The sequence below is a fragment of the Arachis hypogaea genome, chromosome 11 (assembly GCF_003086295.3).
Source record: "Arachis hypogaea cultivar Tifrunner chromosome 11, arahy.Tifrunner.gnm2.J5K5, whole genome shotgun sequence".
Taxonomy (NCBI): domain Eukaryota; kingdom Viridiplantae; phylum Streptophyta; class Magnoliopsida; order Fabales; family Fabaceae; genus Arachis; species Arachis hypogaea.
The window spans coordinates 145,185,802-145,311,137 of NC_092046.1; the positions used below are offsets into that span (position 1 = coordinate 145,185,802).

Below are 125,336 nucleotides of genomic sequence, written 5' to 3' on the forward strand. Positions count from 1 at the left end.
CTTGAAGACATCTAAAAATTTAGAGAATTGCTTTTCTTTGGAAGCCTTCTGAAGCCTCTGAGGATATGGCATTTTTGGCTTGTATTCAGGAGCCTTTGGCAATGTAAGATAAGTGTCAAGAGAGTTAGGGAACGAGTTGTCTGCACGATTTGGGGGGGGCGTGCTCCACTTCTTCCTTCTTCTCATCTGGAGCTTCCTTTTCAACTAGCTCTTCATTGGCCTTTGTCTTAGATCCAGCTATTTTACCACTTCTCAATTGAATAACCTTGCAGTCTTCTCTTGGGTTCACCACTGTATCACCTGAAAATGTACTTGCAAACCTCTCAGGTATTTACTTGCTCAATTGGCCCATTTGCACTTCTAAGTTTCTAATGGAGGTTCTGGTTTTCTGCATGAAACTCCTTATCATCTCTCAATTAGAATCTTCTTAGGATTTAGAGTTTGCCTGCTGAGTTGGTTGTTGCTGCTGAGACTGAAATTGGCAGCTATTATGATTGTTCTGTTGGAAGCCGCCCTAAGAATTATTGTTGAAATTCTGAGCTCTTTGAGGTTGGTCCCTCCACCAAAAATTTGGGTGATTTATCCACCCCTGATTGTATGTCTTAGAATATAGATCATTGTTGGGATTTCTAGAACCACTCCCCATTTAATTGACCTGTTCAGAGAAGCATTGAGCATCGTCATAATTATCATTTTGTACAAAATTACCTGTCATGTCATAAGGGACCTCTTGGGATGAGTTTTGGGTGTTGATAGCTGAGACTTGCATGCCACCCATTTGTTGAGTAAGTAGACTTATTTGCTGAGACATAAGCTTATTCTGAGCAAGAAGAGCATTAAGAGCTTCTACTTCCATAACACCCTTCTTCTGAGGAGCCTCAGAGTTCACAGGATTTCTGTTAGATGAGTATAAATATTGGTTGCTAGCAACAAATTCAATCAGCTCAATAGTCTCCTCCGGTGTCTTCTTCTTGTGCAATGAACCACCTGCAGAATTATCCAAGCACATCTTGGACATTTCACCCAAACCTTCATAAAAGATGTCTAGTTGGGTCCATTTAGAGAACATGTCCGGAGGGCATTGCCTAATCAGTAGCTTGTACCTTTCCCAAGCTTCGTAAAGAGTTTCACCATCCCTCTGCCTGAAGGTCTGAACGTCCACCCTAAGCTTAGTCAGCTTTTTTGGTGGAAAAAATTTAGTAAGAAACTCAGTAACAACCTTGTCCCAAGTATCCAAACTCTCCTTGGGTTGGGAATCTAGCCATAGCTTTGCTCTATCCCTCAGAGCAAACGGAAAGAGCATGAGTTTGTACACTTCTGGGTTCACTCCATTTGTCTTCACAGTATCACAAATCTACAAAAAATTAGAAATAAATTAATTTAGGTCTTTGTGGGGAAGACCATGATACTGTCAGTTTTGTTGCACCAGGGTGACCAATTGTGGCTTCAACTCAAAGTTGTTCGCAGCAATAGGAGGCACCACAATGCTTTTTTCATAAAGATCTGTAGTAAAAGCAGAGTAAGAGCCAAGCACTCTCTTTTTTTTATCATCTCCATTCGGATTTGCCACATTGGTATTAACAGCATTATTGTGATCCATAGTGGATTCTGTAGCCTTGCAAAGTCTTGCTTGTTGCAAACATCGCCTGAGAGTTCTTTCAGGTTCAGGATCAAAGTCTAAGAGATGTTCTTTGTCTCTGTTCCTGCGCATAAACAAACAGAAGACAAGAAAAGATGGGATTCTCTACGTCAAAGTGCAGAGAAGTCTCTGTGAAGTAACCTGTGTAAAATAATAAAATAATAATACTAAATAAAATAAATAGAATAAAAATTCGAAATTAACAAGAAAAATAAACAGGAAAAATTGAAATAAAAATAACTAGGGGACACCAAACTTAATTTCAGAAATTAAGGAAAAATATTAGTGCTATTTAATTTATTTAAAAATATATTTTTTTCGAAAATACTAAAGTAAAATTTAAATAAAATTAAAACTAAAACGCCTAATCTAAACAATCAAACAACTAATAGTTGTTAATCACTATCAATCCCCGGCAACGGCGCCAAAAACTTGGTGCGGTATTTATAACCCACAAACTAATCGGCAAGTGCACCGGGTCGTACCAAGTAATACCTCAAGTGAGTGAGGGTCGATCCCACGAGGATTGATGGACTAAGCAACAATTATTGAGTGATTGGCTTAGTTAGACAAATAGAAAATAGTGTTTTGGTGTTCAAAAGACATTAAACAATATAAAGAATATTAAAAGAGCAAGTAAATAAGTTGGGATTAAAGTATGGAGAAACAGTTAAGGCTTCAGAGTTATCCATTTTTCGGATTGGCTTTTCTTACTAACTATTTTAATTATGCAAGATTTAATTCATGACAAACTATAAGTGACTAGACCCTAATTCCTTAGACCTTTCTAGTCTCCTCTCAAATTCATCAACCGTCAATTCCTTGATCAATTAATTCCAATTAGAAGGTGAAGCTTAATTCTAGTTTATTATGCCACAAAAATCCTAATTACCAAAATATAAGAGGATTATATGTCACGTATCCCATTAAGTCCAGATAATTAGAATTTAGGAGAAATTGTTTTCAAGCTGTTGTTCAAGTAAAGAGCTTTTCCAAATTATACAAGAACTCAATTAGAAAGAGGGTCATACTTCCATTCCACCCAAATTCATAAGATAAAGAACAAAAACAATTCTTGAAATAGAAATCAATACATGAATTAAAATAGAAAAATAATAAAATCAATCCATACAATAGACAGAGCTCCTAACCTTAGTGGAAGTTTAGTTGCTCATGGTTCAGAGAGAAAATAAGGATTCTGATAAAAATATATTTTTTTTAGGTGGAATGGAATCCCCTTTTATATCTAATCCTAATTAATTTAAAATCTATCTTCTAAAACTAAAATAATATCTTTTCCTATTTCAAATTAAAAATAAAGTTTAATTCAGAATTAATTAAAACAATCAGCATGTCTTCAATTGATGGATGGGGACCACTTGCTTCGTAGGGTCCACGCCTAACTTGGAGTGGGCATAACCCTTCTTGTGTGAATCTCCCTTGAGTCTCTGTTATCCTCTGGCTCTAGTCTGTGTTTCTAGGCCGAAAACTGGGTCGAAACTTGGCCTAAAATTGCCCCAGCATTTTCTGCGAATTCTGCATGTTGCGCATGTCACGCGTATGCGTCGATGGTCTTCTTCGCGTGTCACGCGTACGCGTCAGGTACGCGCACGCGTCGCTGAGCAACTTCACTTTTCACGCGTACGCGTCAGGCACGCGTACGCGTCGCTCCTCGCTGGTCAGCTCCTTGGTTTCTTCTCTTTCTCTGCAGAAACTCCATCAAATCCATCCGAATGCTACCTAAAATAAACAGAATTGCACAAGACTCAAAGTAGCATCCATAATGGCTAAAAGATAATTAGTTCCTAATTAAACTCAACAAATTAAATGCAAATTCACTAGAAAAAGATAGGAAAGATGCTCACACATCACCAAGCGCATCAGAACCGCCTCAAGCTCCTGGCGTGAGATGACGCCGTCACCATCATGGTCGATGAAGTGGAAGGCCTGGGAGACCTCAAGGTGGAGTTTGATGGACCAGTCACCGGAAACAACAGGGAGGACACTAGTAGGCGTGAACAGATGAAGGTAAACTTGGAATTAACAACTTGAATTAAGGGTATTTTTGAAAAAAATTTATTAGTAAAATTTTAGTTCCCGTCCTAAAAAATTTCATTTCCATGTGTCCCTAGTTTTTAGAGATACTAAAAGGACTAAAATTTTGTATTTCGGGGTTGAAAATTTAGTTATAGTCTCAAGCCAACAAACATGATACTGAATCCCAGTCTCCTTGTCTACATCTTAGTACCTTAAAATAAATGCTACCTATGTGTCTTCAAATTAAGAGTAAAATCCCACTTTATCTCCTAATTTTTTCTCTAACTCTCATTCTACACCTCATTGATTGGAAAATGACATTGCGGCTCCTAACGATTCACTCCGTCAAACATTCTACCCCTCTGTTAATGTCTCCGTCCAGAGCTAACGGATTTTGCCTATGTGTCATGTTAGTTAGTGACGTGTCAAGGAACTATTCCAAGGGACAAAACGTCCCCTGCCGTGTCTGCAATACGCTACAATAAAATAGAACAATTAAACCCCTGAAAAATTTTTAGGAGATACTTAAATCCCTGACTAATTTAAACATAGACACATAATCTATAATGAACCATGAAATAGGACACGTATTCCTGAATTTCGACAAGCCATTATATTTGCTACACTTGTTGCTGGCCTTGGTTTGTGGCAGCCTCATTTTCTTGCTCCTCCTTTTCTTTTTTTTCTTTTTTTTCTCTGCAAATCCTAATATGGGCGCATTAAAAGTTACCTCATCAAGTTCAATCCCTTTTAATCATTTTCTTCTTGATCTCTAATACAAATTTCATGTCTCCATCTTTGTGAATGTGATCTTGTCAGATTTTAAACGTCTCTTACTTATCTCATTCACAAGTTTTCTAATTTCCTTAAAATCACAAATCTTGCAAAGGCCATTGATCAGCATATTGTGTGATCAAGATCAGTCTAATGCATTGATTAATCATTACCTGAAAATTCTTTCAGGCCAAATCAATTTTTCATATTTGCATTACCTATCAATCAAAGCGGTGAAAGTAACACAATTCAAAACCAACATTTTCTTGCACATGTCATGAAACAATTCGAGACCAACCAAGGCCAACAATGAGTGCAGTAGTAGGTATAATAACTTGTTGAAATTTTGGGATATTTGTCCTACTTCATGGTTTATTATAAATTTTTGTGTCTATGTTTAAATTAGTTAGGGATTTAAGTGTCTTCTAAACTTTTTTCAATGATTTAATTGTCATATTTTACTGCAGCATATTGCTGACACGGCAGAGGGCGTTTTGTACTTTGGAATGGTTCTTTGACACGCCATCAGCTAACGTGACACGTAGACAAAATCTGTTAGTTCTAAATGAAGACATTAATAGAGGGAATAGAATGTCTAACAGAATTAATCGTTAAGAATTGCAATGTCATTTTTCAATCGATAAGAAACGAAATGAGAGTTAGCGAAATAATTAGAGGTTGGAGTAAAATTTTACTCTGAAATTAAAAAGTTATGAATCTATTTGTTTTTTCTTCTTAGAAAAATGTAATTACTTTGTATCTTAGCATATGATAATGATATTAATTAAAAAAATTTATATAAAAAATATAAATATTAGTTTTTTATATATTTATTATTTATGTATTAAAGTAAATAATTTAAAAACTTTGTTAATAATAACCCGAAGAAAACAAAATTAATCGAGAATTTCACAAATTTTCTTTCTTGATGTATGTAATTCATTATTTCATTCAATTATATAGACCGAAATTCAGCTATTCTTATATAAAAATTTTTATCTATATATAATATTTTTGTATTTTGTTTTATTACTTTCATAAAAAAAGAAAAAAAAATATATATAAAAGTATCTGCAATGTTCTACGAAGCAGTAGCGTATGAGATCCGCAGATTAAATTTTGAAATGGAAGAGACTTGGAAGAAGAAAAAGAATGTGAAAAAGGGTTAGGTGGGACAGGTGGCGTAAAGATAGGGTGTCTGTGACGGTTACGAAGTAACCAACAGAAAAATGCAAGTGTATGTGTTTGAACTTTGAAATCGAAAGAGAGTTTATAAATTTATATTTATTTTTAATTTTTAATGTGCGATTCCAACAACGTGTCTCTTTTCTTTTTCTTCATCTCGCTTCGTTTCTGGACCTTACACTCTTTTAACAACAAAAACAAGAACATTACAACACACATCAAAATTCTCAACTACATCAATATCCAAATACCCTAAACCTAAGTACTCTTTCTCTCTTCCTTCTTCCAATTTTCTTCATTTCTTCCTATCCTTTTCTCTTTCTCTCAATTTTCTGCTCTAATCTCTTTCTCTCTCCTCGAATATTCCTTTTTTTTTATAATTAAATTGTGAAATTATTTATTATTTTTAGCTCTCTGTTTGTTGGGGGTTGGAAATTTTGTAGCAGGTGAAAATGGCGAGCTCAGTGGAGAAGGAGGGTGCAGGGGAAGAAGCTGTGTCCGTCGAACTTCCAGCTCCGCCTGGTTGGAAGAAGAAGGTCCACTCTTCTTCCCTTTTCTGTTCAGATTTCCCTTTGACTCTTCTTTTTATTTTGCCAAATTTGCTTCTTTTGTCGATCTAATTGCCTCTTTTGTGCTGAATTCTTATGTGAGTTTTGTTCTCCTTTCGAATTTTGCTTGGTTTTGACGAATTGGTGGTGCTACTCCCTAACTAGGGATTTTTGGCCCCCATTTGATTAGTCAATTGTGGCATGCTCAATACTTATGCTTCGAAATTCAAAATCAAGTTTGGGGTTTTTTTTGCTATGAATTCAGATAGTGATTCTCTAACTGCTGGGTGTTAAGTCCCCTGTTAGGGTTTTTTAGATGTGGCGTAGTTTCCATGTAAGGAAATCGATGGATTCCTACAGTGTTTGTCTTTTAGTTTGTAAATCATGGTTTAACCTAGTATGAAACCACGCTTTTCGGGTTTTCTTCAACTTCTGCTACCCCAAACTTGATAAATGCAAGTATGCAGCTCAATGTGATTTTAACAACCATGTTGGGACTTGGGATAAGTTGAAATTCAGTTTGTACCATTCAAACTCCGGTTCAAATTTTTGCATTTTTGGAATTGGTTCAACTTTATGATAGAGTGCTGCTTAGAAGACTTAATCTGTTGCATATAAATTTTCTGTATGCGTGTTTTTAGGATTATATATTTATTCATGGTTAAAAGAAACTATCCAATTTTGAACCAATTTTAGACCCTTCATTCCATGTTTTTTGAGATGTGCAAACTAAAATCCGGACATGCTATTAGTTAATCTGATGTAATATTTCTAAAGAGTGCTTTTTCTCTTTTACATTCATACAATTGATAAAACTTTCATGAAAAATGCTGCTAAAAATTCTAGCTCTGTTCGGAAGGGCTGCTTTCAAGCTTTTTTTATGCCTGTATTTAGCCTTATATATCTATTCATGGTTATAAGAAATCATCCCTCTCTCCAAAATATGACTGAGACATGTGATGTTGCAGCCCATATAAGGCAGCGATTTTGTGTGTGAAGATGATGTTGAACTAATATATTGTGGCTTTCTTTACCGAAACTCTGTCTACAGGTTTAAAATTTAGCCTTGGTGTAACATCGGTACCATATGATTAGATTAAAATTATTCCTCTTTAAGGTATTTCTATCATTGATCACTCTAGCTTTGTCTATTGTGATTGTTTGTTCTAGAGATACCCCTAATATGGAAAAATTTTGGCAAACGAATTCCTTTTTTCACAATAATGGATGAATTTATTGTATTATTTTTTTCAAAATGACAGGAAAACATATTTTAACTTGAATTTACTTATGAGTAAAGATATGATTCTTTATTTTCCAAGATATCTTTCCAAAAAAATAAAAAATTCTTGGGAATCATAACTAGTTAAGTTGCTGAAATCATGACAATTTTCTCCACTCTTCAAGCCCAACACAATTTCTCATTTTCAGGATTTTGTGTTATTATGACATTTATGATATTCGTCATTCTTTTGTTCTTATTATCAGACAAAATTACAAGGCCCCAAACATTCTTACTCCTAGTTTTCCCAATGCGTAGGTAGCTAGACTGAAATATTTTTTGGTTTGTTGTAGATGAGGTTAGACTCCAGGATTGTGAGTTAAATCCTCATTCAAGGAATGATTTTGTTTTTGTAGCATAATCATTCTCCAACTGTTTGACAAATAGCTTTCTTCAACCAAAAGAGATGAAAAGGGAAAAATGGCTGAAATTATTGTATCTTGAATAAATTCATGTTTGAGATGCAGCAAAACTTATCCCAACATTCAGATTCGAATTCTTTTTGGGGATGATTGCTGTTAAGGTGTTCAGCTGGCCCTATTACATTGATACTGTTCTGATATGTGATTTCTTATTATCGCATCTCAAAATGCTTCATGGCATGGCATCATCGAACATATAATTTTATGTTAATTATCTTTAAATTGCTCACATAACTGGTTAGACTGTAGAAACACTTAGCGATGCTGCATGCCACAATAGATCTTAAGCCAGTGAAGTTGGGCACCTTGGTTTGTCATTTTACAATGCCTTTGGAATACAAAGGCTGCACTTCATCAGATGATAAAGTCACTTGTCATTTCATGTGAAAATGTTACTCTTGCTGATTAACTTCAACTGAGCAAGAAGAAACCCCTCTTAAATATATTGTATGTTATGGTGTACAATCATGTGAAAAAGAAAATTAAGTTTTATTACATTCCTTTGTTTTAACATTCGTATGCCTTGTTACTTTCCTTCTTGCAAGTTGTCAGATTTTTGTAAGATTAATGGATGTCTTTCATACACACCACAGCTACCTATATCTGGAACGAAAAACATACCATTTCTCACATGTAACAATCAGAAATTCAGAATATTATCCATGCCATATCTGCAACCCTCTATCTTAATATTTTGTGAGATTTATGAAATTTCATTATAGGTTATTCATTTCTTTTTTACGCTCATTGTATACTGGAGAAGGGCACCATTTACCAATCATTATGATGTTTCTTGATGTAAAATTATGTTGATTTCGCTTGAGTTTTATAATACAACTCAAAAACTGCTTGAAAACTGTTTTATAAACACATGGTTTTATGTAAATGTCGGTTGGGTGAGTATGGAGTGTTTGAGCTATTTAGTTTAGCTCTACCTTGTCAATTGGATCATTCAAGAGATTTACATATTAACTTGATATGATGATCTAAAATAATTAAGTTCATATCCTCTATGGTGATCTAATAGACCAGATGGCATCTGGAGAACTCATGCTCCTTGTAACTCACCAGATCTCCTAAACACGTGCATCTTCTGAAAAAGTATAAAATTAGAGAGATATTTGTAGGGGAGTGCAGTTTACAATATCTACTTGGATGAACTTTGGGTCCTCCTACTTGCATGAAATTGTCTATTTGTTTTTCATGGCTATAGTTTTAAATGGGTAAATGGTTTATATACAGTCCATCTGCGGGAATTTTTGTGTTTTTTGGTCACAGTATGAGACACCCTGGATACTTGTCTTCACATTTGTGTCTCTTCCACACCATTCTATGGACTTTCACCTTTCCCAAGTATAGCCTGAATGCAAGAGTTAAAGAGGGAAAGAAAAAGCCTTCTCACTGAACAAGGTTAATTTAGTGCCATGCTACTCTCTTTATGAAGCTTAAAAGTAAAACTGCTAGCTTGTAACAGCCTATAATGTTCAACTAGGCATCAGCTTGTAACAGCCTATAATGTTTAACTAGGCATCAATTCAATGCCCTTTTAAGGACCATTGTTAGTTAATAACAGGACTGTTTCACTGTTTTGAGTTAGTCAAAATAGCGAGGGATGAATGTTGACATATTGTATAGAAAAGTTCATATATTTTGTAAGATATTTGGGTGAAAATACACCTTGAAACCAAGAATTTATGTCAACCCATATGAAAATTGTAATAAAGTTTCTCGTGGGTTTTTGTTCAGTGTAAATGAAAAATCACGTATGAGCACTAGAAACAATGCTACAATGTAATTTTAATATGAAATGGTTAACGTAGATTCATTTTCAGATTAAGGATTGCTATGAGAATCTGGAGAAATTAACCAAATTCTACTATGTTTACGATTGTTAATTTGTCTCATGCTTTTCAATATAAAGATCATCACAAATCACATTTTCCTTGCAGTACTTACCAAAAAAGGCTGGAACACCAAAGAAAAATGAGATTGTGTTCACTGCTCCAACTGGAGAGGAGATCAATAACAGGAGGCAGCTGGAGCAATATTTGAAATCTCACCCTGGTGGCCCTGCTGCATCTGAATTTGATTGGGGTACTGGTGAGACCCCAAGAAGATCAGCAAGAATTAGTGAGAAGGCCAAGGCGGCTCCTCCACCAGAAAGTGAACCCCCGAAGAAGCGTGGCAAGAAATCATCTGCTTCAAAAAAAGATGAAGAAAAGGAGGAAGAAAAAGAGGAGACAAAAGAAGTGCAGATGCAAGAAGCTGATGAAACTAAGGATGGTAAAGATTTAGAGGTGGAAAAGAATGTTGTGGAGGAAAATAAGGAAGATGAGAAGAAAGCAGAGGGTACAGATGTTAAAGAATCCACAGATGCTAAAGAATCCACAGATGCTGGAGAAAATGCTGACATACCTAATGATGAGGAGAAATCCAAGACTGCTGATGTTGAGGGTTCTGATGTTGCTCAGAACAAAGTTGAAGAAAAGATTGAGGAGGAGATAAAGAAAGATGGTGGCGCTGAGGAGTCAGAGAAACCAGAAACAGCACCTATTGCTGAGAAAAAAGTTGAGGTGGAAGGAGAGAACAACAGAAGCACTCATGAGTTTGAAGGAGAAACCAAGGAAAAAGAAGGAACCAAAGTGAATGATGAAGAGCATCACAAGATTAATGATATAAACGCGAAGACCGAGGCAGAGTTGACTGGGAATGGAAGCTGAACTGGTTAGGTCAAAGCCCTGAGCAGGGAACTTAATAAACTCTTGGCTTCTCTTCTCTCATTCTGACCCCCTTTTAGATCCTTCTGAGGATGACTGTAGTTTTTGTTGTTAATGTTATTTTTATATGATTGTTTATTGAAAACTACCATAGACAGTTGTAGAGTAGCCCTGTAATGTACACCATCCTTCCATGTATTGGATTGATGTGTAGTTTCTAGTTCCTCCGTTCGTGACAATCTGTTTTATGACACTTGTAATGTGATATGAACCTGCTGTAACCATATACTATGGTGATTTTAAATATTCCTGTTACTCCTGCACTATTTTCCTAGGTTTTATTCTTCTATCAGGTAACATTTATGCTGTTTTATTGGCTTTGAAGTTTGCATTTCTTTAAACTCTCTGAGTGGTGGATATTGCTTATGTTTTTGTCTACTAAACCAGCAGAAAAAAGAAGCCATAAGTTGCAGTGAAAAGGAAATAAATCAGAGAATGGTTCATTCTTTGACCAACACTACAATTTCATTGCCATATCATCTTGAAAAGTGCCTTCTATTTTCATTGTGAGGTGAAGAAATATAATACATCTCATGAAATTCCAAATGACATCAAAATTGCAATTTTGGGTGAGACAGTTCATAACCAAGGCAGTGGCTGTCAATGGAGTTCTCCTCTATATTCATCAATAAATAAATTTTGAAATGAAATAAAATGTCTGATTGCTTTGCTTCTAATCCTGAGGTTAAAGCCCCTTAAGCTGACCAACCAGCCCTGTCATGGAGGTCCACTTCTCAAAGGCAGCAGCTGAAGTCACAAAAGCAAGCTTAGAGGACTCAACATCATTGCTAGCAACTGCACAAAAATGAAAATGTCAATGTGTGCTTTAACAATGTCATATGAAGACTTCTGCGAAATCATATTTTGTATCTTATATATGAAAATCGAATCAATCTTAGTTTATAAACAGACCTGATGAAATCAATGAAGCTAATGAAGAATTGAATATGTCCACCTCACTCTTTTCTTCAGCACTTGAACTCAGCTGTTAAAAAGGTTCACTGATACTAAGTTTCAAACTTGTAAATAGAAAGGAATCATATTGAGGAACCAGAATTACCTTATTCAAAGCTATATTAGCCTTTTGGACCCAATCTGTATCAGTTCCTTTCCCCAAAACAGAACCTGCTTTAGGTAGATCATTGCTTTCAATTGCTTGACCAACTTCACTCAGTTTGTACACAAGATCCTGAAGATATCCTACAGATATTCATCACCATTGTCAAGTAACAGAGAAAACTTTACAATCTACACATGCTCATGGTGTCAAATATCAGTACCAGCATGCATGCAACTGAAATCAGTTAATACTTCAAAGAAAGGAACATGCAAATGAATTAACCACTTTCAACCCAAAACTTTAAGGCATTGAAGTTATGAACTTTTTCAAATATATTCAAATGTTGGGGAATAAAAATTGATATTTGTGGAGGATCAGATTGAGACCTGTTTCTTTCTTGGATGAACTAAGCACACCTTGCCTCTCAAGCCTCTTCTTTCTGTCCCTTTTCACTTTTTCTAAGAGTTCTTCATCATCATCTGCTTCAAGTATTGCTGCATTAGCATGATCAACAAAGCATCCCTTTCCACCCAATGAAAGCACTAAGCTTGTGACAATGCTGATGGATAGCCCTCTCTTGCTGACACTTGGAGGGTTTACTTGTCTTTTCACACTGCACTTGATGGGGTAGTAAACATATGACAAAGATTGTGATGAGGATGATGGTGGTAGGAGGAAGGTGTTTGCAGTTGAGAGAAAATTTGTAGCCATATTTTTGTTTTTCTCTTCAATATTCTTACTTCTTTTATGTCCTACATTTTGGACATGAAAAATTCACAAGACATTGGCAGTTTGGAACTTTTTTGAAGATAAGGTTGCTGGATTCTGTAATCTAATGTGATCCAGTCATTTTTTCTTTTGTGAGGTTCTCAAGGGCATTATAGTCATTTTGGAGAAGTGGCTCTCAAACAAATTGACACGATGCAAATTGGCCACGCTTCCATCTTGCAAAGTGCAAACATTTTTATCAATTATTATTAAATTTTATAGCATAGCCAATTTAAAAGTTTTAAAATTCAATCATAATTTATCGTAAGTTAAATTATATATAATAAAATAATATATTTATATATAAAAATTATATACTAAAAATTTTAATTTTTATATTTTAATATTTTAAATTAATTAATTATTAAAAAATTAAATTATATAATTCGATTAATTTATTTTTTTTAATTAATTTATTGACTAATTTTTTTTAAATTAAATAGATCTAGAAGTCGGTTTTTCGATTAACTCGGTCGAACCGGACCTATGAATATCATTCCCAATATCCCCACACAACCTTATACTTTGGTCAAAATGATTTAACTTAACGCTTCATTAAAATCAATAATTATTTGTATTAATATGCATTATGTAATAATATCCAATGGGTCCGTACAAGAACACACGTTTGGTTTGGATGGGACGCGTTTAGAAAAAGATCTTCCTTTCAAGTGAGATGCTGATTCATGATGATGTTGTATATTTGTGTTTATTTTTATCTGTATATTGTTCTTGTACCAATAAACGAAAAGTGATCCTTTTTATTTTCTGTTTAATATCTGTATGGAGAGCTTATGCCATTTGAGTTTAATATCTGTTATTGTTTTCATAAAATTCTAACTATATCATAATAATTAATACAAGCGTAATGGGACAAATAAGTCAATTATTGAATATTTTGTGATGAATTTATAGGTTATTAAGAAAAATAAAATACCAAATATCCTTGAAGAAGACGAATTGTGTACAATATTATAGCTTTTCAGGATCTGTGTAAGCATTGCAAGTTATATATATAGGATGGAAGACTAAGGAGAAATGAAATGTACTAGTGTTGCAATATAATTTTTCAAAGATATATATAGGTTTAATTATTTTGTTAATTTTTATAATTTTATCAAATTTTTAATTAGGTCTTTATACTTTTTTTTAATTAGATCTTTATATTATTTTAATTTTGTAGTTAGTTTTTTTTTATGTCAAAAATATTAAAATTAACAAAATATTTCTCTAAAAATTCATGCGGTCAAAAATTAAATTAGATTTTTAATCATGAATACTTTCAATTTACAATAAAATATTCTATTAATTTTAACGTTTTTAATAAAGCTATAGAAACTAATAGCGTAATTAAACTATATATATATGTTATGATCTTTTAAGAACCTATATGTTCAATAGTGTAATTTTTAATTTCTATGACTTATTTTTGTATTTTTTTTTCTCAAAATCTATAATCATATCAAAAGAGAATTTCAAGGACGACTTAATTAGTATTTTATTTTTTAAGGAAAAACTATAAATTTATCTTAAAATTTTTCACGAGTTTATCTATAAACATATGAAAAAAGAATTTCAATATTAACCAACTTTTTTTTAAATTCTAAACATTTTCTTTTTCTTTTTTACAAAATTTAAATTTTAAAATTAAAAAATTTAAGATTAAGTATTTATAATTCATGGTATAAAATTTAAAATAGATAAAATCATTTTAAAAAATTAATTAATATTAGTCTAAAAAAATTGATTATCTAACCTTCTTTCTCTTGATATAACAATCTCTTCTCTAAAACTTAAAGGGAATAAATATTGTTTTGGTCCTTAAAGTTTAAATTGAAATCGTTCTTCACGTAATTTTTTATTTAAAATCGTCCTAAACGTTTTATTTCGTATTAAAATTGTCCTTTTAATTTTTTATGGACAAAAATACTCTCCACCACCACCACCACGGTCAATATCTTTACGACCACCAAATACAGTAAATCAGATTAACCAACATCAAATTAAACAACATCAAATTCAACAACAAAATCAACACACAACAACAATAAAATCAGAAAATAATAAATCAAAATTAAAATTAGAAACAAAGACAGAAACAGAAGCAGAAAAAGACATAGAAGCCGAAAAAGCAGAAGAAGCAAAAGCAGAAGCTCAAGTAGAAGCAAAAAAGAGAGGAAAAAGAAGGGGTAACGACGAGTCAGTGACCAAGGGGGGAGGAGTCGCCGCCGTCACATGTGTCGCTGTCGCCATCATGTCGCACCCAGGGGAGAGGGAGAGAGAGACGCGAGCCAGTGACATAGGGGGAGGAGTCGCCGCCATTACATGCGTCGCCGTCGAGGTGAGGAATGCGTCGTGCCCAGCCGCTGCTCAGCCTCGTCCCATCGCAAGGGGGAGGTCGTCGCGTCGCTGTCGAAGAGAGAGAGAGGGAGCCCGCGAAGATGGAAAAGAAGCGACGGTGGTGGTGAGTGGTCACCGTGTTGCCACCACTTCCATCTTCCCTCCCCTCTTCTCCTTCCCCTTCCCCTTTCCCCGAACATGTTCTTTTCTTTTATTTTTTTTTTAATTTTATTTTTTTATTGAAGTAGGAGTAATTTAATAATAAAATTAAAAATTTTATTAAAAATGACGATTTTAATAAGAATGACCATTTTAAATAAAAAAAAGTACATGAAGAACGATTTCGATTTCAACCCTAAATTTTAAGTCTAAAACAATGGTTATCCAAAAAATTAAGTTACTCCATTTATATGAGAGAGAGTGTGTGTGTTTTTCCAAAAGGGGAGTTAAGTAAGCTATGATAATTTGCTACCACTTTTTGATACGTAAAAAGCAGATTCCATTACGTGGGTTATGAACAGTGGTTGAGCCTAAAGCTACTTTATTTGCAATTTTTCGTTATAAAACCAAACACTATCCTCCCAAGCCAGCTCTAAAGACAAATCATCATCTATGCCTATGACACTCCCCTTACAACAAAGTGTATTAAGATACAAAAGAATAAGAGATGGGTTTTCACATTGCTTATTATTGCTATGCCTTATTGGGTGCGTTTCATCGTTTAAAAAAGTGCTTCCACCTTCTTAAATAGTCAATTTTGCTTGCTTAACATTTTCAATTGGTTATTCGTACTATTATAGTATTTATTTCTTTTTTTTTTTGTTTATCTTCTATTACTTTAATGCTTTATGATCTTCAGTGGTTTTTGTACGTAGCTTTTGATCTTAATTGCCATGAACTGGATCAACGGCATATCATAATCAAATTGATCCAAGAAAATTGTATAAAGTAAACTAATGTAGGTGTATGATCTCATATTGACTAGGGATATTTGGCTTTTTAACACTTTTTTTCTTAAAAAGAGCAAATTAAAAAGCTATAACGTTATACAATGAGAATATATCTTTTTAATTTTTTTTCTCTTGATTATTTGGTAAAGTGTAATTTCTCACATTATATTTTTTATTTTTTCTCTCTTAATTATTTGATAAAGTGTACTTTTTTTACGTTTTATTTTTTCAATTTTTTCTCTTAATTATTTAGTAAAGTGTAATTTTTTATGTTATATTTTTTAAGTAGGACAAAAAAAATGTAAAAAAGTATTAAATAATAAAAAATAATCACACTGACCAATTAAGGAAAAAAAATCTCCACTCCTGTTACACAACGTAGTAGTATTAAGTAATGAGTATCCCTTTTGAAGGCTACTTCCATTTGAAGTTATCGCCATTTTTGTTTTCTCAACAAGTCTTAGGCTAATTAATGCAATTGAATATAGGATAGAAAGAAAAAGGACCAACATGTTCACTTTTCTCTACTTGTATATAATAATTACTCGGAAAAGAAACGGATTGTTATACAAATGAATTATGTTAAATTGTATATGTTTTTGGCTTACTTTTCATCTATTTCATTTGAATGGAATGTATACATTATTTAATGATTAAGAAAAATATAAATAGATATAATGTCTCGCATTTAACATATAACTAACTACTTTTGTCCGTAATAATATTAGGGGAACAAATTTTTTTTTTTAAATTATATCGATTTTATTCTAATATTATAGATTATATAGTATAAAAAATTAATAGAATTAAACTATTTTTATAAAAAAAATTGGTAAGAAGATAAAAAATTTTATTAACTAAAAAAATTAAGGTCTTTGTAGATTAAAAAAAATCAAATAATAAGTTCTTTAACTATTATTTTCATATAAAATAGTTTAATTTTTTACTAAAAATTAATTTTAACATTTATTATCTAAAACTTAAAAAAATTTTAATGTGCATACTTTTACATCTGATTATGTATTAAGTCTAAAAATAATTAATTTTTATGCTTATTATTTAAAAATAATATTTTCTCTTTTTCTATATATATAAAAATATAATTAAATATTAATATAAAAAAATTATATTGATAGTTATAAAATTAACTCAATTATTATTTTTAAAACATTCGAATCTTATTCTAATTATTAACCACAATATTAGTATTTTTTTTAAATTATATGTAATAAATATTCGAAAGAAGAGAAGTGAAAATATATATTAAAAAGATAAATGGTAAAAATTTTAAATTAAATAAAAAAACTAAAAATATATGCATATAATAATAAATTTTGTATGTGAATAATATTATAGAATTTTTAATTATATTTAATTATAAATTTAATGTATTTTTATAATTTTATGAATTTATTTGAGTTATATTATTTTATTAATTTTATTTTTTATAGAATAGAAAAGTAAAAAAAAGATAGAGAAATAAGAGAGAAAAGAGAGAGAAAGATAAAGAAGAAGGAGAGAGGGAGTTTGTTAATTTTAGAAGAAAAAAATTTAATTTAATTATAATAAAAATATCTTGTGATATATTTTGGTTTGTTAAATTAATAATATAAAATTATAAATTATATATATATATATAATGGGAAGGATAAAAAGAAATAGAAAGAGAGAGCGAGATAGACAAGATAATAAAGAAAAGGAGTTTATTAATTTTGAAAAGAAATATTTTATCTCAATTTTAATGAGTGTCATGTGACACACTTTAATTATTAAATTAATAACATAATATAGCTATATTTTAATTATAATTAGAGAATATCATATTGCATATTTTGATTGTCAAATTTATATTAATCATTGATAATAATATAAAAAAGAGATAGAGTGAGTAAAAAAATAAAAGAAATAAAAAAGAGAGAAAAAAGAAAAAAACTTTTTAATTAAAAAAAAAAGATTTGATTTTAGTTGTAATCAAAAAGTGTCATGTAATATATTTAGATTGTAGAATTAATAATGTATAATAGATATACTAAATATATAAAATAATATTAAATCAATTATTAATATAAAATATATACTAAAAATAAATTAAATAATATATATATATATATATATATATATATATATATATATATATATATACATAAATATATAAAATGATTAATGTCGATAGTTGATTTTTTTTGTCTAAAACATAGCATTTTATACATATAATTAGGACGATCAAGTTTTTATGAGAATTTCGCAGCATCAGCATGCATAGATTGTTATCACGAAGTACTAGTTTGGTGCCATTAATGATCTATTTGGTAAATATAGCATGATTATATAAATTCTCTTATGAATTGTGTTTTATTGTTATAAGTAAAGAAGAAGGTTTTCGTGGCAATGAGTTATAGTTCAAATGGCATAGTCTTCTTATACTCAATTAAGAAGTTGCGGGTTCGAGTCTCCTATCTTTGATTTAAAAAAAAAAAAGGTTTTCGTCTTTCGTGAGAAAAGTATAATCAAGATCTTGATAGACTAAGTAAGAATATGCCAATTCAAGAGTTAGGATTTCATCCGTACAACAGTTGTTGGAAATTATATTTCTAATCCAAAGCTTGATGAAATTGTAGATCGGTTCAATTTGGTCTGGTTTGATTTCAGTTATAGAACTCGGTTTTTTTATTTTTTTGGACGAAATGGACCACCTTTTTTTGTTCAATTTAATGTTTGGAACATGGGCTACCCTCATCCGCCTTCCCCAAAAAATGTGTTATACAAAACCCAGACCCTAAAAAGCACACATAACTATCAGTCTATCACTGACGTTCTAGTGGTCATCATTCACATGGCGGTGATGAAATGGAGACGAGGTTTGGTGAGTCTTCGGCACAACGGCGGCGACTTAGAGAGAGCTAGCTCCATATGCTCAGCGACAAACCTCATCGCCGTCGAAAGGGTTCGAGGTTGGGAGATTGAATAGAGAAGGTGCCTGAGGGTCTTTAACAGCAGCGACAGCACCTAGTGAGCATTGCAGATCTTGGAAGGAGAAGAAAATGGGTCTGATATGGGATATAGGAAACAGGATGTAACACCCTAAATTAAATTCTACCATTTGATGGCCTTTAGATAGGGTGTCACCCCTGATAGAAAACCAATAAACTCAAATCGTTATGCAAGGAAGGAGGGAAATACGCAGCCACTCCTAAGATAGGAAATGGGTCTGATATGGGAGATAGGAAACAGAACACAGCCAATCCTAAGAAACAACGACATGATGAAGATACCATCTCGCGAAATAGTGTTGGCAAGAAGAAGTTCGTAATGGGCGTCGGTAATGGACAATAGCAATGGAAGTGGAAACGAAGATACAAGACCGGTGTGATGGAGGGAAATTTTTCCTTTTTTTGGTCGATAGGAGGAAACTTGTTTTGCGATAGGGAAGTTGTTGGTTTCGGGTCCAATGTTGCAATGGGCATGGACTCTTGTAAAAAAAAAAGGGTTGAATATTATTCCATTACCTTAATAATGCTACCCCAATCCTCCTATAGAACTGGTCAAGTAGCACTTCTACAAAGTACCCAAAAAAAAAAAGAGTAGCACTTCTACATGGACATGTATCTGGAAAACCTTGATGCAGATGCAAATGTTGTGCTATTCTATCGCAAGTGATTTCAAGATTAACCTTACTTTGGGAGTTGGTGTATGAGAAATATTTGTTTGTCCTTATTAAGCCGTTTTAATTACAGCATAGTAAATGCAGAGAATTAATAAAGGAGAAATCCACTGAAGTAAAGCAGTACTAGTCAGCCGAACGCCGTGGAGCCCACTTCTATGGGTGTGACGTTCCACTTGGTGAGATGGAGAAGGAACTTATATATAACCCCCACGAGTGACACCAATCACACCCGCATTGGAACGTTTCGGTAAACAATAATCACACGATCCGTCCAGCAGCAGCCATTGGAACGCTAAGAGCCTTCATCGTTACACAAGATAGAACATGTCTCCGAATCCCGCGACAGTTGGCCCTCGAAAGCATCGGTCCCCGAAACCGAGGCGGGGGCAGGCGAATGGAGCGTCAGAGATGGGCTGGTCGACGATGACCTCGAAGAGGTCGATATAGGTACGCTCTCCGGCTATCAGCTGTAGTTTTTGACTTACGATTTTCGTAAACGGCCTTCCCCGTCCTTGATTTTCTCATTCCAATGTCATCTTTTCTCGCGTTGTAGGTTTTGCGCACGAGTGGGACCCCAGCGAGTTCGTCATTGTGGAGGACTTAGAGGAGAAGCTGAAGGCGGCTTGCGCCAAGGTCGGAGTGGGACTACCTGATTTTTTTCCTCTATTCCCGGTTCGTGTGGGGGGCAAGGATCACCACGGTTACGGAGTCCACGTGTTCAGCACCCCGACCAGGGTAAACTTCGGCGCATTCGGCGGGTATTCGACCGATGAATATGTCGTAAGGCAACACGCGGCATTCGTTGCCATGGAGGTACTGCTGATTGAGACGGGAACCAAAGTTTGGGACTTTAATTACCAGGTCGCCATGCGGTACAAGGAACGTGTAGCTGAGTTGCAACGGGAGTCGAGGTTGTTCTTGCCGGAGCGTGTGTTCCAGATGGAAGAGGAGATTGTAGTCCTAAATGACATACCAGAATATTAAGACCTTATCATATATATAGCTATACATTCTCTCTGCAATTTGCACCTTTGCAATTATATTTTTTTATATTACTGTTTTCCTTTCATCACTACTTTTTATTTCAAAATCCATTTTAATTTTAGTTACCAGTTTTTTGCATAACCCATTTAATTCTGTTTGATCCCAATTATACAATTATTAATAAAATAGTAAAAAACCAAATTTGGCTTCAATCATTCATACAGTTTATCTTTTTATGAATACCCATGTGCCCATATTGGTGATCTTCTCTCAATGTGATTATTTTTGGCAAAAAAAATCAAACACAGCAACCAAACACAAAAGAGATGAACAGAAAAATTTGTTGAAACTCACCAAATTGGGGCCAGGTTGTGCGAAGGAAGCCAAGGAGTTGCTCAAGGCGAGGAGGAAGTTGGGGACTGCTGCTTCTGTCTCGGCATCGACGGGTGCAATGACGGCACGAGACTGAATGCAAGGCAGGGACAAGACACGGAGCGACGACGACGTCCAGGTCCGGGAGCTGCTGCTACTGCCGCCAATGATGACGAGGGCAAGAAAGGCACGTGAGATCGGAAACCGTAGGAGACCGACGATGAGCTTGTCGGAGACAGTGAGAGAGACCGATGCCAATAGAAGGAGAAAACTTGGGTTCGCGTCAATGAGATATGAGAGATGAGAGAGCTTCTGTGAAAGTGGTATAAAAGATGAGAGAGATGATGTTGAGGGAGGAGAAGGGACTATGAAACGACATAGTTTGGTGGATTTAAGAAAAGAAAAAAAAATCCAGACCGGTTTATTTAAACCAGCCGGGTCGAACCAAATTTAAAGAATCTGGTTTAAAAATTGATTTTATTAATCGATTTTAATAAACACTAATCATAGAGTGACACGTCAGCAACTTTAAAAAAAAAGTTGTTTTTCCCATCTTTATGTGAGTCTCCCCCTAATTATTATGGCTTAGCGCGTCAGCGTTGCCCAACATTATGGATAATACCAGATAATTAATACATTTACTATATTACTATATTACTGTATATACTACATGTACTATATACTTATATATACGTGTATACTATACTATTAAGTAGTAGTGTCTTTCTTCTGCCAAACGGCAGTGGGCATTGTCGTTTTCATTTTCCAATTTGCCTCGATATCCGGAAATGGGAAACGTCAATGACGTTTTGGTTATTTGCAATTTTATTTAAGCTCATCGATGACAGTTAATATTGATAAATATCGGATAAAACATTTAAATACATGATGTATTCATGCAGATTAAGCGTTGTTAACTGTTCGAATTTTGTGTTATATTCATGACAACTTAGTTTCTTACTTTAATTACTCGCTGAATAAATGTTTTCTTTTCTTCTCTTTTTTTTCCGTCGAAATAGTTTAAATTAATATTTTATTTTCCTAAAAATAGACCCCCATTACTTACACATTAGTTACGAAAAAAAGAATACACCCGTTGTTGCCAAAGATGACACTTTCCTTTTTTACTCTAAGGCCCAAGCCTACACCAAAATTAACAAATTCCTTTCCATTGTCTCCAGCGCGGTAGGACTGCATTGTGGCAGAAAAGAGGAAATGGACCCCCAGTATCGTACGTGCGTTTGAGGTGCTCAATGCAAAACCCACCATTCTGTGTTCGCTATGGTATGCCTTAACGCTATGCGCCTATGCCATAATTGAATGGGTTGCTCGATGTGATATCGACAGGGATGTTTTCATAACGGACTTTACGGTGCAATAAAGGAAGTCGTCTTTGGTTGTCATGAACTTCCGTGCAACGCCGAGTGAAGAGGGAAACACATCTACCAACGGTCAGAGGGATCGTCGGTCCTGAAAGGGACACGTTTAGTTAGGAGAACGGGGTCAGTAAATTGGACTCGGACGGAATTGAATTGAGAACGAGGTATTTTATTTGGCAAAATACGGGTGTTGTCATGACATGAACTGGAAGTCCTCGTGGGTGGGATAAACCAGATAACTTACTGCCTGTGCTTGTGGGCCACCTTGTCAATGTTCGTGTTACTGGCTAACGCACTTCCACGAATAAGGAAAACGATTAACGTGTGACACAGTGGGGCAGTCGGGTTACCAAAACCCCATGGGTTACCCATTTGCTGGGACTCTGTGATCGACCTACGAAGGGAAGCGCCCAGGAAACATTGCCAACACGAGCAAAAAATCACGTAAAGTAAACGGAATGCATGGCTATTTTATTTTATCATATATTTTGACAATGTACTCTAGCTTAACAGACCAGCGCTTAATCTTTACCCCATTTCAGTGTCGATGAATGTCCAACAGGGTCTCATACATACAAAGCAGAATACAAAATTATTGACGCATGGTTAAAAAATTCATTGACATTGTGCTCCAAATTAAAAGACCAAAAGGCCATCCCCGAAAAGACCAAAAAAACCCACTGTTATCCGTGCGAGCCGATGTCACTACCTGTTGACAAATAATATCAACTCGTAGTCGGCTTGACACTTGACACATGAGACAGTCCTGGAACCTTCGTAGCAGTGCCAATGTTGGTACTAGCTTCCCCGACGGTGGTAGTTGTAGATGACCCTGGTTTTGCCCCGAGTCGGGCAACAAGGCAAATCACACACCAGAGTGTCTCCTATCTGGGGCATCTGAACTGCAGGCCGCGACGGACCCATGAGAACCCCGGAGCACAATCTCATGCACTCCCGAAGCAGACCAGAGGCATCAACCGAATGAAACCACTCCAGAGCTTATTTCATGGCGCTCGTATCGGCCGGCCGAAGAAAGATCACCAACGACGCGGCGTACTTGGCGGCATCATGGCCCTTTAGTGCGGCAAAGCGCAGCAAATCCAACCTCGCATCGAGATGGCATCGATGGAAGCACTCACTTGGCCCCTCCCGAAACAGAAGCTCCGGGTTGCAGCTCTCCCTGCAACGATTGAAGAAAGCCACTGCCTCGGGATAACGGTTTCAAATCGTGGCCATGTCAATGGGACACAGTATGGAAACGCTGGCAAGCACAACATTCTCGTGACCTGCATCGCAAGTGGCCCAACATACCACCATCTGCAGACTGCACAGGCCGTGGATGCTGGACTCTGCAGCAACGAGGTTGGAAATGGCGGTCCATATGTCGTGAGGGAGGCAATCAGCAGTTGTTAGATGAGGCATTTCAAACTTTCGGTAGAAGGGAAGGTGAAGAGATTATATAGAGGCAACTGCTTGCGTCGAACGACTTATATAATGTCATTGCGACGTTCCATTCTTCGGGGACTATTGTCATTGTTTATATAAAAAATATGTCACACTCATCAATATATATATATATATATATATATATATATATATATATATATATATATATTAAAACTAAAATTCATCACACGAATTAAATCTATAACAAGCTCAGGCCTCTGAAATTTTTTACAAATAAAAAGAAAATTTATATTCATACAATATATAAAACAATTAGTCTATTATTATTTTAAAGATTAAAAATCACTAATCTAAGCTTGTTTTCATTTTTTAATATAAGCATTAGAAAAAAAAATAAAATTTTTACAAGCATTAGAAATAAATAAATTATTAAAGAGTTAGAATATTTTAGAATATTTCATTCCCACAGGGGTCAACACAGAAACCTACGGGCGTGGCTTCTACAACACGCATAAGGCTCAACTTCTGATTTCCCTTCATGAGAATATCACGCGCGCTGGAGTACTCAAGCTTGTTAGCTTACCCCTGCTCCCTACCCCTGACTCCTCAACCAGAAAATACTCTCCCCGTGAAATATCTTCGAGTTGCCACCAGAGGCGATTGCAATGCGACCCGATGGTGCATGCTATGTCGTGTTTAGGGGGCGTGTACCCGGAATATACGCAACTTAGGAAGCGGCGTCGGCTCAGGTGGACGGCTTTCCCCGAAACCTGCACCTTCATTACCGTACTTACAAAGAGGCCGTCACCGCCTAGAATGACTACTTTCAGATCCATGCAACCCCTGCTCAGGCGCGGCGAACCGAGCTGTCACTTGCGGCGGAGTTTCCCTGAATGGGCGGCGACTGCGGGAGCGACGACACGGCGGCATGGCATACTTCAAAGGGTTCAAGTACAGACCGAATCCACGGATTCTTCTCTTTTTATTTTTTGCACGCCACAGTGTGGTAAAGTTCGTTGTATTAATTGTTCTTGTTAACCTTGTTGTGGCCGTTGCAGCGGGCCCGATGATACGGCAGCTACAGGATGCGGTCGCGTCCCTCGAAAATTGTGTCACCAAACTCGAGAGGGATAGGACGGAGTGCTTGGCGGAGACGACAGAAATGCTGTGTCAGCTGGCCGATGTTTTATCGCAAGGGAAAACTCCGAGATAACTCTTCCATTAATGGGGTCGTGCTGTCACGGGGTTCGGAGGGACGTGCCGATGGAGATCACCATGGATACAGCATCTGTGTGCCAGTTAATACTGTGCTGGTAGCTGGAATCTTGTTTTGGTTGTACGTTGTTATTCCACTCGTTATCTTGTACTGTTAGAAACTGTTTGTATATGTTAATGCTTCTATGAAAACCTGGTGTTATGGATGGAAAATCGGAGAGGCAAGAAAAGCCTATGTTTTGGTGGCACCGAGGCGCTGCATCGCGTCATTTACAGAAGTGTAAAATACGAGTCTGGCATAAGTGGGGGAGAAAGCCCACGTCACCAGGGAGTTCATGTTAGCCTTGTGTGGGTACCCTATACCCATGCATGGATTATGTTATGCAGGGTGTGTTTGACAAACGCGTTGGGGAGGACAACCATACGATTAAGGTCCTTGAACGCTATTTCTTCTTTATGATGGGCAATCTTTTTTTTCTCTAAAAGCAGACGCCATTTTACCACCTAAAAGCACCCTCTGTGTTCACTTTCAATGTGCATTTATTTTGACAATAATTGTAACAATTTTTTTCAAAAGAACTTTTAGATTTTGTTCAATTCGTTTTTAAAAATTCAAAATTTTTTTATCTAGTTAGTACGTCGGATGTCTTCTACTTCGCCCTTGTTCGTGGTCGCCGAACCACACGGCTGCCAGGAGTCGACATGTGGGGGGGGCTATCTGGGAAGAATGAGGCCCGTCCCGGTGCTGTTGAAAGAGAATGCCCGGCGCATTTAGAATTGCGCCACGAGATAGTATGTTTTATTTTGGAGTAAAATTACCTCAATACCCTCAAATATGTCACTTTAGAAGTTTTTATCCATCCGGACGTTTTTTGTTATTAAAAGGGCATTTTCGTAATTCGAAAGTCGGAGTGATGTCTCTTCTTCCCTTGATTCACACTTTTGAGAGGATAACTACACGTGGGCCCACTGCCTACCTTTATGATCACCCGCTCGTTTTTTCTTATGTGACCTAAAGAAAATAAACTGGACTTTTCCATCCTAGTTTTGTATACAATCTTCCATCCTTCAAAGATGTGCCATCCCACCGACACCGAGTGTGAACAAGTTCTCATTCATGGGCATCCAACGTCCTAACTGAACCGATGCGGAATATTGTGGCACCCTCCCGTCCAGGTGTCTTTGGTGGTTGTTGCCCTCGGGTCGCGGCAGTTGGACGTGTGCATCGATTTGCTTAGAAGCGAGATGCCAACGAAGGATCTTCAGGTATCTACGGAGGATATTTGTGGTTGGCATCTGTGGAAGCATTTTTTTATCGTAGGGATTGGAGTAGGCCTATCATTCATCTTCTCACCTAATGCTGTCAGAGGACTAGCACACTCAAACGACGCAACTTAATTTTCCCATGAAAGATCCCTCGTGCTATTTTCGAATGGTCACATCACCTTGCCACATTAGAGGCCCACTTAGATCGACCGAAAAGCAAACATTTTTTCAACTCTTCGTGCACATTTTCAGTATATATGAGGAATAAAATACGACCTCTCCCTTTGCCTGGTAAGGTAAGCAGCACTCTACCAACACACTTCCTACGCAGTAGTCAACCAAAAGACGCGCTCAATGGAAGAGGAGGCAGGCAAGAAACCAGCTTCGGAGGTATGCGGACTTGAATAACCCGTATAACGTAAACATTTATGTCTCCTTACTTACTTGTGTTGACAAGTGTCGCCCTTGTTTGCAGGAGGAATTGGTGGCGGCGGCTCTGTTGAAAGTGAACGCCATGATAGCTGCGCTGAACAGGAACATTGTGAGACTGCTGGAGGTATATGATCTTCGTCTATCTGCATGCATACTCCATTTGCCCTTAGATTCGCCATACCTCATTTCGTCTAACCCATATCTGTCTTTGCTTTCCCAGTTTCTCAAGAAAGAGCACTCTCAAGTCGACGTATTCACTACTGACCTTAGGAAAGCACTCGGCCAGGTTGACGAATGCCTTAACAAGTACGTTAGGACAGGAGGAGAGCCTGGGACGAGGACCGCCGTTGCCGGGTCCCAGGTCATCGCAGCCATGCCGGAAAGCAGCGCTCAAAGGAGGGGAGAACAGAGCCCAGCGGCGGATATCGACATCGTCGACCTAACTGCGGGACCCCGCGAGGGACGCGCAGCAAGACCCGGCAGCGGGGGTGGAGCTAACATCAATACTAGCATGACGGGACACTGGACAGATAACACCATCATGTTCGGGTCGATGTTCCATAATGATCTTTGCATGGCATCTGGAGTGTTGCGCTAGACGAATCTCGCATCGATTGCACATGCCCCGCCGTATAACATGTCTCATTCCACCCCCAACACGTTCAATAAGCAGCGCTTGTAAGTGAAACTAGACTGCCTTACAGGCGCAGTGCCGTATTACCTGAACAACAACTTGTGCACTCGCATATATTATTTTTTCACCCCTTTTCTGTGTGCTCCAACATGACAGGACATGATGGGCTCCAATATCCGAAGCGGTGCAAACATCATAGGAAATGGCTCGCATATCCGCCAAAGTTCATCAAAAGAGGGGAACTCCCCGACGACATGAGAACACCTCCGAGAATGTGGAGAAATCCAAGATTGCAGAATAGGCAACACAGTCCATCATCTGGAGCAGTGACCTTTCCGTCGGTAAGGTTAGAATTTCAGGATTAATGTATTATTTAGGTCGTACTCGAAGTACAACGAACTTAGCAACATGACGTAACCGCTTTCTTTCCGCAGTTCATACGTGCCGACGTCAAGATAACCTGCTAGATGGATTTTCCATTGGAGGCGGCCCAGATGATAGCCTACATCTTCGGTGAGTGTATGAACCCTAATAAGAAACTGTTTCGTCGTGGGGATCGCCAACTGGATCGAGAGTCGTTTTCCTTGCTCCTGCCTGGGAATGAACCATCAGCCTACATCCCGGAGCTGCTTGCACTCAAGACCACATGGACACAGTCGCAGCTGCAATGGTGTTCAGTCTGGTCCCTTCCGTTGATATTTTCGGTAACGTGTCCAAACTATGTGCATCCCGTTGTGTCTTGTTTTCGCTACAGTTACGACCGCTCTATGACCGGACCCTCTCACACGTGACAGGAATTTGCTCTGACGGAGGACATCGACGACAACACGCTGATGGACTACTTTTGGGGGACATGGCTACCAAGGCCGAACGGCCTGAGATATGTAAGCATTGTTGCCGTGCATACCGAACGAAAAACCAAAAAGAAAGAAAATTAAAATAAAATTGTGCAAAACCAAAAAGCCAACATGCTCTTTATCCATCTTGTTGCCGCTCATCCCTGAGCAGAAACGCTAACTCTTGACTCCGTGCCAAATCTATGTCCAAATGAAGGACGTCATCGAAGACATGAAGGAGACTCACTATTACCTGATGGCCGTGGAGGTCTCTAGTCGCCGGATGTGGATATTTGACAGCTTTCCAATACAGGATACTATTATGGCACGAAAGTTTGCGGTTAAGTCGGTGGTACGTAGTGATATTTTCCTGAGTAGTATTCTTGGTCCTAGGGGTGTTCACATCCAAACCGGTCTAAAAAAACCGCAAAATCGCACGGATCCAAACCGAAAACCATTTTAAACCGCTCAATTTTGGATTTTTTGGATTTTAGATCGGTTTTATTACGATTCGATTCGGTTTACCGTTCCACTCTGCACAACCAAACCGAACCGAACCGAACCGCATATAATAATAATAATAATAATAATAATAATAATAATAATAATAATAATAATAATAATAATAATAATAATAATAATAATAATAATAATAATAATAATAATAATAATAATAATAATAATAATAATAATAATAATAATAATAATAATAATAATAATAATAATAATAATAATAATAATAATAATAATAATAATAATAATAATAATAATAATAATAATAATAATAATAATAATAATAATAATAATAATAATAATAATAATAATAATAATAATAATAATAATAATAATAATAATAATAATAATAATAATAATACGGCAGCCCATACTCCCTTAGGCCTTAGTTCCTTAGTCCCCACCAAGCCCAGACCCAATCACCCACAGCGCTGCATTGCACACACTCATTCAGTCATTCTCCATTTTCCTTTTCCCACAAAGAAACACAAACCCTAAGAAACACAAATTCTGTACCTCGCCGTTACAGACTCACATTACATACACCTCGGCTCAGACCTCACTCACTCTCACCATCACATGCCAAGTTGTTGACGTCATCTGCCGCTCCTCTTAGACGTCATTTCCACTTCTTCTTCTCGGTGAGTTTTTATTTTTTATTATTTTATATGACGATCAACATTATCTGTGTCTTTGATGTTCAAACCATAGTAATAATAATATCTATGAACCACCACCAACTCTGTTTTCTTGATGACATTTTTATTAAAAATAAAAAGAAACAGTTTTTTTCTCTATTTCTGATTTTCTGTTAATGTATTGAATTTGAAGTCAATTTGTTCTTTTTACTTTGACAATTTATTATGTTAAATTTGTTATTTTTGACAATCTATTATTATTATCTTTGAGAATCTGTTATATTAAATTTTTTGTTGTACTTTTGTAGATTTTATATTTGTTCAGTTGATTTTAACTTTTAATTTGAAGGTCAACAATGTCAGCTTCATATCCTGAGGTAATATTCTTATTTTGGAATGTTTATGTTAGTAACAATTCAATATATTGATTATTTGAAAAAATATTAAAATAACATAAACTGATTTTGGTTATCACAGGATGTTCAAAGCAGTGACCCAGGATTTACTAGTGCTACTCCGTCCACTTTTGAATCAGTTAGATCTTCAGGACAGTCGGAGTCGATGCCGCTGCCACAGCCGCAGTCCCAACCACAAACACAGACATAGACGCAGCCACCATCGCTGTCGCCACGCAGTGATCAGAACAATGAAGGAACTAGATCTAAGAGGAGGAGGAGCAAAGCAAATGTTACTGATGAGTCAACTAATCCTGGCCAGTCTGAGGAACCAGGTACAGGTAACACTAAAAAACCTGTTAGACCTAGATCTTGGACTTGGGAGCATTTTAAAAAAGATGAAAGTGGTCCTAAATCTAGGGCTATATGTAAGTGGTGTGGAGCATCTTATGCTGCTGATTCACATAAAAATGGTACTAGCAATCTTAAAAGTCACTTGTTGAGTCGGTGTAGAAAATTTTCAAAAGATTCACTTGATCCCACACAAAAAGCACTTGTTATACAGCAACTTAAAAAAGAAGAAGGAAATGGGATGGGTAATTGTTTGACTGTTGTATCATTTAATCCTGATTTATGTAGACAAGCTCTTGCTAGAATGATAATTGTAGATGAGTTGCCTTTTAGATTTGTCGAAGGAGAGGGGTTTCGTTATTTCATGAGTGTTTTGCAGCCAAGACTCCATATTCCGGGCAGAATATCAGTTGCTAAGGATTGTTGAAACTTGTTCATGAATGAAAAACATAAGTTGAAGAGTGTCTTTATAAATTCAAATCAAAGTGTGTGTTTGACCACTGATTGTTAGACTTCTGTACAAAATCTAAACTATCTTTGCCTCACTGCACATTTTATTGATCAAGATTGGAAGTTGCAAAAGAGAATTCTTAACTTTTGTCTTATCAAGAATCATAAAGGTGAAACAATTGGTAGAAAGATAGAAAAATGTCTTTTAAATTGGAGAATAAGTAGGGTCTTTAGCATCACAGTTGATAATGCTAGTTCAAATGATGTTGCCATTTGTTACTTGAAAGGTAGAATGGAGGATTGGAATTCACATCCTTTAAAAGGTGAACATTTGCATGTTAGGTGTTGTGCTCATATCTTGAACTTGGTGGTGAATGATGGTTTGAGGGATATGCATTCTTCAATTAGTAAAATTAGGAATGCCGTTAGATATGTTCGTGCTTCTCCTAGTCGTATGGATAGGTTCAAAAGTTGTATTAAAGAGGCTAGGATCCAAGACTGCTCTTGTGTGCAATTAGATGTCCCCACTAGGTGGAATTCCACTTACATAATGCTTGATAGTGCTTTAAAATTCCAAAAAACCTTTAAGAGATTAAGTGAGAGGGATGCTGAGTTTGTAATGATGCAAGGGGGCATTCCAAAGAATGAAGATTGGGATAATGCAAGATGCTTTGTGAAGTTTTTGAAGATTTTTTCTGATGTAACAAAAAAAGTCTCGGGTTCCACATTTGTGACCTCTTCTTCATATTTTCATCACTTTTGTTCAATTCTTAGTTCTTTGAAGACTTGGGCTGATAGTAATGACATATTACTTAAGGGTATGGCTACAAAAATGAAGGCTAAACATGATAAATATTGGGGTAACTTGAGGAACATGAATATGATGATTTTTGTTGCTGTGGTACTTGACCCTAGATATAAGATTAAGTTTGTTGAGTGGAGTTTTCAAAGGTTGTTTGAGAAGGAGGATGCTGATTTCTTATGTGGTAAGGTGAAGGAAGTATTCAATGGCTTGTTCAACAGCTATAGGGTTGTTCTCAATAGTGATCAAGCACACTAATCTGCACAACACAGCCCAGATGTGGATATGGATGATAGTGCCTTAGATAATGTTCGCTTTGCAGCAGCATTTGAAAATGATGTACAAGCAAGTGAGAGTGTCAACACAAATGAAGTGGATTTATATCTCATGAAGTCCTTGGAGAAACCAGTTGATCCAAGTAGTTTTGATATTTTAACTTGGTGGAAAGTGAGCTCTAACAATTACAAATATCCTGTTCTAATTGCGAGAGATATTCTACCTATGCCGGTGTCAACGGTTGCTTCTGAATCCGCCTTTAGCACTGGAGGTTGAGTGCTTAATCAATATAGAAGCTCCCTTACCCCAAAAACTGTTGAAGCTTTGATTTGTGTACAAAATTGGTTTCGAGCCAATTCATTGCCAATTGACCTTGAGGAGTCTTTTGAAGAATTTGAAAAACTTGAGAAAGGTAATGTTCTTTATTATTATGTTTTATTCTATCTACATATATTGATTAACTTTACTACTTGATAATATGTTTAAGTTACTAATATTTATTTTATTATATTTTATTGTAGAACTTGAGCCAATTCTTCAACTAATAGATGAAGAAGACTCTGGTGATGAATCTGATTAGTGATCGGTGCTTCACTTCTCAGCTTGGAATTTTTTATGTTATGTTTTTATTAAGACTTTGTTATGTTATTTAATTTTATGTTGTTGAGACTTGTTTAGTTGTTTTTATGTTGAAGAATTATTATTCAAGACTTGCTGTTGGATAATTGGATTGTTGGATATTTGGACATGTTGCTTTATAATGTTTTATAGAATTTACGTTTTATTATTATGTTAGATTGTTGGACAGGTTATCAACTCTATAAATTAAGTTATTATTTTTTATTTAAAAAACCGCAGATCCAAACCGATCCAAACCGCTTGTAATCGGATCGGATCGGATCGGATTTCCAAAAAAAGTTCATCCAATCCAAACTGCACCGCACATAAATTAAATGTTCGGATTGGATGACTTTTTCCCTTAAAACTGATCCAAACCACACCACGAACACCCCTACTTGGTCCCACAATGCCCGAAATTCGTTGTGTTTGCATCTGTATTCGGAGAGTGGATTTTTTTTATTTTATTGTCAGAATAGTTTTGCACTGGTGGGCCTATTGGGCTTAGTCCGAATCACATATAATCCAAATACGCAAAATAAAAAAATAACGGGGCTTCCCTTCGGTCGGATTGGGAACCAGTTAGTTTTTCTTTTTTTGACATGACCCAATACCCATACCACGTATTTTTTTTCAAAGAAAATCAAAGGGAACAATAAAAAGCAACCTTAACTCATCTATCCTGTCTCATCTGCTGCTGTTTTGCAGGCCAGGACTTTGGACAAGATCTTGACTACCATATTCCCAGACATCAACGTCTTAGGAAGGAACCCGCCCCTGTTTGAGTGGAATCCGGACTTCGTCCTGAGGGTCACCAATGAGAACAACTAGTACGAATTATTGTATTACGTCAACCATTTATATGTGTTCTTTGGTTTTGACAGGAATTAACCATTTTCTGTTTCCGGGGGTGACCGCTGAAAAAAATGTTACAAGGACAAGCTATGGATGATGCTATGGCTTCAAATGGAGCAGATGTTCACAACCAACCCTGTTCCGCAGAGGAAGGTATTCAACCCAAATTTACCCACGATGTATGCATGTTAGAACGATTCCCGTTTTGTAAAGATCTCTTATTGATTACATCCATGTATGCCTTTATTTTCTCATGTTGCTGAGCATCGACCAACTGTCCGACAGGATACGGATTGACACTGCGTTGACAATTGTAAACGAGCATTTCAATGAGCTCCGTGATGAGATAAGGCAGCAGGAAGAGGTGGACTGGAATAGCCAGAGGGCAATGGCCGCCGTGCTGCCATGACCCTGTTTATGTTGTGAGCTTCATTTTGATCATGCTGGGCTGTTCATGCCCCCTTTTTGTTGGCGACCAGGGTGGGCCGTCACTTTGAAATGGTATCAATGCATCGTTGTACACGCCTCCACTTTAACGTTATAGCTACCCGACCCGCCATACTAAAAATCTATGTCATTAGGGTTAACTGATTGAATGTATTTTGTTGCATGCGTATCCACCATTGCATGCCATGAACCACCGTATTTTTTGAAAATACTTGACACCGTGCAATGGATGTTAAATTAGCACGGGTTAAATTTTATCTTCTTTTCCGTCTGTCATTCAATGGAGTCTGCAATCAAGAGCACTGTCTTTATTATCATTCCCACTACAAAGACCCTTGTGGTTTGTTTTTTTTTTTTTTTTTCTTCTTGATGGATAGTGCCATACTCTTAGTACCAGGCAATCTTGGACTATCGACTAAACACAGATTCAAAGTTAGGGAATAGGAAATTTCGTCTCGAACTCGAACATCCCTAATCCATTTAGCTCTCCAACGTAATGAAAACTTTCATAATGCAACAATCTCTCGTTATAATCCCTTGCGTCCCACCCTAAACCACATGAATCGGTTTACATTAACATGGTGTTTCTAATTTAATTATTCAAACACAACCGCAACTATTGTTACAACGCAGACCAACACATATAGGAGGCACATCCTCACAAGCTGCATTACATACTCCATCATTTTAAACGCAAGCAATCATACAGAAATAAAGCGAAAATCACATAACCTATGCAGATGCCCCTCCGGCTGTCAGATTAACACGTGGAACACATAGCAGCCAGCCATACTGTAACCTCTAACAAGAACAGTTCAGCCAACTCACTCGAATTCGTAGTAGTCCTCACCCCCCCTCTCCTGCTTCCATGCTATCGTAAGCCGCGCCAGCCTCAAAGCTATCGATGTTCTTCCCCATACTTGATTGATGACACTTGCGAGAATTGTGTCCGCCCTTTCCACACAGTGGACACCTCTGAACACGGTGGAACTTACCCCGGGAGGTGACAACCCTACGACCGCATCCTTTATACCTTGCCCGCAACGGGTCCCGAACAGACACCCTGCTGACCTCCTCAGCAACACCCAGCCTTTGGCGATGTTTGTCCCGCAGGGATTGGCGCTCCTTTGCTAACCTTGTTTTCATGTCCACGTAGTCCTCGAAGAACCGACAAGACAAGCTCACCAGCTTCCTGCAATCATCCAGCATCGCCGCATGCATGCTCATGTATGCTACGTCTGGGATCTCCCCAACACGTACTCCGTCGCTTGGAGCACACGACTGCTTTGCCCTCTTTGTCCACCGTTCAAGTATGAGGCTTCTGGAGATAGCTGTCATGTTCAAATAAACCAGAACCTCAACTACGTAGACACAAAGAAGCCCGAATGACTCCATCCGCTGACAAGAACAACTGAATTCGTCGTCTTCCTAGGCCCATGATCTCTGCTTGCAGTACATTGCAACCTCGAACAAAACACAAGAGCTCGTCCTCTTGGTGGACACAACTCTCACATTGCTGGCTAGCATCAGCACCTCCCAAAATAGTTCGAAGACCTCTCTTGTATAAATCGTCGCAGGCTCGCAGCGAACTGCTCAATGGCTTCGAGTTTCATTTTTACAACAGGCTCGCCGTACGCAAACTTGTAGTCTGCCACTAGTTCTCTTCTCCTCATGAATTCCAGATAGTGTTGGAAGTGCTCCACAAACTCCCTCAGATTGTACCCGTTGTGTATAAATTTCCCAAGCTGCATATTCAAAGCCTCGCACCTCGATGTCGTCTTCAGTCCTGCAAAGAATTTTCCTCGGATATGCGCATTAGACCATGAACGCTTCTTTGCATACATGTCCGCTATCCACGGATGATCCTCCAACCCATGTTTTTCCACGCTATCTGTCCATATTCTCTCAAATTTGTCAACCTCTAGATCTCCCATCAAGCATAGACGGAATTTCCTAAGAAAACCCGGCCGTCCAACTCTAGCAGTGGCGTTCCTTAACAAATGCCAGCTACACAACCTGTGATGTGCACCGGGGAAAATTGTAGTAACCGCACTCTTCATGGCGAGGTCCCCGTCCGTGATGACAGATTTTGGCTATTTTCCTTTCATTTTCTCAAGAAATGACCACAACAACCACACATAGCTTTCTTCGCTCTCGTTGCTCAAGATGGCGCGGCCGAACACCACCGTCCTCATATGATGGTCCACCCCTGAGAATATTACCAAATGGCACTTGTATTTGTTACGACCGTACGTTGCATCAAAACCCAGGACATCCCCGAATCAGTGGTCCTTAAAGTTCCCAAGAACTTCAACGCAGCCTCAGCATCTATCGCGCCAGCCCGCCTTTGCTTCTCTATCGCATTATATATATCCTTTATCTCGAACCCAACAGTCTCGAATCCCCCTGACTGATTGGCAAAGGCACCGAAAATTGTCGGCACCCGCATCCCAGATTTCCTCATGGAATTGATTTGGTGCAAATCACCTTCCTTGACTGCTCTGTGTGACCGCGACAGACCCCTAAACCTCGCATCCAGCATGGGATGATTATGGTTATCGAAGAATTGTTCAACAAACCATCGCCTGCTGGCATCATCAACGTGGACCTTAATCCGGGCTTCACACCCACACCGCGTGATCGGTCGAGGATCCATCTTCCTGTCTTCCCGTTGCATGTGTTTCCCGTATCGCTCTCCTTCCCTCGAGCACACGAATATCTGCCAAATGATTTCGCCCTCCGCCCCCTGCTTTGTTCTGCAACCCACCTTGGACCTCCTGACCAAAAATCCCTTGATGCGACCATATTCGTTGTAGTAGTCATAAGCTTCCTGTAGGCTTGTGAACTTCGTCGTAAGGACGTCCTTGGCTATCAGGGAAGAAAATTCAATTGCGCCAAAGGACCCTATCCCATCAACAATCCTCACTGCTGCTTCTCCATCTATGTCGGCATCTACGACGGACGAATCCATCGCTTCTGCTTCCTCTACCGGTACGGTTTCGCCGCTCATCCCATGTGTGACAACAGGCGGTGGGCCACATCAACATAAACCGGTCAACAAAAATTCATAAAACGTGCAACAAACACACTTGCGACGCATGGACTCTGTCAAAATTAGATGAAAACTCGTAGCTTCGCTCCACAAACTCATTCGGTTTTCACAGTTCAAAAATCGCAGTGAGCGAACAGAACATCAGCGTTATCAATCATAACTACTAACACACAGCTATGATCCCAGACATCCTAAAATAATCCCGTAACATGCGGAGTCCAACTAAAACTCATTCAACTGTAAGGACCAACCCCGATTCCGGCACATAATTTAAAAAGTAACAAATCTAATTCGGCTATGTGTCGTTCTAAATGGCAACCTCGAAACATCAAAGGGTTATAACTGTTGGGACACAGGGAGGTACGGGCCCCCAATTGAAATCCATTTCTGTGCATACCTCCCCCGGCATTATCGGATGGTAAATAGCTCAGTGACACCAACAAAGCGTACCTGTGAACCTGGTTGCCCTGTGTGGTCCATTGCCTTCCCTTAGTGTGAACCTCAAGTCGGCGAGATCTCGATCTGTGCTTCCGCGCCGTTCAATCCCGCGGTCTCCTCCGCCGTGGACCGCCGTCTCCGTGCAGGTCGACCAAACGAAGCTTTACACTGACTCCAACACAGCTTTCACCTACCTATTAATGGAGTTTGGGGCTTTGATTTAATACTAGATTTTCGTCTCCTCCCCTTCTTTTTCTTTTTTTTTTTGAATTTCATCCCCAATCGTTACTTTTACTTATTTGTGAACCGATCCCAATCTTTTTCAATAATTAACTTTATTACCTGGTCCATCAAGATCTTGAATATACTTTCCCACCGAAAAAACGTTAGAGAAAAATCCTTTATAATACTAACTTTGCTATAGCTTCTAATCATAGAAGGATTCATTAGATTCTTCCACCGTATATGCATACTTCAATTATTTTTCTTAAAGTAGTTTAATTTTCCTTCTCTCACACTAAAGTCTAAACTATATTTTGATATTCAATATTCACAATACTGAATTCAGTTGAAGAATTTTCCCAATATTGTTTTCATTTAATTTAAGAAGAGTTTAAGGCCACGTACACGACCTAAATCAGTGACTGCTGCGAACTGTTGTGGAAGGACGGATGACGGATCTAAGTTAAGATACGAGGAAGTAAAAAACAAATCAACCATAAAATCATCTATTTATATAAATATATATTAAAAATATGTGAAAATAATATATATTTAAAAATAATATAATAATTAAATTTTGATGTGTATAACTTTTTAAAAATATTAATTACAAATTAATAAATAAATATTAAAATTTTAAATTTTGTATTTTTTATATAAATTTTTTTTAATTAATAATATTAAAATGTATTCTTAAAATATAAGTTAGATAAATTCTTTTTAAGAGTAAAAATTTTAATGTATTTTTTTATGTAAAAATTCACGTATAATTATTTTACTGTAAAATTAATATTTAAAAATAATTTAATAATTTAATAAATTTAATTAAATTATTTTTAATAATTATTAATTTTATATAAAAATAAATATATGTGAATTTTTACTATTTTTTAATTTTCTGAATAATTAAAGAAATGTTATTTGGCGTAGGAGGCAGCGTTTCCTTTTTGAGGAATGCCGAGGGAGTGAAGTGGTTTGTCACGTGACTTTTTCTAAGTTTGGTCACGTACACGTGACTCTGTCTCTGACACAGTGAGTGAGTGAGTGAGTGAAGGAGCGAGTTAGGAGATTCCACCTGCGACTCGGACACACTGACACACGGATTAACGTGTTATGATACAATCCAATGGTCGTGCTTACAAATGCACCTTCACTTCACTCGCTCTCCACCGTGCACCCCACGCGCTTCTCTCTATGCCCATTTTATTTTCATCAACATTTTAAAATACAAATAAAATTTTTACTTATTTCTGATACTTGAATTTAAATTCTTTTAATTAAATTATAAGTTATTTGTTATTTCAATTAAATATTACTTTTATACATACACGTAACGTATAGAAAGATGAATCAATAGTCATGTTAGGACTTCTTGATTCAATATATTGATATATCAATAAATAATTTGTTTTTAACAAAGAAAATTCAATACAAATAAAATGACTAAGAATACAACACAAAATTAAGAAAAAAAGATATAATCTGTTGTCATTTCTGACATTGTCATCAATAATCAAATGAACTAATATTATATCATTTTTTATAACTAAAAAATAACCTATTCTTAATACCATCAACATCTGTTTTTAAGTTTTGGAATATTCTATTATTACGTTTCAACCAGATGTTTCAAATAACCGCAAAGAATTTTATTAGCCATTTTTTTGTTCAAAATTTTGTTCAGACATTCCAATCCAACTCTAAAAAATCGTTTGATAGTCTTCATAACAACCCAAATTCTATCAATACACATTAACCAAACGCACTACACCTATTATCTAAACTCACAGTCCAAAAAATAAAGTATGTACAAATTTTATATCATTTTTACACAAAACACAAATATTATTACTATAATAAATAATTCTTAGTCTACTTAATTTCTTTTTAGTATTAACTCTGCATACTACAAATCATATAAAAAATTTAATTTTTAGAGAAACCAATTATCTCTATATAATACTTGTGAAATTTAACTTGTGATATTCTCTGTGAGAATCTCAATAAATATTTAATCTACCTTTTATTAACTAAATATGTAAAATATTATAAAAGGTGAATTAATAATTGGGTTAGTATATATTGAATAATTTATATACTAATAAATTGGGTATTTAAAAAGTCTTGCAGCCAACAAATTTTAGTAATTTTAATCGACAACTGATTAACATAAATATTAAATTATCGTCAATAAATAAAGTTTATTAATTTATGTATATAAATTTTAATAAATATAAGTATAAATTATATTGATTTATATATGTAAATAATTACATAATTTATTTATAAAAACATAAAAAATATTAATAGAAAATAGGAATATGAGAAAATATAAGAAAACAACGTTTTTTTTAATAACATAACTAATGGGTTAAAAAAAATTAATTTTAATTTTAAACAACTATACTAGATAAATAATAGAGATTGTAAACAATATAAATAACGGACTGCAATTCTAGCCCAACAAGATTAAAAACAAAAAAATTCACTCCCAATTACTCTCACCAAAAATCCTATTTTTCACATTTCAATTTTTAACAATCTTTTTTTTACTCTGTTAACCACCGCAACACTACTCCCAAACCCTGTCATCAACATCACTTCATTTTTCACTGATCACACTGGTCTGCGTTAATCCGTCTTTCACAGCAAGCATTAGTGTCGTTGCTTTTTCTCTACCCAACTCCCTCATCGGTAAAAAAATTACATATAATTAAGAGTAAAATTAACCATCTGGATATCTAGAACATCCAGCATAATTTAATTGTATATACTTGAATCCAATCCAAAAAATTAAACATCCAATTTAAAATAAAAATAACCATCCACATATATAGTAAAATGAACATCCAGTATACAACGGTACCAATACCATGTCTACAACTTGGGACTTCTAACAGCAACAATTGTGAACCGTGATCACAAGAGAACAACAGGAAAAAACTACAGAAGGCACACAAGACAGTGAAAAAACTGACAGGAGTGTGGCTATAGCAGCATTTGAGAGCGGTGCGGGTACAGTGGCTACAACTGCAACTACACGTGTGCGGGGGAGAGCAGCGTTTGGTTGCGTCTGCAAGGAGTGGAGGGAGCATTCGGTTGCGTCTGAACGGCGTGAGGGGGGACAACGGCGTTCTGTTGTGTCTGGACGGCGGTTTCTGACGACGATAACGAATTGAGGTAGTGGACCGAATATGAAAGATGTATGGTAAGCGACGAATGTGAGCAATGGAATAACAGTATAAATAGACAATAGAATTACGTGCAAATTCTTATTTTTAAAATTTTAAAATTAATTAATTAATTAAGAATTTAAATTAATTTATATTTTTTTAATTCGTTGTTTACGTTATTTATTATATACATTATTCTCTTATACTTTCTTAATTTTAAAATTCAAATTTTAAATTAATCATATTTATTCATGTTTAATAAAGCTGAAATGTAGTCCATTATTCATAATTTTCGTTATTTACCGAATGAAATTGTAATAATATTTGTTAACGATGAAACTTTTATGTTAGATATTTCGTATTAACCCAATTATTCAATATATACAAATTTCTACACGGTTCAAAAACACAACATGAATTTATGAAATTCCAAGAACTTTGGCCACATTTGTCCTTTGTTTGTGTGTGGGAATTCTTTTGGAGAAAAAAATATGGCATTTGAGAAAAGTAGCAGAGTGCAGAAAAGTGAAAGATGGAGAAAAAGAGAATGAGGATATTGTTTGTTGTTTTGTAAACGCTGGCACATAATATAACCGACTCTCTGCATCAATCACCAAGGTCGGCTACCAACGTTGGAGGCGCGTGAACTCCACGTGCCAAATTAGAGGCGGTGGGATTGAAGTAAACAATGACTTGACATGGAAAATACGAAACCATAGACAGAACCTAAAACATGGCATTGAGAAGTTGAATGAAAATAATAGTAGGCACTAGGCATTGACCAATTGAACCAAGTTTAGTAAAATTGGGAGCTACACTCTCATCTTCTCAAAAAATACGCATTATTTATTTCTTGTTGAATATAATTTAGCCAATTATTAGATGCTGTCATACAAATTTATTTATATAATTTACACCAATCATTTAATCAAATTATATTATTTTATTCTAAGAAAAATTCAAAATAGTTCCTGACAATTATCTTGAAAGACAACGAGATCCTTGACACAAAAAAAAAAACTCAAATTTAGTCCCGGATAATTACCTCAAAAGGACAACGAGGCTCCTATACAAAAAAAAAATTAATGTTGTTTTTTTTGGCATAAAAACTAATCAGTCCCAAAAAAAATATCAAAAACCAGATTGAATGTTTTTTTTTCTTGAAGTCCCCGTCCTTTTAAAATAATTGTCAGGACCGGATGGAGTATTCACTCTTTTATTCTCAAACACATGATTTCAACTACTAAATTATTTATTTATATAAAATATATATTAAAATTTAAATATATAAAATAATATATAATTAAATATAAATTTATAATATCTGATTAAACAACTAATTTTTTATGTATATATAATATTTTTATTATTTTTAACTAATTAATTTAGTAATTCATATATATTATAAGATAAAAATTTATATACAATTATTTTTATATAAAACTAATAATTAATAATTATTATATAATAATTTAATAAAATTAGTTAAATTATTTAATATTTTTTAATTATTAACTTTACATAAAAAAAATTCGTGACTGTAATATAATGAACAATTATTTTTATTAACAATTCTTTGTTGAAAAGAAAGATACTTATTTTTCATGGTATGAAAAGGGGATCAGTTATTGTTGCAACCCAAAAATAATTGAAAACAAAAAGAAAGAAAGAAAGAAAGATTCAAATAAAAAGAAAAAAGAAAATAAAGAGTTTATGGCAGTTTTGGAGACTATAAGAAGAACAAAACCACTCTCCGTGTTCCTTCCTTTTGGCTTTTCCCTTTCTCTTCATTCTTCCACTCTTCAACTCATTCTTCAACCACTGCTGATTCCAAGTCTCTCTCTTTCTCTCTCACATGCTTCAAATTAGATTCAAAGATCGTAACTTTGGCATTCAGAGAGAGTAACTGTGTGTGTGTGTGTGTGAGAGAGAGAGAGAGCGAGAGAGAGAGAGAGAGAGAGAGAGAGACGATGGAAGAAGCGCTGAAGGTCTAGTTCAACGCACCAAACGCAGAAAGCGGGTTCCTTTGTTGTCTTATGGCATGCCTCTCGAAGAAGAAGAAGAAGCACTGCCTGCAACTGCAACCACTCTTTTCAATTTCCAATTTTGACCCTCTTTTGGACCACCCCATCATCATCATCATCAACTCACTCTCACTACACCTTCTTCATGGCCAATCACATCTCTTCTTCTTGCTTTCTTCATGGCCCCTTTCACCTACTCTTCCTGCTCTCCTTCGCTCAAATGGGTACTTTCTTTATCTTCTTTATGTTTCTGATTTCAACTTTTATTGATTACTCTTATGCTCTTTTCCTTCTTTCTAATTTTTATGTGTACTTATGCTTCTGTATCAACGTGGGTATGTGCTTGGGTACTTGATGATTTTGTTTCGCTTAGTTTTGGATCGTTTCTTGTCATTTTCATCTTAAAATTTGAGTCTTTTATGGAGACCAAGCTTTCTTTCTGTCTTTCTTTTCTTTCTTTGGCGTTTCACTTTGTCTCTTCTCCAGTGAGAGGTTTTAATTTTCACTTATATATGGATATGATTAAAAAAATAACAAAAAATTATGATGATGATGATGATGATGATGATGACATTAATTGGTCTTTCCTTACTGATTTCACCTGGGACCACTGTTCCTTTGATGTAGGATGATTATTCCTATTGTATCAATTTGTAGCTCCAATCTTAAGCAATCTAGGTTGGATTTTTCCTTATGGAGTTTTCAAAGTTCTAACTGGATAGCTTTAGACTTAGACTTGTCATATGCATATAATTAGCACCAATTTCATTCATTCAAATCACTGTGAATAGCCACATGATGTTGGCTTATACAAATTGTTTCTAGTGATATATTTATTACAGTCACATCATGTTAATGGGAGCTATTTCCTCTCCTTGTTTGATTTTCAGTACCCTTAACAGTGCAAACATTCACCGGAACATACGGTATAAATTATGGGAGGATTGCAGATAACATCCCCTCACCTGATCAAGTTGTTACTCTTCTCAGAGCAGCAAAAATAAGGAATGTTAGAATCTATGATGCTGATCACAGTGTTCTCAAGGCATTCAGTGGAACTGGGTTTAATCTTGTTATTGGACTTCCCAATGGGCAGCTGCAAGACATGAGTTCGAACGCAGATCATGCTCTGAACTGGGTCAAAGACAATGTGCAGTCGTTTCTTCCGGGCACGCCTATTCGTGGAATTGCCGTGGGGAATGAAGTTTTGGGTGGGGAAGACTACAGTTTGTGGGGGGAACTTTTGGGTGCTGCAAAAAATATTTATAACGCTACGAAGAAACTTAATCTGCATGAGCAAATTGAGATCTCTACGGCAAACTCGTTTGCTGTATTTTCGAATTCATACCCTCCCTCCTCTTGTAAGTTTAAGGACAGTGTTACTCAGTATATGAAGCCACTATTGGAGTTCTTCTCACAAATTGGCTCTCCTTTCTGTTTGAATGCTTACCCTTCCCTAGCCTACGCAAGTGATCCGGAACATATAGATTTGAATTATGCTCTTTTTCAACCGACAAAAGGAATTTATGATCCGAAGTTTCGTCTGCACTATGATAACATGCTTGATGCTCAGATTGATGCAGCTTATTCTGCTTTGGAGAATGCTGGATTTAACAAAATGGAAGTCATAGTTACTGAGACTGGGTGGGCCTCGAATGGAGATCAAAATGAAGCCGGAGCAAACATAACTAATGCGAGGACATACAATTATAACCTGCGTAAAAGGCTTGCGAAGAGGAAAGGAACTCCACATAGGCCTAAAAATATTGTGAAGGCATACATCTTTGCGGTTTTCAATGAGGATTCGAAGCCTGGAGCAAGTTCTGAGAGGAACTATGGACTGTTCAAGGCAGATGGTAGTATATCATATGATATTGGGTTTCACGGACTTAATGCAGCGCGATCATCTCGCTTATCTCTGAAGGTACCATAAATTTCAATTAATGCTTGTTTGTTTATTTTATTTTATTTTTTTTAAAGTTCAATTAAATGTTTTTGCACATCCAGAAAAGGAGGGACAAACAAGTTTGCATTTTTTTTTTCTACTTGTCATTCATCTGTTGTAGTCTGATTTGTTTTTATTCCTAGGAAAACAAAAAGATCATGTTCCAAGGTTTTTGGAATATATGCATATACAAGCTATTTTCCTTTGAGTTGATGATCTTATCCCTCTTGGAAATTTGTGTTCATGTGTGAAACTATCTAGAGGATCAACCATCAAGTTGGTCATATAATTCTTGCTGGTTGGTTGTGCAAACGCGGATGTAAACCAAAACCTTTTTCTTCAATGTTTCCAACCGACTCGGAAGCTCCCCTGTTCTTTTCGATAACTTCCAGCAGCTATTTATGAATGCTGGATTTGTAGATAGATTTCCTTCACTATATTTCTTGGCTGTATTTCACCTTTAGCCTCATAAATAGTTCATTGGAATTTTGTATATCATGATTGTGGTAATTAAGTCTAAATTAATGAGACAGCATGAGAAGCAATTCAACCCTTAGTAAGGCCAAACCCTTTAAGAAATTAGAAATCTTTATCATGAGTCATGAATCATGATTGCGTTTGTGAATTACAGAATATAAATTTGTAGTGTTTTGAGAAACAGATGTCTCTTTATTCTTCTGCAATCATTTTCAGTGAAAGTTTACAAGCATTAACATTGAAAACTTTATGTGATTGCAAGTGGTATTAACTGGTTCCTATTTGATTTTACTGATTTGCAGAGTATAAGTGCTGATAACTTGGCCACCATGATAGTATCTCTGTGTGCTTTGATGCTGCTGATTTTCTGATGAAGGGTTTTGACATGCCACTGTATACAATTTCATTGTCATATTCTCATAAAAAGCAATATCAAAAAATGCTGATGTCCTTTTTTTTCAACTCAATATTCAGCAAATGCCTAATCATTTATATATACATTCACATAAAGCATTTTCCCATATTTACTTGGATGTGGTCTAGTATAAAATTTATCATTTGTTTTAGCGGTTTTGTCAACAAAGAATATAAACTGGAATGATGTTATTGAAAATATAAGATTCTAAAGTTTGCAATTATATTAAATAGCTATAAATTTATCTTTTTTTCTCTATGAAATCTGTTTAATTTTGTATTCTATGAGAGTATACGTTAAAGTCTTACCAAGATTCAACATGTTTAGAAGCTGTGTTTGAAATCTGAAAAAAATAAAAGACACAAAATTTGTCTTATATAATAACAATAAATGGTATGTAATTTAAAAGGTACACATCCATGTAACCAAGTTGGCCCAACACAAAAAAAATCCAATACCATTAAATGAAACGTGAAATACACATGTCCAATACACACGAAATCGTTCTTACCCAATGCTTCTCCTTCACGCTTCTTCTTTTTTTTCTTTTCATGCTCGTTTATGCAAGGAGCGTCTTCTTCTTCTTCGCGTCCCTCCTTCTCCTCTTTTTTCGCGTTCCTTCTTCTTCACGTGTTTTCTCCTTATCCTTATTCTTTTGTTGTTGTTGCTGCTGTATTTTTTTGTCTTTTCCTGCTTCTCTCTCTGGTGAAGAAGCAGTAGAAGGTGAAGAAGAAGAGCTTTGAATAGTACAGAATGAACCGAACACAGTACTCATGGTGAACCGAACATAGTACTTATGGTGAACCGAACACAATACAATTGTATAGTATTGAGTGAACGAAATATAATCCATTATATAAAATCAAATTCAAGCAGTTTTTTGCAGAATGAACCGAACACAGTACTCATGGTGAACCGAACACAGTACTCATGGTGAAAAAAATTGTATAGTACTGAATGAACGAAACATAATCCATTATATAAAATCAAATTCAAATAACTCTGCCTACAATTTACATATTATCAATTCAATTCAATTCAATTCAATTCAGTACACCTCCGTCCATTTAATTCAATTCAAATTAGCAATTGCATTCCATTCAATTCGATTCAAAATTGAATAATCCAAACTTTGTCAGTTTGATTCGTTTCAGAAGAGTAATCCAAATCGCTCTCCTGTTTACCAAAAAATTATGAACCCCTAAACACTGAACCCTAAACACTAAAACCAGAACCCTGAACACTGAACCCTGAACCCATAAACCCTAAATCCCTAAAACCATAAACCCTGAACTCTGAACCCTGAACGCTAAACCCTAAACCCTAAACCCTAAACCTTGAACCCTACCGTAAATCCTAAACCCCTAAAACCCTAAACCCTAAACCCTAGACCCCTAAACCCTAAACTCTCAACCATGAACACGGTGAACCGAAATTAATACACGGAGAGAACCAAAAGTTTGAAACACACTGAACCCCTGTACACTGAACCCTGAACCCATAAACCCTAAACCCTATCGTCATTCTTTTGTTGTTGCTGCTGCTGTATTTTTTTGTCTTTTCCTCCTTCTCTCTTTGGTGAAAAAGTAGTATAAGGTGAGGAAGAAGAGTTTTGAATAGTGCAGAATGAACCGAATACAGTAATCATGGTGAACCGAACACAGTACTCATGGTGAACCGAACACAGTACTCATGGTGATCCGAACACAATACAATTGTATAGTACTGAGTGAACGAAACATAATCCATTATATAAAATCAAATTCAAACAGCTTTCTGCAGAATGAACCGAACATAGTACTCATGGTGAACCGAACACAGTACTCATGGTGAAACAATTGTATAGTATTGAGTGAACGAAACATAATCCATTATATAAAATCAAATTCAAATAACTCTGCCTACAATTTACATATTATCAATTCAATTCAAATTAGCAATTGCATTCCATTCAATTCGATTCAAAATTGAATAATCCAAACTTTGTCAGTTTGATTCGTTTCAGAAGAGTAATCCAAATCGCTCTCCTGATTTGAAGTTGAGTCATTTATTGTTTCGATTCAGAAGTGCAGATCGAATAAGAAAACGAAGAAGAATAGGAAGAAGATAAATTCAACCAAATCGAAATAAGAAAACGAGAAGATGAACACGACCAGAGGAGAATGACGAAGGCAATGCAGATCAATAAGGAAGAACGCGAGAGGAGGTTTATGTTGTAGTAGAGGATTTATGTTGAGCAAAACTTTAGGTTGCAGCACGTTATATGTAGCGCGTGTATGACAAACGAGTGAGGAATGGGGACGCACATGTAGAGGAAATTACTTGATTAACAACCATATAAAAAATACATGGATGTAGAACTTTTCCGGTAATTTAATATGGTATGTCACGGAAATATTACTGCAATAATATCGAGTCGGTTATATGGGTTAAATGACGTTAGTAAATCCTATCGAATATCTATATTACAAAAATAGTTTTTCTAAAATTTTTTCTTTCAATTGATATTCTCAGGTGTAACTTTTTACCATTTGACATTTTTTTTACATGTTTTTTTGTTCCACTTAAAAAATATACAATAAAAGATTATATTTTACAATAATTAAAAAAATTAAAAAAAAATCTATTCTCTAATATATCAATACACATGAAAAGTTATATAAGGTGAAATTTGTGTCATAAGAACAAATGAATACTTTTACCCTGAATTATTTATTTTGCGAGTATAATATTTACTTGGTTTAATTACTCTGTTGGTTTCTATAATTTTGTAAAATTTTTAATTAGATCCTTATATTTTTTTTCCTTTTAATTGAGTCGTTGCATCAATTTTTTTTTAATTGGGTTTTTATACTTTTTTTTTAATTTGGGTTTCTGTACCAATTTTTTTTTAATTGATTTCCTATTCAATTAAACCAATTACTGTGAAGAGTGACCTAATTGAAAAAAAAAATTGGTGTAAGGACCAAATTAAAAGAAAAAAAAAGTATAAGAACCTAATTGAAAATTTCGTAAAACTATAGAGACCAACAGAATAATTAAACATATTTGCTTCTATTTTATTGATACTTTTGAAATTTAAATTCAAAAGTAATAGTAGACTTATAATATTGCTGTGAAAGGCAATTAATTGATCATAGTAAGAACATTGGTTTACTCATACCTAAGAATTTCTCGAGCAATAATAACGAAGGTGCATGTGATATCATGAGTAATGTTAGAGAGATAATAATCTAAAGTTATTTTAATTAACTTAGCATCTATAATTTTATATATATATAACATTTAAAATTATATACTTATTACATTTAATTATGTTTTTATTTCAGATATAATTAATGAATATAAAATAAGATAACTTTGGACTGATATGGACGAATTTTTATTGTCTTCCAATATTTCTCGATATCATTGTCTCTATGAATTAAGACAAGAATGTAATGGCTTAACCTTAGCCTTTTCTCATCTCAACTCTGCTTCCATAACCATATGTTGCAACTTGAACAAAGATAAGGTCATTCAAACTCTTCCCAACACACATTTCTTACACTTTCATGGCTACTAACATTGGAATTCTACTGCTACTAATTGTGGCATCATCACTAGCACAAGCTGCACAGCATGTAGTTCCATGGATGATTCCTACTACTCAAGGCTCCTCCTTCTACTCCAATTTGTTTGCTAAAACTACATTCAATCTAAACGACATTCTTGGTAAGTACTCAATCTCTCTGCCATGCAGAATTATTGAAAACATTTTGTTATGTCATATACTCTAAGAAGTAAGAACTACTTGCTTTCATTTCTTTATTTCAGTCTTCAACTACACAACTGGGACACATAATGTTGTCACACTTTCAAAGGATGATTTCAAAGATTGCAGTGTCAAGAACAAGATGGAAACATTTGAGGTTGGACCTACAATGATCAAGCTCAATCGAACCGGAGAATACTATTTCGCCTGCGCCTTCCCGGCTCATTGCTCCCTTGGCCAGAAGCTTAGTGTCAATGTCATGGCCTCTTCTTCTTCTTCCCCGGAGGCTGCACCAGCCGTGGCTCCTTCGTCCCCGGCGTCACGCCTCTCTGTTGCTGCTACTTTCTCTGTTCTTCTCATGCTCATTGCCATAAACATCTTGTTCTAGAATTTGTACCAGCTTGATCCATTTTAGCATGAAAACACTTCCAAGTTATGTGTATTACAATTTTACTAGGGTGTCTCATTTCTCATGTTCATGTTTATTTTGTAAGCTTTTATTTCCAGCTGCATTGAAAATGGAATGAATTAATGAATAAAAAGATACTACTATGGATTTTTTGTAGCCAAATAATTCAAGGACAAAGACAGAGTTGATATTTGATATATCAGCTAAATTATGCTCATATTTAATAATACTTTACATTTTTATTTTACTATTTTTCATCCATTGACTTTATGAATGATCCAACAACACTTGTGTATAAAAAATTCAAACCAAGTAGGCAACTGGCAATGGTTGCTTCAATTCTATATCTCTTCTTTATATATTCAATAAAACATTTAGAGAATACAATTCCAGCCCTTTTCTCTTCAGAAGATGGGTCAATTGAGGAAGAATGTTGCAATTATTGTTGCAATGATCATGATTGTTGTGACAAAAGCTGAAGAACACATAGTTGGAGGAGATAGCATAGGGTGGACTAGTTATCCACCTGGTGGTGCTTCTTTCTATTCAAATTGGGCTTCAAACCATACTTTCATAGTGAATGACACCTTAGGTAAAAGAAAAGGAAAAAAAATTCATATTTAGTTTTACATTTTTGATACATTCAGAACATTTATTCTTGAGGTAACTTGATTTTGCAGTGTTTAAATTTGAATCTGGGAGCCATTCAGTGGCAGAACTTACAAAGAATAACTACGAAAAATGCGACGAAAATGAGAAGATAGAATCCTATGTGATAGGACCAGCCAGAGTGACCCTTAACCGTGCTGGAAGGTTCTATTTTTCATGCACATTCTCAGGACATTGCAGCAGTGGCCAAAAGCTAAGTGTTGAAGTAGTCACTGGTAATTTTTCTTCTGCACCAAGAAAAGCTCCTTCTAGTTCTACTCCTCCTCCTCCTCCAAGTGGCTCATCCACTTCTGTAGCTTCTACTACCTTGTCTATTTTCCTTACAACCATTACCTTCAAAACTTTGTTCCAATTTTAGAACAGTTCTTATTGTTGTGACTTGTGAGAGAGCAATTTGTGGCATGTTGAGTTATAACTTCATATGGAGTCAGAGTCTCAAAGAATAGTTTGTTTGGAACAAAATGGTCATGGATGAGTAGAGTTATCAAATATATATACTACATTTGAGTTATTTTGTGTGACTTTAAAGTTACGGGTTCAAAATGTAAAAACAGCTCATCAGGTTAGGCTATATACATTATATTCTTTGGGTGCGACCCCTTCTCGAACCCTACGTTAACAAGGTTATTTAACTCATTTTTAATATGTGTTTCAATCGCGTATTCTATATCAGTTATTAATTTAGTGGTTGACTTTTTTTTTTTTTTTTTACATGTTATATGTAAATTACTCCAAGAGTCATACATTACAAGCTCTTCAGAAAATTGAAATATTTTAGAGCAAAGTTGCAATTATGAATAGGCATAGAATTTATACAACTATGGATTTCAGTATTTTTAACTTTGAGCATTTTACAAACTAAACACCATAGCTTGTGTTTAAGAAACTTTAATACCATGCCAACAAGAATGGATTTCTTCAATAAATGATTCCAAATTTTCTCTTTTAATTTGTTTCACCACTTGATGCATCTGAGGTTTCATTATTAAGAGAATTAAACTAACGTGTGCTCTTGTAGAAATTAAAGCAAGAGAATTCAGAATAAGAGAGATATCAATTTATAGTGTTAAATTAAGATATAATAATATGTCATCATGTAGAGTCTATAGCTTCTTAATTAGAAGTGAAGCTGCCATTTTTGACAAACTTGGTCGCTTAAGATCAGGTCATAACATGTGAAAACACAACAGGTTTAGTATTTTTTTTATTCAATTGAATATTGCTGCATCATCACCATTACTTTGAAGTTTGAACTAAACAAATTAAAATCCTCCATAATTTATATGTTTTTGAAATGAAAACACATTACCTCTTGGCAAGTCAATTGTATCATCCGTGTCAAGTCAACTTAACTTTCCTTTGCCATGAAAATAGCAATTATAATACAATATTATTATTATGACCAATTCTAGAAGTGTCATGCCCCAATCTTCAATTCGTATAGAAAGAAAAGTAAAAGAATATGGAACAATAAACAAATGATCATTATAGTGCTAATCAAACTTCATGGGAAGTTCTGATCTGGGAAAGTCACCAATAAATAAAAGTTTTTAGACTTCTTCAAGCAGGGACTTAGTGACTCAAAAATAATAAATAAAATATAATTTTAAAGTTTGAGTGGTTTATTCTATGATGAAATCCAATTCATGTAATTGACCCAAAATTGCACATTTGTATCAAAACGTGCTTGTCACAAAAATTTTACTTTAATTTAGCCATTTCTTTTTATCTTAAAAAGTAAACGTATCCGAAATATATATATTTAAATTTACATAAAAGAAAATGGGTAAATAAACAAAAATATACATAAAAAAATAAAAAATTGGTCATTTATACTTAAAAAGATTAGAAAAAAGTTTTGATAGATTCTAAAAATTATGTTCACAGGTCAAAATTGTTCTTCTTTAAAAATAATTTGAGGAATTACTAATTGTATAGGTACAATTTTATGTCACCTTAATATAAGGTTAGATAAAAAAAGAATAATTTTGATTTGTGAAAATAATCTCTTAAATTACATGGAGCAATTTTATAATTATTTGAGTATACTCTCTCATCCTTTAATTTCTATGCTGTTTTGAACGGTAATAGTAATTACAAATACTAGACATAGAATGAAATTATAGCATAATCGTCAGCATAGCGTTGTGTTAAGTTTGAAGGTTCATGAATCATGGAAAGTTGGAATTTTCCTGGCAGCTTCTCCATTTGGTGGGTCCCAATTCCCAAAGGCGTTCAGATTGAGTCTCATGTTAACAGCGTTAGAAGCATAAAAGTCAATAATGGTTTGGTGAACTGAACTAGCCTTAGTCTCTCGTCTTTACGCGCCTAAGTCACAAATCTCGGCACCCTTCAACTAAGCTTTAACAATAACGATAACAACAATTCTGTTGACCAAACCACTTTACTAATTTCTAACACACCGCCCAATATTAATATTAATAACATCAATAAAATTAAGATAGTTATCAAAACTCTTCTTCTGTTTTCTCTATAAATACAAACACAAAACAGAACCAAAGAAAAGAAGAGTGCTAGAAAGTAGAAAGCAATTAGAAGAGCAGGGGCGATCTGAAAACTAAGAACACATATATCAGGCATGGCAAGGAACTTGGTGTTGGTGGTTGCAATAGTAGCCACGCTTCTCCATGGCTCAGCAGCTACAAGTCACGTGGTCGGAGACTCCACTGGATGGACCATCCCCTCCGGTGGCGCCTCCTTCTACACCAATTGGGCTTCTAAACAAACCTTCAAGCAAGGAGACACCCTTGGTACAAAACAAAACTATTTATATACCATTTATTATTCTTTCAATGGTGCATGCTTGTTGACATGAATTCATTTTTGTTGATTGCAGTGTTCAATTTCGCCAACGGTCAACACGACGTTGCAAAGGTGACAAAATCAGCATACGATGCATGCAACGGTTCAAATGCCATTACCACCGTAACAACCAGCCCAGCCACCATCACGCTCAACCAGACTGGCCAGCATTACTTCATATGCGCCTTTACTGGTCACTGTGCCGCCGGTCAGAAGCTCGCAGTTACCGTCGCCAAGGCTTCTTCTCCTTCCCCTGCTCCTCAGCCTAGCTCTTCACCCAAGGCGGCTAGCCCTACCCCTGCCCCTGCCCCAAAATCAAGCTCCCCTGCCCCCACTCCGGCTTCCGCTCCCGCTTCCGCTCCGGTGACTTACACCGTTGGAGGCAGCTCAGGATGGATCATTCCTACTAGCGGCGGCGCTTCTTTCTACACTTCTTGGGCTTCCGGCAAGACTTTCAAAGTTGGAGACATTCTAGGTATGTTTTTTTTTTTTTTGGAAAATTCAGTTGAATTTGATAATCCAGAATTATTCCATGAGAATTAAGTGAAAGATAAAAACTTAGATCCAGTTAACTTAAACTTTACGTGAAGTGATAATTAAAAATCGTTTAATAAAAATTTAATTAAATTATTTAACTATTCTTAATTATTAATTTCACGTTAAGTTAATTGTATGTGAATTTTCAATTGAGTCAAAGATTACTTGTAATATTTTAGTAACTTGTTGAATGTTGGTGTTTATTACAGTGTTCAACTTCGCAAAGAACACACACAACGTGGAGGAGGTAACAAAGAACAACTACGATGCATGCAGTACGAGTTCTCCGATCGCAACCTACAACGCTCCACCGGTCAGAGTCACCCTTAACAAGACCGGTGAACACTACTTCATCTGTGGATTTACCGGCCACTGCAGCGCTGGTCAGAAGCTTGCTATCAACGTTACCGGCGGGACTAGCAGCACCCCCTCTTCTCCTTCCCCCTCCCCCTCCGGCTCCGAGACACCTTCGCCGGGTTCTTCACCTACCAACCCTTCTTCTCCCTCTCCGGCAGGTAGTTCCGGTGGTAGCACTAGCCCACCACCAAAGGACTCCGGTGCTGCGTCTCTCAAAGCTTTTGGGTTCTCTGCCACTCTGATCTCAGTAGTTGCTGCAGCATTTTTCTGTTAGACATGATGAAGAACAGAGATTGATGTTATCGTTATAGTTCCGAATTCTGATTGTTTTGGTTCTGTCATCGTGTTTCATAGATTCAGTTCTTTTTCTTTTTCTTTTTCTTTTTTGCAGTTAGAGCATTTTACAATAAAGTTAGCTTTCCATTCATTGCTGGCTACAGTTTTTGATTGAGTGAGGGAGTGATTATTGTTAATCACACTTAGTAAATATCACTGTATTTTTGTGTTATCATATTTATTTTGATATTATTCTTATGATGATATCCTTAAATATTTTATTTATTATAAGTCTAAATTTAATTAGTAACATTAAATTAGGGTATAATGTATTTTTATTTGATTGATGGTTGTTCATGTTGTTTTTATTGTTCTCCTAGCCCTCCCCATTCTTTATAGGATACATATGAGTTTGTTTGTATCTTATTTATTACTTTAATCAACCCTTCTTAATTAAGTTTTAACAATTATTCAAACCAATTGAATTCTTTAGTGCATTCATTAATTGTGTGGTGATAATAACAACTATATAATTTTCAACACGTATATTGTATTTTTCAATGGTTACCTCTGATAGAGTTGATGACTTACCCTCTTTAAAATGAATTATGGCGTGACATTTGGAGGTGAATTAGAATTACCCCTATTGTTTTTTCAACTCTAATCTCGAAGCATCGACTCCTCTTTTGAGATCAACATGGGGTTTATTTTATGGTTAACTTTGGGTTAGACTAATGGCACTTGCAGTTCAACAACTTTAATATATGTCAATTGTGGAGTGTATGACTTGTAAAGCTAGTTTTTTAGGCCATTATTTAAACATAAAGCTCCTTTTTTTCATTTTATTTTAGCATATGGTGGCCTACGTTGCTCTTTTATGCGCGTCTTTTATTAGGAGGTTGAACGCAAATTTATGTTTTTATATTGGGCTAAAAATAGTGTTTTTTAGATTCATAAATCATGAATAATAAGAGTGTTAATTTTAGGTGTTTGTTATGGTACGATGATAAATTCATACGTATCGATACGTTTAAAATATGGATAAATAGTAACAAGTCATATAGAATTTATTTTTCACGTCAGCATTTTTTTTTAAATATATATTATATCACCATTTTTACTAATATACCCCTTTAATTAAATAAAAATAAAAATATTTTTATTTAATTTTATAAAAAATCTTAAACATCCTTACTTTATTTGATTAGACAAAAATACCCTTTTAAATCAATCAAATTTTAGAATTCAATTAATCCTAATTTTATAGTTTCAATTAATTTAAACAACAAAACAAAAACATATTAAAAAAAAAATCAATCGTTCTTCGTCTTCTCCAATTCCTCTAATCATTCATCTTCCTCTGAAGCAAAGGAAAATATATCAAAAAAATAAAAAATCAATATCTTCTTCATCTTCTTCTAATATCATTCGTGTCCCCCTCCCCTCTGAAGCACACCAAAACGGCAAAATCCTAACAATAATTGACTGCATTGATCTTGTAGCTAGCCACTCACGAAATTTAAAGAACCTAAAAAAGAAAGAAGGCTAAACCACTCAATTGGGCAAACGCTACGTCTTTCTCCTCTATAAAAGTTCTTTGAATGCGCATTCGTCCTCAATTCTTTTAGGGTTTAGGCTATTAAGTGTAACTGACATTCATATGATAATACAGATTGTTGGATCTGCGCCAGGGTTTTTTCATGGAATAATTGACCCCATTGAAGTAAGTTTTTTGTTACTATTTTATTTTGATCTAATTGCTGAAAAGTGAACATAACTTCAATTTTATTGATGAATTTCATAACGCTAATAATGTGAAACTTTCTTTTGTAGGAACTTGGTTAGTTGCCCTCAAGCTTTGGTATTTGTCTTCATGTAGACCTTTGCCTGGGTGGCTTTGTATTGCCTTTTGCCCGTGAACTTGGGTATGCATGGCTTCACCTTTGGTTCTTACTTTGTTACTGTTTTAGTTCTATTCTAAATTTTAAACCTGCCCTTTGGATCCAAATTTGCCACTGTAGTGGTTTTTTCTTCTCTAGTTGACAATAATTCCATTTTTCTCATACTGAGAAGCTTTCCAAGAATTGAGAGCGAATGAGCATTCAAAGAACTTCCATACAGGAGAAAGACGCAGCATTTGTCCAATTAAGTGGTTTAGCCTTCTTTCTCTTTTAGGTTCTTTAAATTTTGTGGGTGGCTAACTATCGAGATCAATGCAGTCAATTATTGTTAGAATTTTGCCGATTTGGTGTGCTTCAGAGAGGAGGGGGCACGAATGATATTAGGAGAAGATGAAGAATAGATTGATTTTTTTTATTTTTTTTATATGTTTTCCTTTGGTTCAGAGGGAGATGAATGATTAGGGGAATTGGAGAAGACGAAGAACGATTGATTTTTGTTTTTTTTAATATGTTTTTGTTTTGTTGTTTAAATTAATTAAAATTATAAAATTAGGATTAATTGAATTCTAAAATTTGATTGATTTAAAAATATATTTTTGTCTAATCAAATAAAGTAAGAATGTTTAAGACTTTTTATAAAATTAAATAAAAAATATTTTTATTTTACTTAATTAAAGGGATATATTAGTAAAAGTGGTGATATAATATATATTTAAAAAAAAATTAAATGCTAATGTAAAAAATAAATTCTACATGACTTATTATTATTTGTTCATATTTTAAACGTATCTGTACGTATAAATTTATCATAGTAACATTTAAAATGTTTAAAAACTTGACAAAGACTAGAAGGTTTAATTTAAGTTTTTTTGGGTGTCTTCTTTTGATTTTGGCATCCTATGCACAGCTTAAAGATAAGGATTGCCCATGATATGTTTCCACTAATATTATTTTATTATACTAATTAAGGAGTGGGGTTTTTGTGCCAACAATGATCTCAATAATCACTACAAGAAAATAGAGTTATTTTAACACTTTATTTTTTAACACTATAATTAAATGTCAAAATTAATATATATTTTTGACAAATATCATAAATGTCAAATTTTTTATGTTTTTTTGATGAATAATTTGACCGTAGAAAATTACTCATCAATTTTGACACTCGTTTGTTTTCAATTTACTCCACTATTTTTCTTCTTCTTTGGCTCTGTTAATTTTGACATCACACTGCTCTCAGTTTAGGATTATACTACTCATTCTTTATCTTCAAAATCTCAAGTTATTCTTTAGTTTCAAGATCTCATCTCATTCTTTGTTAAAATTTTTTGTTGAGAATATTTTATAGTCAATAAGTGTCAAAATAAATAATATTTTTGACAATTAATAAGTATCACAGAAAATATGTTCTCAAAATTTTCTAACAAATTATTTTTGACAGTCAATATTTATCAAAATAAGATTTAATTTTTTTTCACAATCACTTATATGTTAAAAATACTATTTTTGACAAAACTTTTATTAACATATTTTCATAGTTAAAATAGTGTCAAAATTTATTTTTTTGACAAATTTTAATTTTTTTTACACATTATAACCCTCAAAAATAATCTATATTGTTGTAGTGAATCAAGACTAATATTTTTATCATAATTTGTTTATTTTTTTTTAGAATTCAAAATTTAAAATTTAAAATTTAGAATTTAGAATTTAATATAAAAAAATAATTTAAAAAAACATTTGATACTGAATGAAAAAAAAATAGTTCCTTAATTAAACTCATTATTATTAAAGAAATTTGAACAAGGTTTATTACAATTAATTAATTAAGGAGAGAGAGATGACTAATCTACCAAAATAGCTAGTTACCCTAACGTGGAAACACACTATTAGATTATCCACCATCAATCAGACAGCTATGCTTAATATGATGATTTTTGTACTCTGAACAACAAGTGCTTGATTTTAAATGGTAAAAGGAAAATTTATATTCAAAATCCAACATTAACAGGATTAATGGATAGCACAATCTTACAATAATAATGGAAATTTTCTTTATCGTACATGCTATACCATTAAAACTTCATGCAAACTGAGTGTGCGTGTCTATATATAGCTTTTTTTTTTTTTTTTGGACTTGCTAGATAAAGTTTAACTTGTGCAATGATTTATTGCATATTGAAAAGAGTACATACATGAGGATTGAGGAAAGATAAATAAAAATTCAACCTGATTAAAATTAATTGTTAAAATTAATCATTAATATCAAATATATATTTAAATATAAAATAATATTAAAAATGAGTTAAACAAAATATATATATATATATATATATATATATATATATTTATACATAAATATATAATTAAAAATAAAATTCTTATCCCAACTTTTTTTCCTTCTTTTTATATTATAAATAGGAAAAGTTTAGGGGCAGTAACTTTTGTGTTTTCTGGCCAACATTTAACCATCAAAATAAAAATGAGTGATCTCTCACTATTAGATGTAATCTCACACCATTAAAAATATTATTAATAACCAATTGATAGTTATAAAACACCAAAATTGCTGTCCCTAACATTCCTCATTATAAATATTTTAACTATTGTGTCATTGTGTGTAGAAAAAACATGTTAAAATATTTATTTCCCCGTGTGTCCTACTCAGATAGTGTGCCCAGTTGTCTTAAAGGATATTCTTAATGCACAAATAAAATTTCTCTATAAATAGATATCTTATAATTGTAAGAAGAATCACGACAAAAGAAAAAAAATATATATATAACACGTATTGGAGTGTCCCACAGGCCATAGCTAATTCAAAATTTGATTAGTACAAGCGAAAGTAAAAGATATATATAAAATCTAGCATACGATTTTGAAGGCACATGGCTTGCAACCCCTCTCCCCCCTGGAAAGTGCTTATGAGATTCCTCATAAGATTCAAGCAGTAGTATTCATGTTTGAATTAACTAGCTGGGTAATCATGCTCACTCCTGAACCCTAAACAATAAAAATCAAGTTATTTAAAAGTTTGCTGTTGATTAATGAATTGATACATACATAAGGTAAAATTTAAATCTCCAACATTGATTAAGTGGACGAGTGATTAAAGACTAATTCGTCGTGAATTTGAATTTTATTTAAGAGTCCGTCATTGACCAATAAGTTGCTGCATGCATAAGACAAAATTGAACCACTGATATTTATTTAAGCAGACGAGTGAGTTAACTACTGGATTAAACTAAGTTGGTTTCTACACACACTATTTATGCCCCTTTTTTTCTTTAGCGGGCTACTTGAGCCCTGGGCCTCCTCTAGTGGACCTATCAAAAATCAATAAAAATTTCCCTAGTACACCCATTCAAAAACAAAACAAATACTTGGTTAATAAGAATAAATAAATAAATAAATAACGGCAATGCTGAGATTAGGCATTAAGAACATAATTTTTAGTTTAATCCCCCAGTATTAGTATCATCTAATGGTTCCATAAAATGATAAAATAGATAAAATGTAAAAGTTAACTATATTAAACTAGCTGCATCTAACCAAGTTGAGTTAGTTTAGTGGTGAGCTCATTAATTTACTGAAGTGTCCGGAGTTTAAATCCAGCCTTGCGTATAACCCATTGACTTTTAGCCTACCGGATTGAGAGATACCGTGAAAAATAAAAAAAACTAGGAGCATCTTCATTTTTCATACAAGACTATTATGTACTCATTTACAACACCGGATACGTTTCTAAAATGATTAAATTGTTTGAGCTGAAATTATATCATTCTTTTATGAATCCATTGTTATTTACCCCTCTTCTAAGATTTTATTTAAAGAAAAATACCCAATCCATAAACTGGCTCAAATTTGACATTCTTTATTCTTTTATTACTATACTTTTGTTTATTCATTTATTTTATTTAAATGTAACAATAATTGATTGATTATGAAATTCTAAATGATTGTAACATGATTATTAATGCGAATGTCACATCAGCTAAGCCATGATTTTGCACATTGGCAGACAGTCGTGGGAGTTCTCTACACCACAATCAAGAATGAACAATCTTATGGTTGGGGAACACCAACCACAAGCAAAGGTGCCAAATCAACGCCGCTCAAAAACAAAAGTCAAACAATATTAGTATATCATCATTATATCAAATCATTTTAAATACCCTCTTAAGTATTAAATAAAAGAAAAATTAATTGTCTTTTTTGGCAGAGAGTAATGACATTTACTAAATTTATAAAAAATATGTATATAAACATGATATTTTTATTTTCTTTTACTTTATTTAATATTTTGAAAGAATGTTTAAGCATTATTTTAGGGTGTTATTGTCTCATTAATCTGTTGTTAGAAACGCATGTCATGCATGAGGGAAGAAATTCAATTTCAATATTTATTAAAAAGAAAAAAAAAATCAAATGCAGAGAGGACCAAAGAGGAACCTGAATGCTCGCATCATTCGCGTTGATAGTGCCATGTTACATCAATCCTCACGAAACAAGTGCCATAGATATTAGTATTTTGATCCATAAGAATTGTCGTATATGCCTCTCTCTACACTCCCTATACTAATCACGACAACTTCGTCATGCAGTACATTGCAGTGACAGCTACACAACAGGTAACATGATAATGTGGAACACTTACAACACTCAACCCATGACGTTGACAAAACCAAACGTCTGGTTAAAATCCCCATTGGTTAAATAGTGCATTATGCATGCCCAAATTTTCATATAACATAATGTGCTTTCAAATCAACCATTAGTGTAAATATATTAGTTCTTACAACATAAAATATCTTAGCTTTATTTATTTGAATTTTGGGATTCATCAACTTTAACAAGTCATGATAATACTTGTTTGATTTTCATTGCAGTGGTTGATACATACCTGATTACCAAGAACTAAAAGGTTAAACTTGAATTCAGCAGGAAAGTTTCCAATATATATCATTTATAAACATGTCAAAGCTTGTTACACTTTGAGCCATGAAATGACCCTAAAACTTTGGATGAACAAACATAAAAATTGGCGAATGATTAAGCATTCTTCATAAGTGTAAAAGCATTCTTCGGAGAAAAGTGCATTTGTAATGTGGCCCACACAACATCACACATGTTTAATGTCAAACCAAAGTTGCCCAGGCTATGAAATGCATAGATCTCTCCAAAGAGTTTTCACGCACCAAAGGTTTAAGCAGTCGGTAATTTGGGTTATACGATGTCTCAAGCTTGTTCTATACTAGTTATTTTGGTATAAAAACACACACACACACACACACCCCTTTGGGCACCCAAATTGAGATCCTGCTGAAATCCAAAAACTCTGAGGTTTGGTTCACATAGCTAGTAAAACATTGATTCATCTGTCACATTATTGCTCTGCATCAAATTTGAATTAGACCACTTCTTTAAAGCACTCCATTTCAAAAGTTCACATGACATTCTCTTTACTTTTGATCTTTGGTAGCCAATCCAAGGCAAGCAGAAATTAAACAAAGCAAGCTTAAGATTCTATATACAGTTCACATTTGCAGCAATGCAATTAGCAACTCAAGCCAGTTTCTAAAACTTTTCACAAGCAGAGCTACACATCCAAAGAGTCTCTACAATGAGGATTCGACAACATTTTGGATCATATCATCTAGATTTGCAAATGCATATGCAGGATACAAATAAAAAAGACTGTCTACGAACCTGGTCCTTGCATTCTACCGGTAAACTGATTCGATGGGACTCCTAGATGCCGGCAAAATTGCCCATCCTCCTCGTTGTTACCTATAGGTGCTTTTCGCTTCCGTAAAGTTGCCTCTAAGTTCTGATATTCACGCTCTCCATTACATCTGGCAGAACTGGGGCCAATGGTACCATAAGATGTCTCTCTAGGATAAAAACAGAACTCTTTATTTCTCTGCAATGATAGATGACTAAACTTGGTGCCCCCTTGAGGGGCTCCTAAACCAGCATCTTCTGTTTCATATGCTGAACAATTCTTGCTGCTTGAACATGGATGAAAACACCGACCCAACCTCAAGGATAAATCACATTCTGTGTCCCGCAATCCCTCCGGCATGCCTACAACAGTTTCTTTTCCAGCTCTGTTTGGCAAATGGGGGTATCTACCATAGGGAAAGTTTTCCAACAAACCAATTCCAGATGGCTCGGGGACCGGAGTAATGACTGGTCTGCCAACAAAAATAGTTTCAGGACCCGAGTTATCGACGGTGGTCGTCCTTAGTTGAGGCTCTTTGGCTTCATATCCGTAGTACAAGGGGTAAACTGAACCAAAGTTCGATGGGGGTTTGGTTTCCATTGCCAAATGCTGGTGATGACCAGAAGGGAAACTCTCTGAGAAGGGGTAGTTAGGTGAACCCATCATCCTAGTATTTTGCTGGGCATGGATTCTAGAATCTGACACAGGGATTTGTGAAACGCCAGAACTTGATACCCTTGCATAAGGATTCTCCCCAACAGGCCTAGGAGGACCAGAAGGAGGATGAGGAGGAGGAGGAGGAGGAGGGTGTTGAGTTCTTGGAGAAAGGTATGTCCTGGGGTTATTGTGCCTATCACTTCTTGAAGTCCTCACAGGTTTGCATCCCAGATTAAGTGCAGCTGATGAAGAGCATAACAGGAATGAATGGACCCAGAAAACCAAAAGAACAAAATCACACATCAGTGGCAGCTCAAAATCACTAATATCAAGTGCACAAAACTCTACAGTCGCAGATATGATATATCCCCCTAAATGACACATAAAAATCCAATTTTGACACAAACTCTGAGAAGTGGACCCATATAGAAAGGTGAAAACTTGAGTACCTTCAACACATGGGGGCAAGAGGTCACCGGTCTCTGTGGTCTCATCTCTCCTTATGATGGTGTTAATGGCGTCATTGAGGCGTTCCCAGAGGGTATCAGGATTCAGGTACTCTGCCTAAGCAACGAAATCAGCAAAAACTAAGCAAGAGTGGAAAGATCTAAAGGAATCCCACATTCCAAAACAAGCTTTTATTTTTGAAGAAAAGGGGGAAACCTCGGAATTGGCTTTGGAGTACATGATTTCTTCGGCCTTGAGAACAACGACGGGTAGCTTCTCTTGCCATTCCTTGTTCTTCTTGGTAGCAGGGGTGTGAGCTTCGTTGACGACCCTAATCAAACACATGGTGTGCACGAGAAGAGAGTAAGCAAAAAAGAGAAATGCAACGAAAGAGAAAGCAAAGATGTTTGAAGAGAACCTGAAAATCTGCTGAATGATGGAACCTCTAACAGGTTGGTGCCTCTCACTGTGCCATGCTCTCCTCACACACTCATAAGGCCTTGGCCCTGGGCGTGGCATGTTGAAAGCCAAAGAGGAAGAAGAAGAAGAAGAAAAATGGTCACAAATAATTGAGTTTTTTGTGTGTTGTAGTGTTGGGGAGTGAGAGGAGCTTACAATAACAATAACAATAACAATACTATAGACACACAGTGGTAATAGCAATTAGCAAGTGCTCTCTTCTTTCTTTCTTTCTTTCTTTCTCTCTACATTGCAAGGGTTTTTGTTTTCTTTTGCTTTTTCTTTTTTGTTTCCCCTTGATGGGTCAATTACCCTCCTCTTCCAAAAATATAGCTTTGCCATTTCTTTTACATTAGTACATTTCATTACCCCCCTCCTATTTTCAATGTGTCAGAATCATAAATAAATAAATAAATCTATCTCCCCTCCTTGCTACTTTGCTAGTAATTATATACACCAATGGGAATTTTAGAGTGATACTAAAACAGTTACCTCCTAAAAGTTTGTGGTATGAATGGGTTATGAATTTCATTCCCCAATGCTGTTTTCTTTGAGGGTAGTAGTAGGGTTAGCTTAGGTTGGTGTCATTCTGTTTAGGTTCCCATCTTGGCCCAATAATTTAGAGGAGGGGGAGGGGGGGTTCTTGTGCTTGTTTTGGTTTACCCCATCACCATAACCAAATGAGTAGGGAAGGTGGGGTCTGGAGGCTTGAGAGTTGAGAGTTGAGAGTTGGACAAAGGAGTGAGTGTATAGGAGAGTTAGGTTACTATCAAAAAGTACCTGCATAATAAAAGTCCATTAATATTCCTCTCCTTTCCACAATGCCCTAGTATTTAATATTGGGTTGGTTACATGCATTATCAATGCCTCTTTCCTTTGCATAATTACACTCCTACCTCTTTTTATCTCACACTACTAGCAAAATGACAAAACAAAATCCAAAAATATTACATACACATACAAAATTACTCATTATTTAATTCATCAACCACAATGAACACTACTAGGAAAATGACAAAATTAAACATAACCTATCTTATATTATATCAACATACATTACTATTTGATAATGAAGTTGATAAATGAATACTTAACTACCTAATTTATAACGCATAATTAGTTATGGTTTTGTATATACCACAAGAAGTTAAGTTGCATGATGAGATTTATCATCAATTTAAAAATCTAGCAAATGAATTTAACTAGTGAAAACTATCACATAAAGTAGAAACACATTTGAGTGTAAAATAATAAATTAGAAAGAGTATTTGAAGGAGAAGGTGGAGATTAAGGGTTGCAATGAATGTGCAGGGAAGACATTGATGAGAGTAAAGGGGTACGTCTCTGCAAAGCCCTGAGGCCCTGCAAATAAATAAATACTATGCGCAAAGTCCTCTTTTCTTCTTTATATTTATATTTATATATATTATTTTAGAATCTTATTACTTACTTGCAAGTACACCATTGTTCAATGAGTTATAACTCAAATGACATAGTCTTCTCATACTCCATTAAGAGATTGCGGATTCGAGTCTCCTATCTTTGGTAAAAAAAAAAAAAAGTACACAATTGTTAAAAAAAAATATCATTAATTAAATACTAGGTTTTTATAAAATACTTATGTTTAGATTTTGACTTAATGAAACTTAAAAGTTTATTTACATTAAATTTTATCATTAATTTATTCTTTAATAACATATTGATATACTAAATTAAAGGCGACCATTTCTATATTCTTAAAAAATTACAAGATGAATTATTTTTTCTTATATATTATTATATAATAAGTCTAATTGCATATGTATTTAACACATGAAATAATTTCTATAAATTAAATGTGAAATATTATATTTGAATTAAATTTTAAATAATTAATTTATCATATTTTGTTATTCTCATAGAATTATAAAATTTGAGAAATACTCATCTATTTAATGCACATTCAGAAACTTACTTTTATGGAAAACTTTAACTATATATATCAGAATAATTAAATATATAATTATTTGTCAAGAGTAATTATCTAAATTAAATATTGGCATAGGAAGATGACAAAGTTTTGGATTCAAGTGATTTTTTATTAAAAAAAAAAAAAGTAATATTTTGTGAATATATATATGATTTATGTGGATGAGAACAGGCTTTTAGCACAAGTACTGGTGCTGGCATGGGCCTTCCCCACTTCTCTCACAATCTCATCTTTCTTATGACATGCCCACTCCACACACTGTACAAAGCTATGATCCTTTTTCAGTTTTTATGTAACAACTTTTGTCCCTTCACCATCCCCACTCTTCTTTTTCCCCCCCTTTCTTTCCTTTCCTTTATGGTACAGTACTTGCATTCCACCAAATTAAAATTAAAGCCTAATGTTTCAACAAACACTAGCTAGTGTGTAGTGTTATCCCCTCTCTCTCACCCTCTCACTGCTTATTTTGCTCTTTCATCTTTGGTACTTTTAGATTCTTCACACTTCCCCCAAGTACACATTTCAATTTGTATTACTCCACAAAGGAAACAATATCATATTAATAATTCATAAAGGGATTAGGGATGGCAATATATATCCTACTTGCGGGTATCCAACTCGAATCAACCAGTTCGAGTAGGGTTGTCTACCCTACCCGCACCCTTAATATATATATATATATATATATAAACGTTATGTATGTAGTGAAGAAAGTGAGTTTTGTCCTCACAATCTTTTTATAAAAACTTGAAATAATCACTAAACTAGTTGATGATCATATTATTTATAATTTTATGTTAAATTTCTTTAAAATTTTATTGTTTTTAATTTTAATTTGAACTTAGTTTTTTATTTTTTATTTTATTAATATGTGTAAAATTTGGAATTGTTGAATTTTATATTTATTTAAAAAAATTTTTGTTTCTACAGATAGGGTCAGGTAGGGTAGGGTAGGATTTAAAACTTTAGAGTGCGAGTAGGGTTATGGTTGAGAGATTCTCAACCCGTGGGTAGAATAGGGTAGAGTTTTAAAAAAGTTTTCAACCCGCGAGTAAAGTTAGGGTAGAGTCTAAACCTTACCCTATCCTACCCATTACCAACCTTATAGGGATGCTATTTTGTCTACCCTAATTTCATCCATTCCAATACCATACATACATAAAATATAATGGTGCATGTTATTTTTTGTTTGGTTTCTCACGGTATTTTTTAACTCATCACACTAAAGATTAATTCGTTGTGGAACGGAGTTTCGTTTAAGGGTTTGTTGTTGGCTAATAGATTATTACATACACAATACAGAATTCAAATATTGATACTTACTTAAACGGACTAGTAAAATAACCATTAAATCAACCCAACTTAATTTAATAGCAGTGTATGTTATGGTTGAAAGGGGAAAATGACAAAGATAACAAAGATTTTTTTTATGGATAGTTGGATAATTATAAGGTGGGCTGTGTCAATTTATTTTTGTTAATTTTTAAAATAAGGTTAAATATTTATTTTCATTTTCTGCATGTAAAAAATCTCTGTTATAGAATTGATTTAATATAATTAAAAATCAAACTCTGAAAAATAAAAGGTAAATTCTATGGTGTCTATAATTTTGGTGTCGAATTTGCCGAACTTATCTTATATGATAAATTTTAAATATTAAAAAATTATTTACTTATATATTTTTAATTTAAATATTAGTTTTTATCTTCTTTTAGTAAGTTAGACAAATATAAATAGGTACCATAAAATACACCAAAATAAAAATCTAATCGTCCTAAAATAGAATTCAAGTACGATAAAAGTTATAATTTTAACGATAATAATTATTTTATTTTATTATTTTATAATTTTTTTTACCTTAATTTTTTAGAAATTAACTTTCTTAAAACTTAAAAGGCCCTAGAGATATTTTTATTCTAAGGAAAAAAAAGTTTGTGGTATTAATCATTATTGCTCATAATAAGTCAGTTTCCTTTGTTGTTTCTCAGGTGAATATCCCCCAACCAGCAAGCATGCTCACTGTCGGAAGCTCTTTATAATTAATTATTATTATTTTTTATTTATATAATAACATTGGTAGTAACGGTAATGATGGAATACATATAAACTATATCAGAGAATCTTATTTTTCTTATGCATTGCTTAATGTATATGCAACATTTTTCAACCATCGTCTGCTTCATTCCAAAATATCCATGTGTTTGCTTACAAGCTCAAATTTTATCCGTGAGGCTGCTCTTCTGTTACAAAATCCATTACAGCATCTGGAATAGGGGTAGCAATGGAATAGGTAGGGCCAGTTTTTACATTTTTGTCCTACTCGATTTTACATCGTGTTATAATAATATGTGTAAATTTTTTTTATTTGTGTATAGTAAAAAATTGAACTTTAACTCAATTTTGTAGGTATCTACCTTACTTCTACTTATTCTTATAATTATTAAAATCTAATAAATAAAAATAAATCTCAAAATTTATATAACCATCATTACATATATAACATAAACTAAAATAAAAATTTAAATATGATATAATATTATTAATTATTTTACATATACTGATAGATGAATAAAGACCGATATTACTTAAATTCTGTCATGTCTTCGCTAAAAATTCACCCTAAATAGATAAAGATGGAAAAAATATCCACGAATTAATAGTGCTATCATCCTTAATCTCCATTCTCCAACTTATTAAAAAATTAAAAATTAATATTTAATTTTAAAAATATAAAAATAAATAATTATTAAATATTCAAAATTTACTATAAAAAATAAATTAAACAAAATTTAGATACCAAACTATAAATAATTAAATACCATAAAATTCACTTTTTACTTGGGCAAGAGAGAGAACAGATGGAAAATATGTATCATGGATTCATATGGATGTCATAAGAATAAACAATATGACAGAATTCATGAGTGGTGAGGAAGGGTTTGTATGTAATTGTAGCCCCCCAAATGCTTGGTGCCTTTCAATTTCATTTTTATGGTATTTATGGCGGGGGTATAGGCAACACCGTACCAAGCCTAAAGACAAATATAGCTATGAAAGCTACTTCACTCACTCTTTCCACCATCACCACCAAGCAAATTAAACATATTACATCCAACAATATAATATTAAATGTTTTTAGAAAATATTTAATAATATATTTTCTTGTTTATGCTAGTGCTTAAATATTATATTAAAAATAAAAAAATGAGTGGTTGGGCATGTTTTTAGTAGAACATGCATAAAAAAAAGTATTTCTCTTCTCCACTAATCACTTCCTTTTCTAGCTTTCCACGGTATAATATGCTGAGATTTTTATTTCTTCTTTTGTGAAAAGTAAAGATGGAAAATGATGGTTGTTTTCAATTTTAATTTAAAGTGACACTATGGTTGCATTGATAATAACAACACCTTATTATCCTTAAAGGTATTCCATGAATATTTACTTAGATAGTTAAATATATGTAACAAAATCAGGATGTGTCACATTTATTAATATTATTATTATTATTATTATTATTATTATTATTATTATAGGCACTAAATGTATTTTTTTCTAATTTCTAGGTATTAATATAGTTTGTTAATTATAATATTAATATTATTATTTAATATTTTTATTGTTTAGTAAAATTAATCAGATAAATTAATCTGTGAAGAATAACAAATTGGTTTTAAGTTTTAACTAACTTGTAAGAGAGACTAAGAACGAGTGAGAGAAACATGGAAAAAAATAAGTAAAAATAAGAGAAAATTTTATTTTTTTTTCTTAAGAGATATTAAAATAATATTTTTTTATTTGTAAAATATATATATATATTTTTTTATAATTTTTAAAATATCTTTTTTTTAATTCATTTTAAATTTTTTGTATTAACTAATGTTAATTTTATCCATTTTTCAAGAAAAAGTAAATTATTTTTTGCAAAAATATCCTTTAACAAAAATTTTATTTTTTTGTCATTAATTTTTACTTATTAAAATACTATTTAACAAATTATTTTTTATTGATTAAATTGTATTTTATAAAAATATTTTTTTTAAAAATTAATAATTAATTTTTTTAAGATATTCTTTAATAATTTTTTAATTATTAAATTGTGATTTTACCAAAATTTTTGTTAATAATTATTTTTATATTTTATTATTAATTTTTTGGTATCAATATATATTATTTTAACATTAAATAAAATTTTTTTAATAAGATTATTTTTTGATATCAATATATATTAATTGTTATACATATTAACAATGGTAAGATTTTTTTATTTAATGTTAAAATAATATATATTAATATCGAAAAATTAATAGTAAAATATAAAAATAATTATTAACGAAAAATTTGGTAAAATTATAATTTAATAATTAAAATTTTTTAAAGAGTATCTTAGAAAAAAATAATTTAATTATTAATTTTTTTAAATATTTTGGTAAAAATACAATTTAATCAATAAAAAATAATTTATTAAAAATTATTTTGGTAAGCAAAATTTAATGACAAAAGATAAAATTTTTGCTAAAGGGTATTTTTGTAAAAATAATTTATCTTTTTTAAAAAATAGATAAATTTAATATTAGTTAACACAAAAAATTTAAAATGGATTAAAATTTTTTTTTAAAAGTTATAAGAGAAAAAAAATGTACATTTTATAATGGGAGGAGAATGTTATTTTAGATCTTTCAGAGAGAGAAAAAAAATTTTCTCTAAAAATAAAATAGAGAAAATATTATAAATGACCATTAAGAAGATTTAATTAATAAAAAGGACCTTTAATATTAAAATTATTTAAAAGGACTAATTTTATAATATTTAAAAAAAACAATTTTTTTTGTGAAGAGACAAATATAGTTTTAACAAATATCTCTATGAGTTATAGATGAAGAATAAAGATTTGAGTATAGTAGATAATTAAAAAAAATATTTAAAAAAAAAGAAATAAACTAAAAAATAATTTAAAGATATATTTGTCTCTTCACAAAAAAATTGTTTTTTTTTAAATATTATAAAATTAGTCATTTTAAATAATTTTAATATTAAAATTTTTTTTAATAATGAAATCTTTCTAATGATTCTTTGTAATAATTTTTTTAATAAAATAATTTTCGAGAAAAAAAATCATAAAATGTTTACACGGCTAGTAAAGAATATTTAGATGTCTAAAATTGTGTAAACATACTTCATAAGAAACGAGGTTGATAAAGTACCGTAGTACTTTATAACCCAACTTTGGTGGATTGTGTTTAACACTCTACTAATGACTTGTTTGATCTAATTTGTTGCATGTAAACTCTTGAACAATTTCATTTATGTCTTCTTCTACAAACTACAAGTGTCTCCCTTTATTTGACAAGTTAATGCAGAAGCCTTACTCCAATAATTATTTTCTTTTAGATACCATCTTTTAAAAGCCAAATTTGATAATTTATTTTTTTAAAAAATAAAAATCTGACTAAACTGACCATTAATCTGATTCATATAAAAATATAGTCATATGACGTAATTTCGCACATTTTTGTCTAGTATTTTCAATACATTCATCTCTGATCTCAACTAACTAATCCAATCAAATAAAACAACATTAGAGTCAGGTAAAAAATAAAAAATAAAAAAAGTATAGTAGTCCGTGTGAGCTAAGCGGAGAAGAAGAAACAGCGAAGAAGAATGATAGTGAGCCCGCGACCGTCACCGCAGTCCCCTAACTCGCATTCCGACTCATCCTCATGGGAGTCCATGCTCCCAGGCCCACCGGGCCGCAACAACTTCGGATCCTCAGATCTCGGCCCGCATGGCCTTCTCGCCTTCCCTTCCGGCAGTTCCATCTCCGTCGTCGACACCCGTTCCATGCAGCTTGTCACCGCCTTTCCCATCCCTCCTCCGCCATCTACTTCTTCCTCTACATCGTCTTCCTCCTCCTCTTCCTCCACCACGACGAATAACGCCACCACGTCCCTCTCTCCCTTCGTCACCGCTCTCCGCTGGACACCTGCTCCCCTCAGCCGCGACCTCCTCTCCACCGAACCCTCTTCCTCTCACCTCCTCCTCGCCGCTGGCGACCGCCATGGCCGCATCGCACTCCTCGACTTACGTATCCGCTCCCCGATCCTCTGGTTTGACACCGACAACGCCAAGCTAGCAATCCAGGACCTCTGCTGGCTCCAGGCCCGCCCTGACCTCTACCTCATCGCCGCCATCACCGGTTCTTCCATCCTCTCTCTCTACAATGCCGCCACTGGACGCTGCATCTGGAAGTACGACGCCTCGCCGGAGTACTTCTCCTGTATCCGCCGCGATCCCTTCGATGCACGGCGGATCTGCGCGATCGGGCTCAAGGGATTCTTGGTCTCTGTGCTGGCACACGGCGAGAGCGAGGACGGAGTCGCGATCAAGGAACTTCAAATTCGAACCGATTCTAGCGAGCTGGTTAAGCTGGAGAGGGATGTCGTTCCTGGCGCCACACCGTCGCCGGCTTCTGCGGCTTTTCCGCTCTACGCAGTGAAGTGTGCCTTCTCGCAGCAGTGGAGGCATATCTTGTTTGTCACGTTTCCGAGGGAGTTTGTTGTGTTTGATTTGCAGTACGAGACTGTGATCTTCTCCTCCGCGTTGCCTCGTGGGTGCGGCAAGTTCTTTGACGTGCTGCCTGATCCGAACAACGAGTGGGTTTACTGTGCTCATCTAGATGGCAAGCTCAGCACATGGAAGAGGAAACGGTAAGCTCTAACTATCTTCCAACTCTTTTATATTTGGATAATTTGAATCTCAACTTTGACAAGTTTATGCAAATGCACACCTACATTGTCGAATACAGTTTTTAGGGGTTTTGTCTGTGGTTTTAGTATAGTAACGGAAACATGCTTCGACAATTCATGTGTAGGAACCACCGGTGGATATAGAACAATTTATTTATTTATTAACATAAAATAGCCTTCTTCATCTCTTGTGCTAGCTATCGCTGTTTTTGTTTGTTGATTTTGGTTGTTGTAATTGATTGGAGCGGCAAACATGCTTGGACTCCATGTATTTGAGAGTACTGTATCTCAAATACCTGCATGAACCTTGAAGATGCCGGCTATTGTAGTGCTATCCCTAGCCCAAAATAAATCAATGAGAACATGGTAGATCTATGCGAGAGTTTCTTTTGTTGTCCAGCGAAGTTTGAGTAAGAAAAAAAGGGGGGTAATTCTAGTTTCTACAACATGCTCTAGTTATAGGTATTAGTCATTTATGCAACTCTAGTTATGCACTTATGATACACACTGTCAAAACATCATTTGAATTGTTTGTAATCAACTCTTGTTTAAATATGTATAGGCCTTATTAGTACTGTTTTTGTAGTTCAATACTAGATTTGCTGTGTCTCGTAGCTCTTCATATAGATAACCACTTACGGTGTCATTTGACCCTTCAGAGGCCATGTTATGCAACTGTAGTTGTGCAATGTGCATGGTTTATTTAATTTCCAGAATATCTGTGTCTGTAACGGTAAATGATACTGGTAAATCGAAGCCTTTCTGCACATAATTCATGAAGTTTCTACAACTCATTGGAGTTACAGACTCCTAATCTCTCCATCTTTCATGATCAATGGTCTTAAAATGCTGATTTACGCAAGATTTTTTTTTTCTTTCCGTCTCCTGTAATCTAAAGTTATTCTTATCTGCATGTGATTACAGTGGGGAACAAGCACACTTTATGTGCTCAATGGAAGAGTTAATGCCATCTGTTGGAACCTGTGTCCCGTCTCCTTCAATACTTTCTGTAATTCTATCCCTATCAGATTCCACACTTCAGAACGTTTGCAAGAATTATTCTGATACACCTAGTTCTCCTTACCTTCACGAGGACTTTGATAATCCTTTTGATTTTTGTGATGAACCTACGATTGTTTCTAAAATACATTTGATCTCCATTTCCGATGACGGAAAAGTATGGAACTGGCTCTTGACTGCTGAAGGTCAAGTAGACACTCAAAAAGAGGACAAGAAGTTGAATTTGCTCCGTGGTGATGGTAGAGTATCCTTTTTAGCTACCAACTCATTTCTTTATTTATTTGATTAACCGAGGCGCCAATCTCTATTCCGATGCTAACTCTAACTTTGTATATATATACTGCTGGTGGACGGGACCTAAATGTAGGCAGGCAACAGGAGCATCTCAATGATGGTAAAAGGCACCTACCAAGCTCAATCTTAAACCAGGAAGAAATTTTAATAAAGGCAAGCCTATGTTTACAGTGCTTTGATAGATCAAACATCAAATGAGGACACGACTTAAACAATATAAACTTTGATGTTGTTGGCATACTGTCAGTCATAAAATTCAATCATTGCTATGTTTGTGAAAGTGATAAATGTAATGCCATTTAGTTCTATAATTATATTTGTGGCGAAGGCATGATCTACATGAATTAAGTCTCCTACTTTTTTCTATGCCAAAAAGCTGAAGTTGACTAATGCTAGCAAATGGCTGTGTGTTTTCCCTACTAGTGCAGATGAACTTAGTTGGACAGCTTCAGCTGCTTTCTTCAACAGTGACTATGCTGGCAGTACCAACTCCTTCTTTAACAGCTACTCTGGCCCGTTAGTTTGACTTATATCCAAATTAAATATTTGTTCAAATATAGTATTGTGCTAAGTTCATTATGTGAACCATGTTTTCTGCATTGGTTAATGAGATAATGCTATATGAAGGTGGAGGAAACTATCCTGCTGTAGCTGTTCCTCTGGTTGCTTTAGGAACACAGAGTGGAACTATAGATGTGGTTGATGTTTCAGCCAATGCTGTTGCAACAAGTTTAGCTGTACATAATGGAATTGTTAGAGGACTACGATGGCTAGGAAATTCCAGACTGGTTTCATTTTCTTATACTCAGGTATATTGTAATTTGGCACTTATATTTGGACATATTTTTTGTTTTCTTATTTCCCTACAGAGTTTGGTCCCATTCTGTTGCAGTCTTGTTTTGTAATTATTTATGTATTATCTATTTGAATACAAGCTTTAAGATTCTTACTAATTTGTACTTCATTAATCTTTGATACTTTGCTTGAGCATATATATTTTCAGCATTTTCGATGGTTATGTATGTGCTTTCAACTCAGGTTAATGAAAAAACTGGAGGATATATTAACAAGTTAGTTGTAACCTGCCTTCGAAGTGGCATTAACAAGATGTTCCGGGCTTTGCAAAAGCCTGAACGTGCACCGATTAGGGCTTTGAGAACATCTTCATCTGGAAGGTGAATCCTAAATATTTTAATTCGTAATAATTTAGTTTCTCAAAATTTCATTGATTGCCCACTTTTTTGTTTCTCCATATCTTCACTCATATGGAACTTGTATGCATGATTTAGTACAGGTGTGTATGCTTTGTGTAATGAATCTTAGAGTTTATATAAACTGATACTTTAATCCAGGTGTATTCACTTATTCATCCTCCATAACTTTGAGATCTTAGTGAAACAGGTGGGACACAAAATTGTTATTTTGTTGCCACCAGGATTTACTTTTTTGTTGGTTCTAAACTACTTTGAGTGTAAAAACAAATTCCAGAAAAAAAAAATACTTACTTCATTTCTATCCTTTTTTTATTTTCAGACCTACCACTATGTTTACTAAGAATAAGAAATAGTAGGTTGGGAAGATGTGCAAGCTCCACATATTCTAAAACTTGATAGCAACGGAACTTTCTTATTTCTATATATAGGGGGTGTATTACATGAGAACAATGGTTTAGTGGGAGTGAGAGGTGCAAATGTGGCTGTATAACCATACAAGGATGGTTAGGATTAAAAGTCATTAAAATATCGCATGACCACTTAAAAAAGTCATCATGACTTCTTGTTCTAATCTTAGTTTTCATGTAAGATCCAATGGTCCAGATTTTATCTTCTTACTCTCATTATAAATCATTATTCTCATTTGATTTACTTCCACATTTCATAGCATATAAATTTTTGATCCTATCATGGTTTTCAGTAGTTTGATATCCTCCGTATTTCAGGTATCTTCTAATTTTGTTTCGTGATGCACCTGTTGAAGTTTGGGCAATGACTAAAAATCCCGTCATGGTAAGTTGGTTGATGCACCCATGACTCTCTCTCTCTCTCTCTCTCTCTCTCTCTCTCTCATTTTTATTTTGATTTTTTTCTTTTGAATATTTGGTCATACATGATCTGATAAATTGGCACTGCAGTTGAATGCTCATGCTCATGCTTCATCACGTCTAGTTTTTGCTTCAAGTGTCTTCATAATTGCATGCTGAACTTGGATAAACACAAGCTATTTTATTTATTTCTTCGAGAAAAGAAAATTCAAAGCCCTATTTTTTGCAGTGCTCTTCCTTTGATCATCAGTTAAGATTAAATATAATGCCTGTACTATAGAAGCTATATGATTAGCTTGGTGTTCTGCTGTCTCTATGTAGCTTAGATCATTGGCTCTTCCATTTACCGTATTGGAATGGACTCTTCCAACAGTTCCGCACCCTGCTCAAGGTGCGTATTCTAAGGAGCAAACATCTGGAGCATCAGATGAAACACCTAACCCGTCAAAGGTTTCCTCACCGGATTCAAGTGGGTCGTTTGCTTGAGTTGCTTAGATGTTTTCAAAAAGATGCTAGTCAATAATCAATGGTTTCCCCCCTTTTTGTGCAAGATTAAGATGGCTCATGAAAGTTAATTTCTCTTATCAGAGGGTTCAAGCACAGAAGGATCTCAGGAAGACACTTCTGAAAGTTTTGCATTTGCTCTGGTAAATGGGGCACTTGGAGTTTTTGAAGTACATGGTCGAAGAATTCGAGATTTCAGGTCTTAATTCCTTTTCTTTGAGGGGAAGGTGCAACCCAATTGTTTTTCTTTATATGGATGGTTGAATTTGTGTTGACTGTTGATCCTATTTAATCCTTGTTAAGGCATGTATAATTTATCTCGTATATTTTTTTATCCTAAAAAAAGAGAAGATCCTGTATGTTCTTGTTTCTGCAGTTGTTAATGGTTAGTCTCTGATCTAATGAATTGATTTGCCTTTCTTTGTTTATACACTACATCACACATGCAGTTCTTCCTTGCTTTATCTGATTAAGTTAGTATTGTCCGCAGACCAAAATGGCCTTCATCTTCCTTTGTATCATCAGATGGATTGATTACTGCAATGGCCTACCGCTTGCCTTATGTGGTATATACATCATTACTTTAGAATTGGTTCAGTATATACATATAATCTGAATTTATTCTCAAGTGAATGATAGTTTTGACTAAATTAGTTTTTCAGGTCATGGGAGACAGAATAGGGAACATAAGATGGTGGGACGTGACAACTGGGAACTCTTCATCATTCAACACACACAAAGAAGGAATCCGGAGAATCAAATTTTCTCCTGTTGCACCAGGGGACCATACCCGTGGTCGTATTGCTGTTCTATTCTATGATAATACCTTCTCCGTATTTGAATTGGTATGATAAGAATTTATTTTCTGGATCGTAGATGTTGTTTAATTGTTATATTTTATTTCATACTTTGCATAAATATTTGTAGTTTTGTGCAGCTTATGATCAGCCTTTTCACAACTTTGCTTAATTCATATTGAACATCTGTCTTGACAGGGCATTGATTGAAGACTAAGAAACTGAATATTGTCATATAATCAAAAATGTTTTCTCCTTTTTAGCAGATTTTCTGTAGCTATTTGCTATTTTGAACACAGAAATAGTGGCAAAGAATTTTTATTGTTTTTACACACTGAGCAGTTCTTTTAATTATTTTGTCATGTTTCTTTTCAGGATACGCCAAACCCCTTAGCCAATTCACTTTTGCAACCACAATTTCCTGGAACACTGGTGTTGGAACTTGATTGGTTGCCCTTGCGAACTGATAAAAATGACCCACTGGTACTGTGCATTGCAGGAGCAGATAGTAGCTTTCGCCTTGTTGAAATTAATGTGTAAGTACCATGAACCACCCTCTATTCGTGAGCTTCTTTGCTCCTTGGTGGTCAAGATGGAAACATTTATCTTAGCATTGATTTGATTGGATAAAAAGTTATTCCTCCTGTTGTGGTGCTGCTGGCACGTGGGGGTGGGCGGGTGGCAAGAATCTTTAATGTGACATGCATGCAACTGAATTATGAAAAGAGGAAATTTTAAACCATCATGCACCTCAGTTTTCTTTAACCATGCATCTCAGTTTTTTTTAACTTGAGTGCATGTGCGCATAGTTTTTCTCGAGCTCAAATTATTCATTATGTTTCAAAACTTGGTTTTCTCTTAAAAATCATTTAGGGTTTGATGTAACATGAAGTTAATAATTGTTTTCTCAATTATCGGGGGATCTAAAGTGAATGACATGGTCTTGTTTTCTTTTTCTCTCCAGAAGTGATAAACGACTTGGTCGTGCACCCCAGTTCAGAAATATAAAGGAAAGATTCCGGTCAATGCCTATATGCTGTCCCATACTCTTTCCCACACCACATGCCCTGGTAGTATTCCTACACTAATTTACTGGTTTTACCAACATAGCTGAATATCTTTATTTCGTGTTGGATTTTGTAATGATGGAAGCATTTGAAATTTCAATGCATTGCATTCTTTGGTAACTTAAAATTTTGTTTCTTTTAATCTTCAACAAGCATTACTAATTAAAAATTAAAACTAAATTGAATATGCTTCATTTTTGTGTTTTGACTTTTGAGTCACAATTAGGGCTTCATTCTTTAGTCTAGGTTGGACCATTATTTACTTCTGGTACAGGTCTGTATAAATCATTTTAATCTGGTTTTTCGTTTTCATATTTCTTTTCTGCAAATGCATGTCAAATTTTACTTGTCTCAGCTCCTTGTTAATTAATTATTATTTATTGCTTAAGTAAATCTTTGCTAATGCTACAGGCATTACGCATGATATTGCAATTTGGTGTTAAACCTTCTTGGTTTAATACTTGTAGTACAACGATAAAGAAGAGGCCTCACTATATTCCAGGGACTCCATCATCTACAGGGGATCTTCGAACATACATGATCGGCATACCATCTCTTGTTGATTCTGTGGTGCCAGAGATGCTTTTAAAAGTACTGGAACCATATCGAAAAGAAGGTCTATCACTCTTATCCAGAGTTTTCTGATTCTGAAATTTTGCTATCCAACAATATATGCTTTTGGTGTTTACCAATATTGCCATTTCTTAAGGTTGCATACTTGATGATGAGAGAGCCAAGTTGTATGCTACTATTGTGGATAAAGGCTGTGCTGCAAGGTTTGCCTTCACAGCTACAATATTTGGGGAATTCTCGGAAGCTTTGTTTTGGTTACAGCTGCCTCAAGCGCTTAAACATTTGATGAAGAAGTTATTGAGAAAGCCTCCCCCGAAAGCGCCAACAGCGCAAACTATCTCTGAAGATGATGAGACATCTTTACTATCTAGGATATCGTCAAAGGGAAAACAAACAGAAGAAATGGGGGTAAGATGTATTGTCATTGAAAAACATCCATCGTTTAGGTTTCTGAGTAGCATCTTTCACGTCAGGATCCGTTGCTCAGAGGTTCCTGAGTAGCATCCTTCATCGTTTAGGTTTCTATCAGCTACATGGTTTTTAGTTTCCCTCACTCCAATTGTTGTTTGAATAGATCCTTTTAACGTAATGTGCCAAGTTCTTGTAAGTGACTTCATTTTCTTTAACAGAGTCAAGGTCAACTAAGGATGATGGCTTTTGACCAAGAAGAGCTGTGGAAAAGCGCTAGTGAACGTATTTCTTGGCATGAAAAATTAGAAGATGAAGAAGCTATACAGAAACGTATACATGAGTAAGTAAATATCTCATTTCGATGATTATCATGTTGAGAGTACATGAGTGGATATGGCTTAATTCAACATACTAATGTCTCGATGTGCTAATTTGAAATCATAGTAGTTCAATACACTGTATATAGGTCTTATCCATCCCATGTTGATATATAACCGATATTTAGTTGTACCCGAGTAGTAGGAATGACTGCAACTTGGCGGTTATATGACTGAAACTGAAGTTTTGTTTGTTTACTAGTTTGAGTAAGAATATTACCCTTCTAAATATATATTCACTCGGAAATTCCTGAATTCACTGCAACCAGGCTTGTGTCAGTTGGCAACCTAGAAGCCGCGGTTAGTTTATTGCTTTCTACTCCCCCAGAAAGCTCTTACTTCTATGTGAATGCACTTCGTGCTGTTGCTCTCTCATCTGCCGTTTCAACGTCTCTTAATGAACTTGCAGTGAAGGTGAGTATAACTAACACATGCAGGTATTTAAAATTTGATTTTTTTTTTTTGACATCAAGAATGTAATTCTTGTATTCAGTAATTTACAATATCAGGTCTATTTTTTAGGTTGTTGCGGCCAACATGGTGAGGGCTGACAGATCACTTTCTGGCACTCATCTTCTCTGCGCAGTTGGAAGACACCAAGAAGCATGTTCCCAGGTGAGGCTGCATTTATAATACAATTCATGTATTGCTTTGCTTTCTTAAAGTCACTGTTAAGAGTGCCAAATACATGAAACAAATGCGCACAACTTCTAAGATATGTTATCTTATGGTTAACTTTTGAAGTTGTAAACAATGGCTTTGGTGCTTGATGGATTGTGTGTGCAATAACGATAAAAATTATTAAAGTTATCAACATAATATGCTCGATTTTCTTAGACAAATGCACTGTCATATCTTATGCAGCTACAAGATGCAGGGTGCTGGGCAGATGCTGCAACCTTAGCTGCTACTCACTTAAAGGGATCAGATTATGCAAGGTTCATACTCATTTTTGAAACAGATTTCTAACTTCAACTCGCTACATTTTTGTTTTAAGTACATTCTATATTTGACGTCATAATCCTCACTACCCTGTGCAGCATAGCTACCAAGTTTCTAGCTGAATGATAAAAACAATTCACATTAGTATTTGTGATATTGTGCCTTGAACTTACTATACCTGTTGTCTAGTTCTTGAGCTTTCCAGGTTCTGACTCGTAGTCGATTCTTGCAGGGTGTTGCAAAGGTGGGCTGGGTACGTCCTACACACTGAACATAATATCTGGAGGTACCATTGCTTTGCATTATTTAAAACTTAACACGCTATTTGACCATTCACTCAATTTGAGTTCAAATCACCCGATGCAGGGCTCTGATTTTGTACGTTGCCGCCGGCGCACTTCAAGAGGCATTGGCAGCTCTTCGTGAAGCACAAATTCCTGACACAGCTGCAATGTTTATCCTTGCATGCCGTGAAATTCATGCAGATATTGTTTCGAACTTGGGTATTGTTGATGAAGATGAATTAAGTTCAATAGGCCATAATCTACTAACTTTGCGTGCCTTAGATCCGAAGAATGAAGATGTCATTGCCGTTAGTGAATATTTTGGGCAATACCAGAGAAAATTGGTCCATCTCTGCATGGATGCGCCCCCATACTATGAATGAGTGTATAGGGCTTTGATACGATGCATTTAGATATCCATGAAACAAGTGAAAAGAAAGCTGTAGTTTGATTTCCATTCAGGTGCTGCCTGCATTCATTTTTCTTTCTAAGTTATTGGCAGCATTCCGAAATGGAATGCACCGAACCCAGAATGCCTTTTGCTGTAGGGACGTAGAATCTTGTAGGTAGCATGATACCATAGTCTTTTGTGAAACAAAATCCGATGGTCGCAGTCACCAGCGATTGTTTCACGTTACGTTTCTCGAGTTCAGGTCATGTTGTAGCTTGTGTATACATTTTTGTTGCTAACAAAATCATAATTGTATCTCTATTGAACGGTATTTGAAGGGTAGTTGAAAAGGTTATACCTTTTATTTTATTTGACATGGAAAAGGATATATCTAAAGATGCATGGAACGTGAGAAAGCTATATAATTAATAATTGTATTTAATTCTTGTCGGTGTTGGATAATACATTTGTCGGCCGCGTGAATCGTTCTATCTTACACCAACTCTGTAGCGGGCTGATGGGAAAGACACGTATAGCCATGCTGCCTTCGATGAAAGCATTAAAAAAAAAAAAAAAAAAAACGAATTATAGACAAAGGATAAAGTAATGTCATTGCATATATGCGATATTAGCAGGAGTTACCATTGCCAATACTAAATTAGAGGAACTTGAACAAATTACATAAGGTTTCTCGTTAGCGTCACTCATTAGTCATTAGTGACAATAGGGTTCCACAGGCTTCGGGCGGAGCCGATTTTTATTACGTCATTGCCCTGGTCGTTGTCCACCTTGTAATATTAGTATCATTTTTAATGAAATCACGCCAATGCGGATGGATATGAGAAACATACATACAATGATGCTATAGCTAGGGGTTGTACGTCATCTGTTACATTCTGTAACTACTATCATTAATCTTCAAAGAAAAGCATAGAGAAGAAAGAGTACACAACATTCATAATAACAATTATTATTGTTGTTGTTGTAGATTGTAGTATGTAACTTAATACTTGACAAGTACAAAACTCTTAAATATGTATAGATATCCCCTCTAGCACCTGGGAAACCGCATTGCCAAACAAACTTAGATATACCACATAGCTCATAGAAAAGAAAGGAAAAAAAACATAGTTTGGCGCAAAAGCAAAGAGCCCCAATAAAAAGCGAACCAATGCAAGTCAAAAAGGTGCATGGTGGTAGTATCCACCACCAACACCAAACTGTGGCATTCCATAAGGCATGATCACAGGTTGAGGGCCAGCAACATAGTAGCCAGAACCAGCAACCCTTGCTAACCCCACCTGACCCTGCATCCCATCTCTCCCATACTGCTGCCATACTTGTTGCTCCTGCACAAGCAAATGCTGCTTCCTCTCCATGTCTGCTATTTGCACATAAGACGGCGGCGGCACTGCCAGCGACGCTGCGAACGGATCCTGCGGCCCTACTGCCTGCACCGTTCCATCCGGGGCAGGCAGAGCCAGAATCGGCGTGGCGGTCTTGCCGGGTCCTGGGAGTGCCACACTGCTAGCACTCCCACCACTCAGTTGATTTGTGTTCACATGTTGCCTCACAGCACCTTGATCATACATCCCATTCAGTAGCAGTGGATCAAATCCACCTGCCAAATCGGCTTTTTGCTTCGACAAGTTGCTACTTGTCTCTACCAATGCAAGTTCCCAATCTGCTTTGCCAGGTTCAGCAGCCGGCGTTTGCCATGCTGAAGTCACTTCAGGTTCACCATTTGAAGGGAATGCCTCCCAAGAACCTTCTCCCCTCACTGCTGCTTGTCCGTTGAACAATGCCAATGCTAGTTTATTCCCTTGCTCATCAGCTGAATTGCCATTGTCCCTTAAATCCACTAAATCATTTGTCTCCTTATGAGTAGGAGCTGCCGGCTTAGGCTGCGCAACAAACGAGGGTGGCGGCACTGGTGTGAAGTTCTCAGGTGCCGGGAGTGCCTTCATCTCACTGATTTCTGGCTCTGTCTCTGTCTCTTTCTCTATGACAGTTACCTTGGCCTGTTCTATGTTCCTCTCAGGACTTTTTGCTCTAATAGTCTTCTCTTTCAAGAAACCCTCAAGTGTGGCAAGAAGCTTATCCGTGATTCTCTGCACTTCAGGGTACTCAGATGACCTTGCAATTCCCATGTCCTTGCACCAACTGTAGAAGCCAACAAGCTCATCCATCGTCTTGGCCGCGCCAACATAACAATCAAAGGCCTTTACACAATGTGCATATTCCATTTCAGTGAACCGATCCAACAACACTCCCAACACATCACACAATTCCACATAAACCTTGAAGCTGTCCCTCACAACCTGGTAAAGCGCAACTAGCACAAGCCTACTACTCTTGGCGGCGCCACTCGGCCTACAACCTAAAACACGGTCGAGGACCCGAAGCAAATGCTTCAACCTCTCCAAAACCCTCTCAGATCCCATCTCCCTAACAGGGGTCACAACCTCATTCCTCTGATTATGCTCTCTTCCATATGACTCACTCACATCACCATAAGACCTAGTCCTCCTACCAATTCCAGAACCAAACTCATCCCTAAATTCACCATCACCACCACCACCAGATTCACCACCACCACCACTTCTGAGCATCCTCTGATAAGCCACAAACTCAACTTTCTCATCAAGGTACAATGCATAAACCCTGACAAAACCGGCATGATCCCAAGAACTTGAATGAGCCTCGTCCCTGAAATCACTCATGTTAAGGATCCTCATCCCTCTGCGTGTTGCATACACAAGTTCTTCCTCAAAAAGAGGGTGCCCATCAACGAGAACCCTATGAACAAGCATAAGGGCCTTGACAGCAACAATCCAATCACGCGTCTTGGAAAGCCTCTTAGAAATCGTGATCAAGCATGCATTGACGTAGCCCCTTGAATGCGAAGTGAGGCTCAGGATTTCCCTTACGTACTTGTCATCTGCGGGAACCTCTTCGTGGCTCGTGGCTTTGACGACAAGGACTTCGAGTTCAGGGGCCAAATTTCCGGCGACTTTGGCGATGCTGATGCTCGTTTGGTCCTTCACTACACCGATTGCCTTCCGGATCGTGCTGGATGCCATGGCGGGTGGATCGGAATTGGATCAAAAAACGAAACTTTTTCGAAATGGGGGAATTGGGTATCGTTTAGTTTTGAGTTTCGTTTACCTGTTTTGAAGAGTCAAAATCCGTGAATGAGAATGAAAGATCCGTTGACTTTGATCATAACATCTTAGGGATAAGAGAAGAAGAGCATTGAGATGAAGAAATGAAGAGCGGTGTGAGCGTGTAGAGTGAGAGCGAGAGACAGAAAGAGAGAGAGAGAATCTCTTTGTGTCTGTGATGAGTTCTATGGCGTTAAGTTTATTGGAGTAAAGAGAGAAAAGAGAAAAGGTTAAGACAAAGCAGAGATTGCGAAACCGCGTAATGAACGGAGAATCCGATTTGAGTTTAGATTTTTTTTATATATTAGATATTTAATTAGTAATGTTAAGCATGCTTTGCTTAATTGGTTGTCGCAGAACTCGTCGTCTTAAGTCTTAAACCAGACACGCTGACGTCACACTTTGCTTTCTTTTTGTTTAAAAGGAAAATTAATTAAGAAATGATACAGACCTAGTCATGAATCACTAGCAATTAACAGCAAAAAGAAGTCTCACATACTCGAAGTGGAAAGTTGCCTATTTATCCTCATCTAATTTGCGAAATCTAATGAAACCAACGTCACATGTGTATTAGATTACACAATTGCCCCTGATTTTCTAATCTCTCGGGGAGAATTTAATTTATATTTAGTTTTTCGACCCTTACATTTACGAATTTCACAATTGCGCCACATCGCACCCCTGAGAAGTGAGAAGCAGAGACTCGTTCTTGTTCTTGTTGAGTTCTTGCTCTAAGAATCTGCGCCATGTTCTTCCTCCGAGTTCACTCGGTCGACTCGGAGCAGCCTCTGGACCCTGAATCCATCTTCTCCGAGAACGATGAAGATTCGAGCCCTAAATTCAGGGAGCGAAGAGGGGTTCTCCACTTGTTCCGGAGCTCCTCTCACTCCTCGATCCCAAGCCCTAGCTCTCGCTCTTCTCTTGTCTTCATTCTCGCCGTTCCCAATTACCTCTCCTTCGATGACCTCATTCGCTGGTGCGGACCCCACCTCCACCATCTCCACCGCCTCCTCTTCATCAGGTACCGTTTCTACTTCTTGGTTCCGCAAACGTTTGTTGCTTTCTTTGCATATTTCTTTCATTGAAATCCCAAAATTGTGATTTGACATGTGTAGGAATGATGGAATGGAAGATCGCTACAGTGTGCTGATTGAACTTCAGGATCAGCGTGCAGCTGATGCGTTTTATACCAATTTCAATGGCAAGACTTTTTCTCCTGGAGAGGTTAATGTCTTGTTTATGAAATTGATTCATTCACTTAATATGTATACCAATCTTCCAGTGAATTACCTTAGTTTGCTTATCTTTTCTCTTTCTTTTGCAAATGATGATTAAAATTTAGGCAGAGGTGTGCCATATCCTGTTTTTGGTTTCTGTGGAGTACTCAGAATGTGCAGATATTGCTGGGACTCCTCCTGATGGATGTACTGAAATACCAACTTGTCCAGTTTGCCTCGGTAGGCTGCATTTGCTTTTGCTGTGGCTTTGTGTGTTTTGCTTCATTCATTATTTTTTTAGAGGATGGAAATAATCTTGTGAAGTGATGTTTATGATTTGTGTGTTCTGGTTTGCTCTTTGAATGATAGAGAGATTGGACCCGGATAGAAGTGGAATACTCACTACACTTTGCGATCACTCCTTTCAATGCCCTTGTGTTTCAAAGTGGACGTACTTGTCTTGCCAGGTAAGCAGGTTTTTCATTCCTTCGATTCTTGTTTCCAAATTGTATTGAAGTTCTTATTTTGGCTGGTTTAGGCAATTCTATTGTCACAAAATGTTACTTTCTGAAAAATCTCAGGAAGGAAGCAGCTTACTATATGCCTGCTACATCTCGGCGTGTATGATTTTAGAAATAGAGTGACCTCATATGAACATAAATTTTCAACACTACTTTTGCAGTTTGATTGTTCTGTGTTGTATTTACTATTATTATGCGGGAATTTCTGGTACCAACAGCTGTTTCTGGTTTTATTGCAAGTGACATGAAAGGATTATAATGTTGCCTAACAATTATTCTGAAGGGATTATGATCATATTTTAGGTCTGTCGATTCTGTCAACAGCAAGATGAGAAACCAAGTTGTTTTGTTTGTGGAACATTAGATGATTCCTGGGTTTGTATGATTTGCGGGTTTGTTGGATGTGGAAGGTAACATAATCATTTGAAGTGTTCAATTTTCAGTGATAAGTTGTGTACAGAAGGCCCAATTAATTCATATTGTGGAAAGATTTTGGTATAATTTTTTTCCCTTTGTCTCCCTCCTCTAGATATAAGGAAGGACATGCTATCCAGCATTGGAAAGACACCCAGCACTGTTATTCTCTTGATTTCAAAACACAGCAAATATGGGATTATGTAGGTGACAGTTACGTCCATCGGCTGAACCAGAATCAATCCAAAGTTGATGGCAAGTTCGAGGGAATGAATTACCGCTGTATTCTACAGAATGGAGACTGTGATGAGTGTGAATGTCATGATGATCTAGAAATTGATGGAGCCCTCTACAACAGCAAAGTTGAGGCAGTATGTTTGTTCTATATAAACTCCTGAGTGTCCTGTGTTTATGCTGAAGCTAACTTGGACAGATAGCCTGAAATAGAAACATATGCATATCTGGGTCTGATATAATCTTGCTCACTGTGATTAATTAACACTGGCCTGCTTGCATGAACCGCTTTACATTTAATAGATATACTGTCTTGTAGACATAGTTCCACATCATCATTTGATAGGATAGCATTTTAATTTTCTAACAACATTAAGTCTTCATTGTTATTATATTAGCACGACTGTTTCCGAGTATATTTCCCATTTCAATACATGGTTAGTGATTCATTGTTATTTCTCAAAAATAGATTTTGGAAGAATACAACCGTCTTCTAACATCTCAGCTGGAAACTCAAAGACAAGTAAGTTGACACTGATGCTCCTGAAACTCATTCTCTGGGATATTTTAATAACTATGGAAAACAGAGTCTCTGCTTTGGATGTATGGAACTATAGACTATATTATGTCATCAAGGTTGACTGGAAACTACTTGTTCCTGACATGTCATTAGAAGTATTATAATTACAGGAGTGGTTAGAATTTAGGACTACTGAACCTGCATGTTTTGGTTTGTGATAAATGCTTTAGGATTATAGCTAAAGCTAAATAATGATTCCCTCCATGTGATGATCTTTTGATGCAATAATATTGCTGTTGATGTGTGTCTGAACTCGGATTCTCTTTGTGCCGTTGTTGTAGTATTATGAATCTTTGCTAGCAGAGGCAAAAAGCAAAGTGGACAGTTCTGTCTCTGAAGCAGTGGAGAAAGCTGTAACTTCTGGATTGCAGGACATCCAAGATAAACTGGAAAAGTGTACAGAAGAGAGAAATGGTGTTGCTGAGGTGAACTTTCCTGTTTTCTCCTGCATTTTCATTATTTTTCCTTCAACTCTCACTTAGCCAGTTCTTTCTGCTCATAGGAGAATAAGAAGCTCATACAAAATCAACAGCTATGGCGAAACAAAATTAAAGAAGCTGAAGAGAGGTAAATGCAGTTTTCTTCCTTTTTTTTCCTGGTTAGTTTAAATTTGAACTACTACAAGTACTCAAGTAATTATGACAATATTGTAGATGGTATAGTTTTTATTTGCAGTGGAAGGCTACAGACAAACATGTTTACTTCATGTTGTCTGCAAAATTTGAGCTGTCAAGTAGTTAGGAGTTAAACATAAAGTTTGATTACTTATTTCATTTACTTTGCTTAAATCTTGAGCTTATGTCTGAATATGTGATCCTGTAGGGAAGCCGCATTAGTAAAATTCATGAACCAAAAGATAACTGATATGGAGGAACAGGTATTGCTAAAGACACTCAATAATTTCTTCTCATTCTGTACAAGTTTCCCAAGTTGATCGTTATGTGATGGGTTAAATGATATGACACACAGATTAGGGATGTCAAGATTTTTGTGCAAGCACAAAAAACAATTGATAAGATGACAGATTCAAATGGAATCAAGGACGGAACAGTGTTACCAGTGGCTTATGAGCAATCTACTCCCGGCAACAGTAAGAGAAACAGGAAGTCTGGTCGAAGGCGAAATTAGTTGTTAGTTGTCACCACCAACCATAACAAATAAACAACCGTTGCAACATTAACACACTGAAGTTTTCATGAGGGAGTTGGCACTGTCTAAGGATCGCTAAGCGCCACCAGCCACTGATACTTGTTTAGTACTGTAAATCGATGATATAGTCATATAAAGGTAGATTCAACTTTTTGTGATGATATAGTCATATTGACTTGGCTGCCGAGCATTGCAAAGAAACAATCACACGTTTTCTCAGGATGAATATATTTCTTTAATGTCCCAAATTTGTGTAGAAATTAAAGTATATGCAAGTGTCGGGTCGTGACGTGTGTGTGGTATATACATTTTAGATCCCAAAAATCCAAATTTACATGTCTTCTTAAGTTTCAAACCACAAATTGGACAAAGAATGATCTGTTGACATCATTAGCAATAAAATAAATATTTATGAAACCTTTCTTGTTATGTTCGCAACTCCTTTCCACATTCATAATTGAGCCAGTAATATAATCAAGATCTGGGCTACTTTAGTAACCCAATCTGGCATCTCTCCCACACAAACCCTTCTGCATCCATAATTCTGGACCACTCCTGTAATCCTTCTCACTTCCACCAGTGTGTTCAGTATAAGGAAGAATAGTATTGAAGTGGGGGAGACAAGAGGTGAGGGCATGTAAGATAAATATGATATCATTAAAGAGGAATATTATAAAACCACAGATGTCCAAATTTTGCCATGTACCAAGTATCCATTTTAGCGAATTTTGATAATTTTTTGTATCAACCGGCAAATCTAACAAATTTTCAAAGAAATCAATCACCGATGTCTGACTATTTCTTAAAACATTTAACGCAAATCACCAAATATTGAGAAAAGAATCCTTTGCATCGAAGGTAAAGATAAATAAACACAACTGATAGAGTTGCTACATTTAGCTGGAGGTTATATAAAAAAAAAAAAAAAACTATAACGACTAGTTCACTATATATAAAAATCTACACAAATTAAAGGCAGGCCTAACCGAGAGGGAAAAAAAATAACGACAATGACCAAGCATCCATCGGCAACGCCCCAGCCGAATTAGACCATAAACTTAATGGGTAATAATCCTGGACGAATGAACATGCTCTGATAGACCCATGGAGCAGAAATTGGCTAAGGAGCCATTAACAAGGTGAGTAATTTGATTCATTGTTGATTTATCCTCCTACAAATTATGAACACCTAAGTTCCGCAGCTTCCCCTTGCAAGCCAAGTAAACGCAACAGGGGGCGGGATCATATGCAACCGAAATGAATACATACACTCAAGTCCTTGGTGAAAGTACTTCATAATACATTTGTCACCTTTGTGGTTGCTCTGAAATAGTGTTACCTGAAGCAGTGCTAGGCCCAGCACCATTCTCAGTAGGAGGTGGAGAACCCCATCTTCCTTCCGACTCTAGCGGTTCAAGTACATGTACTCCACCATCACTGAGTCCTAATGCAAATTGATTGGGTTCTGACGGGTGTGCAGCAATCACAAGAGGATGTGCTCTCAAGCTGTCAAAAATTTTGTTAATTATTGTATATAACAAGAGAAAAGGATATTGCAATGATAGATCTTTTACTAAATTGATAAAGGAAAGGTACCTTGGGTTGGGAAGGAGATAAGCAGTTGGATTTATTCTACATCTTAATCTGAGTGTTGAGGCAGTAAGAACACCAACACTTCCATCCTCAAAGCTTAAATATATTGATTGACTATCACATGAATAGGTAGCGTGTGTGATTGGACCACTAGCTTCTCGCGGAAACCACTAATCATATAAAACGGAAAAACCAGAATATCAAGTTAGAGAGTCGACCAAAGCAAAGAAATGCATAAACCAATAATTGTGTTTAGATATAACTAGGCAGTAGCCTACCTGCTTAAGGCATTCTAACTTCGGTGCCTCATATATGGCTATTTGAGTTTCGTGAACAGCTATTAAATGGGTCTGGTCTAGATGGAATTGGACTCGGGTATCTGCTAGAGGTGCTGGTGCGCGTCCATTAGGCATTTGCAGGAATTTACTTGCTTGCTTTTCCCATCCATCCGTACTCCAAACGCATAACTGTTGGACATAAGAAAACCAGTTGAGCATTTATCAAATCAAGAAACACTCCACTCAGCACGATAGTTCCATATAAATTTTCCTTACCTGAGAGTCAGCTCCAGATGATACAAGCACATTTAGAACATGAGAAAAAGCAAGTCCAGTGATCCTCTTCTGATGACCTTTCAGCTTGGTTTTGACCTTTGGTGGAAACATCAAAAGAGAGGCCAATGTCAAAAACTTCAAAAACCAACTTGTGACACTCAACCAATGCCTTTTGGCATGGGATATAATAAGATAAAAGTAGCAAAAGTTAACTAACAATCTACACAACTCAACTATAAGCTTTAGGCCTTGCATAGACATAATACCTCATCAACCCTAACATTGTAAATTTGTATTGTAGAATCGTCCATGCCAATAGCAATGATATTGTTGTCTTGAGGATGAAATGCAAGAAATGTAGCAGCCGGTGGTGGTGGCATGAAAGTAGTCATTGTCTGCAGTTAAGATTCACAGAAATTGATGTTTAATCTCAATGTATAACTGCAATGAGCATAAAAGGAAAGCAGTCTACACAAGGCCTCAAGTGAACCAGGTGCAAGCCACTGATAACTGCAGTACTTTTATACTTGAAAGGAGGACTCCATCAACACAAGGTCCTATTAATTTCATGCTATATCTATTTAAGCTCGCTAGTTTATTGTCCCCTCCTTTGAAAAATCAGAAACAATTAACCAGTAAAAGAAAGCTTGTTCAACAAAATAAAAATTAATAGAACTTTCAAAACTGCTTAATTTAGAGCATACATTAAAAGATACATTAAAATAGAAAACATTCAAAAATTTAGAGCATACATTAAAATAGAAAACATTCAAAAAGAAAGCCACATGCCTTGAAAGTCATCATATTGAACAGGGAAATTTTCCCCCCTGAAGCTGACATAACATACGAGTCATTCTTTGACAGTGCAAAGCATGACACAGCATCCTCAGGGTTAGTATCACTGATATCGTTGGTCATCAGTATTCCACTATTTGGTTGCCATAGTTGTGGTTGAATACTTGCAGTGGCCTACACAGGAAATTTTTTAGACTAACAATCTAACGAACAAGAACATGTTAAAATGTATAAACAACACATATTACAGGTGCTTTGTTACCTTCCCTGAGCTGTTCCGATCATTTCTCTGCCATTTCCAAAGCTTGTGAACACCATTGGCTGCCAAAGCCAAAATAGCAACCCCTTGATTTGTATAAATTAACCTAGCTACCTGAAACACAATTTAAAATGTCTTACTACTTGAAACCATCTAAAAAACTTAATGCAAATTGCATGCACCTAAAAGAATTCACATAAGCAATGTCATGTCAACATGCTTGATTTCGCAAAGTACATAATAATAATAATAATAATAATAATAATAATAATAATAATAATAAATAATTACAAGTTTATCCATCGACTTCAGTTGCCAAAATGTAATGAACATATACAATTTTAGCACGAGGTCATACCCTCATTGACCCTAAACTATCAGGAAGTTTCAAAGAGCGACACTGTGATGGTTCATTGATTTCTGTCAGCTTCCATATCCTAGATTTATCCACAGCTTCATCAGCAATCCTGGGTTTGACATCAGCTAAACTTCGAGCATCGTTATTCTACAGGGGCAAAAGAAAAGCAACTAACTGTCACAACAAAAACACAATCTGCATCAATTTACTGAGTAGAAATAACTCACAATCCCAACCATGGCTGCTACAGGAGGAGCTCTATCAGCAAGGCTTGTTCCAACCGTTACATTGGTAGAAGGGAAAGCGCCCATACTAGGTGCCTAAATAAATATGAAGGATTCAGAATGTGTACTTGCAATACATTAGCTGAATTTGAATCACTTACCTTAACAACAGTGGCAGAAGCAACTCTGGAAGCATCAAATGGACGATTCTCCACTGTCCGAAGCAGCCTAATTCCTTCAGCATTTGCTAAAATTTTAACTCCATTATCAGTTGTGGAGACAGCCAACAATATTCCATCCTTGTTAAATCTAATACAGGGGGAAGCCTGCGGGTTTCAGACATAAATTACCACAAACGAAAGTTATAACAAACCCAAAAAAAAAATTCAAACAAACAACAAAATTTAAAATAAAGTAAACAAAGACAATGGCAGTCTCAAAGTTACCGGTAAGCCACCATCTGCATCAGCACTCGTCAACAAGTTTATATTATCCATGTCCCAGAATTTGATCATAAACTCATCACCAGCAGCTAGGAATCGATTCTTAGTGGTATCGAATTGCACTACACCTACAGATCTCTTCCCCAGACCGTGATAAGTGCGCTTCACAGCTCCCTCACTTTCATTCCATTCCACTAAAGAAGATTCCCCTTCTTTGTTTGTGCCACATGAGAACAATCTATGAACCATGCAAAGATAATAAGTAAATCTTTAAACCACATGATCATGTATCACCCAGAAAAGGAAGATATAAAATAAGCAAAACAGTTAGAACCTTGTTCCGTCAGCGCTATATGCCATTGTAGTAGATGAATGGCCAGGCGCATCATAATCAACTCTGGAACCCATGTTATCATACAACCATGCCTTTATTTTTCCATCAGTTGCAGTAGAGAATATGAACTGTAGAGCCACATCAGAACGTAATTAGACATTTAAAAGAACACAAGGGATGCAAAACATGCACAAACAAACATTGAAAATTTTTACCTGAATATTTTCTTTGTGGTGAGGGCATACAGAATATACAGGTGCCTCATGACCCTCAAAAGTATACTGCTTTCCACCAGTAACTGCATCCCATACCTGCAAATCTTGAACCATTAAAATAAAATAAAACAAAATAAAAAATTGAGATCTATCATCCAACAATACACACTATAAAAAAAACCAACCTTGATGACCCTATCCTCTCCACATGTTACTACACAAAGCTGCTTGTTTGGATAAGAAAAAGCAAGATCATTGACACTCCCAGAATGAGCTTCAATCTGAGCCATGAAAAAATGATGAAATCAGCATAGATTAAGCAGATAAGTTATGAATCTTGTGCTCTGACTGCTTTCAATGTATAGTCAGTGGATAAACAGAAATAAAAACAAATCTAATAGACAAACTCTTATAAAAATGAACAAACCTCTAGGTGGTTCCTCAGATCATCCCCACCATGATAGGAATATATGTGCACAATATGTTTCGAATAAGCAACACCTGATGTATCAATAGGTAAAAATCAAACTTTGGCTCCATGCAAATTCAAATCGACTCATTCAGTGGACAAGAGAGATAGAAATATAGAAAGAAATATTCACTAAAGCATACTGCAAAGTGTTCCATCAGGACTCCACACCACGCGGTTAACTGATGCTGAGTAATCATTGGAAAGAGATGCCTATAAAAATAATCAGGGAATTAGTAATTAACCAGTGACAAGTTTGTCGTGAAAACAATAAAAAATTATACAGCATCATCAATCATTAATTTAATTTTAAGGACCACACCTGTAGTGCCACGGAGCATGATCCAAGTTCCCATACTTTAAAATTTCTATGAGCAATCCTGTCACGGCTCCCAATATCCCACACCATGATATCGCCCATATTTGTTCCCACTAACCATCAACAGATGAGAAAAATAACAGACAAATTAGCCAATATATATATATAAAGACAAAAACAACATCAAACACTTAAAAAACTATTGCATGCAGATCAAAGGTCAAAGGATGCTTACCAAGAAGTAGAATCTGCTGAAGAGGATGAAAATCCATGCTTTTCACAGTTGAACCTTGGCTGAGGGTCATCACAACAGTCTTGGGCAAGTCATCAGAGGAATAGGAGCTCTGACCATGGCTCTGACTAGAGTATGCAACAGGAAGTAAATTTACAGGAAGATTGTTCACCTGCTAAAATATATATACACATAGGTGAGGCCCGTTATACATAATGAATCCTGGTAATCCAATACATGTTACATTTTGAGATGTGAGGGGAACCAATCGCTGAAAAATACAAATTATCTATTCTGCCAATATGGAAAGAACACAAATACAACACACACACTAGTCCAATCAAGTATCAATTATAAGAATCACCACTGCACCAATTAGGGTATACACACATGCAACTTAATAATTTGTAAAAACAATTTTTAATGGTGTGCAGTAAAACACACTTCTTCCATTATGCTCTCATTTCCCATACAATCAATCATAAAGGTTCACCAAAAGTGTCTTCAATTTTGTAAACAAGAAAATCAATATAAACAATATTTTTTTCTGTAAAAGAGACTATGGAACACAAGTTTAAGGGGACTGTTAAGAAATACTGATTGATCATTTAATAGTCCAAACACAATTCAATAATTAAAGAAAAATCATCAGAACTGATCAGCATAATCATAGCAGCATACAATGTTCATGGTACTTTTTAAGTTCAGAGTGCCAGTTGTGCCAAATAATTTTTTTTAATCCATTGCAAACAGGAAATTTGAATTGCTAAATACTCCAACTGCTTCATGTGTTAATATTTCAGGATGCTTGTGCATTAGGCTGCCCTATATATATATATATGAGGAATCATAAACAAGATACAAACTTTTACTTTAAATTAAAAAATAAGACAAAAGAAACAGATGGGAGGCAAGATTGTACTTCATCTGAAATGCCGAAAGGCCTTGTTCTCTTCATTACATGATCGGAATCGGCAGTTTGATAGTCCATAGTAGGGTTATTGGTAGGAGGAGTCCTGGGGCGCTTTAGAATGGCTGCTACAATTACCAAATTCCAAAATCCCAAAGGGCAAAAGAAAATCAGTTTGCTTAAATATGAATTTTGCAACCCAACTTCATTGAATGCCACAACTCACATGCTAACTACAGCAATATTTCTATCAAATTCATGCCTTCTCAGCTTTATATCCTTAAAGTTGCTAGTGCTAAGTGCATGTGTTTTCCATCATAGGTGATCATACTGATGATTTCTAATAGTCATACATGGCACGCATGTAAGTTATGTAAATTCAGTGTGTGCATTAGCAGAAACGCTGAATCATAAAAAGGGAAATTTTTCATGTACCTGCATTATTAGCTGAAGCCAAACCTATGGGTCCAGCAGATGCTGAAGGATGTGGAACCGGAGATGGGTTAGCCATCCATCCAGCAAGGGATGTCGGAAGAGCTGCTGGTGTAGGCTGGAAGGGCTATGCAACAGCGTATAAACAAAGTCATAAGTAAAGTAAAGCTTTCCCAGTAAAGCATGAAAGAATTATATCTGGTGTTTACTTACACCATGAGCACTAAGTGGTGGGAAACCTCCTGCCTTTGGTACAGCACCCATTAAGGGATTGGTGACAGGGGATGGAGCCCGTGCGCCATTTTGTTGCCCACAACTGTGATCTACAAAAAGGGTCTTTATGTCGGGGTTAGTTCTTGGAGTCTTACAAAGTTGGTGCTGCCAATTTAAACTGCAAGTCAACAAATAAATAAAAATGTGAGTGCCATCAAACATATCAGGGACTGAATAGGCATTATATTCAATGTGGCAAGGTACTGTTATGAACCTCTGATTAATTAGAGTCCTTAATCTGGAGTTCTTCAAGGTAGGAAACTGAAGCTTATCGCGAAAAACAGGGTTAGCTTCTATTAATTTCTTTAGTTCAGCAAGCATTATTCCTCTAGCAGACTTTGTATCCCCATACTTAGATAGCTGCTCATTGTGTCTGCAAATTTCATATTAAAAAAATTACACTGTATAAGCCAGAAAAGGATAAATAGATCAACCCGGCATCAAGACAAAATTCCAAGAAAATTGTCCCAACCTGAAATTATCCAAAGTCAACAACTGTGTGATTTCCTTAAAAAGCTCCTCATTAAATGCTGCAAACACTTTCAAGTCCTTCACTAAGATATCCACTGCTTTAGCTCGATCTTGCCTGCATCGTTTGTTCATATTAATTCTAAGCAATAGAAGAAAAGTATATGGCAAAGCAAATTATATAAAAACAGTAACCTACTTGTCCAATGCTTCTAGATACTTCTGCTTCCTTATCTCGAAGAAGATCTTCATCGAGTATCTATTGTCATCCACCTTCGTAAAACCAGACAAGTACTTTTCCACCTCATCCCACTCCCCATTTGTCACCATATCCTCGAAATACCTCATATTGAAGAAAAATGTTGATTCTTGCTCCAGCCTGGACGTCCCCAACATTGAAATAAAAAACGTAAAAAATAAAAAAATAAAAAATAAATAAATTATTAAATTACAAAACGACAGAAGAAAAAAATATATTTTTTATGAAATTATCATACTTGTGCACAGTTTCCTTGAATTTCTCTTCATCAAGAAACTGAAGTATAAGAAAGACCAGTTCTCTGCTGAGCGAAGACATGGCGGCGTCCCCAATAAAGCTTAAAAAGAAAACAGAACCCGCCTCAAAGATCTAGAACCAAATAGATCAACACCACCTGAGCATCAAAACACCGAATTGAGCGGCGAACAACCAAAAATAACAAAACACGCAAATTATTCATCAACGTGCAGATGTATATATACACAATTACATCGCAATCAACATCACAATCACAATCATAATCACATGGAGCAGTAAAGAAAACAAAAAAACGTAGGGAGGTTTACTGAAAGGGAAAAACCAAAACCAAAACCAAAAAAAAATACAAAAATTAAAGATAAGAAAGGTGAAGGAGCTCGCACCTTGACAGATTCCTTGCGCAGATCGAGAGGTGTTGGAGCAGAACGAGAATGGCGAGGGAGGGTTTTCAGTATTTTCTCGCTCTACTTTCTCTCTCTAGCTTTTCCTGTGTTAGAACTCCTCTTGTTGTTGAGTATTTATAACAAGAGGAGAAAAAAAGGGGGCTAGGGATTTCAAGAAGAAAGAGAAAACGATGAGAGAGAAATGAGAAGAAGAAAGAGAGAGAGAGAAAGAACAAATGTGTGAAGCGACGAAATAAAGGTATCAGACAGTTTAAATAGCGTTAGCGAGAACGAGATGAGATGGAATCATCGCCTTCCTTACTTCCTATTATAAGTTGTTGGATAAGTCAGACTACTTATGCTCCCTGTGATAAGTCTCTGTGCTTATTAACAGTGTAATAAGCTATTGTACCTATCAGGAGTCATAACTTTGGCTAGATTTGGATTCATTCTCGCCTTGACTTGCGGGGTTTTCAACCAGGGTAACACTAATTAATTACTTTCTAAATTTTGGGATGAGCTGGCATTCGTTTTTAGATTTTCATTAATTTTGAGATTTTGGAATAACTAAAATTTGCGGAATACTTATACTGTAGCCTTTGTTTCTTGTTTGTATTTAATTTGTCTTTCTGTCCATATGTGTGCTTTTAATTTTGGGTCATAATCTTCTTTGTTTTTGGTAGGATAATTTGGTTCAGATTTTTATCTATTTCTAACATTTATTTTTTATTGAATTAAAAAATATAATTATTATTAATTAATTAATTATATATTTAAATTATTTTTAATTAAAAATATATATTTAATTGTTAAAAAAATATTAGTATTAAAATAATATTTATTATAAAAAAATATAAATATAGCAAAATTATATTTAACAACAATTTTAAGGTGCATGTTAAAATTACTAATAAAATATTTATTATAAAAAAATACATAGTTTAAAAGTACGTTTAGTTTGTATTTTTATTTTTAGTGGTTTATGTTTTTAAGATTTTGTAATAGAAAATAATTAAAATAACAAGTAAACAAAAAAAATAGAATTTTATAGTTTTTATTTTTACAAAATTTTAAAAATAAAAAATACTAAAATAAAAACACAAATTAAACATATTCTAAGTTTTCTATATATTTATTAAAATTAATTTTTTTAAATTTGAATAATAATAATAATAATCTTAATATATATTTTTATAATATATATTAACTAAACTTTTTTATTTGATTTACTTGAAAAAGGTAATATATTTTTTTGTATTGTTACTGTTAATTGACTTTGACCTTTTTAAAAATATAAAAATTATCTGTAGAGAATATGAGATTAAGATTAGGAATTTAGGATGTTAAAAGGACAACTAAAATAATTGTTATTCAGTTATTCCATTGATGGTGGATCCCACTATGTCATCTATGCGTGGTGGAAAATTTGCAAGCACAGGCAAAACATATCCATCTTCATCCACTTGCAAACTACAACCATATTTAAATATTTAATTATTTTTCTGTCTAAAAGAAATATTCATAATTAAAAGAGAATGACAAGTTTAGCATACAACTAAGAATAAAGTATAAAGCACAAAAGAATGCGACTGTTGTCTAGATACATTACAAGAACTAATTATAGCTAAATATATACTTTAGTACAGGTATTTGATGTAACAACTATGTTGGAACCAAAAATTTGTCACTAACTAGTTAATACTACTCCAATTTTTTAAAATAACAAATAATAATTATGCAAAAATGCTCAAATAAAATTTATAAATCAAATAAGGAGTACAGTAGATTTTATTTTCATTTTATTCCTTTTTCAATTATTGTCTTGTCACATACAATGGAACATTTTGTTTATGAGAATGATGTATTCTTTAATTCATTTATTTAACCAAATACATTTTAAGAAAAAAAAAAAACAATTTATTCTATTAAAAAAAACTTCATAAAGAGGTTTATATAAATAATATTAGTCACAAAAAAAATATAAATAATATTCAATTTATGGTGTAAGCTAAGAAGGAAAGAATGATAAGGGAACACTCGAAACTAGTTATTTCCAAATAATTGGTTGAAAATGGGTTGTAACTAGGGTGATAAATACTTAAATAGGCCGAAATTCGTCGAATCGACCTTCATAACTCGCTGAAAAAGTGGATCGGGTTGCAAATTTAAAACCGCTATAGTTAAAAAGCTCGCCTAATCTGGGGCGGAGCGACTTTGAAAATGATAATTGAATATGTTTTAAGCTATAATTTGAATTATGTTCTAATTGATTAGAGATTTAAAAATGTTTAATTATATATTTTGGACAATATTTGTTTTATTTTTTACAATGCTAGTTTTATTATTTTATTTCAAAAAATTTAGTTGATGATTATGTTTATTACATATTTAAAATTATAAAGACTTTAATATTTGTGAATTTAGACATTATAATTTTTTATGTCTTTAAAAATTATAAATTATTAAAATAATTGTAAAATTATATATATTATTTAATATTTAATAATTTATTAATAAAATAATAAAAAAATGAGAAACTCTCACTAAGCAGAACAAGACTAACCATTAGTACATTTGTCATCCCTAGTTGTACCAATGCCAATGCCAAAAGGTGATGCTGCAATCTCAGGGTTATTCTGCAATCTGCATTGAACATTATCACTGGTGAAATAAGAACTAGGTTGTGAGATGGAATCAAAATTAAAAATCTATAGTTCAATGAAGGATGTTGATTATTAAGATATGTGGTTTTTATATATTTTTTTTTAGCATGATTCTCGTGTCTTAGTAGTTGTAACATGCTGTAATACAATTTCTATGAATTCACTTTCTCTTAATTTAAAATTTTTAAACTTTATATTATTAAAAAATGAAAGGTATTTATTAGTAATAATCCCGCTACAATCAACAGTATTTCTGCCAAATTTTGTCAATTTTTGTTTATGATTGTATTTAATGGAAGTGTCTTTATAGATGTGTCTAATAAAAATATCTTTTTTATGACCGTGTCTAATAAAAGTGTCTTTATAAATGTATTTAATTTTTAGATATATCTCTTTATATATGTATTTAAAATATAATAATTAATTATTATTCGCAGTAAATTGATAGATATTATATTGATACCCTATATTTTTCCTATTAGTAAAACCCAACATATTATTTATTATTTATCAGTAAAAAGAGTTTACTCAACATTTATTATTGTGACAAACTAAGAAATATACAAAAATATGCATCTAATCTGATAAAATTGTAAAATTAAGTACTTAACAATTAAGCTATAGCGAAAAAAAAGGAAAAATATATTTGGAATTCTTTATCTCATGCGTCATGTTCTTCAATAATATGATGACACCTAATCAATCTTTTTATCAACTCAATGAAACTCACAACCATTTGTTCTATATATCAGTAGATAGGAGACAAAAAAAATAAATATTTAGAGGCGGATAAAACATACACTTCTTATTATGAAACAAAATTTTTCCAAATTCTCTCTCCTATTAACTTGATAATTGAAAAAAAAATCATAGAATTTTTCTTTTTTCTATCTTTTGTATATTTATTTGTAATTTAATTTTAATATAATATCCATACAAAATAATTTTAGGGTAAAAAACGTAAATAAGTCAAGGAAGCTCAGAAATTACGCAAATCCGCCAAATTGAAAATTGCTTCACGAATGAGCTAAAGCACTTCTCTATGCAATTCGAACCAGCTTAGTTCGATTTGTACTTGTATATAATTCGAACCGAATCATCTCGAATTGTTTAGCGAAATTAAGAGTAATTCGAACCAGCTTGGTTCGAACTAAAAACATACATAATTCGAACTAGATGAGTTCGAATTATATAGGAGGAAGCTTCCCAAAGTAATTCGAACCAGGTTAGTTCGAATTACACACACAACATGCGTTTCCAAGTGATTTGAATTTGACTGTTAAAAAATTAATCATTTATTAAAAAAATTTATTAAAAAATTTATTAAAAAAATTAATAATTTAAAAATTAAAAAATATATATATTTTATTTCATACATTAAAAAAAAGCTAACAAAATATTTAATTACGAGACTTCTTTAAAATATTTGTGATCTATCAATTCGAATTCCATACAATACTCTTTTGTCTATTTTTAATAGCTCATGAATATTTTTGAATAAAATTTTTTAATAAATTTATTTAAATTATACTACAAAAAATATTTTATCCTATGCAAAATAATTTAAAAAGAATGGCTTAAAAAATGTTAGGAGTACTATAAAAATTGGGTAAAAACCTATTTAAGCCAAGGGGGAAAAGTTGATACGCAAATAAGCCAAATACGAATCTGATACACCATTCAACCAAAGCATATTTTAATGTAATTCGAATCAAGTAAACTCGAATTACATTCGTTAATAATTCGAATTGACTGAACTCGAATTACTCCCAAACATGCCATGCAAGTAATTCGAAACAACTAGCATCGAATTAAACAAGCACAATTCGAATTATATCAATTCGAATTAGTAAGCAAAAGTGATGCTGTAGAAAGTTCAAATCATATTGATTCGAATTACTTGTTTTTGGTAACAATAGGTAATTCGAAATATATTGATTCGAATTACATATATATAGTGCGAATGATGTTGATTCGAATTACTGTGAAGGAGATCTGTATATATATGAGGTGAACGTGAGTTGCTCTCATTAGAGGGTTGAGATGGCTAGTGAGGATAGTTTTCTAGTGTTGGTTCACCACAGAGGATCGATTAAGAGAAAAACTCAGTCCGGTGTGAAGTTCACCGATAAGGATCCTCTCTGTATTATCGTGAGGCCTACCACGAGTTATGATGATATTGTTAGCTCTGTACTGCTGAAACTTGGAGTGGAAGGTGTGAAAAGGGTTAAGAAGTTTTTCTATCGCATTCCAACCACGGTGCTACAAGATACCGTGAAGTACGACTGTTTCACAATCGGCAATGATGACGACTTGCAGGTCATGTTTTACTATCGCCGGCAGTTCCCCGAGGTGAGGACACCAGAGCTGCTGGCAAAGTTGGTTGACGTGGTATCCAGTTCAGGAGGTTCGAACTGGAATACCAACACTTTAGCCACAGTGGCCGGTTCTAGCTCGAGACCTGCCATTGCTTCTTCCTCCGTCCTTGCGTACGAGCCGCCCACTCAGCCTGTCGCCTCCCCTTCGTTCGCTGTTGATCTCAGCGACAATGTTGGCGACGAGGTTGGAACAGGGAAATATGTTCCGACCTCAGTACCGTGTGCTGCACCGGCTGGTATTGGTGACGCATTCTTTGATGATCCAGAGGACGATGATGTTGAGCCGGATACGATTGCTGATGACAGTGGCGAAGATATCGGAGCGAGTGAACCGGGAGGGGCTGCAGGTGGTTCCAGCTCTAGCACACAGCAGTACCCTCCACATTTTTCATCTTTGGACTTGGATGCCATGCGCCAGGAGGGTGAGGCTGGGCAGCCTGCTGGATTTGGCGCTAGAGATGCGGAAGGGTCTGCTGGTATGACAGAGTTCCAGGTTAGTCAGCAATTTCAGGATAAAGATGAGGCTCTGTTGAGTGTAAAGACTTACAGCATCCGCCGAGGGGTACAGTAGAAGGTAGTTGAGTCTGACTATCGCCGGTATGTGGGCAAGTGTACTGAGTTTGGGAATGGGTGCACGTGGTTGATTCGGTTGAGTCTCCGGCAGCGTAAGGGCATTTGGGAAGTCAAACGCTACAACGGACCTCATACGTGTCTCGCCACCTCTATCTCCAGCGACCACAGGAGTTTGGATTATCATGTGATAGCGACATTCATTATGCCCATGGTTAGGGCGGATGCATCCGTCAACATTAAGGTGCTCCAAAATGCCACGGCCGCACACTTTGGGTTCAGGCCGACGTACAGGAGGGTCTGGCTTGCGAAGCAGAAGGCTGTTGTCGTCATCTATGGTGACTGGGATAAGTCGTACAACGAGCTCCCCAGGTGGGTGTTGGGAGTCCAGTTGACCATGTCTGGAACTGTTGCAGTGCTGAGGACTAGCCCTGTTCGAGTTGGGGGACAGTTGGACGAGTCTCAGGCTTACTTTCACAGGCTGTTCTGGACGTTCCCACTTTGTGTCGAGGCATTCCGTCATTGCAAGTCGTTGGTGAGTATTGACGGCACCCATCTATATGGGAAGTATGGGGGAATGTTACTTGTCGCGATTGCGCAGGACGGGAACTCCAATATACTCCATGTTGCATTTGCATTAGTCGATGGTGAGAATGCTGAGTCACGGTCCTTCTTTCTCTCGCACCTGCGTCAGCATGTGACCCCGCAGCCAGAGCTGCTAGTTATTTCGGACAGGCATAACGGCATCAAGGCCGCACTTGAGGCTCCTGACGGGGGATGGCTACCTCCGGCTGCATACCGAGCATTCTGCATTCGACACGTAGCTGCAAATTTTGCCCTTACCTTCAAGGGCAAAGACGCCAGGAGGCTTCTTGTCAACGCCGCATATGCTAAGACCGAAGTCGAGTTTGATTACTGGTTTGACATTTTGCGCTCTGAGAATCCGGCGATGTGTGACTGGGCGAACCGGATTGAGTATTCATTGTGGACACAGAATTGTGATGAGGGGCGCAGATTCGGGCACATGACGACCAATATATCCGAGTGTGTGAACTCAATCCTGAAGGGTGTCAGAAACCTCCCTGTGTGCTCCCTGGTGAAGGCCATATATGGACGTTTGGCGGAGCTATTTGTCCGCAAGGGGAAGGAGGCCGAGGCCCAGCTGGGTACCGGACAATAATTCAGTCAACACCTGGTAAAGTGTATCGAGGCCAATTTGAAGACCGCCAGGTGCTTCACCGTGACTGTATATGACAGGGATAACTCTGAGTACACCGTGGCAGAGACGACTCCGACTGGTTCGTTCTCACTGGGTAGCTACCGGGTCTCCCTTGGTTCACAGACATGTGACTGTGGATACTTTCAGGCACTTCATTACCCGTGTCCGCACGTATTGGCATGCTGCGCCTACTCACGGATTACTTGGCAGCCATACGTTCACCAGGTGTATCGTCTTTGTTCGGTCTCCAGTGTGTATCAGATGGGATTCTCACCTCCCATTCCGGAGGGTTTCTGGCCACCATATGCCGGTCCGACCGTTATACCGGACCCGAACAAGAGGCGTGCGAGGGATGGTCGTCCGAGGTCCACTCGGATACGGACCAATATGGATGAGGCAGATCCGAATCGGCCCAAGAGATATGGTCTCTGTCGGCAACCAGGACACACCCGTCGGAGCTGTCCACAGGCCGGTTGACCCAGCCATACAGTGATAATGTAAAAAGAATGTCTGGTTTCGTGTTCCTAGTCGTATTAGTTTCATCATTTGAACTTTTTTTCAGAAATCTATGTTCTTGGTTTGCTTAGTTGTCAGTGTTTGGTGATGAAACAATGTTGTTGGTTAAATGCATGTATTTTAAATGTCAAACTAATTCTGGAAATAACTTAGATAAGCAAAGAAGACAAGTTTTCATAGTTACTTATACATGAACTGATAAACTAACAGTGGATACAAAATAACACTGATAACGACATAAGTAAACCAAAATATATAACATACAACACTGATGATCGAATAACACACACCACGATATACATATTATCTAAAGAGGTGCGACCCCGTGAAGCAACGACGTGGAACCCGTGTCCGCTGACCTCTCCGGATAAGGGGCTCCTCATCCTCGATCTCATCCTCCTCGTCATCCGCTGACCACTCGGCACATGCACCGGTACAACCATGCTAGTGCCGCCGACCCCCAGCTATAGTCACCCATCTCCTCCAGCCTAGCGACAAACGGTAACAATCTGATGTGAATACAATTGCCGGACTTATCGGCAAACAGTTGCGTACCCAACAACATCATGATATAGGCACGGGCAAAGTGCCTCACCGTCTCCTCATTTGCCCCCTCGGGACACTCTCCAAAAGTATCCTGGAACCAGGTGCAGTTCACTGCGAACTTTTGTATTTGGTCCGCATGCAAAACAGCTATCATAAACCACTTGACATACCGCTTTCATAAACCACTAACATAAACGAATATCATAAACCACCATCATAAACCACCAACATAAACCACTAACCTCGTCATTGATCACCCCGGCTATATGAGCGACTCCATCCAGTCGATACAGCCTTCCCGAATCGTCCCCCATCGCCTAAGTATGCCACTCCAGACTTTCTCGGACCGGTTCTGGGTCGTTTTCTCTGGGATTTAGTGGGATATGAGAATGGAAAACTGATTCGAATGAACTAGATTTGAACTCCTTATATAGGGCACTCACTTGTAATTCGAATCAACTAGTCTCGAATTACCTTTTCTTTCGAATTGTGAGTAATTCGAATCAAGTCATTTCGAATTACTATTTGTTTCGATTTGTGCTTAATTCGAATCAAGTCGATTCGAACTTCTTCTTGTTAGCGTGTTCCATGTAATTCGAATTGATATAATTCGAATTGTGCTTGTTTAATTCGATGCTAGTTGTTTTGAATTACTTGCATGGCATGTTTGGGAGTAATTCGAGTTTACTTGATTCGAATTACATTAAAATTTGCTTTGGTTGAATGGTGTATCAAATTTGTATTTGGCTTATTTGTGTATCAAAATTCCCCCCTTGGCTTAAATAGGTTTTTTACCCATAAAAATTTGTAATGTTCTAATAACTTAGGTAAATACATGCATGTACTCAAATTTTAAATAAAATACTCTACATAGTCAATAATAATTTAGAAATGAAAGAAAATATTTTATTCCATACAAAACAATTAAAAATATATTTTGTGAGAATAAAATATATTTCATAACATCTTTTAAGCCATTTTTTTAAAAAAATGGCTTAAAAAATGGCATAAAATTATTTTGTATCAGAATAAAATATATTTAAAAAAAAATAACTTAAAAGATGTTATGAAATATATTTATTCTCATAACATCTTTTAAGCCATTTTAAAAAATGGCTTAAAAGATGTTATGAAATATTTTGTATTAGAATAAAATATATCTTTTAAGCCATTTTTAAGCCATTTTTTAAAAAAAATGGCTTAAAAGATGTTATGAAATATATTTTATTCTCACAAAATATATTTTTTAATTGTTTTGTATGGAATAAAATATTTTCTTTCATTTCTAAATTATTATTGACTATGTAGAGTATTTTATTTAAAATTTGAGTACATGCATGTATTTACCTAAGTTATTAAAACATTACAAATTTTTATAGTACTCCTAACATTTTTTAAGCCATTCTTTTTAAATTATTTTGCATAGGATAAAATATTTTTTGTAGTATAATTTAAATAAATTTATTAAAAAAATTTATTAAAAAATATTCATGAGCTATTAAAAATGGACAAAAGAGTATTGTATGGAATTCGAATTGATAGATCACAAATATTTTAAAGAAATCTCGTAATTAAATATTTTGTTAGCTTTTTTTTAATGTATGAAATAAAATATATATTTTTTAATTTTTAAATTATTATTTTTTAATAATTTTTTAATAAATTATTAATTTTTTAACAGTCAAATTCGAATTATTTGAAAACGCGTGTTGTGTGTGTAATTCGAACTAACCTAGTTCGAATTACTTTGGGAAGCTTCCTCCTATATAATTGGAACTCATCTAGTTCGAATAATGTTTGTTCTTAGTTCGAACCAAACTGGTTCGAATTACTTTTAATTTCGCTAAACAATTCGAGCTGATTCGGTTCGAATTATATACAAGTGCAAATCGAACTAAGCTGGTTCGAATTGCATAGAGAAGTGCTTTGGCTCATTCGTGAAGCAATTTTCAGTTTGGCGAATTTACGTAATTTCTGAGCTCCCTTGGCTTATTTAAGTTTTTTACCCATAATTTTATATACATATCTAATTATATAACGCTATAAAAAAAATTATAAATTTTTTTCCTCTATCTTATAAAGACACTTCTTGAAAATACTACCATAAATGAAATATTTTGTAAAAATACAGAATAAATATTATTCTTTAAGTTTTTATATATGTATTTAATACATTAAAAAATATTTTATTCTCTTAAACAATATCCTAATATTACTCTTTTTTTTTCAAAGAAGCTTTCATATTTTTTTATATCTTAACTAGTAACTTAAAAATACTCATTATGTCATATATAAATAAAAAAAAACTCAATTATTTTGTTAGTTCTTATAATTTATTTAAATTTATAATTAGATATTTATATTTTAAAAAATTTTAATTAGATTTATATATCAATTTTAAATTTATTTAACAATAAACATTATAAAAATATTTTCATTCGTCTCATATTACTAGCGAATAATTTTTAGTATATTATAAATTTAAAAGTAGTATAAAAATTTAATTAAAAATTTTTGTTAAATTATAAAATTTAATTATAAATTTAGTAAAATTATAAAAATTAATATAATAATTTAACCTAATTTTTTTTTATAAATAATAAAGACTGTATCAAAATTTAAAAATATATATATATATATTTTGCATATAACATGTTTACCGTTTATTTTTTACTATAAAAAAATAATTTTCTGTCTTTATTAAAAAACATTGTTAATGATAACATAACTCTACGAATAATGATAATGCCATTTGTAAACAAAAAGATTAGTAGACCTTTGGAAGTTGTTAGTAAGCATTGTTGCGTAGTGGCGCAAGTTGGAATCACATATACATCACTTGATCACTTCAATGGTTTTCCATATTTTATGCATTTATTTATATTTTATACACTATATACATGCGTGTCACATACGTCTATTTAATTTGGATAAAGTTCTTAGCAGCAGCAGAGGTGCATACAAGAAGAGAAAGAGAAAGAAAAATATGTCGAGTTATCGCGATATATTGGAAGGAGAGAATCGAAGAGAAATAGAAATGTCGATTCAGTGTGACGCAAGACATATTAAACGGTTGTAATCAGGTCGCTTTTGTATTTATCTAGAAACAGGGTGCACCCTTCACATGTAAATTGTAAACCTCCCCTTTAAATAAATCTGCCACTTTCTCTCGACTTTTTATTTTTTGTTACTTTACGGTAAAAATTTATGTGCAGTTAATTTATGTGCAGTTAATTTTATATAAAGTTTATAATTTAAAATGATTAAATAATTTAATAAATTTAACTAAATTTTTATTTAATAATTTTTAGTTATTAGTATAAAAATTTATGTATAATTAATTTTATGTAAAAATAATTTAAAATAATTAAATAATTTAATAAATTTAACTAAATTTTTATTTAATAATTTTTAGTTATCAACTTTATATAAAATTACTGTACTTAAATTTTTACCTTAATTTATATACTAAAAAATTTTAAAAAAGTTTTTTAGTATAATTTTTCTAATATTTTAAGACATTTTTTAGTAAATTCATATGATAATATGAATTTATTCTATACTCCATTTATTAATTAATAGAAGAAATAAAATATATAAAATGTGTTTTATGTCTCCAAAGATAGTCAAGAATTTCAAGTTTTCTAAACAATGGAGTATATGTTTTACATAGTCTAAATTTTTTTTTGTTTGCACTAGGGTATCTATCAGGTCGGTAGCCCAATGACTAATTCCTCGATACTGAGGAGGCAAAGTGGTCGACCCTCCCAAGCGAGTAAATTTCATTCCCATCTTCCAGTGAGTATCGAACTCGGGAGAGATGATTAAGGGACACAGACCCTCATCTATCTGTGCTAACTTACGTTGGTTACATAGTCTAAATATTTACATCTGATTTTAATTTTAACAAAATAAATTAGAAATTTTAGGTTAAATAGTTAATTAAATATTTAAAAAAGAAGTGAATTCAAACCATTTTAAGTAGCTGCTTAAAGTTGTGTTGGACCTGCTTGGCAAACCATTTTAAGCATAAAATAAGCGTGGGTTGCACTTCACTTTTATTCCATTATTACGTCCCACTTTCCTTTTATGTTCTCTTTTTCTATTTTGATTCAAATTGGTCTTGCACAAATATATGCTTATTATTTATGTGTTATTTGTGAAAAATAGAATATTAAAATATGCTCTCCCTTTTTTTAATTACTTTTTATTTTGATCTTCGACATGATTGATGTTAATAAGGACAATAAAGTGCCACTTGTCACTTTTTGGATAACAAATTTAGATTGATGGTATCCTCCTAGACAGCATCAGGAGCCAGAATTTAGAAAAGAAAAAGGTAAATATGTGCTTGATTTTTTAATTAAAAAATAAATAAATTATTGATTAATTAAAAATATAAAAATATTTATTTTTAAAATATAAAATATTTAAGTTTTTGTCAAAAATTTTGTTTTTATATATTTTAAATAAAAATACTTAAATATTTTATATTTTAAAAATAAAACATGTTTTTTATATTCATAATTAATAAAAAATGTATTTTTCTTCCCGTTAACAGATTAACGATACATTTATCGTTTTCTCCAGAATTTATGCACTATGTACTTTGCAACAAGAAAAAATCACAATCATTTATTTTTTCAGTAGTTAATTAAAAAAAATACTATTTTTATATTAAAATTAGTTATTAAAATTAATTATTGGTATTAATAACTGATTTTAGTATATATAGAATATAAATGATTAATTTATAAATTAGTATCACCGTTGAACCTGTCAACATGAGCATTCGGTCGTTTTCTAAGTTTGAAAATAGTCGTTTTATTTTTTTTTTTTTAATTTCATAATGACCCATGAATTTTTTTTAATTATTATTATTATGGATAAGACTAAGATATTTCTCCTTTCTTTAAAACGATTTGGTATAAGAAAACTTTGCAGTTTATGCCAAAAATATTCGTAGTGGTGTTATGGTGTTCATCATTTGATTTACGCTTTTTCAGTTTAAAAACACTTATTTGTTCAAATAATTGATTTCTAGTAGTTATATAATTGAATTGGCTTAAATGTTTAATATCTATTTGATTTCAGTAAAATATTATTTTGTAGTTTAAAATAACACTTAATTATTAATAGTAATTAAAATATAAATTATGAAATAAAATTCACACCGTCAAATTTCAAACTTAATAGTAAAAATTACGACATATATTTCCGTAAAAAATCATATTATAAAATGTTATTTAATTTATACGGTAAAAGTTAGTTTAAAAATTAAATCAAAATATGATGCTATCGAATTGTTTGTTTCAGGAAAAAAAAAAAAAAAAACACTCTAAGTATTCGGTTGCTCGAGTGTCGAACGGGTCGGATCAGGAGGTAATGAAGGTAGGGTGACTGGGAGATAGGTGCTGGAAAGTTCCGATGAATGACTCCTCCGACCAGACGGATTGAGGACGAGGTGGGGCCACCTGTAAGAACTCCAGCGCTCAAGTTAGTGTCCGTACAAAAAGTGGCTATTAAAGTTAGGGTTAGATGACGTGCCTCTGGGAAGGGGTAGGTCCCTTCCCCTTTATAATCTGTCATTGACTTGTACTTCGAGTGGGTTCTTGATGGCCAGGCCCATACATCTAGAAGCTTCTACCAGCTGTCCAGATTCACGCGGGAGGGAAGGTGACGTTCGGGTCTCCTCCCGGTTCGGATTCGGTTAACCGTCAGGTCGGCCGGATGTCTGGATTCGATTCTTTGGTCTGTGGGCTAGGCCGGAACACCAAGTTAAATATTTTTGTTTTATTTTTTGTTCGGTTTGAACAAATTAAAATAAATATATAGATATAACTTTTCAAAAATATTCCTGTCAAAAAAATCTAAAAAAAATTATAAATTGAAAATATTATATTCCTATCATAAAATATATATATACGTATTTAGAAATGTTCATAGATCGAATTATGTCTATAAATTCACGATATTTATGTATCCGATTCACAAATTTGTGGATATAATTTGATTCGTAAGATAATCAGATTAAATTCGATCCACACTTTAATAAAATTAGATCACGGATATTATATTTGTTTCTGTAGATTGATCTGCATATATATACCAAATAATAAATAAAAAACAATATATATGTTGTATTTATATTTTATTGCAATTAATAATTATTGTTCATATATGTTGTTAGAAAAGATAAGAGAGAGCAGTAGAGAAAAGATTTATGTGTATTTAAGTTGTTTCAAATGATACAATATAGAAAAGTATTTATAAGTGCTAAGAGAATCGAAATAAATAATAAAGCGTAATATCCTATAATAAATGTTAAATAATTCTAATAAAAGTTAATTGATCATAATATATTTTAACATCCCCCTCAAACTTATTTAAAACAACAAAATAAAGAAAAAAACTACATAAACTGATGGAACGGATGCAGACGAAAACTGTCGGAAGGAAGCGCAGAAGAAACTGTCGCAAAGAAGCACAGATGGAATTGCCGCAAGGAAGCACAGACAGAACTCTTGCAAGGAAAGCGCAGACGAAACTACCACAAGAAAAGTGCAGACGAAACTGCTACAAGGAAAGCGCAGATGAAACTATTGCAAAGAAAGCATAGAGGAAACTGCCGCAAGAAAAGCGTAGAGGGAACTGTCGAAAATATGGCGAAGTGTCCAAAAACTGTCGAAAAAGTGACAAACTGCGAAAAGATGGTAAAATGCCGAAGGATGACAAAAATATTTGGTTTTTTCATGAGAATAGTTAAGTAGCAGATAACAATAGTGTTTGATTCATTAGACTTGGAAAGACACAAGACGGAGAGGATATGCTAATCAGTGAGGTGAAAAAGCATCAAAGCAAATACGGTGATTTCACCGGAAGAAAAAGACCTATCCTCTTCAAGGAGGATGCCATAACTTCTGATACCATGTTCGAAAGGTAAGAGAGAAGAGTAAAGAAAGAATTTGTGTATTCAAGTTGTATGAAATGATGCAATCTAGAAGGGTATTTATACGTGTTAAGAGAATAGAAATAATAAAAACGTAATATCCTATAATAAATACTCAGATATACTAAATAATTCTAAAGCTACTTAATCCTAATATATTATAACATATGTTATATTATTTTATTTTTATTATCTAAGAAAATTTAGTTTCATAATATTTTAAGAATAAACATGTTTAAAAAAGTGAAAAGAAGATTTTATTGACACATTTTTTTATAGAAATAAGCTTTTTGAATATATTTTCTATTTTACGTATTGGTTTGATATCCAATCAATCTAATCGGATCATATTCAAGCATAAAAAAACATATATTAGATTCAATATGACAAATTTAATGCAGATTAAATTGAGATGTTAATCATATGTGATCTATAAATACCTTACACACTATTACCAATATTTAGTTAACTAGTTCAATTAATGTCTTAATTTTAAATAATGATTTGAGAATTCAAAATTTTGTATTGTTTTATTTAAATTTATAATTTGAGTTTCTTTAAATTTTGAATTTTATTTTTAATAACTATTAGTAATTTTTATAGCTTATTATCTATCATAGAAAAGGGAGTAAGTTCACTTTCATTGGTTTATATTTGTTGTGAGAGGTAATGTCTAAAATGGTCGTTGAAATTTTTAGCACGTTTCAGTTCGATTCCTGACTTTATAAAATGACCAAATAAATTCCTCAATTTGTAAAACGTGAATCTCCATTTATCCTTTTATCAATTGATGTTAAGAGTATGCTAACATGTACTGTTATCTGCCACCTTAACTGTCCGACTATATTCTAAACGACATCGTTCTATGGGTTATCAAATGAAATCATTCATCTTTATTTTCATCTCTGACTATATTTCTTTCAAGCAGGACCATACCTACATACTCTCTTCCTTTTCTCCAAACCAATCTCTTTCATTCTCAAATAAACTCTCCCTCTTGCTAATTTTATTTTTCTTTGCTACAGTTGTCTCTTCGTTGGCACTAGAGATAGATTCAAAATGTTTAATACCAATACAAGAAGGCTTTGCCACCGAACATGTATAGTTCAAACTCCATGAATATTTCAATTTTTTTACATGTCCTACTATCTTGTTAAATATTTATGAACTTTTTTACCTCGTAGGTGTTGGAAGTTTGTTATTGTTGAGATATTGTTCAGCTCAACTCTTTTTGTTATTGTTAGAGTTGATGATAAGATAGTTGATTTTCTTCGTTGTATTGTGTGTGAGTTTTGATTGAGTTTTCTTTGTGATCTAATTGTTTTGGTTATTTTGAGTGATGCAGCAATTTTTGTTTCAAGACGCTTCTGTTTATTTAATTCAACCATTTTTGTTGCTCTTAGGAAATTAAACTTTCTAACTTTAATACTTGTTGTTCGTATGAATAGAGAAAGCTAAAAATTTTAACTTTTTCAATTTTTTTCCTATTTTGTTATGTTTTGTTTTGTGTGCACTTATAATTTATTCTTGCTAAAGATGGTTATCAGTAATTTTGAATGAAGTTGGATCCTAATAAAGTTGTTTGAACTCTAGTATATTTTATGAATATTTAATTACACTATTATGCTATTTTTTAGGGCAAAAAACGATAATAAGCCAAGGCTATAGGGAATTTACGTAATTTAGCCAAAATGAAAATCGTTTCACCAATGAGTCAAAGCATATTTATATATAATTCGAACCAACCTGGTTCGAACTACACTTACACATAAATCGAACCAATTCAGTTCGAATTACTGACGAACACTCGATGAACATAATTCGAACCTACTTGGTTCGAACTACAAATGCCCTTAATTCGAACCATGCTTGTTCGAATTACACCCTTTGAAAGCTTCCCAAGTAATTCGAACCAACTTGGTTCGAATTACTCTAAATTTGACCCCAATAGTAATTCGAGTAAGGCTGGTTCGAATTATGTGAATTTCGGCTATATAAGGAGTTCGAATCAGCCTCATTCGAACCATTGTTCCATTCCCCTACCCCACCAAATCCCAGAGAAAACGACCCAGATTTGATCCGACAAAGACCTGAATGAAATACTCAGCCGATGGGGGACGATCCGGCAAGGTTATATCGGTTGGACGGAGTTGCTCATATAGCCGGGGTCATCAACGACGAGGTTAGTACATAAAAAACTTTGTGCTAGCGGTATATCTGAGTGAGTGGTTTTGCATGCGGTTTTAGTGGCGGTTTATGTTAGCGGTTAATCGTAGTGGTATTGCTAGTGGTTTAGTTGAGAGGTTTTGCATGCGGGTTAGATGGTGGTTTAGTTGGTGGTTTATGTTAGTGGTTTATGTTAGTTGTTTTATGTTACCTGTTTTATGTTAGTGGTTTATGTTGGTTGTTTTATGTTGGTGGTTTAGTTGGTGGTTTATGTTAGTTGTTTTATGTTAGTGGTTTATGTTAGTTGTTTTATGTTAGCTGTTTTATGTTAGTGGTTTATGTTAGTTGTTTTATGTTAGCGGTTTAGTTGTGTGGTATATGATAGTTGTTTTGCATGTGGTTCTCGTTAATGGATTTTTATGCGATTTATAATAGTGGTGTTGTTGATGTGCTTTTGTTGCCGGTTTAGGTTAGTTGTTTTTACTATTGGTTTTGTTAGTACTTTTGTAAGCTGTTTTGTTGATGATTTACCTTGGCGGTTTATTTTGGTGGTATTGGAAGTGGTTGACCATGTGCTTTTGTAAGCGGTTCGTGATAGTGGTTTTGCATGTGGTTGAGATTAGTGAATTTGTTAGAGGTTTATGTTAGCGGTTTGAGCATGTGGTTTTCAATGTTGTTTGATATATTGGTTTTGCATGTAGATTCTGTACTCCATTTCCTTTAGTGGTTTATCGTGTTGGTTATTTTTGTCATTGGTTATCAAGTTGGTTCTAACAATGCGGTGCATGTAATGCGCAGCCACAGCGATGCATCAGGAGCATGCGGCGACAGCAGGGCATGCGACTCGATGAGAGATACGTTCCGTACCTGCAGATGGCCGGATTATACCATCTTGCGAGGCTGAACGATAGATGGTTCCGGTTAGATGAGGCCCTTGTCAGTGCCTTCGTCGAGCGATGGCGTCCGGAGACGCACACGTTCCATATGCCGTTCGGAGAGTGCACGATCACACTTCAGGACGTGGCGTACCAGTTGGGGTTGCCAGTGGACGGGCGTTATGTGAGCGGCTGCCTTTCAGATTTTCATATATACATCCAGGGTGGCCGTCCAGCTTGGGTGTGGTTCCAGGAGTTGCTTGGAGTGATTCTTCCTCCCAGCTAGGTTCAGAAGTACGCAGTAAACTGCAGCTGGTTCCAGGAGACTTTTGGAGAGTGCCCCGAGGGAGCCGATGAGGAGACTGTGCGGCGATTTGCTCGTGCCTACATCATGATGTTGTTGGGTACGCAGCTGTTTACCGACAAGTCCGGCAACCGCATTCACATCAGATGGCTTCCCTATGTAGCTAGGCTTGAGGAGATGGGTACCTACAGCTGGGGGTCTGCAGCACTGGCATGGATGTACCGGTGCATGTGCCGAGTGGCGAACAGACATGTGGTCAAGTTAGCGGGCCCGCTACAGCTACTTCAGTCATGGATCTTCTGGCGCTTTCCTCGGTTTAGGCCTGCAGGGTAGGACATGTTCAGCTTGCCGTTGGCCTCGAGGTACTCTATTCAGGCTTGTCTATTGCAATTTAATATAGCTAACTCCACGTTCATTAATAATGTATTACAAATCTCTGACACATTTAATTAGCCATAAGACACATGTGAGATGCAGGTGGTCAGGTTACAACCCTTCCGGTAGCAATAAGGGTCCTAGAGTGCATATGTGGAGACTGAGGATAGACATGTTACAGGACAGGGAGGTGAGTCAACTACTGCCTAAGGTTATTTAGTTAACCAAACTTTATGAGTTGGGTGCATGAGTTGGCCTGACATTGTTGAGTTCTCTGTGCAGTTTATCTGGATGCTGTATAGCAGGCCCGAGGTACTTCAGGTTGTGCATCCAGAGGCTTTGGAGCCTCGACATACGGCATTGTGGCGGTCTGTGACGTCACTGATATACTTTGCCGTCATAGAGTGGCATCAGATAGATAGGGTTCTACCGCAGTTCGGCGGGGTCCAGCCCCGTCCGCATCCCGCCCTGAACATTGACTTTTTGATGTCGAAGGACGGCCGAGGCGGTGATCGATGGTTCCCGTACGCCTTGCAGTCATGGCATCTCCATTGGGAGTCACGTGCGGACACCGTCCTCAGGTTTGACGTTGTTGCCAACCCTGGACCGTCGCATGAGTTCCTGGAGTGGTGGATTCAGCATGGAAAGAGGTTCTTGTCTCCGAGCTGTGGGCAACTCCGACGTGTGTGTCTAGGTTTGCGACAGAGGCCACATCTCTTTGGCTAGTTCGGATCTACCTCATCCATATTGGTCCGTATCCTAGTGGACCTCGGACGACCCTCCCTCGCACGCCTCTTGTCAGGGTCCGGGATCACAGTGGACCCGTCATATGGTGGCCAGAAACCCTCCGGAATTGGAGGTGTGAATCCCATCTGATACACACTGAATACCGAACTAAGACGATACACCCGATGAACATAAGCGGTCCAGGTAACCCGTGAGTAGGCACAACATGCAAATGCGTGCGCACACGGGAAATGAAGTGCCTGGAAGTACCCGCAGTCACATGTCTGAGAGGCAAGCGATACTCTGTAGCTACCCAATGAGAAAGAACCAGTCGGAGTGGTCTCTGATACGGTGAACTCGGAGTTATCCCTGTCGTACAAAGTCACCGTGAAGCACCTCGCCGTCTTCAAGTTGGCCTCAATACACTTCACCAAGTGCTGACTGAATTCTTGTCCGGTTCCCATCTGGGCCTGAGCCTCTCTCCCCTTGCAAACAAAGAGTTCCGCAAGCCTTCCATATGTTGCCTTCACAAGCGAGCATACAGGTAGGTTTCTGACACCCTTGAGGATTGAGTTCACACACTCGGAGATATTCGTCGTCATGTGACCGAATCTCCGCCCCTCGTCACGATGCTGAGTCCACAAGGAATACTAAATCCGGTTCGTCCACTCACACATCGCCGGGTCTTCAGACCGCAGAATATCAAACCAATAATCAAACTCAACCTCGGTCTTGGCATACGCTGCATTGACAAGAAGCCTCCGTGCGTCTTTGTCCTTGAAGGTAAGGGCAAAATTAGCCGCTACGAGTAAAATGCAGAATGCACGGTATGCAGATGGAGGTAACCAACCTCCGTCGGGAGCCTCAAGCGCGGCCTTGATGCTGTGATGCCTGTCCGATATAACCAGCAGACCCGGCTGCGGTGTCACGTGCTGACGAAGGTGGGAGAGAAAGAATGTCCAAGACTCTCCATTCTCACCCTCAACTAGTGCGAATGCAACAGGTAGTATGTTGGAGTTCCCGTCTTGTGCAATTGCGATGAGCAACGTTCCCCCATACTTGCCATACAAATGGGTGCCGTCAATACTAACCAGCGGCTTGCAATAATGGAATGCCTCGATGCACGGTGGAAACGTCCATAACAGTCTGTGAAAATAAGCTTGAGACTCGTCTAGTTGTCCACCAACTCGAACAGGGCTCGTCCTTAGGACTGCAACAGTACCAGGCATCGTCAACTGGACTCCCAACACCCACCTGGGGAGCTCGTTGTACGACTCATCCCAGTCACCATAGATGAGGGCAATGGCCTTCTGCTTCGCCAACCAGACCCTCCTGTACGTCGGCCTAAACCCAAAGTGTGTGGCCGTGGCATTTAGGAGCACCTTGATGCTGACGAATGCATCAGCCCTAACAATTGGCATAATGAACGCCGATATCACATGATAATCCAAACTCCTGTGGTCACCCGAGATGGAGGTGGCAAGACAAGTATGAGGTCCATTGTACCGTTTGACCTCCCAAATGCCCTTACGTTACCGGAGACTCAGTCGAATCAACCATGTGCACCCATTTTCGAACTCAGAACACTTGTCCACATACCGCCGATAGTCAGACTCCACTACCTTGTACTGTACCCCTCGCCGGATGCTGTAAGTCTTCACACTTAACAGGGCCTCATCTTTATCCTGAAATTGCTGACCAACCTGGAACTCTGTCAGACCAGCAGTCCCTTCCGCATCTCTAGCTCCAAATCCAACAGGCTGCCCAGAAACCCCCTCCTGCCTCATGGCATCCAAGTTCAAAGAGGAAAAATGTGGTGGATACTGCTGTGTGCCAGAGCTAGAACCAGCTCCCGCCCCTGCAAGCTCACTCGCTCCAATATCATCGCCGCTGTCATCATCAATCATATCTGGCTCGACGTCATCGTCCTCTGCATCACCCAACAATCCGTCTCCAACCCCAAGCGGTGCAGCGCACTGTAAAGAGGTCGGCAGAAATTCTCCTGTTCCGACCTCGTCGCCTACGCTGCCATTGAGATCAACAGCAAAAGAAGGGGAGGCGACAGGTTGGACCGGTGGCTCGTACACAGGGACGGACGAAAAAGCAACGGCAGGTCTGGAACTGGAACCGGCTTCCGTGGCTAAAGTGGTGGTATTCCAGTTCAAACCCCCTGAGCTGGATACCATATCAACCAACTTTGCCAACAATTCTGGTGTCCTCACCTCCGGAAACTGCCGGCGACAATGAAACATGACTTGCAAGTCCTCATCACTCCCGATCGTGAAACAATCATACTTGACGGTTTCCTGGAGCACCGTGACTGGAATGCGATAGAAAAACTTCTTAACCCGCTTCGCACCTTCCAGACCAAGTTTCATCAGTACAGACCTAACGAGGTCATCATAGCTCGTCGTAGGCCTCACGATAATACAAAGACTTCACACCGAAACGAGTTTTCCTCTTAATGGATCCTCTGTGGTGAACCAACACTACAAAACTCTCGTCACTAGCCATCTTACACCCTCTAATGAGAGCAACTTACGTTTACAACCATATATATACAGGTCTGTTTCTCACTAATTCGAACCAGTCTGGTTCGAAATATGGTTTGTGTAATTCGAACCAACCTGGTTCGAATTACTTTGGGCAGCTTCTCTTTGTATAATTCGAACTAATGTGGTTCGAATTATGTGTGTTACTAGTTCGAATCATCTTGGTTCGAATTAGAGTGAATTTTTCGTTAGTAATTCGAACTGAATTGGTTCAATTTATGTGTAAGTGTAGTTCGAACCAGGTTGGTTGGAATTATATATAAATATGCTTTGACTCATTGGTGAAACGATTTTCATTTTGGCTGAATTACGTAAAATCTCTCCTGCCTTGGTTTATTGTGGTATTTTGTCCATTTTTTTAATATTCACTAAGTCTATCACACTATTGTTGTTTCTTGTGTATTTTACATTTTTGTATGTCACTATATAGTAGCTATACTTAATAGTTACACTCCTATCTTTTGATGTGTGTATAGGTATGAATTACACATCGATCATCATATAAAATAATTATATTTTTTTTCAATTACTAATTTACTATATTAGATTATTGGAACGGGAAGAGCATCATTCATGCTAGATAATGAATGACCCAATCAACATAATATTAGATATTCATTGTTAAGAATAATCTCATTTCTCTTCTATTTTTTTCCAATGCAGATTCATTGTCATTTTACAAGACAAGGCATATACATATATGAATTAAATAGTCTCATGGTCTTGGAGACTATATATTGACACGGTGCCAAACAATTAAAGATGAGGCTGAAATTAATACTGTTGAGATTCCATTCAATTAAGAGAGTTTGTGATAAGCACTATTTTTGCCATGGGTGCATATTATAAATTGTGTTCTTGCATATATAGCATTGTCAGTACCGAAAATGATAATGTAGGACTTCTCGTTTGAAAAAAAAATTACAGGAATTTGTATATTTGTCATTTTTTAGAATTTTCTTGTTTGAGTATATATATCTTTTAATTTGTTAATAGTATTTGTAGTTCTGTGTGACAAAAACGGGATTGAATAATAAGAAAAATACAAATTCAAAACGAGAGTTGTTTTTAAAATAGAATTGAATAATGATATTCGTAGTTATGTGTGGCTCTAAAGTTGTTATTGTTTGAGTGTCTTTGACTTTTATCATTATCGTCCATCATGTCTCATTAAAAGAATGAATTTTCAGAGCTTGAAGAAAGGATACTATGAATAACAACGAAGAGGAGTGGAGACGAAGAAGAATATATGAGGAAGATGAAGGTTTGGGGGCTAGGATTTTGTAAGTGTGAATGAATCAATTTGAGTGTTTTAGCCTAATTTTGGATACCAGTTTGAGTTGAAACCATTGTATGTGTGTCTACATCAGCGTGTATCAAACTGTCAACTTGGCACTTAACTGTATACATCAACGACGTTTTAATGTCTGCTAACTTTTGGACTAATGGAAATTCGTGTTTCTGAGAGTGGGGATACATTTAGTCATTTTAAAAAGTGAGGGACTTATTTGATGCGAGTTAGAAATTTCAGGGACTATTTTGGACATTATCTTTTTATTGTGATCATAACCACAATTAGGTTGGTCTAACGGTTAATTTATTCATCTAGTCAAATAAGTGTCGAGGGTTTAAATTTTCGTCTTGAGTATGCAGTAAACCATTGGCCAACAATAAAATTTTTAAATAAAACTTTGATCTGCGACGAATTAATTATTGATCCGTTGCCTTGTCGAATTAAAAAATGCCGTGAGCAATAAAAAATAATAAGAATTACGTGTGATTTTGAGTTTTTTATGTCTTTTTTCTTTTTTTTTTCTTGTTGTCTAATATGATTTATTTAATGAAAAACAAGAATAATATTTGTATTGTTTTTTGTATATATCTTTGTTATATTTTTCTTTTGTGATATGCAAAATAAGTTTTTACCAACTAATTTTAATAATAAAAATAAAATATTAAAAAATACATAAAAAATAATGCATATATCGTTTTTTTCAACACAAAATGATGGAATGGAAGACCTTTCTGGTTTGATAACTGGGAATGTAGGTAACTATGTAGCAGTGCCTTAAGAACCAAAAATAAAAATGATTAATGCAGTGACTGGTGTTGATGTACTTTACCACTTTGGCATCAAAGAAAGCATTCCCTTTGCAAAGGGGACCCCCACTTCTCCAAATTAAAGGTAGGAGCTTAATATTTATATTTTATAGATAAATGATACGCCTATTCTTTTATATTGAAATGTTATTCGTTATTTTCGTTAATATTACAATATTTTAGTGTAATATATTAATATGAAAAGTATTTAAGATAAGAAAAGACTGTACATAATAATTTTAAATAAGAAAAAAAAATCCACACTTATAAATTATACCAATTTGAATTCACATTAGTATATTACACAACTTTATTTATTATATAAAAAATAATTAGCAAAATAGTACTTTTATCAATTATTTTTATACATACTAAATTGTTTCATTTTTTTATTATTATCATTATTATGGAAATTTTTTTTATCAATGTGTCACATTTGTTAAAATTTATTATTAAAATATTATTTTTTTAAAATTAATTATCCAAATGTCACATTTCGTATGATACTGTAGTGAATTAGTATTAAAAGTAAAATAACAAATTAATTGTCACTTCAATAAAAAATGAGATTTGAATAATTAATTTTAAAAAAATAACATCTTAATAATAAATTTTGAAAACTGTGATGCATTAATAAAAGAGTCCATTGTTATTACTAGATGACAAGTAAAATTGATATTAAACGAAGCATTTCATCAGATAATTAAGAAAAAGAAGTTAACTTTATGTAAAAGAAAAATACTTATAAATATAGAATTATTCTACCATAATTCATATGAATCTTCAGCGGCACATGTCACTTTCAATGAGTTTTCGTGGTGGCTTCATGGTAACAAAGTCCAAAACCACTCTCCCATCCCTCTTTTCAGCCCCCTTTTTTGCTTTATTCGACAGTCCCCTTCACCCTATATATATTCTCTTCTCTTTGGCTAACACAAAAAAATACTAAACTAATCAATATTAAATTTTGATTATCAATTTTTAAACTTTAAACACTTGCAGTTAAACGTAATTTCAGTGTCACCAAAAAAAAAAAGTCACCAAAAAAAATTTCAGTATCTCTTTTAGACAGTTAGCCAAAAATTAAAGCATTATTATAGCCCCGTATATGGGTTGGGTGGATTAATGGATAAGATGTAAATCCATGGAATGAGCGAAAGGCTTCAATTAAGGGCCAAGTTGATGAAGTGTGTGTTTAGATTGGTGTTTGTTAAATTAAAATTCGAATGAATTTAATTTTGTAGAATTAATTTTAGATTGAATTGAATTGAATAAAATATTATTTTTGTTCTCAATATTTAAGGTAAGTCTTAAATTTGTTTCTAAAATTTTAATCGTTCTATTTATATTCTTAAGGTTTTAAAATCGTATCAATATTATCCTATCTCAATTTTGTTAAAATCTTTTAACAGAACATACACGTGGGCGTCAATATTATAATTTCTCTCTCTATCCGCCATTGCCCAAAAAAGCGATCCTAAGAGACGCTTCCGTTGCAGAGCTCCCCAAATTCAGGCTGAGCAACTCTCGCAAGCACAAATCCTGAAAAGAGTATGATCCTTTTTTAGATCTCAACTTTTTCGCTCTCGTTGCTTCCAATCCTCTAAAGAGAAAGCTCAGCGTCGATGCTTTTGCTGACAACTCAATCTCCACCAAATCCTTCGATTCCAGTGTTAGGGTACTTCACTGTCTGGATTTTCAGATTTTGATTACAGTGAAGAGTGTTTCGAAGGGGAAGGCACAGGTCCATTTTGCTGTGGCTTCTAATTGCATCAACTAAAGCAATTTGATATGGCTGAATTGTTACACAATTCTAAATAATAAATATAAAAAATTGAGACTTCTAGATGTTTATTTATGTTAGTATGCTTTAGTTCCAAAATAAATAATTATTTCCTCCAAAACAATTTTTCAGCTTTATTTTCAAAAAATACGATTTTTTTTTTGGAATTAACAGCAAGTTCGCCATATCCCCCAGCGAACTCTATATAAATTATAGACTTCGCCCCCCGGCCCCCGGCGAACTCTACGATGAGTTTGGCACACTATATATACTGGTGGGACCATTTTGGTTTGTCGCTTTCTTCTTCTATTCTCTCCTCCAAATTTTTTCTGTTACTTTTTTCTGCCTTTTTGACATCCGTGAAGTTTAGTGTGGACAATTGTCGCAGTTCCAGATTAGTAAATAATAGTCTATTTTTTTTATGTTAACTTGGTTTACTATTTACATGTTAGATAAAATTGTTAGGTATAGATCGTTTGTTAGTTAGAATAACAGATTTATTGTTTACATGTTAATTAGTTAGACGTACTTTTTAATGTTGTTATGTTAGGTATATTATTTTGTGTCACCGTTTTTTAGTATAGTGGTCTATATCAACATATTAAAGAATATAAGAAAGTATATTATTAGATAATTTAGTTAGAGGTATAGCATTGCGTTGTAAATTAGAAGGTAATTACGTGAGCAATCAAATTTAGGGTTGAGTTAGTTATAAATTAATTACTTACATGACGACGTCAGTTAAATAGGATAAGCTTAAAATTAGTAGGTTTATAAGCCATTTTTTATTTAGTTTAATTTTTAATAATCTAGTATGTGGTTTTATTTTACTAGATTGTGTTTTGATGGAGCAGCAGTTATTGGGTTATGAGCATGAGATGTATAGATTAGATCAGGTTGAGGCGCTGAGCACATCGCTGGGAGGCCTGATCGAGTGATATGATTTTTTAACCTTTTTATTTTATTTTATTGTATTGAAGAAAACGTGAACTTGCTATTGTATTTATTCACAATAACCTTTTTTATTAATTTTTTTTTCGTTTGGTAGGCGCTTCGGATATTGCACACCAGACGGAACTTGATGACACGGCTGCCGGAGCAGATTAGGCTATATCTGAGACGAACCAGGTTTGAGTACGTCGCATACATGGTCGAGTTCGAGCATGATTGGTCGCTTGCCTCGGCGTTGATAGAGAGGTGGAGGCCTGAGTCCCATACGTTTCATTTACCGTGCGGGTAGATGACTATCACCCTGCAGGACGTGGCATATCAGTTAAGACTCAGGATTGATGGTGATCCTGTGAGTGGATGCATATATGGGTGGGAGCAGCACCACCAGGGATGGACCATTGAGGAGTTCTGTGAACAGATACTGGGTGTTGTTCCTGGCCCAGAGGACAGACAGTCACAGACAAAGTGGACTGTCATGCTCACTTGGTTCCACAACACGGTTTGTGGAGAGCTAGAGCAGGATGCCACAGAGGAGCGGCTGATGAGGTATACGAGAGGATACATCATGCAATTGATAGGTGGTATCCTCTTCCCCGATGCATCTCTCGGGTGCATATCAGGTGGCTTCCCTTCTGGAGGACCTCGATGCATGTGGCCGGTTGTCGTGGGGTTCGGCTGTGCTGGCATGGCTGTACTGCCAGATGTGCCGGGCCACGGAGCATGGTCAGCGCAACTTGGGAGGATGCGTCACCTTGATGCTTTCTTGGGCCTATCACCATATTCCGTTAGTACGGCCCGATGGGGTTGATGCTCATCGCTTTCCCCTGGTCAAGAGGTATTATAAACACTTACCAAAGTTATTCAACTTATTATTAAGTTGTTTATTAATAATAAAGGCTAAAATATTATGGTTGTTGGTTATGTAGGTGGGTTCAGTACCGGCCAGACAATGCCACAGGGGAGAGCAGGCTGAGGCAGTACAGGCGTACTCTGAACGGGATTGGGATGATGAATTTAAGTTATTAACATTTAATTTTAAGAAATTAATATTTAGTTAACTGTTGTACCTATTGCATATGATTATCTGAATTTTGTCGTGCATCTGTGTTCTGTGAACAGGTTGAGTGAACTCTATATGCTGACCCGCAACTGGTTGGGCTTGTTCCACTGGCGATAACAGAGGCGGATGCCTCGGCGGCGGTTGTCTGTCCATTGCTGTGCTTCGCTATCGTCGAGTGGCATCAAGTGGACCAGGTAGTACGTCAGTTCGGTGGCTTGTAGCACATTCCCACTAGGCCACTGAACATTGACGACATGCACAGGCTGGATGGGAGATTCGGTTACGGCGAGTGGTTCCCGCATCTGCTTGGTGGCTGGCATGAGATGTGGGATGCTCGGGCCGACTATCGTCTGCCGATATATCATCATATAGACCTGCGTCCGTCCCTCCCGTATATGACATGGTACCTGCAGTGGGCGCACACAGAGTTATTCGGTCTGGGTGACCAGCACTTAGTGCCTGCTGGGGTGGTGCCAGAGGACCTGCCCATACATCATCCACTTGCTCCAGACCTGCATCAGCCAGAGGACGGTCACCTGTCGGAGCTCAGGCCAGCTGCCGGAGGAGGGAGAGGTAGGGGATGGGGGCGAGGCAGGGGGAGAGGCAGACGCGGCGGAGGTCGTGGGAAGCGAGGTTCCCCGCAAGAGAGACCTTGTCAGCCCGCCATCTCACCATGCCGACGATGCAGGCCAGACGGTTGGATCATTGCATCAAGATTCAACCTAGTAAAATGATCCGACCGGTCATATGGTTGAGAAATGGCAGGCTGTGTCAGAGCAATCTGTGTGTCACTGTAGTAGTTCATCTCCTCTTCCGCGTCACCATCATCAGGGATTTCGGGTGGTTCTTTATCAGCATCATCTCCATCATCGGGGTTGACTTCATACTGCTCCATCATCGGATCTCTGATAGCAGAACCGTCATGACTTTCAAGACCGTCATCCATTAAGTCAACGTTACGAACTTCAACATTAGACCCCTCCTGACTACACTCAGGTGGCATATTTAGATCCATCATCGTCCTTCTGATAGTTCGTCTAATAAAGCCACTCGTCG

At 35.4% G+C, this 125,336-nt stretch overlaps 12 protein-coding genes across 25 annotated transcripts; 7 read left to right on the forward strand and 5 right to left on the reverse strand.

The window, feature by feature from the left end:
* The first annotated feature begins 5,594 nt into the window (after positions 1-5,594).
* On the forward strand, positions 5,595-10,930 carry LOC112723286 (uncharacterized). Of its 3 annotated transcripts, none has more exons than XM_025774600.3 (3): positions 5,595-5,897; positions 6,079-6,171; positions 9,837-10,930. In XM_025774600.3, exons 2-3 carry the CDS (start codon positions 6,088-6,090, stop codon positions 10,605-10,607), a joined length of 855 nt encoding a protein of 284 aa, XP_025630385.1. In that variant the 5' UTR covers positions 5,595-5,897; positions 6,079-6,087; the 3' UTR covers positions 10,608-10,930. The 3 variants fall into 3 exon arrangements, with proteins under 3 accessions (XP_025630385.1, XP_029146168.1, XP_025630386.1); XM_029290335.2 differs by having other exon boundaries at positions 5,702-5,897; positions 6,046-6,171; XM_025774601.3 differs by having other exon boundaries at positions 5,705-5,897; positions 6,082-6,171.
* Positions 10,931-11,110: 180 nt separating this feature from the next.
* Positions 11,111-12,693, reverse strand: LOC112723287 (thylakoid lumenal 16.5 kDa protein, chloroplastic). The gene is made up of 4 exons (XM_025774602.3): positions 12,111-12,693; positions 11,725-11,864; positions 11,577-11,649; positions 11,111-11,459 (listed from the first exon to the last, which is right to left on the reverse strand). The coding sequence occupies exons 1-4, from the start codon at positions 12,433-12,435 to the stop codon at positions 11,350-11,352; spliced, it is 648 nt and encodes a 215-aa protein (XP_025630387.1). The 5' UTR covers positions 12,436-12,693; the 3' UTR covers positions 11,111-11,349.
* Positions 12,694-34,842: 22,149 nt separating this feature from the next.
* On the reverse strand, positions 34,843-35,376 carry LOC140176275 (protein FAR1-RELATED SEQUENCE 5-like). Its single transcript, XM_072206220.1, has one exon. The coding sequence runs from the start codon at positions 35,374-35,376 to the stop codon at positions 34,843-34,845; it is 534 nt and encodes a 177-aa protein (XP_072062321.1).
* A 6,403-nt stretch (positions 35,377-41,779) lies between these two features.
* Positions 41,780-45,285, forward strand: LOC112723288 (glucan endo-1,3-beta-glucosidase 14). The gene is made up of 3 exons (XM_025774603.3): positions 41,780-42,449; positions 43,116-44,149; positions 44,950-45,285. Exons 1-3 carry the CDS (start codon positions 42,371-42,373, stop codon positions 45,016-45,018), a joined length of 1,182 nt encoding a protein of 393 aa, XP_025630388.1. The 5' UTR covers positions 41,780-42,370; the 3' UTR covers positions 45,019-45,285.
* An 855-nt stretch (positions 45,286-46,140) lies between these two features.
* On the forward strand, positions 46,141-49,387 carry LOC112723291 (mavicyanin). Its single transcript, XM_025774605.2, has 2 exons — positions 46,141-48,776; positions 48,879-49,387. The coding sequence occupies exons 1-2, from the start codon at positions 48,617-48,619 to the stop codon at positions 49,202-49,204; spliced, it is 486 nt and encodes a 161-aa protein (XP_025630390.1). The 5' UTR covers positions 46,141-48,616; the 3' UTR covers positions 49,205-49,387.
* Positions 49,388-49,626: 239 nt separating this feature from the next.
* LOC112723289 (mavicyanin) lies at positions 49,627-50,540 on the forward strand. Its single transcript, XM_025774604.3, has 2 exons — positions 49,627-49,817; positions 49,906-50,540. Exons 1-2 carry the CDS (start codon positions 49,637-49,639, stop codon positions 50,250-50,252), a joined length of 528 nt encoding a protein of 175 aa, XP_025630389.1. The 5' UTR covers positions 49,627-49,636; the 3' UTR covers positions 50,253-50,540.
* Positions 50,541-51,954: 1,414 nt separating this feature from the next.
* Positions 51,955-54,145, forward strand: LOC112723292 (blue copper protein). Its single transcript, XM_025774606.3, has 3 exons — positions 51,955-52,665; positions 52,752-53,192; positions 53,464-54,145. The coding sequence occupies exons 1-3, from the start codon at positions 52,494-52,496 to the stop codon at positions 53,883-53,885; spliced, it is 1,035 nt and encodes a 344-aa protein (XP_025630391.1). The 5' UTR covers positions 51,955-52,493; the 3' UTR covers positions 53,886-54,145.
* Positions 54,146-60,208: 6,063 nt separating this feature from the next.
* LOC112723293 (uncharacterized) lies at positions 60,209-63,879 on the reverse strand. Of its 2 annotated transcripts, none has more exons than XM_029290338.2 (5): positions 63,036-63,879; positions 62,834-62,948; positions 62,620-62,734; positions 61,498-62,412; positions 60,209-60,691 (listed from the first exon to the last, which is right to left on the reverse strand). In XM_029290338.2, exons 1-5 carry the CDS (start codon positions 63,134-63,136, stop codon positions 60,669-60,671), a joined length of 1,269 nt encoding a protein of 422 aa, XP_029146171.1. In that variant the 5' UTR covers positions 63,137-63,879; the 3' UTR covers positions 60,209-60,668. The 2 variants fall into 2 exon arrangements, with proteins under 2 accessions (XP_029146171.1, XP_029146170.1); XM_029290337.2 differs by lacking the exon at positions 60,209-60,691 and adding an exon at positions 60,725-61,406.
* Positions 63,880-70,448: 6,569 nt separating this feature from the next.
* On the forward strand, positions 70,449-80,932 carry LOC112723294 (uncharacterized). 4 transcript variants are annotated; one of them, XM_025774607.3, is made up of 21 exons: positions 70,449-71,750; positions 72,714-73,048; positions 73,177-73,256; positions 73,532-73,619; positions 73,731-73,912; positions 74,142-74,278; positions 75,043-75,109; positions 75,466-75,613; positions 75,733-75,847; positions 76,139-76,214; positions 76,311-76,493; positions 76,821-76,981; positions 77,410-77,515; positions 77,924-78,128; positions 78,222-78,493; positions 78,715-78,836; positions 79,143-79,287; positions 79,396-79,488; positions 79,738-79,811; positions 80,048-80,101; positions 80,182-80,932. In XM_025774607.3, the coding sequence occupies exons 1-21, from the start codon at positions 70,705-70,707 to the stop codon at positions 80,480-80,482; spliced, it is 3,990 nt and encodes a 1,329-aa protein (XP_025630392.1). In that variant the 5' UTR covers positions 70,449-70,704; the 3' UTR covers positions 80,483-80,932. The 4 variants fall into 4 exon arrangements, with proteins under 4 accessions (XP_025630392.1, XP_025630393.1, XP_072064046.1 ...); XM_025774608.3 differs by having other exon boundaries at positions 77,413-77,515; XM_072207945.1 differs by having other exon boundaries at positions 75,466-75,535.
* A 512-nt stretch (positions 80,933-81,444) lies between these two features.
* On the reverse strand, positions 81,445-84,143 carry LOC112723296 (putative clathrin assembly protein At2g25430). The gene has a single exon (XM_025774614.3). It carries the CDS (start codon positions 83,571-83,573, stop codon positions 81,669-81,671), a length of 1,905 nt encoding a protein of 634 aa, XP_025630399.1. The 5' UTR covers positions 83,574-84,143; the 3' UTR covers positions 81,445-81,668.
* Positions 84,144-84,162: 19 nt separating this feature from the next.
* Positions 84,163-88,017, forward strand: LOC112723297 (BRAP2 RING ZnF UBP domain-containing protein 1). Its single transcript, XM_025774615.3, has 11 exons — positions 84,163-84,675; positions 84,770-84,878; positions 84,997-85,111; positions 85,241-85,338; positions 85,696-85,802; positions 85,922-86,177; positions 86,510-86,563; positions 86,902-87,045; positions 87,123-87,187; positions 87,443-87,497; positions 87,590-88,017. Exons 1-11 carry the CDS (start codon positions 84,401-84,403, stop codon positions 87,746-87,748), a joined length of 1,437 nt encoding a protein of 478 aa, XP_025630400.1. The 5' UTR covers positions 84,163-84,400; the 3' UTR covers positions 87,749-88,017.
* Positions 88,018-88,600: 583 nt separating this feature from the next.
* Positions 88,601-96,905, reverse strand: LOC112723295 (topless-related protein 4). 8 transcript variants are annotated; one of them, XM_025774609.3, is made up of 26 exons: positions 96,548-96,905; positions 96,145-96,300; positions 95,847-96,026; positions 95,652-95,765; positions 95,394-95,552; positions 95,120-95,297; positions 94,910-95,033; positions 94,487-94,602; positions 93,568-93,739; positions 93,336-93,445; positions 93,157-93,226; positions 92,972-93,045; positions 92,730-92,825; positions 92,545-92,640; positions 92,330-92,457; positions 91,999-92,233; positions 91,714-91,878; positions 91,556-91,648; positions 91,329-91,475; positions 90,974-91,084; positions 90,706-90,885; positions 90,183-90,311; positions 89,917-90,012; positions 89,641-89,829; positions 89,366-89,532; positions 88,601-89,275 (listed from the first exon to the last, which is right to left on the reverse strand). In XM_025774609.3, the coding sequence occupies exons 2-26, from the start codon at positions 96,222-96,224 to the stop codon at positions 89,077-89,079; spliced, it is 3,408 nt and encodes a 1,135-aa protein (XP_025630394.1). In that variant the 5' UTR covers positions 96,225-96,300; positions 96,548-96,905; the 3' UTR covers positions 88,601-89,076. The 8 variants fall into 8 exon arrangements, with proteins under 8 accessions (XP_025630394.1, XP_072064050.1, XP_025630397.1 ...); XM_072207949.1 differs by having other exon boundaries at positions 91,565-91,648; positions 93,568-93,736; positions 94,487-94,599; positions 96,548-96,794; XM_025774612.3 differs by having other exon boundaries at positions 93,568-93,736; positions 94,487-94,599; positions 96,548-96,794.
* Positions 96,906-125,336: the final 28,431 nt, after the last annotated feature.

Bases quoted from the DNA above. Each gene is read 5' to 3' on its own strand.
- LOC112723286 (XM_025774600.3), top strand. From the start codon at position 6,088: ATGGCGAGCTCAGTGGAGAAGGAGGGTGCAGGGGAAGAAGCTGTGTCC. The intron at 6,172-9,836 runs GTCCACTCTTCT...TTTTCCTTGCAG, and splicing joins CGCCTGGTTGGAAGAAGAAG to TACTTACCAAAAAAGGCTGG.
- LOC112723287 (XM_025774602.3), bottom strand. From the start codon at position 12,435: ATGGCTACAAATTTTCTCTCAACTGCAAACACCTTCCTCCTACCACCA. The intron at 11,865-12,110 runs GTCTCAATCTGA...GAATATCTGTAG, and splicing joins TTCATCCAAGAAAGAAACAG to GATATCTTCAGGATCTTGTG. The intron at 11,650-11,724 runs GTAATTCTGGTT...CCTTTTTAACAG, and splicing joins CTAATATAGCTTTGAATAAG to CTGAGTTCAAGTGCTGAAGA.
- LOC140176275 (XM_072206220.1), bottom strand. From the start codon at position 35,376: ATGAAGAGTGCGGTTACTACAATTTTCCCCGGTGCACATCACAGGTTG.
- LOC112723288 (XM_025774603.3), top strand. From the start codon at position 42,371: ATGGCCAATCACATCTCTTCTTCTTGCTTTCTTCATGGCCCCTTTCAC. The intron at 42,450-43,115 runs GTACTTTCTTTA...TTTGATTTTCAG, and splicing joins GCTCTCCTTCGCTCAAATGG to TACCCTTAACAGTGCAAACA. The intron at 44,150-44,949 runs GTACCATAAATT...ACTGATTTGCAG, and splicing joins CATCTCGCTTATCTCTGAAG to AGTATAAGTGCTGATAACTT.
- LOC112723291 (XM_025774605.2), top strand. From the start codon at position 48,617: ATGGCTACTAACATTGGAATTCTACTGCTACTAATTGTGGCATCATCA. The intron at 48,777-48,878 runs GTAAGTACTCAA...TCTTTATTTCAG, and splicing joins CAATCTAAACGACATTCTTG to TCTTCAACTACACAACTGGG.
- LOC112723289 (XM_025774604.3), top strand. From the start codon at position 49,637: ATGGGTCAATTGAGGAAGAATGTTGCAATTATTGTTGCAATGATCATG. The intron at 49,818-49,905 runs GTAAAAGAAAAG...TTGATTTTGCAG, and splicing joins CATAGTGAATGACACCTTAG to TGTTTAAATTTGAATCTGGG.
- LOC112723292 (XM_025774606.3), top strand. From the start codon at position 52,494: ATGGCAAGGAACTTGGTGTTGGTGGTTGCAATAGTAGCCACGCTTCTC. The intron at 52,666-52,751 runs GTACAAAACAAA...TGTTGATTGCAG, and splicing joins CAAGCAAGGAGACACCCTTG to TGTTCAATTTCGCCAACGGT. The intron at 53,193-53,463 runs GTATGTTTTTTT...TGTTTATTACAG, and splicing joins CAAAGTTGGAGACATTCTAG to TGTTCAACTTCGCAAAGAAC.
- LOC112723293 (XM_029290337.2), bottom strand. From the start codon at position 63,136: ATGCCACGCCCAGGGCCAAGGCCTTATGAGTGTGTGAGGAGAGCATGG. The intron at 62,735-62,833 runs GTTTCCCCCTTT...TTCGTTGCTTAG, and splicing joins ACTCCAAAGCCAATTCCGAG to GCAGAGTACCTGAATCCTGA. The intron at 61,407-61,497 runs GTTCGTAGACAG...TCCTCATTGTAG, and splicing joins CGGTAGAATGCAAGGACCAG to AGACTCTTTGGATGTGTAGC.
- LOC112723294 (XM_025774607.3), top strand. From the start codon at position 70,705: ATGATAGTGAGCCCGCGACCGTCACCGCAGTCCCCTAACTCGCATTCC. The intron at 74,279-75,042 runs GTGAATCCTAAA...TCCGTATTTCAG, and splicing joins AGAACATCTTCATCTGGAAG to GTATCTTCTAATTTTGTTTC. The intron at 79,489-79,737 runs GTGAGGCTGCAT...TATCTTATGCAG, and splicing joins ACCAAGAAGCATGTTCCCAG to CTACAAGATGCAGGGTGCTG.
- LOC112723296 (XM_025774614.3), bottom strand. From the start codon at position 83,573: ATGGCATCCAGCACGATCCGGAAGGCAATCGGTGTAGTGAAGGACCAA.
- LOC112723297 (XM_025774615.3), top strand. From the start codon at position 84,401: ATGTTCTTCCTCCGAGTTCACTCGGTCGACTCGGAGCAGCCTCTGGAC. The intron at 86,178-86,509 runs GTATGTTTGTTC...TCTCAAAAATAG, and splicing joins ACAACAGCAAAGTTGAGGCA to ATTTTGGAAGAATACAACCG. The intron at 87,498-87,589 runs GTATTGCTAAAG...TATGACACACAG, and splicing joins TAACTGATATGGAGGAACAG to ATTAGGGATGTCAAGATTTT.
- LOC112723295 (XM_025774609.3), bottom strand. From the start codon at position 96,224: ATGTCTTCGCTCAGCAGAGAACTGGTCTTTCTTATACTTCAGTTTCTT. The intron at 93,227-93,335 runs GTGTGGTCCTTA...TTATTTTTATAG, and splicing joins CATGCTCCGTGGCACTACAG to GCATCTCTTTCCAATGATTA. The intron at 91,649-91,713 runs GTAAGTGATTCA...ATATTTATTTAG, and splicing joins CTTCTGCCACTGTTGTTAAG to GCACCTAGTATGGGCGCTTT.